At 42.2% G+C, this 109,723-nt stretch overlaps 1 protein-coding gene across 1 annotated transcript; it reads right to left on the bottom strand.

Moving 5' to 3' along the window:
• Positions 1-5,969: 5,969 nt before the first annotated feature.
• LOC306778208 (spondin-1-like) lies at positions 5,970-85,825 on the bottom strand (the record flags this gene model as incomplete). Its single annotated transcript, XM_079269644.1, has 16 exons — positions 85,374-85,825; positions 84,140-84,246; positions 69,337-69,470; positions 55,818-55,891; positions 54,890-55,012; positions 54,206-54,354; positions 22,439-22,503; positions 18,937-19,138; positions 16,332-16,472; positions 15,634-15,709; positions 13,766-13,948; positions 9,779-9,949; positions 9,157-9,324; positions 7,466-7,624; positions 6,204-6,482; positions 5,970-6,133 (listed from the first exon to the last, which is right to left on the bottom strand). The coding sequence occupies exons 1-16, from the start codon at positions 85,597-85,599 to the stop codon at positions 5,970-5,972; spliced, it is 2,421 nt and encodes an 806-aa protein (XP_079125770.1). The 5' UTR covers positions 85,600-85,825.
• Between the last annotated feature and the right edge of the window lie 23,898 nt (positions 85,826-109,723).

Below are 109,723 nucleotides of genomic sequence, written 5' to 3'. Positions count from 1 at the left end.
ATGTCTGTCCAATGAAATGAGGGAATGAAGTGTGCGTGACCTTTTGTTTGGGAGTGAAGCACTCTTTCCAGGAAGCAAAGCTGCACAGGACACAGTGCCACCAATTGGTTCACTCTAGCTTTTAAATATATTTATACAAAAAATGTATGCATGCACATTATATTGTAGAGAAGTATGTTTGATTGCCTTTTTATTTATCTACTAAAATTGTGGTTTTTGTTCGTTGCCTCAGGGCAACATTGTGCAGCTAGACCACTTATCTTCAGGCAATATCCTGCTATAATGCGGAGATGATAATTATGACAATAGTCATTGTTTTTACTTTACTATACTGATAATTACAGAAATAGACACAGCAACATAATACGAGAGCAAGGTACATGGTCAGGCAGTTAGGATCGTTTGAGAGACAATTAGGAGGTCGGGGGTCAGTCAGGAGAGTAACGTGTGTGTAAATGTGTAGCTGTGTTTGTTTGCATGCATGTCAGTAGATGAAGAGGGTAAATGACACATTACAATTTGTGCTTCCTTCTTTCTTCTAGGGGAATGCTTGTCTGTTGAATGACACCGAGTCTGTGGATGAAGAGTCGTTGGTGCTGTCTCTGTATGGGCTGAAACACGACGCCCACAACCTAACTGCTGCAAAAACATCATTCAATATTGATCATTGGCAGATAAAAAGCTAGTGTACTTCATCTAGCATCTATTATTCATGGGAATCCTTTACCCGTGATATGCGGGCTGACTTCGTAACACTTAATGTCTCATTTTATTGCACAGTTCACTTAAACAGGGCGGACAAGATTTCAGTGCAAAGGTGAAACAAGTTCATCACAGATGTGCAAGTTGAGCGAACAAAATAGAACTCTGAAGTTCAGGGAAAGAGTACTAGAATGTCATACTCGAGTACTAGAATGTCATACTCGAGTAAAAGTACAGTTACTGTAAATACATGTTGCTAAAGTAAAAGTACTTTATAAAAGTAAAAAAGTAGGTCCGTTAAAACACTGACCTATCCCATACAGCACTACCAATATTAATGGTGCAATGCACACACTAAATGTTCTCCAACATGAATGACAACAGAATGTATATCTGTAGGATGGTCTGAAAATGCTAACTGTTATTAGCTTTGTAGTTCTTTCATGACCGCTCAACACAAAAAAAAAACATCGGAGCAATTGAATCACCATCGGCGCATTTAGCATCAAACAATACATTTCCTGACTTCTATACACTCATATTAATGTAGATCTTTTGATCGTTATGTTCAGAAATAACATTTAGAACAGATTTACCCACACGGACAACAACTAACGTTCCACAGGTTAGTCACTCAAAAAAAAAAGATTTCACTTCATGCTTCGCTCTTCACGTCCCGCTAGTTGTCTCTGGAGCAGAGTGCCCTCGAGGGGCTTTAGTGGCGACAGCATTTTTCCCACAAGGTTACAGGTCAATTTAAAACAGAATTATATGCTTGCTCTACAGAGACTATTAAAAAAATGAATAACTATCAATAAACTATATATATATATATATATATATATATATATATAAAAATAAATAATTTATTTCTTTGATATTTTTGTCAAACACAGATATGCAATGCTGATTGCTGGGAAATATGTAAGTTGATGTTGTACAAGTCTCTATTTGGTCATGTGACAAGACAAAGTAATACACGGTAGCTTTCTTTTTGACCTCTCTACTTTCCCAATGTAACAGCCTATAAGTACTCCATGAGTAGAAACTACGAGACATAATACTGTGGACTTGTGTCTTAACCGCCTCACACACCTCACCGCTGGATGATCGCCTTTACAATGTCAACATCGAACATTTTAGCTGGATTCCAGCCCTGTCCCCTAAAAGGTAGATGGCCGTCCATCAACGTTGAGAGGAACATGTTTTTTTTTTTTCAAATGAGTCCACGAAGGTTTACGTTGGTTGGGAGGTCTGGGTGGTGGATGGACCACAAACACGGGGCTTTTACTCAGGAGACTGTTGCTTGTGTCCCATGTGAACCGAGTACTTTTGTTGCCTGAACATAATGAAATACTTTTGTTGCAGTCATTTAAAGCCAAACCAGGATGTTATTTTACTAGGCCCAACGACGTAGCGTCGTGTACCGTTCTTCTGTTTTGTTTTGTTCCTTAATCACCCCATGATGACGTCATCACTAATTTGCATTGATGTGCATTTTGTACCAAAAATGTCATTCAACTAAATGTATTCATTACTTCAACTCCTGTTAAAGTTACACCCAACATGCCGTTGTGTCATGATCATCTGTTTGCCTTTTGATAGTTAAAGGGGGAATCCACTGATATTACATGTCAAAATCAATTCGCCAGTTAATACTTTACATATTCATTTTGAATTATGCTTGACATTATTGTGCTGTTTATTGCTATTCACTAATCACCAAGTCAAATTCCTTGTATGTGGAAACTTACTCGGCAATAAGCCGTTTCTGATTCTGAATGGGTGAATACAACTCAAATTGTAAAAATTGCTGAATAATGGATCCTGTAGCTCTAAGAGAGCTTTGTCACATCTATCATAAATAGCCCCTCATGATGTCATAGTGATGTCATCAGGGTCTGGGAGACTCGGGCCCAATCCCAATCTTCACAGTCACCGACTCAGACTTTGAGGCTCGCTCCCATAAAGTCCGTGAAGGTTTAGGGCTGTCTCTGTCAAATCGCTGAGTGTCTCTCGCAGACATTTTGAGCCCTTTATGAACACGTTTCCGTAAATCAGCATTAAGTGCAGACTTTGCCCAAGGAAATTACCCACAATTCATAGCAATGTGATGGGGTTACCCACATGGAGGCGTAAAAAAAAGGTAAACAAAGAGGACGGCACGTGCGTGTTCAGCCTGGAACATTACATTTACTCAGAAACATTAAGAGGGTATTTATTTATTTATTCATCAAATGTTGAATTTAGTCATTGAAGCTGTTTTGACAAAAATAAGTAAATCGATTATTTGAAATGACTTATCTTGTGGGGAAAGAGCCTGGAAGACATTTAAATTAGGGAATAAAAAGTATAAATTACCCACAATTGTACATCATATTTTTTGACGTTGTCATGGTAATGTTAAATGTTGCAGCAAAGAGCTGTCCTATTCATATTTAACCATTTAAAGCCCTTTCAGTCTTACTCAACTCTTTAAACAGGTGACGTCAGTAAGTCCCTGAGGGTCAGGGTTTAAATCAAATGTATGACAGAAAGCCTGCTATACCAATTAAGGGCGTGGAGTTTGAAAGACTTGCCATTTACCAGAGTTGCATTATGGGACATGTAGTGCAGAAAGCATGATCCGATTGTAAGGACTAAACGTTTGGACATTTAAGTCTCTGCTGTCCTGATTCTGGACAATCTTTTTTTTTTTTGATGTCACTCGCAAATTTTTCACCTTCATTAAAGTGTAAATTGATGGATGATTGCCCCTTGTAACGGGGTTTTGTCCATCCTAATTTTAAACGTCTTTTTAGGTTAATGTCTGGAAACTGATAGGAAAGAAAAGTTAGAAAAAAGGAAATTATAACATTGATTATAAAACTACTAAAAGACAGTGTTTGAGTTAAAAAACTATCAGTATCACCCTGACCATGATTTCCTCATGGGTTATATGATTTGTTATTCCTCTACCTCCATCTAGAGGAATAATATTGCAAGTACAGCACTGAGAAAGCTGTTAGGGCTGAACACTGGAAAGACCATGTGGTCATCAAATAAAAGAATAAATAAATGCCACTGGAAAGTGGTCTCAGACAATATCTGCATTTGAATCATTTTAAGATTCACGATGTCTTTAAGCCTGTGTTTATTGGACCTCATCAACATCTAACAAATACCAGTGTCTGCATCTTCTGAAACATGTCATTAGTCATCAAAAGTCACATTTATAAGCAGCTCTCATAAGTTGAGTTGTTAAAGAGGGGCCTGGTTATACCCCAAACAGAACAAAAGGGTTGATCAAAAAGAGTCAAATGAAGTGATTTTCACATTTACATTTCTTTTTTTTATTTACTTTTTATTGTAAAGGTGGTTTCTTAGAAAATAGTCACGTGATACAGAGGCAAAGAAATGAAGAAAGAGGCCTGAAAATAGACAAGTGTGAAGGCAATAAAGTCAAGAGAACATCGACAGAAAATAGAACTTTGGTGATGACATTCTTAATAAAACAGAAAAAAATGATAATCCTAAAAAAAAAAACGCTCGTCTCCGTCTGTTTGTGTTCTTGCGACACAATCGTTACAGCAATGTGTTTTAAGACAACATCTACGGCAAAGAAAGCATAACGTCCAAACCAAACGGAATCACATACCACATGCTAACGGAAGATCTGCCGACGAGAGTGAGCGCTATCGCGGGTTTAATGCTACATCAGCTGAAACAACAAGATCAACAGCACTACAGTATATAAAGACACATTTGAACAGTATAAAACATCTCTATTTAAACGTATCTGCTTATTAGTCAATGTGTTTATTTTAGTACTTACACAGTCGTGTCATTGATAAGTGTTGGTTAGATAGGAGATAAACAGTACATCCATCAAGACAAGTCTTTAGAGACTTCCTGTGTGAGCGTCTATGTCTTGCAAAAAAATTAAATATCCTACATCTTCAGTTCATGCTTTTTCTTCTCAATAAGGTGACAGTTTGCAACTTCAAATGATCCATACTATGGTTGAAAGGGTTAAAATGACCACTCTTTTTCATACGAAAGCTCTGTAGTGGACCAAAAACTCATCTTCGAAGTAAACTCTTTGATTTGGGAGGTGTTCCAATAATTTGCTTTCCGACTGATAGTGAGTTTATAAATATGATGCTCAGCTATTGATTAAACCAATGACTTCCAAGTTTTTTTCCTCAAGGGAACCCTTCCTAATCAGTGATTAAACAGATGAGCCCTGACTTAGTGACACATATTATGGATCTTTCACATTATATTCAATTCGTAACAATAACAGAATACAAAAAAAAGGATAAACTGTACAATCAACCCAAATAGTGTGAAGTGATTGCATTGATTATGATGAATTTTGAGCAGATTATTTTGCTGTGAATTTTCTAACCTTTTAATACATTTCTCTTCATTATGTAAACAAAAATAATTCTAGCAACACAGGCTCTGTTGTGTTCAGATCTTCGTTGTGCCTTTTTGCTGTTTATATCTTAAATAATAATCCAAACTTTACAAATAACAATTCCATTTTCTTCACAGAAATGAAGAAAATGCTGAGATATAGGCCAACTGGATATCTTTTTTAAAAAAGGTTGTCTAACACCCCTTAAAATCAAGGAGATTTGCAACACCCCAGGTTGGGAATCAGTGGATTAAACTGACCAACAGTGTTTCAATCGTTCAATTAACTTGAGTACTTTTTTACTGTTGAAACACTACATCTCTACTTTGACTTAATTGTCCCATTTCAATGTTGGGTTTTGTAATGGAGCATATTTATATTGCAGTATCGCTTCTTGTGGTATTACTGTATGTCATTTCATTGGCGGACTACAGCTACGAGCAGACCCGTGGGGATTGTTTTCTCAGAGACAACGAAGCAGATTTTGGCCCCCTTACCCTCAATGGCAGAACGACTGTAAAACGACTGTTTGTTTCTTGTTGTATTTTTAATTTTTTTGCAGGACACAGACGTGACTCTCTAATACTTCCATTGTGGTCTAAAGTAAATGTCAGCCCTGGTAACTAAATGCCTACAATGGCTTTACTAAACAGCACATTATCATCTCCTCCCTTCGCCTCTTCTTACCTAAAGTCATATCTTGTCTCCAATAAGTGTTAAACTAGCCCCTCACCTCACCTCCCTGCACACAAAACGCTTTCCCATCACCTTCATCAAACAAACCCATATTTTTGACGCCTCACGTATTTAACCCGTCGCTCCCCTCCCCCTCCTTTGTAGCTCAGCAGTACCCCCCCCCCCCCCCCTAGCAGGGATGAACGTTACAGGCACGGATCTCCTTCCGGTCCTTGCAACCAGCCGTCAGGGCGCCTTTAGCTCTTTTCTTTGCCGCCATGAAGCGCTCCTGGATCCCCCCCTCACACGGTTTGGTGCAGTCCGTCCAGGCGGTCCACGGCTGCATCCTGCAACCTGAAACAGAAGGGTCTCAACTCTGGCTCTCATGTAGTCAAGCTAACGTAACAGATCGTTCCCAACCAACCTGGCTGATCCTCGGCCGCCGCGTCTCTTCCCTGTTTGCCTCGTCTCCTTCTCTTTCCTCCTCCTGCACCTCCGCCTCCACCCCCACCTCCTCTCTCCTCCTTTGCTTTCGTCCGGCACTTCCTGATCTTGCACTTCTTCCTCTGGATGGTCTCGGGACAAGCGCTGCCTCCGAATTGCGGCTCCAGTTTGACCATACGGGTCCGAATGGTGTGTCCTTTGCCGCAGGACTTGTTGCACTCGGACCATTCGGACCACTCTGAGACCATGCAGTCGACGGCTGGAAGGGAGAACGGAAAAGGAATGGAGAACGAGGCCAGAAAATGAAATGTCAAGGAACAAATACAAGCACAGGAAATATTTCATGGCATATTTCTTCTACTGATCGATAGCTCAAAATCATGTTTGTCATTAGTGCATGTTCCAATTTGAACTGTTCCTCTGCCCTTCCCTCGAGGTGTCATTCCATTTCACTGAAAGCTCAAGTGAACCTGTGTGAGATGTAGGAGTCATGTGCATTCATCTTACCCAGAATGCAGTACACTGTAATGAATTATCAGTAACCACTGGACAATGTGAGACCACATTTGTGCTAATCCACACTACGTAACTACATTAATGGTCCTTTGTGCAGGAAACCCAAAGGTCGGTTTTGTCCATTGTCAATTCCCAAAAGGTTTATTCAAACAAGACGGTCTCATCCTCAACAATGCCGGCAAAAAGCGAAACGGGCAGCGTTACTGCTATGAATGGAAAGAAGACGAACACAGAGCCGCCAAAAGACAAGGCCTCATCACTTTATCCTATGAGACATTAGTGTGAAATTGTCATGATCAGCAGATAAATTATTGAGTTAGGGCCAAAGACATGTTGGTGCCAAAATTAAAGAAATTCCCTCCAAGCGTTCGAGAGATATCGCGTTCACAGGAATGGGACGGACGACCCACAAAACATAATGTGAATGAAACATGATAAAAAGTGACGGGTGAAACGGGCAATGAATGAGAAATGACAGCTCAAAAAGCGTAAAAACAATAAATATGAAACAAAACCTTACAAACACAAACCATATCTCAGGAAACAAGCAGGTATCAGGGAAGTTAGGGCGACAGGATATAAATCAGTTTGTGGAAAAAAAAGGTGAATGCAGCTATGATTCTGAAAGTACAGCGCAGTAAGTTGTTCGAGGCTGCCTCTCTGGATCTCTCCTCTCTGTGACGGTTAGGAATGAAAAAGCAGCAGCTCTGTGCTTCCGGTACTCACGGCACTCGGGAAGCATGCACTTCTCCGTCTGCTCCAGCTCCTCGGAGCACTCCGCAGGATCCGACTTCAGCATCCTCTGACGCGTTCGCAAGCCCAGCCCGCACGTCACGCTGCAATCGCGCCAATCGGACCAGGGTGACAGCATGCAGGGGATGCCATCTGCAAACAATACAGGTATGCAAGCATGCATGCTACAGTTAAGTGGGCTAATTATTGCTAATTACGTAATGAAGCTGGAACCTGGTTCATGCTCATGTGTCTTATCTCTGTCATCAGTTGGCTCATTTACTACAGTCAACTGAATTGGTCTGAAGTGTAAATTTACAACAAACGCTCATGTAACTAGAATTACTGACTCATGGTTGTATGCCTCTGCAAACCAGTCAAGTAGTCCATGTTTATAAGGTCATCACTTCATTATTTGATCCTATTAGACATTTGTGTTAAATTGTCATCATTAGCATATGCATTCAAGAGTTATGGCCATAAACGTGTTTTGTGAGGTCACAGTGGCCTTTGACCACCAAATTGTAATCAGTTGATCCTTGAGTCCAGACCAGGCGGCAACCTCTGTTTCTGCCGAGTGAAGCCAATACAGAAGTGTCTTAAAACTTGCTTTCTCTCGACTGACCAGAAGGGGGCGACTCCTCTGGTTGAAAAAAGAAGTCAGATTGTATAGAAGTCTATGAGACAATGACTCTACTTCTCTCTTGATTTATTATCTCAGTAAACATTGTAAACATGAGTTTATGTCTCAATCTCTAGTTTCAAGTCTTCCTCAATACAGCATGATGTTCATTTAGTAGATTACAGTCCATTTAGAGTCAATTAGACCATAAAGCAGAGTATGCTTTCGGGCGGGCTTACTGTCGCTGCCACTACCAGAGACGTATACAGAGTCTATACATCACTCCTCCTCATTCCAAATATGGTAACTTCTGTTTATCTGTTGAGAAAAAACCCAACATGGCGAAGGCTGTAATCCAAGATGGCGACAGCAAAATTGCCAAACTTGAGGTTTCAAAACGGCAGTCTACAAACCAAAGCCGTGTTTCTAATGCAGATAGTGTCTCCTCAGTGTAGGTGGGGTCCTCAGCTGATCGCCGTAGCGACAGGTCCCTCGTATATCATTTCAACCCTTAGACATTGGAAACGTTGGAATCGTAAGGTGTAATGCACGTAGTTTTGCGAGCTGCCAATTTAAAAAAGATTGGTCAAGAGAATTCAATATTGCTGTCAACATTGATGGTATGTCTTGTGTCGCGCTAGTGGCGGTTCTCTCTGACTAATCAGTGGTCTGCAGTGTTTTAACTCCACCTTTTAGTATCGCTTGGAACCTGAACCGAGGGGATCTATTGGTACAATCCACAACTTTTGCTAAAAAACTTCTTATGTGTAACGAACTAAACTGAACCAGACTGCTTGGTTGAAACGTGGCAGATATAATTAAATTCCCTCCAGGCGTTCCTGAGGTATCGCGTTCATGAGGATGGGACGAACCTTGACATCACATTGACATCACATTGACCTTTGACCACCAACATCTATAATCAGTTCACTCTACCAAACGGGCTCCAAGGCAAATATGAAGAAATTCCCTCCAGGGCGTTCCTGAGATCTCATGTTCAGGCATAAAAAAACGTGTCATATGATAAAAACCAAAGAAATGAAAGAAAATCCATTTTACTTACGGCATTCTGGCATCATGCATTTCTCCACTTCTGCCACCTCGGTCTTGCACATTGATCCGTCTATAGGGGGCATCTTCACCATGCGCTCACGTCTTCTCATGCCCAAGCCGCAGGTTACGCTGCAGGGGTCCCACTCAGCCCACTCGGTCACCACACAGCTGCTGGGTGCTGTGGAGAAGAACACAACACCAAATCACACATTTAGGATTTCGGTGTTTGCCGATGTTCCACCACAGAGATGTCCAGCTTTGGATTGACTGCTAAACTTAGTGTAACTAACTGAACAGTGCTTGTTAAATTCCATTTTGGGAGCTTGTATACCCGAACCGACTCACTGTCACAATAACCTGTCAAGGTTTGGTTTTTTTGGGGATTACTGCAGAAGATGAATATTTAAATAGTGCACCTATTCAGATGAAAAATATACACATGTACACAACTCATATATGCATAATGGTTCATATGTGCAAAGACAGTAACAAATCAAAGTCACTACATCGTGGAAGAACTTTAAAGTCACTTATGAAATAGAAAAATAAATTAAATTATTGTTATCGTTTTTAAAATTCTCAACAGCAACATAAACATAGTCACACAGCAGTACAACAGAAAAAGGCCTCACAGCACTCATCGTTGACGACACACTTCTCCGTCTCCTCAGTCTGGAGCTGGCAGAGCGAGCCGTCCTCAGGATACTGTTTGACATACCGCTCTCTAGACCTCATCCCCATCCCACAGGACACGCTGCAGGCCGACCAGCTGATCCACTCCGACATCATACACGTCGAGGGCTCTGTCCACCAGGAAAAAAAGAGATGCTTTCAGAAGAGCATCCCGACATTTTAGTTCCATTTCTTTTCTCTTTGCTGGTTTATTATTAGAAAGGTTCCGGGTTTGTACTTGAGCTGTTCAAAACAAAACAAAAGGTATCAAATGAGACCAGATTTAGCTCTAGAGAAGCACATTGGAGCTGATAAGAGATTCTGAACTTTTTTTAAAATGATGTTTTAATGCGTGTTCGCAGTGGCAGCCATGATGAGCAACATAGAAGACATTGTTTTATGATCGCTTCCTCAGTGGGTCCCTCACCTGAGGACATTACAGTCTTAGTCTGTCAATAGGTGTTTTGGTATATTTCTTGGTGTAGGTGTGAGAATAGCTGCTTCAGTGAAACTGTATTAGTTTATTGAGTTTATCTATCAGAAGCAGCAAAATCTACGCTCGCTCGCTTGCAATGCATCCTGGTACGTGTAGGAGAAGCCAGGACGGCTCAGCAGCAGGGGGGGGGGGGGATCAGATTTCTCGGTGAATATAGCACGCACTGGGGGATTTAATTCTTCAGTGGACTGCAGTACATGACATCCACATAACTGGTTTTCCTCAGTTAAGGGAAACATAGCGATTCTTAGTTTTGGCTGATTATATACTGATTAAAACATAGTAATGAAAATGATATTAAACATCTGCCAATAAACCCCCCGAAATTTTACACACTGTTCCTTAAGTCTTTGTACTTGGAAGTCCCAATGTAGGTATATGGGGGAAAACATATTTTTGGGCACAATGGGCTCACGTTGCGGACCTGGAAGTTGTGATTCGGCCAGAACGAAAATTGGCTTCGCCCTTGGGGACTTTGTTGAACCCAGGTCCTCCGGTTAGAGGACAGTCTTCCTTCATGCCACACCAGACTCCCCTCTAACAGCTGTTAAACTTTCAAAAAAAGCTCTTCCTCAGAATGTGCTTTGGCTCTCTTTTTAATAAGGCAAGTTGCCTGAAGGACAGTCCTATTCACAGCGTGGGCCTGAGGGAGTGAAAGTTAATATGTATGACCCCCAGCTGGTATATCAGCTGAAAAGTGTACTGCAGCTTCTCTGGCTTGAACAAGGCTCCACTTTGGTGTATTTTATCACTATTAGCCAGCACTGCGCTTCGAGATCTCCCTATCCCTCCCTCCCTCCCTCACTATAGGAGTCTAACTGCCGTCTCAGTAAACACCTCTTCTGAGAGGGGGAGCCCTGGTGCAGATCCTGAAAGTGAGTCAAGACGATGCGATTACGCGAGAACAGGCCACGTGTAAATCAACAGAAAGCGGCATTGCTTACCGGCTGTGGCCTACGCAAGCAGAACTGAGCGAAGTATTGATAAAAGATACGGGTATCTCCGAACTCCTCCAGAGAGCCAAAGTGTTTCCCAGGAATATCAATCAAGCCGTGAACCCCGCAATCATCAATCTCCCGCCGCACGCTAATGGTGCTCGAAATGAAAACAAAGGCGGTGCTCCGCAGCAAAAAAAAAGCCATCGCTGTCTAATATATCGATAAGAACAGTTGGGAGTGTGTGTGTGTGTGTGTGTGTGTGTGTGTGTGTGTGTGTGTGTGTAGCTCTGAGCGAGGGAAAGGGGAAGATGGGCGCTGACCGCGCTGCCTCTCAGCATTTCGTTTCAAAAACGGACAACTGGAAATTGGACAAAAGACATCTCCTGGGGGTTTGGGGGGGGGGGGGGGGGGGTCGTGGGTTGTTGCTCGGAGTGAGAGAGCATCAAACTGACACCTTAGATGGAAATCAGAAAGAAAAGTTTAAGATAATCCCCAATTTGATACTTGGATTCCAGCAAATGTCTGCTTTGTTGTTGTTGATGTCTTCGCAACTCCACTTTGTTTCTGCATCTTAATGAACACACACAATCCTCGAGTCCTATTATCTCCACCATAACGACATTTCTTTAAACTCAACGATAAACATATTTTATACCTGGTTTTCGGCATCTGGGATGCAGGAGGACGCTCAGTGCAAACAGCTGATCCACATAATCTTATGTTACAGTGAAGTAATTAGGGTATCCAAGTCACCGATGTTTACACTGTGTGATTTGGGATTTGCATTTTGTGACAGATCCTCTCAAAGTAACCATGTCATCTTCAGGTATGTGTGGGCTTCACTGACTCGCCCAGTCAGCTCCTGGCTCCTTCTGTTTCTCCTGTTTCTTCACGCACGCGCTGCATAATCCTTCACAACAACAATCCCAATGGTCGCGCAGTGACTACACAAACAATTCCACCAGGCCGTGAAATATGAACGAGGCAGCGGCTTTGTGTTTCCACCTGCAGATCAACCAAAATGAACCATTCACTTTGGGTTTTAGTCGCAGCGGGATGAACACCTGAGCTTTAATCTGCCTATTATTTTGAGGGCTCACTGATCAAAGGAAAACAAGGATTACAACAAAAAATAAATAGTCTTTTTATTTTTTAATGCTAATTTGTGCGATGAAGTGGGACAGAAGACAATAACACCATTGTGTTTGTGGTCATGCAATAGAGTTTGGAGGTGAAAAAAGAATAGTTTTTCAGCATATCGTTTCAAGTGCCAAAATAGTTTGTGTTTGTGTGATTATACACCGAGCATATTCACAACCTGCAATTCCAATTGTGAAGTACATATATTCATGAAAAGGTGTTTTTGTTATTCTTGTTACTCTCTCATTGTTACAGGAACGTGGGATGAACTAATGAGATGGCGCTCTGCAGTCTTTGTCTGTTTGATGAAGGGCCGTACCGCTCCCCGCCAGACGGCGGTACGTTTGTAAAATATTTGGCCACCGATTGGTTGACACCGCACGCCGAACATATAACTGAAGAATTGGGCGGACTGTCTGTCGTAATATCAGACATATTCGTGAATTCCGGTACATTTTATGAACCTAAAAAACACAAGTTTAATGTCTACCATTAGTCCCCAGGGACCTGAGTCCTGCCGACACCGCCGAGTGCAAAGTGTAGAGCTTCAGAGAGCCGGGGATGATCAGATGACAACATTCACTCTCAGTGGTTTCCCTGACATGAGAAATACTTTCAAAATACAGTACACGGAGCTACCTACAGTACCGTATGGGGCCAAAGCTAGTGCCGAGTGGAAACGTCATGCCACGCCACTGATGTGTATCCTGTATACGATGAATGGAGGACAGCTGGCAAGCCTGCCACTAATTATGTCAGGGCTGCAACATTCTTTTCAATTTAGAATGGTATTCACTGATATTATAGATGTACATGAGCCCGGTCACATCTGATTGGCATGAAATGATGCTAAATGAGCTCTTTAGTCCAGAAAGGAAAATAACTACTGAACCTCGCAGTATTCACGACGTGAAAGAAAGGTTGTGTGTGATAATATTAATGATCCCCCTCCAACCTTTACTATATACATTCATATGTGTATATATATATATATATATATATATATATTTCTGTATTTTTTCATATCAAATCATATTTGGCAGAAAAGGTTTTTCCCAATATTGTGCAGCTCTAATCCGTCCTGTTAAAGCATGAACGTCGGAACCGTTACCATTCGTAGACCACCACCGTTAGTGTGGCTAACCATCGTGTTTAGTATTTTAAATGAATCATATATAATAATAAATCAACGCAGCACAAGCACTGCTGATCACTTGCGTAGCACCTACAATGGAGCGCCTTGCTCAAGGACTTCCCTACCTACATTTTCCCAGTAAGTGCAGTGATGAACAACTATACTCTCCACCCCCCTACACTCTCCATCCTTTACTTCTGATGAGGACACTGAACTGTACATATGTGTGTGTTTTTACCGTCAATGCTGCATCCCGGCCCCATGCAGGGCTGGAAATCTTGGGTGTGGGGACACGGCACGCTGAGGTCCAGCTGGGCCTTCAGCATCCTCTGCCTCATCCTGCGTCCCTTTTCGCACGTCGCGCTGCTACAGGCCGACCAGGGAGACCAACCCGAGTAGATGCACGTCTCTGGTGTGTCATCTAAGTGAGAAACACAGGAGCCAACAAAGAAAAAGAGGCATTGTGGTATGTCCTTTGGGCTGACACTGATTATTTTACATCGTACCCACAGGTGATTACTGCAGGTACTGGACCAAAAGAGGCCACCGAGTGACATTTGAAGGGGGGAAGGGGGAGAGCAGAGTGTGATTTGTAAATGTCTTGCCCAATTATCAGTGGTAGCTGGAGGTCCAAGAAGTAGCAGGGGGACTGGCTTCAATTAAAAGTGCTCTCTCTGGGGTTCAGAGAGCCAGAGAAATTGAGGGAGAGAGAAGCGAGAGAGAATATACCATCAGGCCTCGGGGACGAACCTTAAGCGGGTGCAATTCTCCGGGATAACTGGGATAATGACAGAGGAGAGTGAGGGAACAAAGGAGCCGGAGACGCAGAGAGGAAGGGAAGAGGACCGACGGGGCTGGTGCGTAAGTGAAAGCAGTGAGGCTCCGCAGCGGAACAAAAAGGGGCCGGCCTCGTCGTGGTAGTGTCATCTCACACAGATAATACGGGAGATGGCGGAGAAGGAGAGGACAGGCAAGAGTAAGAGAGGAGGGAAAGGAGCAAATGGTCTATGTGTGACTGAGGAAGACATTTATTAGCCGCCGGGAGATCCTCGTTAAGAAATTCTGCAGCGTGGGCAAAATGCTGGCCTCTTCCCGAAGCCACTTAAAATAGGCTCCAAGCGGCAATGTACTACACAAACAGCGTCATGCACGGGTCGGTCTTGTTCAGCCCATCTGCTGGTTAACAAGCAGGCAGGGGACAGCTCATTTAGCAGGTTTACGGTTTACTTGTGTGATGTATTGTCCGACCACGTTGGGAATCAAAAGTGTTTCTACCTGTTTTTTCCGTACGTATTTTTGACTGTATTTTTTCTTCATGGTGGCAGTTTTGAACATGTGGTTAACTTTGTAAATTCAAGCAAAAAGAATAACACTACAAACTTACTTGGTTATGTTTAGTAACTTAAAATAAGTAAACGTTGCCTTTTAATGTTTCTATTTTAACATAATTATCCCTTATTTTATTTGCTTTGTGTGTGTTGACTGTGAGAGCCTCTGTGTTGCATGTCTTGTTAGTACTTGACAATGTATAAGAGTCTCCTGAGTGATGCTACTTGTATATTAACATTCTCACTTTTTTTTTATTGTTTGTGCACGCATTGTAAAGCGTCAATATTGTATGACCTTTTAAATGTAATCTTGAATTCTGTTTTCCGGTTTATTTTGTAACTTCTACCTCTTGGGACTACAGATGAAAAAAACTCTGGCGCATTTACAGAAATGTTTTTATGAATGTGCACTGTCCCTTATCCAATAAATAAATAAACACAGGACATGACAACTTCAACAACTTAATGCTTCGTTACTAGCTAGTTGGCTAGTAACAAAGTTGGCCAGTTAGTTGGCCAGTTAGCTAGCTAATTCCACCACACCTTTCATGCTACACTGGTTACAGGCTACCGAGCTAACTAGCCAGCCATCTGTCTCCGGAGCTGCGTCCACTCTCTTCCCAGCCAGCTGCGACAAAACATTTTACCGCCCCACTGACGTGTGTAGTCATAACAACTAGCAACAATCGCCATTTCCTTTCGTACCACTCAAATGACCACAGAAACCAGTTCCACCCGACTCCCATTTCATTTGTGTGGGTGTGTGCATTTACTGCACCTTCCTCCTTATCCTCCTGTCCAATATCAGCAACGATGTCGTCGATGGTGTCCGGGACCACGTTGCACTGCTCTCCCTGCACACACAAAGAAAACTCATCGAAAAATATACCCAAAGCTCCTCACAAAACAAAACCATCTTTGATGATTACACTGTTATCGCTGTTATCTCAACAGACCACCATTGGCTGTGTATCAGAAAATGGTATTTCAGGAATTCTGTGTCTGGCAACATGATTGAATTGCAATTATATTCGTAGTTTACCTCCAGGCCTGTGTATGTGTGATCAACAGAGTTTAAATAGTTTGACACCATCATCACGAAGTTTAATCAGATACTTCGACGCAGTTGCTTGTTGTTGAAGACCTGCATAAGGTGTTAATTGTATATAAATGACATATCTTTTTTAATTTTCATTCAAAAACGGATGTAGCTCACATTTAGCAAGTTATTAAATTTGCAGCACACTTGAAATTAATACGTTGGAGCTGTACTTCCTATCATTGGTAGATATATGGTTATCAAAGAAGTTGAGTAACTATTCCATAACTGTTGGAGACCAATACAATGAACTATAAAGTGCTTTTGTAGACAAGGTTGCAGTGATTGAACGTTTTGTAAAAAGCTAATACGTGGTATTTTTTGTCAAAGAAACACTCTGTATACGTGCACACCTACTTTTACATACTGCATTGTACCTTTCTAGCAATGCGTTCCACCACCAGCTTGGCTACAGAGGTAATGGCCCCTCCCTCTGGGTCGTAGAACGGGCTCTGGGGGTGGTCCAAACTGGTTAAGGGTCGGATCTTCTCCTGAGGAATAGTGGGCTTGTTTGGTGACTGAAAAAAAGCCGAAATAAGACGGTAAAGTGAGCAAAAAAGTATTATATTCAAAGGTTAAAGTTGCTGTACTCAGTGTGTGTTATAGTAACAATAGATCAAATGAATTTGTGTCATGTAAAAGGTTTTGCTTGCAGAGACAATCCCACAAATAATAATCGCCAGACTCCCCTTAGCTCTAGGGTGCTTTAGCACCTTTCAGCTCATTGTTTTGGTTTTCCCGTCTGCAACTTCACAGTCATGGTTCAGTCTTATTGCCTCATCAGCGCTGTTTTCCAGCTACTATGGTCGGCAAAGAAGCTCTATAAACTGACTTTATGCCACAACGGACGGATAAAGTTGAAGATATTTCCCACTTGAGACCAAAACAAAGCTAAAACTTGACTTATATTTGTCAAGTGGTCACAAACAAGAATCCGAATGAATGCCAATGTTGCTCAATGACGGCTTGATCGGTAAAAAAAGCCATGTTTCTAACACAGTTGTCATAATAGCTTTAAACTGTAAGGTGATAATATGTCAAAGGTGCGTCCACAGCTGCTTGAGTTGACCCCAGGTGGCCATAAAAAGCGATCGATGAATGCCGCTTTGAGCATCTTATATATAAAGTATCTCATGCCTCTGGAACACGTCAAGCCCCCAGTGACTCTTCTGGAAAACAAGCGCAAATAATAAGATGCTACCAATAAAGATGACAACGACTTGAAGGGAGAGTATTCCCACCCTCTCACATTTGCATTGTGCAAATGAGGCACTTGGTGTTGGAACGGTTGGTGTCCTAGAGAAAAACATCTGCTCTTGTACCGTGCACTGAGTATGAAATACAACCCGAGGGAGGGCAGTCTGAGTCTTCCACTGAGCAATGGTAAGAGTAATCAAAGTTAAACAAAATTTAGGACATGGGAATTCTTTGTGGGACAAGAATACTAATCCAATAGCAGCGTACAGTGTGTGCGTGTCTGTGAAACACGCTTGTAATGGAGAACAACATGATTTCTCTTGAGGGGAAGGGAACAGCGGAGTGGCAGTCATTTAAATATACAAACAAGAATTAATTAAAAGTAATACCATTGTCATGGGTGCATTCATTTTATACCCCAGTCTGACCTATAAGGGTAAGGTAGGTAGGTGTCAAGAGCCGTGAAGAGTCACCTGCAGCCACCGCTCTTTTCTTCTCTTTTCCTTAAACATGAATCATTCTCTTTGTTCTTACTCAGTGTTTCCAGTTTCAAACCAATTTAACATAAGCAGGAGTACTAAATCAGACAAAAGGAAAGACATCCACAAAGGAAGTATGAGAATGAGATATGAAGTTACATTCTCATCTACAGCGCTGTAACGGCGACGTTGATGATTCCCTTTGTAGTTAAAAGTTCACTAAAAGTACCTTCTCTGACTTTTTGGTTAAACTTATGTCAGGGCTGAAGTGCTGGGGCCGCTATCGCTCCTCGTCTTGGGGCCCCACAAAAGCAAAGCTGACGGCAGCCGGGCTCCGTCCACACCGTGCAGCGAAGCCGTTTCCCCAGGGAGTTGGACAGCCTCACAAGCTTAGCCTCCAACGCCTCCAGTAGAGAGTGATAGTGTCAACTGTTTGAAGTGGATAATAGTAGAAGTCTTTTGGGTGCTTCGGCGGGTAGTGGAGGTTCACTGATGTAGTCTATCCTCCCCCATTTTTATGAATTGCGTCCTATCTATTCCTGTTCATAAAAATTGCCAGTTTTTTTCTGTAAAGTTGAATTTTATGATTATTTAACGGCTCTGACTTCGGGGGAAATAAATTTGTGCCACACCTTTTGAAACCCGAGAATTTTTACACGGCTTGTTCTTAAAAATCCAATCGTAGTCTCTGTTGCTGCCGACGGAAAACACATACTAATATTTGACTACCGTATAAATATTTTCACCAAAATAAGAGGTCTTCCGGAAGAGCAGGGACATCACCTCTCTGTGACATACAGATACATTCATCAACATCCCAAAAGGAAGCACAGCGATTGAATTAAGTGCAGTGGACCTTGACACAACCCGAAAACACAATGCCTCCGGCCACGGCTATTGCCGTCACCCAAGCATTTCTGATTTAGTAAACATTGTAAACATGAGTTTATGTCTCAATCACTAGTTTCAAGTCTTCTTCAATACAGCATGATGTTCATTTAGTAAATAATGCTCCCATTGGCGGGGCTACCTTGATATTGACAGGTCGCTACCAGAGCCGAATATGGCGTGTCTACCACAACGTCTACAAACTCCTCAGTCCAAATAAGGTCCCTTACGTTTACCAGTTGCAAAAAACAAGATGGCGAGGGCTAAAATCCAAAATGCCCAACTCAAGGCTTTAAAACCGCAGTCCACAAACCAATGTGTGATGAACTGAAAGCCTCTATTGGATGCTACAGCTCTCATATTTCTACCATTGCCAACATACCCCTGAACTAACCAGTGACATATTAAGCTAGATTACCTCATATGTGACACCATTGTCAGTGCCTGCATCCCAGGGAATGAGGTCTGTCTCCAGCCTCTGGACCCAGCCACACTCCTTGGTGCAGAGGTCCTCTCCCGACAGCCCCACATTCCAGTCTGGGCTAGGCCCCAGCATGGTGAGGAAGGACATCAGGTGACGGGTTCGGTCCACAGAAAACTCAGCTGATGGAGCTGCACGCCTGGTGACACGGGTGGGTAAAGAAAAGGCAAAAAAAGGGAATTAAACAAAAGTTTATATCCAGCTGATTAAATATTATAATGAGACAGCTCTAAGTCAGCATTGTTTAGTTAAATACTTGGTAAAGGGCTCTGATGTCAAGAACTCTGACCCGTCTCAACCTCTTCTAATTGCTGCATAATTGAACCTCTGAAATGTCCAATTAGCGGCAGAAAATAGCAAATAATGAAATGTTCTCTCTCAATGTCTAAAAATCGACAGAACATGATAAATCACTCAAAGATGATAATCGGGTAATTTAAAGTTTTTGTATGAAAAACAGTCCCTGGTATCTTAATTATCACGTCTTAACCGAGACATACTGTAAGTGCAAACAGAACTTTTTTTTAACAACTTGATAACTTTGCATGCAAAATTGAACAAAATGAGCTCATATTTCATGCTCACATGGAGTGTGTGATCGCGTGTGTGTGCATGTGCGCGAAGATTGTCATTAGTAAAAATAATAGCGGCACAATGTATCGCGAATGACAGACAACGCTAGGAGGGGTAATCAAACAGATGTTTGGTGAAAGATACGGTACATTAGTGTGTGTGTATGTGTGTGTGTGTGTGTGTGTGTGTGTGTGTGTGTTGGTGCTCATGCAGTGCTGGGGGCTAGAATTATGATAGGTTTCTAATTGCTCTTGAGCTGGTTCCAAAGAGTGCACAGGATGCCAGAATGTGTGATTATTCAGCCTGGCTTTTTAAGAGCTGCATAAAGGAAGACATCATAAAACAATTAAGAATCATTTGTAATTGTTCAAGATCAAGAGCAGTGGATGTGAGCTGCTCGCCATTCAGGACATTGAGAGCGAATGTTGTGGCAGTAAATCGTAAATCCCGCATGATTATCAGAGACCCCAGTCACCCCGACCACAGACGGTTTCGGCTGCTGCCGTGTGGCAAGCGGTATCGCAGCTTCTGGGCAAATAAGATACTAGGCAGCTGTTTTCATCAGGCTCACACAAGTATTTGCACACTACATCCACATAATTCACATTACAGTGGTATATACACTGTATGCACATCATTTGTAACATTATACTGTATTTTATTACCATGTTATACCGTTTTATTGCTATTATGCTGAAATGTTGAGGCGCCAAAACAAAATAATTTTACTCTTATACTTGACATGGAACAATAAAGGTTTCTAAACTATACATATTTTCTTACATAAAAACACAAAAGAGTTTAAACTATTAAATAAACCGTCTCATTTACTCACAACAGTTGGATTTAATCCTGATTTGAGTATAAAAGGAGTGCTATGTTGTGAACTCCAGAAATGTTCAAAGAAACCACCCCAAATCTTTAGCTTACGCCCACTAACCCCCAACTTTGTTTTTAAACGTTGAGGTACTTATCCAGCTAATAAACATTTGATACCGCTCATAATGAAGATGTGATTCATGGAAAGGTCATATTAAAGATTTCTACAACATGTCACATATTGTTTCCATCGATCATTCGGCTAAATTATGTAGATGTAGTATTTGTGATGAAATGTAATTTACGGATCACTGAGCAAGAATTCTGTGTATCTTCATCTACTTCAGACAAAACAGATTATGTTATGCTTTTGAAGAATCTTGCTTTGAAGGAAAGTTGGTTAGTTTCTCAAAAGTAAAAAAAAAAAGACATTGTTTTGTCTGCCCCAAAAATGAAAATCAGCTTTGTTTTTAGCTTTGCCAACAGACCAAAACATTTGATAGGTCATAGAAGTTTCGACACTGAAGTTAAGACACCAAAATATGTTTGTAAAAGCTTTCCATCCAGGAGATAATAGAGCTTGTAAAGCACAATCCTGCTGAAAACGAGGATGAATTAATTCGGGAGACATCCATCAAGAGCTCCAGTGTGGACGACATGTTCATGGTCAACTTAATGTCACATGTAGTGAGTGACTTCCATTGGTCAGAGAGAAAGGATTCAAAGTTGAACTGAAATTCAAACGCTCCTTATGTATTGTGGAAGTGAATATACGCTACAAGATATGTGTAAATATATGCTGTAAGGTCTGTGCAGAAAGTATGATTCATTTTCCATTGTTCACGTTGTATAATGAACAATGTCAGTTTTGGAGCATTACCTAATGTCATTGGTCTACTTGTGTTGATGTAAATGTTTTCTGCTGCGTGTGAGTTTGTTGTTTGATAGGCGATGCTGCCTAAGCGTGGTTAACGCTGTGTCTGAGTTATTGTCGCGTTGAATGAACACGCGCAATGCAGTTCAGCACCAAAACATCAGCTTGTTACATGATCCAACTTTAATAATGACAATTGAGTCAATGTCGAGAGTCGGAAACTGAGACAGCTCGCCTTCAAAGTAAAAGTTGCGCGTTTTCAAACGTGTTTGCTTCAGCGATCAATTTATGGAGAGCTAAAGGTAAAGTCATATTTCTGCCACTTTCCCACAGTTTAATGTGAATAAACTGCTAATGAGCGCAAACACTGAATTATTTGTATGTAATGATTCATTATATCATCAATTTATTTAATTAATTTAGGCTTCTTAAACTATTTGGGTGAATGTTTCAGGCTCTCGTAGTTTTGTTGTCTAAACCTAATTATGATCTTTTCCGATACCTAACTAAGTATTTTTATTGTATAAACCTAACTCAGTATTTTTTTTGCATAAACCTAACTATGTATTTCACAATCTTTTCCCAAACCAAATTACGTAGTTTTGTTGCCTCAACCTAACTAAATATTTTACATTATTTTCCAACCAAGTAGTTTTGTTGCGTTAACCTAACTGAGTTTCCTTTAAAGACAGAATGTCATTTTGAAAAGACTGTATGCAAGTAAAGAGCTGAAATGTACACGTGTACCAAAAAACGAGGAGGTATTGTATGAATTGTATGACGATTATTCATTTGATTAACTCATCATCATACCATGTTATTGATTTGATGATACATTTGAACACATTGGCAGCCCTACTTCTAACATAACAAGTATTTTTACATCGCGCCAATGAAATTACAGCACTGATATTTTCAGTTTGACTCAAAAACTCTCTCACTGCCAAAAAGTAAATCAAACGTACATTACTTATTTCGGGAAATCTTAAGTGGGACCAAATAGTACACAAATCGAAACAGGCACCGAGGATATAGAGTGGTAAAATCTTAGCAGAGAAAATGGATGTTAATTTCAGTTTACGGTTGATTCCTGTTTTGTTTTTTTATTTGAATTTCCATCTCTCACAGAAGTGCCTCTCCCATTCAGTAAAAGTGACATTGAGTGATACTTACAGGTTGAGCGGCTGCCATGCCGGCCACTGAGCCTTAGTCTTAATGACAGTAAGTACTTCATCTCCCTGCGAAAGGAAAGAGACAGAGACAGTGAAAGGGGTACATGAGGCAATTTGGCTCAAAATGAATGACTATAAAGCGAGAAAAAGACATTGACAGAGAAAAGACCAAAATTGACAATTTGACATGACCGAGGGTGAGTACTCTCATCCAAGGACAGCAAAGTGTGTTCCACTTCTCGGAGGCTTATGAGCCTCTTATCGGTTATTGGGACAAAATGGCTCCGTGCTGTAGTGTTATTCTAGCAAGGAGCATTACGGGCACTCTATGGACTGCACAACACATTATCTATCATTATGCATCGGACGAAGCCTCATTATTTGGCAGAAAGCAGCAAGACAAATGATGGGTTTAGTGTGGCGCTGCAGCTGATTAGAACAGAATGAGAAAGTCTGTATATATCCTTTCTGATTGGGATATGCCCAAAAGAAAAATGCCTTTTATTCTCTGGTTGATTGAAGGTTTCACAGTCCCTTTGAAAGCCTCCCCTCTTCCCTGGGGCAGTGTGGAGAAAACAAGTGCATGAGTGTGTGTGTTTACAAGTCAGTGCCCATCCTTCTTTTTTGTAGCAGCCCGGGGCTCTGAGACCTCACTCCGTCTTCTCACAAACACGTAGATAGACACATACAGATAGGTGTGTGTGAGTATAGGCAGCCAGAGGAAACACACAAGCTGGATTGAGTCAAGAAAGACCAATGGCGCAATGGGTGAATATCCAGACAGGAAGGATGGAGAGGAACTGTCCTTTAAGTTGTAGTGTCTGGTTAGAGGTTATTGTCTCAAACTTCAGTTCATGATGTGATGTAAAGTGGACATGGCTATACAATCAACAGTGGAAATACATTTAGATTGTATGTTGGTGTGCAAGCAAACACTTCTTGGTTAGATTTTAAGCATGATTAAAACAAATCTGTATCAGTATACTGATTCCATAAAGCCAGTTAAACCAGTACTAATAGTTGGGAGGAGCTTTATCCCAATTCCACACTAGACAGGAAATAATTCAAGGCATGAATATGGACGTCAAGCAAATTATGGCTTTGGAACATTTCTAAGATTTGAAACAAAATATTTATTACAAAATACATCGATGCATTTTTTTCAAAGATCTAAAATGACCAATGTTCACGTTTACGTCTTGTGTTATAAGGGCTGCAACCATATATTGTACATAAGTAGTGGACAAACTCACCATGACGGCACCCATTGGTTTTTGGACTTGAGAGGGAGGAGTTAAGTAAAAACAAATGCTGACTTTTTTAGGCGACCACAACGTTAACTTTCATAAGCTGAAAACACACTGGTTTGAGAGTTTGTCGTTTTGGCCGTCACCATCTTGGATTTTGGTTGTCACCATCTTGGGTTAGGGTTAAGTGGCCATATTTGGATGGCGGAAGACTGATGCTATGTACAGCTCTGGTAGGGGTAGCAACCTGTCAATCACATGGTAGCCCCGCCCTTAAGTATACTCCACTTTTATGGTCCTTTTTCCTCTAAATGGAATCATAATTTACGAAATGAATATCATGCTGCATTGAAGAAGACTTGAAGCGAGGGAGTGAGACCACATTAACAATGCTTACTGAGATAATAAATCAAGTGCGAATCAGGGTCATTTTCTCATAGACTTCTATACAATTGGACATCTTTTTGCAACCAGATAAGTCTCCCCCTGCCGGTCAGACCCAGAGGTTGCAGCCTGGCAACCATTTAAGGAACTACAAGTCATGTTTTTCCTACCTCTGTAGCTAAACTGCAAGGAAATCAAGGATTACACGATTCTCACTTTCTAGACATGTTGAAGGTAATTGTCATTCCCTCCACCCTCTGCCATTACCAGAAACTCTCCACACTCTGGTTCAATTTAGGCTACGAGCAAAAACATCCTATTATATTATCGTATTTCTTTGGCAGCCCTCAACCTGCATCATGTAATACAAAATGCTTTATGGAGGTCGACAGGAGAAGCAAAGGAACAAGGAAAGTGATACAGCAGAAGAGTATGAGGATGGAGAGAAAAGACGAGCGATGGATGAGGAAGCAATAAGTAAAAATGAAGACAGAGTAGGAGAGCAGGAGAATGGGACCAAGGTGGATTGGGGCAGCAACAAGGGAGACACAGTTGAGAGGGAAAAGAGGGAGGAAACGGCTGCAATGCACTTAAAGGACGGAATGAAAGTCTGATAAAAGAGTGAGGTTAAAAAAGGAGTAGAGGAGAAGAGCAGGGGGTCACAACTGCCGCATAGTAATCCAGTTAAAATAACTTTACATTCATTCATATACTCGCTAGCATGATAACACTTCCTTCACTCCCTCTGTACTTGCTCCTTTGTTCCATACTTCCCTCCCTCCGTCTCTTTCAAGGTTCATATATTGTCATTCTACAACATGCAGGGTTGCACAATGACATGCAGTTTAACTCCCTTCATGCTACACAAGAAAACAGTAAAAGGAGTCTGATTCAACTGGCAAACTTGCAGTCCAATCATTGCAGTGATGGAAAAATGTGGTTATGATAGAAAGGATCCTTTCATTGTGGTGCTGAATTTGTGATTTTACATACAATTGCTTTGTTTCTTGCAATAAATCATAATACATAGCCAATTTTAGTATAAATACCTGCCCAATATGAATGAAAATCTGAAAATAACTCATAACTCATCTCCGTTGTGTGTGTGAACAGATTGCCATGTAGACCACGTTGCATCCTCCTTTGCGGTACCATCGGAGCAGCATCTTGGTGATTGCCTCAGTAAGGCTGCCGTTTCAAATTCAAACACTTTTACAGAGTACTCACAAAAGAACATAGCCCTATCAGAGCGCTGGATGTATTTTGATTTTATGAATGATTGTCTGTGAAAATCAGCAGAGGGAGACACATAGAAGCAGCTGTTCTCTTCCTCTTGTTAACTGCATGCCTCAGCCAACGAGTCAAATTCAATTTTACATCCATGTATGTCCAAAATATTCACCATCATTTTATTCTGTAAGTCATTTGTGTGAAATTGTCATGATCAGCATATGAATTCCTGAGTTGCGTACGTATGGACAGCTGCTCTGTGAGGCTGTACTTGGTTCTTTGAGCTAAATGCTATGACAATGAGGTGCTGATGTTTAGCAGGTATAATAATTACCATGCTCACCACCAATGTTTAGCATTTTAACATGCTTAACGTTTGATAATTAGCTCTAAGCACAAAACACAGCTGAGACTCATGGGATCCTCCTTAGTTTTGATTTCAAACGCTTTGACCCAACCATGGCGCTAGTTGAAAAGTTAAGGGATCACCTGAGTGGGACACAAATGTGTGCCCCGAATTTCATGGCAATCCATCCAATAGTTGCCCCAACATTTCACTCAAAAAACACAAATGTCGACCTCATGGTGGCGGTAGAGAGGATCCCCAAAGTCAGTTGGATTCATTCTGTTTGTTTGAAAAAGTAATATCAATCCATCCAATAGTTGAGATATTTCAGTTTGGACCAAAGTGACGGACCGATAGACTCACCGAATCACACCGCTAGCATGCTGAATCTTTACATTTACTCATAATGACAGTCGTCACTAGTTACCCTCGTCCTAATTCTACGCAATAGATCGGCATTAACTTGGAAACTTAAACAAACTCATATGTTCCATCTCAAGTCAGCAGCGATCCACACACATGCACATTTATTACACCACTGAATGCGTTTGAGCTCCTGTTACAGTGAATGGGCAACATCGAGGTGTCTTAGGTGTGTGACTCTGTCAGAGATCTGCTGCCCTTCATGTTCTGTTACACACTAAATCAGCGAGTGTGACAGTCGAGAAAATGATGTGGAGAGAGCTGCAAGCCAAGGGCAAGTCTTACAAAAGAAGTTGCACAGATTAGGAAGTGACACTGCTGGCCAACACTCAGGTACACGGTGCTGATGTGAAGCCCTGAGTTTAAGAGTGATGTGACTCATGGCTGTCCATGTAGGGTAGGTAAGTGGTGACAATGTAAAAGACAGCGAGGATGAAAAACTATAAGAAACAGAGACGAAAACCGACCCAAGCAGCAGCTGGGTTTTAATCTATGCTGTTGCAAATAATAATTTATCTAATTAAAGGCAAAATGGAAAAAGGAAGAGGCTGCTAAAATACTTTTATTATGGGGAGGGGTGTTGGGGGGGTGTCATTTCACAGCTTATTCAGCGACCAATTATGAAATAAGCAGGGATTTGAATTGGATAGAAATTCTGACAAACCAGCCCTTGCTTTGGTCATGCCAATATCCTGTCCTTTAGCTGCTTAACGCTCCACTGTGTTCACACAAACGTTGTTGCTCGCTGTTTGGTGCCGAGCAGGTAGTGTGTATATTCCTTTTTTAGAACTTTTTCGCTGAAAACAGCAGACTGTTGTGGCCAAAAACAACGCTAAGAGAGCAGTGAGAGTCAACCAAAAGATTGAAGTTACAGGCCAGAAACAAAACCAAAACAATGAGCTGGAACTAGAGGACGTTCCGTGTAGAGCTGAGGGCTGATAATTCTCTGTCGGGTCATCCCTACGATCAAACCCTTTCATTACACGTAATAATTTCTTCCATCGTTATTGTCAAAAGGTTTTAGCAGTTTTAAACTACTATTTCTAAGGAGGAAAATGTAACCTTCCCCGCTGAAACATAAATCAGACTGTTGCTTCCACGTTTAAGCAACCCAGTACTGGCTTTTTTAAGCATCAGACACAATGTATTTTTTTTTTATATCTTCAGATTGAGGCATGGATTTTCACAACGCTTGCCAATTACAGAGGAACAAACACTTTCTAATTTAGTATTTCCAAAATGACTTCTGTGTTTTGCAATTGCAGGTGATTTACTTGCATAATGGAAGCATCATGTAGCTTTCTGTGTGATATTTCCAGACTTCGGAGTACATTTTTCTTGCTGGCTGGATAGAAACATACCTGTGTGGACAGGCATAAAACAAAGTCTATTCCTTCCCAAATCCCCTCAGTGGTCTCACTTCTGCCGTTTTATCACTCACTCACGTTGGCATGAAGTTTTGCCTGGAGGGACTCTACGCGCAACGCACGGGGCTCTGTATTGTCCTTCCAGAGTCGGCCTAATAAAGGAAAATGAGCCTGGGGATTAAGGGAAAAGGTGTAGAATAAAAAAAATCAACACGAACGAACGTAAGGCAATTACAATTGCATTGGGGCTGTGGAACAGATGGATGACTGTCCACTATGTTGTAACTCAGTCGGATAAAATTCACAGCTTCGATCGGTGACACATCCACAGACAGTATACGCACTCGCACATGTAAGTTCTCACTTCATGTCACACTGAGAACACACACATTGTTTTATCCAACGGTGACTACCTGATGAAACAACCTGTCCTTGTGGAAATAAACTGTTATTCCCCTCGTCTAGGGAGATGTCTTCGATCATTTGTCAAATGTAATTTCACAGAGACACACACGCAACAATTTCAGCTCAGCAGGTTATTCATCAACCACCTGTGACATGGATATGAAGCCAAGGGCCATGCTGTATCATCTGTCCCATTACATTGCCATTTACTCGTCCCTCTAGCTAGCTGCTGTAATTGTACAATACAAAATAACAACCTGAGTTCCCCGATAGCGACACAATGGACTTGAAATAAACAGAGCCCATATCTTCTTTCCCCTGCAGGCTCGCTAGTTGCAAATCACAATTCAATATTTAATGATGGAACATTTAATGTGATTTTTTCAAGGCATCTGATTAACTCTGACAGTGAAAAGATTGCCGTTTGAAATGTTTCTAATTCGAGTAATAACTTGATCATTCTTCACTGTGCCTCCTGGAGATATGAGTGTATTCCTTCCTGTCTCCATGTACTGTTCCCAATCATAGCTCATATTCCAGCAATTTGCATCAACATTTTTAATACGCCACAATGAACCCACGCTTAGAGCTCCAGTGTTGAAAACAATGCAGCACCGCAACCCACATCAGAACCACATTTTTACGAGACTTTGACGACTGTGTTTCCAATTGTAAGGATGGCAGCAATGCTAAAGGCAAATACTTTAATATCAGGGTGTAAAAACATGGTGTTAAATTAAATGTAGCCAATTAAAGCCCTGGCATTTGTGAAGAAGAAGTATTCCCTGATGGTTTTAGATGATCTGCTACAACAGCAAACACAACAGACAATGTTCTTCAACCCATTCCTCATTGAAGCCCCTGAAAACTTGGTTTACCAAAGTATTGTATTTCTCTACAATATTGTAGTTATTCATAGGTCAGGAAGTGGAGGCCACAGGAAGCGGTTGTCTAAGCGGAATCCTGGTTTTGGCACTGTGTGCTGGTTAAAAGGGTAGCCTAAGACCTTGAGAGAGAGCCCAAGGGAAGGAGAGGTTGAACAGGATCCATCAAGAGGTACGAGAATGGGAGGAGGAAGTAAGTACATGCATGGGAGCAAGCCATCAACAGCAAGATCACTTGGTCAGAGTTCTGGAAAGCTGAGATACTCCAAATTCTTGATCCAGCTGGTTTAAGACATCGTCCACAGCTCATCCAACCTTTTCCACTGTAGTCTGGCAGAAACACTGAGTTGAGTTGCTGTCTACTGGAAAAGGACGTTACTGGTGGCATCCCTCAGGTTCTGGGTGCAACAGTAAGTGTAAATCTGCACAGGGATTGCCTAAACAAAGAAGGCAATTGGCCTTGTCAAGGAAGGGGGGAAAGCCGTATCATCACGCAAGATCAAGTGGGCGTCTTGACACAGCCCGGGACTGGCAGCTGAGGGTTGACCTCGAGATGCAAGTTGCTAGACACCATGGTAGAAAGTGAGACCAGGCTCAGGCCAGACTTGATGTCCGAAAGAGCAAGGCAAGTGGTCCTGCCATCATTCAATGTCCTCTGGGAAGACCAGATGGAGGAAGCCTCCAAGAGAACCGGAGCCATGAATTTGAACCGTATAGGCGCGTCCCTGACCCAAGGATAGTGCACAATGCACAATACGTGTCCATTAAGGTTGGCTGCAGAGGCTTTGCCAGTCAATCCCTATGCAGAGCATTCAAGCTCCTTGGCACCACAGGACAGCACAGGAGCGTGTCATCAGGAACATCACTGATGCCGCAAAAAAAGTGTCAAGATGGCTGTGGATCCACAGGGGTGACCCATGGACAACAAGCGCTACTTGGACAAGCTATGATCGATCCCGGCTGGGTCTCCTGGCTGAGGGTGTCTGATGTTGAAAGACCCAAAACACCAGTTGAAAGTGAAACACTAGCGCTGAAAACCCACCAGAGCAGCAGTACAGTGAAGCCTGCCATGCTATGTCTATGGAACGCTGCAGCCATAGACTGTATGTCAAGTGAGAAGTAGTGTACTCATAGACTTTCATACAATTAGGCTTTTTCCTGCAATCAGAAGAGCTAACCCTTATAGCCAATAGAAAGTTCAAGTTTAAGTCACTTCCATATTGGCTGGTGTGACAGGTTGACTTATGCTACAAATAATTTCTTTACACCTAAAACCCATGAACACGCCTCCCTGACGCAAAAAAAGGTAATTATCACGGCGAGCCACATTTCGTGGCGTGCGCAAAGGAGCTAATCTGCTTCACCAAGACTGTGTGGGGGTGGACTGCCCAAATCATACAGTGGCATAGTAACATAGTCAAACCAACAACTGTCATCAGACTTTGATTCAAATGTTTCTGCATGGCCTCTTTCAAGCCAGGGAGGGGCACAGACAAAAAACTAATTCCCAAGATTTTGTAAGTTAGCTTTGGCAAAAAAGAAACTGATTCAAACAATGTATGGGCCTTTAGACAATATATGCGTTTCTTACATGTGTTGACACACCTGCACACATTACTTACAGTATGCTTTCTGTTAGTGTTTCATATGCACCTTTCTTTGTGCACTTTGCTGCTGTGTGTTTCTGTGACACAATGATTAGTGTGCGTGTATCTCTGTGTGCATCCCTTCCAAGATATTACAACCTGAGGGCTTGGTAATCCATCACACCAGTGCCAGGTGTAATATGTGACACATTCACCTGAGGAAACGCTGTCACATTAGTCAGCATGGTTCACTGTTGCGCACTGTTGCGTTTGTTACAAAGAGCCAAACAGCTGCAATTAATAACGGCTGAAGAATGAGGTGAAGTTATGATTTTCTTTTGTGGCGTGAATGCATCCTGCCCAGAACTCTGTGGTGCAGGCCTGTATATGCATGAATATTTGTATTTATCTGAGAACAATCCCAGCCACAGATCATCCCATTTTAAAGTCCTAATATACCTCTTGCTGGCACAACTCGCTGATTTGTTTATCTGTTTACCGAGCCATTTAACCTCAGGGTAGTTTGGAAAAATGGATGACTCCGCTGAATCAGCAAAGAAGTCATTTCATCAGTAATGTATTGGGCAGGGCAGGTTTCACAGCCGCCCAGGGAAACTGATAAATGGAAAAGGTAGACTGGTAAAGAAAAGAGAAACGAGACTGCAAGCAGAAATATTTGCAAAACTTTGGGCGGACGGACTGTTTGACCTGTCAGACGGATGACGTTTATGACCACTGATAGACTGAACACTGGACAAAAAAAAGACTCGGGGAGAGAAGAAGCGCTCAGACACTGCTGCTCTTGTGCTCTTCTTTGTTAGGGTGCAGCAGCAGCTCCGGAGTCTTGCAGCAAAGAATGCATTAACAGTTTTTTTCCCACTCATTAAACTTTCATAAGGCACATAGCAGTTTCACAACACATGAAAATATGTCATGTTCTGAAATGGCTTTCACCATGTAACCAACTGAAAAATAACCTTTCATATACCTTTTATCAATCTGCTTTGGGCAGCTAAAATAAGTATGTCACATATTTTCAGATGGAGATGGAATGTTTTGATTCTGGAATGAAGTAAAAGTTTTGCTAAGAACTCGATATCTTTGTGGTGTTTGTTCACAGATTTGGTCAAAGTTGTAATTAGAGAAATTAAAAGAAGGTTTAATTAATTGTTTTTGCAGTGCCACTTATATTAAAATGTATTACATTTTATGATATCTTCAGAAAAGTGTTACTCCTCATTTTTCCTGCATTTCACGATGAAAGCCAGTCAAATTCCGCTCTTTAGATGCATACGGTCTTTTCAAAATAAGCCTCCGTCTTCAGGTTTAGCCAAACAAAACGACAGTTGGGCTCGGGAAAAGATCACGCTTTTGGTTAAAAAAAATTATGTATGGAAGTTCCGTGACAAAAACATTCCCCGTTGACTTTCACACGGGGAACAAACAGCGGTCTCCTGGCTGAAAGACCTTTCTTTGTTACCTACCTATTTTACATCGTAGAGCAACCACAGACATTATTTCAGGCATCTAACCAAAAACACATTCAAAAAACCCATTGACTTGGAGATGAGGGAGCCCGAAATGCAAAAACGCACTAGTAACACTGTACTAATGGTCCAACTCCACTTCCAACTTCTACTTGAGTTCTGCGCTCCTCCTCCACTACCGTCCCCCTCGGGAACCCGCTGTAATTATCTTGTCACAGGGCTAGATTGGTGTGTTGGACCCAACTGATTACACCGAGGCTGATTGGCGCAGAAATATAACTGGCTGCAGTTCCCCTAATGAAGAGGGATGTGAACTGGTGTCAAGCTGCTGTCACGCAGTAAATGCCAACCCACATGTCAACGCCGACACAGGCACTGAGGTTGAGATGGTGGTGGTGGTGGTAGGGGGGTCTGATTACACCTTATCACCCAATATCCGGCTGATGAGTGTTGTAAAGTGATGGAGTGACAAGGAGAGCACGAAGCAGAGGAATCCAAGAAGGGAATGAAGGGAAGAAGAAATGACAGCGGGGACAAAAGGCAGCATGGAGATATTATGCAAAATGTTTGTGTGTGCGTGTGTGTGTGAGAAGGGAAGAAAAACAAGTTAAAACAAGTATTTTGTGTGTTCTGAGATTGAATACGGTGCATGCAAGCAAGCGACTAAATACCACTCATAAAAAGTCCAGGTCCGTGTGTTTGCTTTTACATCGCAGTGTGGAGCTTGCGACAGTGATAATTGGTGGTTAAATTATTTCTTGCCACACTAGTGGAGTGGTTCTGTGGATGGCAATGTCAGTGGGTTTGGTCCTGACTGAATTATCTCAACAAAGAATGAATAGATTGCCTTAGCAATTCTGGTCCTTTTGTCAGAAGCAAAGGAGGAAGTCAGGTGACTTAGTATAAAGAGTGACAAAATTAGTTTGGCGAAGCAATTGGTGGACTTTCACCCAGGAGACCGCTATTTGTGTCCAGCGTGAAAAACAAAAGACAGGTTTTCTACCATAGTTTTGCTACAAATTACCCTGTACTTATTTTGACCCAAACCACAATCTTTTCCCAAACCTAACCACGTCGTTTTGTTGCCTAAACCTTAAGTTGTTTTGTTTGAATTCACAACCTTAAGTTTCCCTTTCACAAAGTGGGTGGTGCAGATTGGCCCTTCTGAAGCATTACAATGGTAGCTAACCTTCAATAACGCCCATTTAATCGCCTGATAATTTTCCTTTGGAGTTTAACTCCAAATGAAGGACGGAATGAGGAGGCTGAAAAGGTTCAATTTATTTTTTTAAATTTTTGTATAGCCCAAAATCACAAATTACAAATTTGCCTCAGAGGGCTTTACAATATGTACACGTTTGACATCCTCTTGTCCCGGGACCCTCACATCAGAACAGGAAAAACTCCCCAAAAACCCCTTTAACGGGGAGGAAAGAGGAAGAAACCTGTGGGAGAGCAATAGAGGAGGGATCCCTCTCCCAGGATGGACAGAAGAAAAGGTTGAAATAATGCTGATGTTAACTGGCATTGGTTGGTTGTAAACTAAAACTACCGCCTTGCGGTTGTATCCCTCCGCCAACCAGTCTTGTTGCAGTTTACATCCATGTCTGTCCAAAATGTCATCACTTTATTTTATCCTGGTCAAAATTTTCTGAATTAGCCAAATCTAAATAAATTCAACCTCGAGGTCAAGTGGATGCTTGTGCCACACTTGAAGCATTCCTGCGATGTCTAGTTGACAAGAATGGGTGCGACGTGAGGTGACAGTGACCTTTTCTCACTAAAATCAAATCAGTTCATTCTTTAGTCCAGGTGGACGTTGGTACCAAATTTGATGGAAAACCCAAAAACATAAGCTGGCCATGACTGTAGCTGGTGCAGAGGCATATTAAAAGGAGGGAGGGAGGAAAATAGGGAAAACAAAGCAAGGGAGGAGTGGAGTGAAAAAAGAAAAGAGGCACAGCAAGAAAGGAGCAGATGGATCAATTTCAGAGGGGATGTAAAGAAATATGGTGTGCATAGGTGACAAACAATGCACCGTTTACCATATGTCTCGCTGCTGTGATGTGTTGGGGATTAAAGCTTCAGTCCACATGAAAGAAGCCGCTTCATTATCAAGCTCCCAACATATTGTTACCTAGTAGTCATATGAGGCTAACAAGCTACCATGCATCCCCCTGTTCGCTGTCAGTCAACTGTGAATTCCCGCGACTAGGATAAACTGATCTCACCGTCTCTGTGCCTGCAAGAAGCCCAAACACACCCCTTTTGATCAAAACGTAATCTTTCCTCTCCACTCTAATGAGATACACTGCGGGGAAAAAATAATAATTAGGATGGAAATCTATGGCGGGAAGCGCTATAATAGCTTCAAAAAAGTATTTTCATTGTTTTGAAAACTAGAAAGACAGACTCAGATCTCGCCCGAGGGCAGCAGCTTGGGAGATAATTGGGGATTCATGATGTGATTGCGATTATTGATGAGAGCGAAGTGGGGACGGTTAATTCTGACCCGCCTCCAACAGAGTCGCCGTCGCTGACACAAACAACAGGTGTGGACTTGCATTTTAGTGTTCATCCAGGGCATTTAATGAATACAAATTCCCAATTAGAGAGAGGACGGAGGCATGAACGCGCGCACGCACGCACGCACACACACACACACACACACACACACACACACACACACGCGCAAACACGTAAAGTGTCAGTGTTCCCAGTAGAAATGCAATGTGTTGTATTAACTAAGGGGGAGTGAAGGTATGCAGTCACTTTATTATTTGCTATGGAGAATACAGATAATAAATTAACCACGAAAGGATGTCGATATGGTTTAAAAAGAGGGGACACAATAAAACAAAGTAAATGCTTGTTCTAGACCTTGGTAACACACAAAACAATCTCACCACCAAGTCCATTTAGTAGCTTGTCCAGAGCTTTCAGTGGTATTCTTCAGTCATAAACCCAGTTGTCGTTAGAGGGTATATACATTTGCACTTTTCTGCACACTTTATGAACTTATCGTTGATTTTGGTTTGAATTTTGCAAGTTTAAAAATGTCACCATATGCCATTTCAACACGTTCTTACTCCCAGTTTGTCAAAAATACAACGCTTGGTCAGTGCCCCCCATGTGTCTATGCACAGTTAGTCCCTTTACAATCACATAAGAAAAGGAAAAGCAGTAAATCCTCACATTGGTAAATAAATGTAAGTCCAACAAAAGCAAAGTGAAATGCTCTGTTAGTTACTTAATTAATGGTATATCCCTACTTATGACTTTTAAGTCTCCCAAGCACCTGCTGCTGCTTCCCAACCTTATCGCTAAGAGTGCTTGATAATCATTTATATACAAGGCAACGAATTCAGGCAAGAAACGTCTCAGTTATTTGAGAAACACAAGGTTACAAAGGTTAGCAAAAGTATCGACACCGGAAGCAAAACACCAATGATTAAAGTGACTGGTTAGCTCACTTCACGAGTAACTCCACATAGGTTTCACTATTATTTTTATTCCAACTTGGAAAATGCTGACAGTAGGCTTCAGGCACCAGCTCATAGGCTTTTAACACAGAAGCTTTCATTTTGGCACGGTCTTAGCGTGTCTGCCAAGCTTACTGCAGAATATGCTTCCGGAGCTTAATCAGTAGGAAAGCAATGGAACATCAGGGTGCGCTCAGTATGTATCTGCCACTCGCTCAAACAAGGATAAAAAATGTCTGAATCTTTCCGTCGGTAATAACCTCAAACTTGTGCCTGTGTCAGACCTAGAGTAAGGTTCACTGTTCCAACTCGTATTCGCTCTGTTTCAAATCTCAATATCATAATGTTTCGTAGGAGAATGAAGAAACTCATCTACCACAGGGGCCATAATCTGAATCTTAACTTGAGGTCCACCTATTTTTCGTCACAAGAAAGGCTTTCATCCTACATACAACATTTCCGCAATTACATGAGGAGAGTGCCCAGCCCTAACTTTACCTAACAAAGAAATGTACCTAACCGAACTCAACCACGGGCAATGGTATGCATAAACCAGCGAAGTGAAGAAAGCAATGTGTGTGCGGTGTTGTGAAGCCACAACAAAGTAGAAAAGACATTCCCATCCAAATCAACATACCAGGATGGTCAGAGTAGCGCCCATTTTTACGTGTACCATTGCCATTGCGACTGTCTCGTGCTCACTGAGGGGAGGGTTTGCAGTAACGACTAAAATGACCAGTGTAGTAGTAACGTTCACAGAGAGTCAGAGACAAATGTAACAAGTTAATGCTTTATCCACAGTCATTTGTCATAGCGTAGGAAAGCACATCGATATTGCCAGATAAGTGACAGCCCTATTCGGCAACAAGTGTTGCATTAAACCATGCTGGAATTAACAAGCAAGCTAGCTAGCTAGCTAGCTAAATAGCATACAACTGGCTGTCAATCACTGCAAAGTATCCGTTCCCAGAGATCTGCGACAACACTTTACTGGTCAAATAAACCAATAATTTACACTGACATAGTGCCATTGGTTGAAATACAAAAATAAATGGTGTGGTCTACAGTTATAGATATTACAGTGAACATCTTCAAGATCAATCTATCGCCCAGCCCTATAGGATATGAGGCACCTAGCCGCACATGTCCAACCCCACCCCGATCCCCGGTGGAAATACCTGTATGCCCAGTGTCCTGTGGGTATTACAAGAAAAGTCGGCTTTAGGTTTACACTGCTGTCAAGCAGGATTGTGGTCACTTCAGCATTTAACTTTCAAAAATCCAGGGACCTTTGTTGGCCTATTCTCTCGCCTTCATCATTTTCCCTTTTCTCTTTTCAGTCAGGCTTAGGCAAAATCCCCTTACCACCCTTCCCTTCAAAAAAAAGAAAAAAAAACCCTGACAGAGAATCAAAATGACCAAACAAAATAAAACCAAGTAAGACATTGCCAACGACAAGACAGGCCCCCACGGTGTCAGCCAGCCTAACAGACTGTCTCGCTACAGCTTGAATCTCCTGCATTGATTTGCTGACAGAGGATCTTTAGCTGTGAGTAAAAACGATCCATTCCGGACAATGCTTTCTGTCAGGGCCTTGCATTTCACAATACCATATTAAACATTTACGACATGGGCTAGTTATTACAACCACAATTCTATTAATCTCATTCATCGCTCATACATCACTGGTTTATCCATTTGGCTCTGCCGCCACATTATCCGCACAGACATACTTTCATTGTGGCCTTTAACAAAAACATCCATTTATACAATCGGTAGGATCAGATATATTCCAAAAAGAACATCCCGGCTAAAAATATTGGGTAACAGACAATTCAACAGACAGTTAAAGTGTCACGCAAGGCATTAAGGAATTCAAATGTGGGAAATTAATTGAAGAAAGGGCCATTTAGAGCCGACTTCATAGTAAAGAGGAGATGATACAACAATGACAGTGACAGCGAAATATCCTCTTTGCCTCAGAGTGTTCAGCTTAAATGAAGTCCCACTACAAAGCGAAGCGTTAGTCTTTCAACATTAGATGAAAGAAAGAGAGGCATGAGATGCCGAGATGTCGTCATGCTGTCTAACACCGGAATGTAATTGAGTTGTAAACCCACTTAGTCCACTGTTATCAACAACCTGCTGTTAAATCCTGATTGAATTACATTTTAATCTCTCAAAACAAGAAATATATTTGCTCAAGGTAGTCTAAGGATTCTGCACTAAAAGACTTGTTGGAAGCTCCATATGGCAGTAAGAGGATACTGATAACTAACAAGTTTCCATTTCAGTCCACAACCCCCTGGGTGTTGACGTCCATGAACTGCACATTAATGTCTACCATCCTAGCTGATGTATTCTGCTTTATACCAAAAGGGATGAAGGAGAGAATTATCTCATATCGGGGAGTCCGGCTGTCTCCGGATTGCTGCTAACTGGTGTTTACAGCAGACAGTCTCCATTTGAATTTTCAACTTTGAATTTGTCTCTTCCATACCAGGCACCAAACAGAGCATGTTTGATTCAATCGAAAAAAAAGTCTACAGCCATGCCAGCAACGCAGTGAGGCAGTACTTAGTGGAACCGCCCATTGTCCCCAATGGCCTATTATTCCCAAACCCTAATAGTCTGAAATATTTCCCATTGGACTGAAAGCCCACTTTTTCAACAGTCTGTCACCAAAAACAAACTCCCATTGTTCCGATGGCCCATTACTCTGAAAATACCAACTCTCTGTGCAACGAAGAGAAGTACAATGGCTAATTATTTTGTAAAGCGGTCAGCTGGTCCCAAGTCTGCTAGTGCTCCGTTATCCTGCCGCAGCCAAGCTAGGACATGACTGGAATAATGTTTGAACCACAGATGGTATTCTTCAGGTCAAAGTGAAGAAGTGAACACAGTTGTATCTAATTTAGGTAATTAATGATGAAAACATCACAGCATTGTTTCCTAATTAGCCTAAATGAGTCATCGGATACGAGACATTTTCAGAAAGATAAGAGACCGATCTGTCCACTTCTCTAATCCTATTGTCTTCATGTGATTGGAGAGACCCGGATGTGATTGGTGGCTGTCTGCGATGGTAACTGGGACATAGGACATGTAATGATGAAAGTTTAAAGACACTGTAAAATGTTAGCACTCTTTAAATTCACTTTTTGACACTTTTTGAGTCTAATGTGCATGTGCACACGATTTGCTGAATAATCATACTACAATAAAAGGAGGCAAGCAGCAAAGTATGATAAGAATGTAAAAAAAAAAAATTTCTTTCTTCTTGGTGTACTTAATAGATAAAATAATGTCATATTTTGTGATCACACTTGAGAGAAACAAACTGGGGATATTATCTGGTGTATATGTGCCAGGTATGTGCCAATAAGTAGATGAGGATTTGTCATGTCATCAAATATAATTACAGATGTATGTTCACTTTTTTTGTAGTTGAAATAATTCAATTCATATCCAAATCAAATAAATAACCTGTGGGGAAACAGACAGTAGTGTGCAGGTCTGTTATTTAAATGACTCCCTGCAAGTATTTTTTTCAGTAAATACCTTTGTACTCATACTCTAATTGTTATTTTTACTTTTACTTCTACTTGATCGTGGACACACCTCTAACAAACCTGTGGACTATCATGCAATTATGAGCTGTACTATTAAAGCAATGTGTCACTTTGATTGTTTATGAGGAAGGTCCATGTGACCGAAAATGGCGACTTGTTTTAAGCAAATCAATTCAAAGGTGATGAGCGTGTGCTTTTCTAGTTTTGCAAAAAAAATTGCATCCTAAAAACACCACTGACCAATGTACAACTAAAACCAGCTGTGAACAAGCTGAAACACTGGATTAAAATGAACCCAATTTAACATAAAACACCTGCTCATGTTGGGAAACTGTATTTTTCAAACTTTTTTCAGGACATCAGCCGTTTTCCAAACAGCTTCGAAATAAGTGCAAATATTTCTCTCAAGTCGAGGAACTTTACACTTGCTCAAGTCATGCTACCTAGACCGGACACGCGTCTGTTCCCATCCACTTTCAGACTTCTATTCCACAGTGACGGAGCAGAAGGTAATAACATGTAATAATGGAGGTATAGACAATAATTGGTGCACAAATAAAATTAAATGATCTTTCAAACAAGGGAGGACGCATCCCGGCTGTCACTGTCTTCATCCTCCGCTACATTCGTCCAGTCGTCTCCCTCCTCTTAGCCAATTAGAGTTAGTTGTGAGACGCTGTCCGTCTGTCAGCCACCGAAAGCTTTCCAAAGATTCCCCCAGGGCCGATTCTGTGAGCTGCTGTATCTGCGCGTGTTTGTGTGTGTGTGCGTCCCATTGTCATCAGCTGCTCTCTCACTTAACTACCTCTCACTCTTTCACAGCGAGAACTCAAGACCAGCACTACATAATTCTACTCCCACGTTCGCACAAATCACAAAGATGCACACAGCGGGCAGAGCTGTCTCTCATTTCATCCGCCCACCTTGCCAAAGTCCAAATATAGTGCGGCTGACAGCACCCTTCATTGCAGCCCGACAAAACCAAATCACTCCGAAGCCCGACGGAGACATGCGCGCACAGCAGCATAGACATGCATGGGTGTGGAAAAAAAAGTCCAAACTATATTTGAATAAATAAACAAGCAAGACATTGTCCTCCATAGAGCAGCAGATTTGGGGTTAAAAGGGTAATATATTCTACTTGTTTTTTAACAAAGATGATATGTATCTGATTAAAAATGAAGATGCCTTGGGGCAGGGAGACGTGCGAGGCGACGGGTTCATGTAAGGTATCAGCATAAATTCATCAAGGCGTCTGACAAATAGATATCAAGATGGGTGAAAAAAAAAGATTTTCCCCGTGTAGTCATCAAGAAAACGCTGTTGGCATCAGTGACATTATTTATAAAAGCTTGACAAGGTCGTGTTTCCTAAAGGGCCGACGTGATGTGACACAGTATATGCATCCATGGAGATTACAATGACATTGTGTTACTGCCCTCACCTTGTGACAAGAACAGGAAGAGAAAGTAACCAATAAAAACAGAATCTATGACGGGCCACGTTCCAATTTTCATAAAATAGTAAAAACTCAACAATTATGTGAAAGATGGAGGGATGGACAAATGCGTTAATCCTGCTATTAAACACCATGCATGTATTTGTGGAATCATTGTATGGTGTTGATTGGTCAAAAAAATGATGTCTTCTTCAGAAGGTGATTTCGCTGCTTGAGCTGTTGCACTAATAGGCACTAAGAAAATTAAACAAAGAAAGGGCAACGAAACAAATACTAAAACTATAATCTTACGCTAACGTAACATCGCCTGGCAACTGTTGATTGTCAACACAGTTGGCAGAACATTTTTTGGCATTGCACATTTCTGCAAACCTCGGCAAACATTAAATGTGGACATTTCCGAACCAAAACAATGTTATATACGTTTCATTAGGGTTAGGGTTAACACACGGTTAACGTCGTAAAAAAGGTTATTTCCAAGCAACACACGTACTTGGTAAAGGTAAGAAAAAAATGTCATGGTTCTTGTTAACAGAATAGTGTCATAATGTAACAACGCAACAAACAAATGTATAACAAGCGACCTAAGCAAACTTTCTCAGGGAACATACCATAAAACACGTAAAGTCAACATTTAATTTTGGTTTCGCACGGGACACGACAGCAGTCTGCTGGATAAAAGTCCTGTGTTTGTAAGGTCTGACTTAAAACTATTTTATACTTCTATAAGAAGACTAAATCAAAATCATGTGCCACAATTAACACTGGAAGTGTTTTTAAATAAGTCATCATTTCAACATTTAAAAAATAAATAGCTTTTTATTGTATGCAGACGTTTTTGCATGGTAAAAAGAAAAACTAAAGAAATATAGAACAGGAGGAACTGAAAGTACTTTCCCTCAAAATGTGAAATGCAGAAAAGGGAGAGAAAGGAGGCCGACTGCTACTCCCCTTAAATGCGCACAAGTCAAACAAAACGCTGGCTCACTACCAAAACCGGCGGCGAGAAAGTTTCCCCGCTGAGGCATTTTCGAGCAGCCCCACGACAAGCATTCCTCCCGGCAGAGCGTGGACGCCGTTGACGGCTTGACAAAACGTCTCGGAGAGCGCCGACGGTTTTGTGAACACGCACACGGAGATGCACTAAGAGGAAGTAAACCACTTAGCATTGCTTCCTCCGGAGTGCTGTCTGTCGGCCTCTCTGCAGCACGTCTGCCACAATTTCCTGTGAAGTGTTTTGAGTAGAGCGATGAAAGTGAAGGATAGCTTTCTTGCTCGTCTTCTCCCACCCCGACTTCTCTCCTTCCCCTCACCCTCCGTCCTTCTGACAATCTGTCTGAAATAAGGGCTTTCAAAACAGAGAATTTAAAAAAACAGTGAGAGAGGAGACAGAGAAGAGAGAGGAGAGAGAGAGAGAGAGAGAGAAAAATGTCTGTCAAGAAAACAAAGAGAAAGAAGACATTTGGGGTTTTCTTGAAGCAATGTCAATCAATGAGTCATTGAGGTGTTTGGAGAAAACGCAGGGATGGAGGAGTAAGGGAGGAGTAAGGGAGGAGAAGGAGCATGCAGGAAAAGAAAGAAAGACGAGTGTGTGAAAAGGGGAAGGGAGTTCGCTGTAACGTCACCTGTTTCTGCAGAGGAACAGATTTATGAACTAATGATGAAGGAAAGATTGAAAGGAAGGGACGCTGGAATAAAACAAGTAAGAAAGAAAGGAGGGAGGCAGGCGAGAATGAGGAAAGAGAAACGACAACCAGGGGTACATCCCAAGTCTCTTATTGTTCATCAGTTATGTGATTGGACGCTGCATCTGATCCGACTGACTGGAGTTTCATACCAGAGTGAAGACAGATCAGAGATTAAACTCAAGTTTTATATTTGATTCGTTTTCTGATTCACCATCTGGTTTAAATATATGTTCATTGTCGGTCGGAAACAAAAAAGACCACAAACAACTTTCTTCATTTATTAGAAAGATTTGTATTTTCATGATCTGATATTTCCCTCAACTTTTATTATAGAAACAATTAAAGTCAGAGAGAGCTGGAGAGATGAAACACTTTTTACATAATTTATCTTCATTTCATTCAGTCCTGAGTGTCGGGTTTGATGAGTTATATCATTTAAGTTTAACCTGAAACATGGAGCCTAATAAACGAAATCTAGTATTCAAGAGAAACAATAATCCTATTTTGGGTTATTTAATAATGACGTCACAATCAAAATTTTAAAACATACAGACGCAAATATTTCGTAAATAAGACAAACGCATTCTGCCGGTAGGAATCGATCTTGTGCTTATAAACGAGATACAGAACATAGTTTGTTAAACAGGTAACAGGCTACAGAGAGAAAACACCTCCACAGTGATGAGTACTGTGTGTCTTTATTAGTTTTCAGTGGTATTAGTTACTATTATTAAGTACAGGGATCATGTGAGCAGACACAAACTTCTCAAAAGTCTCTCCAGCTGTTAAAGCCGACTGGCAGCTGTGATCAGGGGCCGCCGTCATCAGAAACAGACGTCGCTTTACGTGACGCAACTGAGGAAAGGACATCTCGTATCTCTTAAAAAATATTTCCTCATTTCCTCTCTCCTCGCATGGTTTACAAAGGACGCAAGTGAGGGAAACGAGGATGCAATTAAGAGACTTGGGATGTACCCCAGGAAGCAAGAGGAAGAAAAGTATAAACGAAAATTTCGGAAGCAGGGAAAGAAAGTGGGCATCAATAAGAGCATTAAAGGGTAGCTAAACTTAAGAAACTAGCATGAGTAAGCGACATTTTGAAAATCCTCCAACCTAAAAATCCAGTTCATTGTTACAAAACATTTTCCGATAAATGGAACTTCGACAAACCTCTGTTTGTCTTTCTTGATGTTCAGAATTATCTTTGAAATTGAGTTATGGTACAATTGAAATGAAATGATTTGCCTCGCGCCATTGACTACCGCATATATCTTTTTCTGAAATGAGGTCCCATGGGTGACGCCGGAAGGGGCGTGACTTAGTCTTTCCATACAGGCAACAGATCGATAGACAGGCAGATATAGCTGGCAGACAAGCAGGTAGCCCATCAAATCATTACATTTTGGCCGAATGAATTGATTGGACATGCTTTATTACAGTACTGCGACAGCCACCAGATTTTTTAAAATCTTTTTTTTTGTGAGAGATTGATTCATCGATAGCTTGTTAGGATGCAATAAGAATTTCAACAAAACCATCAAAAATGTTTTTTGAAGAAGATTAACAACCCTGCCTTTAAAAAAGCCACACTTGAGTGCAGTTCTGTGGAGAAGGCTGAGTAAGTGAGGCAGCCTCGGCCCAATGGCCACCGAGAGCCACAGATGCACTTTCTGCTGTGACCGATCTCTCTCCCCCAGCACAGAGAAGGTCACAGTGACACATTTCTTTTTGTCAAACCCACAAGCCTGAAACTTTGTGATGGAAAGAAAGAGTGGCTTTGTAAAGAGGCGCTATCGGCTGCAGCTGTTCCCCAGAGAGGCCTGATGGGTACTAGCTCCGGGGCAATATACGGTCAGGCCTATGGCTCGGGGCGACGCTCGGCCCACCCGTCTTTATACTCCTGCCTCTTTTGTCGCCCTGTTTTAAAAGGAGAAAGGTGAGCTTCTGACTGCTCCCTACAGTGTTAAAAGCTGAGACCGTTTTTTTCTCAAAACAAGTGCTTACACACAAAAGAATCCCACATCAAATGGCTTTCCACAACAGCGATAGCTATGACAGGCAGGCAGGCAGCAACCCCCCACGAAGCGCCCCGCTGAGAGATGCCTGAAAGAAGGAAGGAAAGAAAGAAAGAAAGAAAGAAAAGGGACCCAACTGACAAATCCTTTTTCGAGGTGAGCAAGAGTGCACCGGCTACGGTAGACCTTGAGATTTCTGGATGCGCGAATCACTATCGAGGCGATGAGTTGCATTGGCTTCATTAAAATGTAATTGAACAGGGCCCGTCATCGCACTTCTCCACATTAGAGCTGATACAATTGGCCAGTTGGTGAGCCGCTCTTGACATTTTGCTTCCCGTGTGATCGCACCTGGTTGAGAGCGTTTGGCATTCCACAGGGACGACTAATTAGGTAGCTTCACACATTTGTTCTTTTGTGTCAGTGTCCTGCGACATAAAAAAAAAAAGGTTTGCGGATTTACTTCTTGGTCCGCAGCTCTTCCAAGTTTTTCCAACCTCCCACTCGTCGTGCGATCGTTAAGGCGCTCTCGGCCGCATGTGACATTTCCAAGCGATGGATGATTAAATGTGCCGTGTAATTTGGTTTTAGCAGGTGACATTAAAAAGATACGTTTTGTTCCTCTGGACAAAAGGGGAAGCAAATCTGTCTCTTCTTACTGACACAAAATGAGTTCAGGTAGCCAAGCTGCGTAAAACCACCAGCAACTCCAAAGCTCATGCTGTCATTTGTCAAAACAAAAAGGACGTGCACCGTGTTCTGACAGCTTCGGTGAAGTGAGAACAGCACCTCAGGATTGCCGGCACGTTCAAACTTGCTCGCTGCTACGGCAACGTTGCCGGCCTCTAGAGGGGTCTATTTATAGAAAAGTTGTTTCAACAAAGAGTTTCAAACTGTGTGAGGAAGGGCTTGGGAAAGTTTTTTGCCCTCTTCTTGTTTGGCACTCAACATGGAAACATCTGTTTCCAGGCTGAGTTGCTCGTGATTAGCTTTTCCACGCAGATTTTATTTTATTTGATATTCTGTTAGTAGTGTACTTCATTGTGTAATTGTATTAGCTCCAGTAGGATTCAATTATTGTTAATTGTAAACCAGTTTTGGTAGATTTATTAAGCAGCGACGCTACTGTAAACAACAGCACCGCGTGCTCTCCGGCCTCCTCTCTCCGTGGGGAAAATTCATCCACCACAGTAGTCAGGGCCGTGACTCTCAGCTGGCGTGCTGTGGTATGAACAGAAACTGTTTGCCTGGAGCCTTTTTCAGAATGGGGCTTCATCACACATATTTTCCACATGCTCATGCATGTCGAGCCCCTGTCCAGCCGGGCCTCCGGCGCTCACATGCATGGAGGGGGGGGGGGTCAAGTTTCCAAGTTTAAACAAACAAGCGGGAGACGACAGATTTAGGTCAGGATTTTTGCAAAGTGATGCACGCAGCAGCAATTCAATTCTCTTGGTTTCCACTCGTAAGATGGGGCAGCGTGCTGTGTGAACACCCATTCAGCGGCTCAATATTTGCTCGCAGAAAGTACCGGCGAGTAACGCCTCGGTTGTCTAATGCTGCCTCATGACTTTCTGAACAATGTGAAGCCTCCAAAAGTGCTGACAAGTTTGACGAGACGCCTCTCTGACAGAGATGTTCTGGCTTGTCCTCGCATCATCGCGGTGAGAGCTCTCAGGCCTCGTCCGTCTGTCTGCCTGCCTGCCGTGTGCCGAGCCCGGGCCTGCGTTAGTTAGGGGAGCGCAGGTCGGCTCCGGGGCGAGAGGGGTTGGTCTTAAGGCTTTGTCCACACATCACCACAGCTGATTGCTCCGCTGGATGGTTGGGATTCTCAGCTAAGACAGGGATTACTGACCCATGTCGGCTTCCCACCTTTACAGCAGCCACTTCTATGTTCGCCCGGCCTGAACTCAGATGCCCCCAGAGGGTTGTGTGTGTGTGTGTGTGTTTCAGTTTGCTTGTGTCTAAAACCTTGAAAAGGTAACTTCAATATCTCTTTCAACAACCATAGAGAACTGTTTTATCTGCAAGGCGATGCCTGTGCATGACAACACACACACAACAATGAGGGGAAATATGGGGCTCTCAGTCATGCCGGGTTGCTGGTGAATACATATATATATAGTCTGTTTCCATTTATGTGACAAAATTCTTTGAGAAATCACCTTAGAATCAGGCTGCTGATGATCTGAAGGTAATTCGACTCCAAGAGGCCAGCTGGCAGTGTCGCCTTGGTTATTAATCGCACCATTACACTTCAACTACATCATGATGTGACAAAAGAATTGCACTGCCGACCTTTACCGGCGGATGTTTAGTAAAAATGATGCGAGAGGGAGATCGGCATTAATGCTTTCTAGTTGCTGATTCCTGATAATGTTACATTGTGAACAGCAAATCCGCAGAACTGGTAACGTTGACAGTGCTAACAGCTGAAATACTGAGGTCCATTGGGTTACTTTTATGGTGCGTTCAACTTTGATTCAGCAAAAAACTAAATTGGGGGAAGGTAAATTATTATTAGTTATAACAATGTGTTCAAATGTAATCTTGTCAAATTTACTTTTGTGGAGACGCTTGAAAAAATACAGTTTGAAGGAGATGTTTTCACAGCAATATAAAACAGATGGAGAATTATGGCCTGTTTAACTTCCTAACTCTAGCTCTAAGCTGCTTTTATTACATATTTTAAAATACTAAAGCAAAGGGTTTTTTTTAAGTCAATAAAAATACAATAATTTCATCCTAATCATTTGAATTGTACGGAGTGTCTTTTTAATGCAAAAAAACAGTATAGATGACTAGATAACAAAGTAACAGGATAACAAAGTAAAAGGATAACATTTAGAATTTCATTTGAAAAATAAGGACATATTTTGAGATTATTTGTACGCTTTATCTTATCTTCCTATTTTCTGTCTCACGGAAAATCAGCACCACTTTCACATATGCACTCAGTTTTGTGATGAATTCAGCCTAGCTCAGCACAACACAGGATATAAATACCATGAAATATGTGTGGTATAAACCATCCTTATGATACAAACAAACGTAAAGAGATGGGGAAAAGAGCGACCATGGTAAGAGCTGATATCAAGGCAACTACAAACCCACTGGAGCAGAAAGCTAATAGAAATTCAACATTGTGTTGTCATCAAACAGGTGAAACCCCCGGTCAACTCTGCACTAGTCCAGGCTCCCCCCAAAAAGATGGAGCCTTTACTTCCCTACTGATGCGGTGGGTATAGTCTATACTTTCTCTCGAGGCAACACACTTAAACACATTTGAAGTCATATAATACTTTATCTCTACAGGGCAACATGGTGAAGAAATGTTTCCTACAGAAAAAGTCTTACAATTTTGACAAGGTCAGTACAAACATTTTACCAGTTGATTATGGCTTTCACCATCCACAATTGAAAACCAGCGTATCTAAATATTCCACAGTGACACACTTTTGGGCTCACTTTGCCAAGTTTCTATGAGCCTCTGCGTAACCTGCTGCACCCATGGTGTTGTAATCCTCTCAGGAAGATACCATGGAAGCCTAATCTTGACCAGGTCATCTCATCAAAAAAAAATACAAAAAACATTTTGTCTGTCAAGTTTGGTTTATCCTGCGGCTTGTGGTCACCGAGGTGTTTGGGCTCATGTTTTTCTTGAGGCAGACTTTCAAATGTGTGCTGTAGAAGATAAGCCTTTTCATGGTGACCACAGCTACTATTTGCTTTTACAAGAAAGAATACCTTCTGCCAATTACGAGCAAATGACCACAACAGTACTTGGCAATGAGCCAATCAAATCGTAGCGGGGCAACAGGCAACTAACCGCATGTGGCATCAAATTTGTGCCATTCACTTTCAGTGCCAAAGGCATTGGGCATGCACATTATCCTTTTCCCACTCTCAAGGGACTTAACATTGCGAGCGTGGAGATGTTCTCATGTAGCGGCCTCTTGAGCCAAAAGCAATTAAAACATCATTTAAAACTGTTCTATCCAGCCCCTGGCCTTAGAGTATGTCATGTTACTGCATATACCGGTACATTTCATTTATGTTACAAATGACTACTAAAACCGCACTTTCAGGCCATATACAGGTGCATCTCAATGAATTAGAACAGGGATTCCCAAAGTGGGGTGCGCGCACCCCTGGGGGTGCGTGAGCTGCCTCTAGGGGGTGCGCGAGAGGAAAAGTGTAATGGCGGTCTGATGGTGTAATAATATTAAATATTAAAAAAAAATGTAATTTTAATTTAAAAACTGTCAGGCGGGACATCTGAAGCTATCAGTCGTAAAAGAGGAGAGGGACAGAGAGAGAGAGAGGAATCGGAGGCGAGGGGAACGGAGAGGTGCGTGGGGAGAGACCGGGAGAAGAAATCGAGCCAGAGTCAGAGGAAGATGAGACGGAGGAGACTGGAAAGGAGGAAGGGATAGCACAGACAAATCGGGAGCACATCGGCCCATCGCGGAGTCAAGGTGAAAAAAGAGGAAACGAGAGAGCATCAGACTGGGAAAAAAAGAGGAAATATGATGAAAAGTATCTGTGTCTGGGCTTCACTTGGATTGGCAACGCAGATTCCCCAAAGCCACAGTGCGTGGTGTGCAGTGAGGTTCTGGCTAACAGTCTGAAGCTCTTATTTACGTCGCCACCTGAACACCAAGCATGCCAGTGCAAGTCAAAAGCCCCTTACATTGTTTATATCCAAATTGGAGGAGTTACAAAACAGCCAAAAACAGCTGCAGTCTCATTCATGTGTTGGGTCTATAAATGACGCACTATGGGCTTCATATCTGGTTCCAGAATAGCGAGAAAGGGGCTACCGCACACAATCACTGAAGACGTGAGCTTGCCAGCTGCCAGAGAGATGGTGGAATGTATGATTGGGGAGAAAGAAGCAAACAAGTTGGACATGATCCCGGTGTCCAACAACACTGTGTCGCGCCGCATCGACGCTTTGTCCGAAGACATCCTGGCTGCATTAGTCGCTCATTAATTGTAAATTAAATGTGATAATCTGCCTCTGAGCCTGTGCGTGTGTGCTCGCCATCAGTATTGCTCTTTAAAAGTGACGCCTTGTGTCACTGAAAGTTATTGAAACTTTGTTGCAGTGTTTCAGGGCGTTTTCACACCTTCAGTTCGTTTGCTTTGTTCTGATTCAGGGATTAATATGATACAATGTTGCAGTTTGTGTTCACACTGCAACATTTAACAGCGGACTAAATATTGTAAACTAACAACACGCGCGAGCAAACTGTTCTCTCATTGGTCCGATTCTTATGCGCTATGAAGGCTTAAAAGGCTCTGTTGCTTCTTTTTTTTTTTTTTTTTTATTAACGGGGGGGCGGGGGGGGGGGGGGGGTGCGCGAACCCGGTCGGGATGTAGAAGGGGGTGCGCGGCCTAAAAAGTTTGGGAACCGCTGAATTAGAATATCATCGAAGTTCATTTATTTCAGGAATTCAATTCAAAAGTGACACTCATATTATGTAGATTCATTACACACAGGGTTATACATTTCAAGCATTTCTTTCTTTTAATTTGATGGTTAAGGCTTACAGCTAATGAAAACCCAAAATTCAATACCTCAGAAAATTTGAATATTACATAAGACCAATTAAAAAAAGGATTTTTAACACAGAAATGTTGGCCTACTGAAAAGTGTGTCGATGTACAGTATACAGTATGCATTCAATACTTGGTCGGGGCTCCTTTTGCATGAATTACTGCATCAATGCGGCGTGGCATGGAGGCGATGAGCCTGTGGCACTGCGGAGGTGTTATGGAAGCCCAGGTTGCTTTGATAGGGGCCTTCAGCTCGTCTGCATTGTTGGGTCTGGTGTCTCATCGTCCTCTTGACAATATCCCATAGATTCTCTCTGGGGTTTAGGTCAGGCGAGTTTGCTACCGTGGTCATTAAACCAATTAAATGGACTTGAAACAGGAACAAATGCTCAGAATGGCTCTTGAGGAAGCCTTAATAAATGAGAAATCATCAACAGCTACTCTTGAAAAAGCTCTAGCTCACGAAAAATCAGCAACAGCTACTCATGAGAAGACGTTGAATAAGAAAAAAAACAGACAACGCAGGTCTCCAGAAGTCTCAGCTAAAGAAGACGACGGCCATTTCTGATCTTCAGGCTACACTTGCCGCAAAGCAGCTGAACTCGGAAAACGTCCAGCTGGAGGTGGAGACTCTGGCATCTGAGCTCAAGAGGTGTGAGAAAGTTAAGAAGCAGAGAAGAGATTTAGCGCACTGTAATCGAAATCTGCAAGAGCACGTAGAAACAAATGACAAGCTGGCTCTGGAGAAAAACAAGGAGATACAGGAGATACAGGACCGCATCATTGAGCTGCAAAAGAGATACCTGTGCATGAACGCCTCTCAGATCCAGGTGCAGAAACTTCAACAAGAGGTGAGAGCCAAAGACCAACAGCTGCTCTCGCTGAAGACAAAGGCCAAGCAGCCGTCTGCTGACCTCGTCGAAGAACAAAACAGGAGCTTGTGTCTGCAGATCGATGTCGCGCCAGCTCAGTCCAAACAGACGAAAGCGGAAGAGGAAAGTGTTCATCGAACCCGTGAGAGCAAAGAGATCAAATCCTCTCTGGTGGCACAGAAAGGTGATGTGATCCAACTCGAACAGAGACTCGAAGCTAAGACCAAGCATCAGCTCTGATCACGCAGGTGCAGGCTCTGGGGGAGAGCTGACGTTGAAAGAGCAAAGAATCAATCAGCTGAGGTCTTATTTCACACGAAGACACACCAAAGATCATTTTGGGACACTTGCATGTTAATGTATTTACTTTGTGATGGGACACGAAAATGGCAGCAAGGAGAAGCATGAATATGTGGAGCTACTATATGTTCTCCTTCGTCCTCTCTCTCGCTCTCTCAACCCAACAGGTCGAGGCAGATGGTCACCCACCCAGAGCCTGCTTCTGCCTGTTAAAAGGGAGTCTTTCTTCGCCACTGTCGCTCCAGTGATTGCTTGTGTGGGTAATTGTTGGATCTCCGTAAATAACAATATCATAAAGCGTGCACTTCTTTTTTCAGCAACCATGAAATCAATGTCAAGTACCTTTTATGTAAAGCAATAGACTGGAGCACTGTGGCCAAGACCAATGTCCCGTCAGGGGCAATAAAGTTTACTCTATCTTTACTTGATTACATTTATTTATTGCACTTTATTTTAGATTAAAATGCACTGATCCTGTTCTGGCATTACTATCATATGTGTTAGAATTCTCCTACAGGCACTTGTTTTAATATTTAAATATGAGTAAGCATAACAATTGGCTTCATTCGCCAACTGTTCTTAATAAAGGTCTTCATAAAACCCACTTTGCGATTTGTTCTTAGATAAAGAAGAGAATCTATAAACTTACAAACATTTCAGTGTCGACATGTTTGTGCAAAATAATTGGTTATTGCGTTTTTGTCAATTTTAGCTCGCTATTTATAGTCTTTATACTGAGCTAAGCTATCCGGCTGCTCGCTGTAGCTTCATATTTAATGCAGAGATTTGACAATAGTGTCAATATTCCCATCAAACTCTCAGGAAGAGAGCATGCAAGTGTGTTCCCCAAAATGTAGAACTATTCCTTTAATGATGCTGAAATCATTGATATGGACAACATACTTACATTTTCCAACTTCTTCAATGCAATGACATGTTGATGATTTCATGTTTTGTATCATTTCAATTTTTGTTTCATACTGATCGTCAAACAAAACTCGGCCTTGAGTTGAAGCTGCAACGTTACTGTTTGTCTTGTGTTTTTATAAAGGAAAATCTTTTAAATGATGGCATATGTGATTGTATTCAATTTTTTGTAGTCTTGGACTTTTGAGTCCATACTTCTTGTTAAGTAGAAAATAATTTTCAGTAACAACACAGCTGTCGCGTAGAAAGAAGAGTCACATTGTGCGATCCACCTTTTGCCATGTGAATGGCAAGACACAAAACCTTTGTAGTTCACGGATTAATAGAAAAGACCCGTTACAAAGTCTGACAACTCAATAGCTGACATTCCAGTGTACAGTGTACAATCGAGCCGTTTCATTCCACAGCTCAATGGCTGACATTCCAGTCTACAGTACACAATCAAGCCATCTCATTCTGCTATGTTACAGGCTGAAGTTTCCATTGTGTCAGGGTAGTTAGCCCCAGAGACAGACAGAGCCAGCCAAGAGAGGAGTTAGGGCTGTCCGTCAGACTCTAATGTCTCCACACAACAGCCCAAACCTAAACTGACAGGCACACACCACACTGACAGCCCACTAACAACATGCTATTGTGCCGTCGCAAATGGCCAAGACACACCTTTCAGAGCTCACATAGAGAGAGACGGAGTGGCAGAAAGAGGACTCACAGAGACAACCTCATACTGCGGGCCTCAGCACAAAGGAGCAACATACATAGCTCACATATAGATACAATCTTCTATCACAATATATAATTTTACACTGATCATTTGAGAAACTGATTATGAATGGAATTAGTGACAAATTAACGGCCAACGGCCTAATTTGTCACTAATTCCATTCATTGTACTTACAGCTATAGTTCAGTAGTATAGCTGGTCGCTCATTAATCTCAGGATTGTTGGTTCAATCCTTGGATCCTCTGGTCCATGTCTCGTTGATCTTTTGGAGCTCCATGTGAGTGACATGTGAGCCTGTCATTTCAACTGTTTGGATTAAAACCAGGCAGCAACCTTCGTGTTTGAAAAGTAAAAGAAATGCTGAAGTTCCTTGAACTTGCATTCATCGGGTAGTGACTCCTCTGGTTGCAAAAAATAAGTCTGATTGTATTTGAAAAAATGACCCTACCTCTCACTTGATTTATTACCTCAGCAAACGTTGTAAATATGAGTTTATGGTCTCAATCGCTAGTTTAAAGTCTTCAATGCAGCATGATGTTCATTTTGTACATGATGGTCCCATTCAGAGTAAAATAAACCAGCAGGTTCGGCTTCATGGTGTCCATGGTGACGTTGTAACCATGATGTCAAAAACGATGGAAAAAAAATGTCCGTCTGACCAATTGCATACCGCGTTCCCTTATGCATTTGTAAGAAAACTAGCTACCCTTGCTGATTGGATGATTGCGATACCAAAACAGATGAGAAGTAACATGCCAGAAGATTCTGGATTTAAAAACATTTCTGAAAAAAAGTCCATCGATAAAGATTAAGCTGTTTGATGACTTTGTAAAATACAACTGCTGTACAGTAAGATTAGCAGCGTATCACTCAATTGAGACAGCAGAGGCTCGGTGAGTGAATTTCAAGTCGTCTACTATGTAACATGGTGAGCTACATTATTTTCCCATCAGTTCAAAAATAATTTCACATTAGTTCTAGTTCATTTGAAGTTAGCCTTCGGAGGAAGCAAAGCTTAAACTTAAAGGAGTAGCTTCATAGCGTGCTATAAATGGTTTCCCAAAATGTCTTTTGGCCAATTTCTATCTTCTCACAGTACATATTATCACATTACCCAATCCTTTAAGGACTTGACTAGACATGTAAGCATTTGACTCACCTGCATGCAGACATACACACACCAATGCTAAAGCACATCTCTCAGCTGTGTCCTCTCATGCACGCACTCGCTCAAGTGAGGAACAAAGGCAACAGCCTGTCCTCTCGGGGTAATATCCAGTGGATGCCTTCCAAAAATATCTGATCCCCTAAAGGCACAGTTCGCTCAAAAGTAAGTCTGCTGATGTTTTCCAAAGGAATCTAATTTTGAGCACAATCCAGCACCAAGCACTGTCAATATGCATCTGGTTTAATGAGAAGAATAATGGGACGGTGAGACGATGAAGACGCCCTGTGTTGCTATGTAAACGCTTTGCCCAATGTGGAAATGAGAATTTCACTAGATTGCACATTCAGTTGCCATTTTGACAGAAATGACTGTGCGTTTGTGTGTCGTCATGGATTCTTATTGCCTCAGCCTGTCATTAACCTCACAGTATGTTGTAATAGCCCCTGAGAAATGAGCGTATATAATGATGATACTGTATCTACATTCTGTCTGCGCTGATGAAGGTTGGAGTATAAGTATGTATATATTTTTATTTCTTTCGTGCGTCCCATTAGCTCTTGGGTTTAGACCATTATGACTCTCGGAAAACGCATGGAAATAGTGCAGGTACATAAAAAAAATGAGTGACATCTGATACCCTACCTTCTGTCGAATCTCTTCCTCCATCTTGATGGGGGAGCCGAACTCAGCGACCTGACGGACGCCCTCGCTGGCGTAGCCCCCGTACTCCCATAGCACGTAGCCTCTGGAGTGAGACGCACCAATCAGAGCAGACCAGTGGTTGGCTCGTCCTGAAAGACATTTTAGTTGTTGTTTCATTCAGGTTTGAGTGGGTTGAATTCTGATAAGCAAGTCAAGAAAGGGGTGAATATTAGCTGATTGATTGAGCAGCTAGCTGGTAGCCTGACATTGTTATATCGGGACTTTAAGTTTGGGATGATAAACACATTTTTGAGTTTCTCAGTCAGCATTTTTCTTTGGCTGATTTAAGTACGGTAGTTGTTTTATAAGGTGTGGGGGGTGATGTGCCATACGATGTCTTAACTGGGAGCAGTAACCTAGTGGAGGTTGCCAGTACAGATTAAAGAAAAGATAAACAATATGTTTATTTGTTCGCTTTGGGTAGTGCCAAGCTAGCTGTTTCCAGTCGTTATGCTAAGCTAAACTAACCAGCTGCTGACTGTAGGTTCAAAATGTCAAACAATTACTTTCCACGTCGTTATTTCAAAAAGATGACTTTGTATTTTCTGACAAAACCCTTCTTGCTACAACCCAGTGGCGCATCCAGACTTTTTTGACAGGTGGTGGCCAACGGTTTGAACTCACTTGGGTAGTCTTTGGGATGTACTTTCTCTGACCAGTTGCCGAGGAAGGTGAGTCTGTACTTGGCTGTTCCGCAGGCGCAGCACTCCATAGCGGGAGCTTCTGTGGCCTCGCCGAACACACGCACTACAGGGAGACGGGACGTGAACAAACTCAATTTTAAGGATATACAATGCACGAGCCAAATAAATTATAGAAAACAGAGTTCAGGAGCTAACAGGCAAACAGAGATCCGCCAGTGCGCAAGCTTTGACATTAATGAACACCTGCATAAATTACCAGTGAAATTACTACAATTTGGACCCTGTGAGAATGTCAAAAAAACAAACATCCCTGGAATAAACTGGGATTTAAATGACACATTAGCTTTGACGCAGATTTATAAATATTCAAATATTGGTCCCGACCAATGTTTTGCAAAGACAGGTCAAGGGGAGCACTTGAATATTTATGAGTCGCCAAATTATTTGGAAGAAAATCCTCACTTGACATCTGAGTTATAGCAGGATGAGTCAAACATCGGAGGCGCCTCACGTATGGAGACAAGGTGGCTTGATTGGTTTGCATAATAACATGGAAAATTTGATTTGGGAGAGGAGAGGAAGATTTAATGAGTCAAAATCCCCAAAATCTCCTGTTGCCTTGCTGCCTCACTGGTGTTTATTTGGGGGCCGGACAGCTCCCCAAATCTGGCGTGGCACTCTTCTCTGCAGTGAAATCACAGGTAACATAAAAGCTGTGGAATATTTAAATACATTGACTCACAGGAGATCAATGACTCATATATTTTTTTAAACAAGGTATGAAAGGCTGAGGGTGGGGGGGTAAACAGCAGATTGAACAAGGGATAATGGCACCATAATGGCACCATAATGGCACCATAATGGGCGGTCAAGGACGAAAAGAGAAGATGACGAGCAGCTGTCATTACCTTTCTCACACAGTCGAATAGTGAGAGAGCCTTCATCCTGGAAATAAATGACTCTCTTCTGGACAATACTGGCCCTTGAGAGACAGAGTGGGCAGGAGAAAGAAAAAGAAATTATGAATTGGATAGTAAGAGAGGTGCAAAAAGTGTATTAGATGGATAATACGGTTGTGTTTTTTTTTCTTCAATATCTGATCCATGTAATCCTTGGTGAGAGGGAAAGGTAATCAGTTCCCTGATGTTTCATAGTGGACACGAAGTCCACATCTTTCCACAGAAACAGCGCTGTATTCTCAGGTCCTCATGACTCAATCACACTGCAGTACAAAATGTAAGAGCAATCATTCGGGGTGGGGGAAGAAATCGACAGCATAGTATCGCGATATTTTGTGTGGCGATATTGTATCGATACATGGACGCCAAGTATCGATCTTTTATTATATAAACTATTAAAAAAAAAAGAAAAATAAAATCTTTTTTTTCTTTTTTAGAAAAATCAAATCAATTACTTTTTCAGTCCACTAGGTGGTGCTGAGTTATTTTCTGGTGAGGTCAGCAAAGGTCCTGGGTCAGCGTGATTGGTAGGAAGTTGGTCAAAACAAAGAGAGACATCTGGCCTCACAACGGGGTTAAACCTGCCAACAGTAGCCGGCTCATGGGGAGAGTGCAGCGCATAACTGTCTCTCTGCTCTCCACGCATCACAAGTTATACTGAGTTATAGAACTGTAATATCCTACTTATATAAGTTATAGTTCATATGCTGAGTCCACACGTTTGCATTTAGTTAAGTTGGACTATGTAGTGATACAAACAGTTCAGTTAGTCAGGTTCATGCAACATTTATGACAGTGTTGGTCAGTCTGTCTGCTTGACAATCATATTCTGCTGCAATAAAAATGATTGAAGTGAGATGAACAGACTGAAAACTTTATCTTATCAGATAAAACATGTTGACACAGTTTTCCTTTGGGGACATCATTTGAAGTTGAAAAAAGTAATAAATTGCAAAATATGTTATCGCAATACTCAGAATATCGCAGATTCGTGTAAATATCGTAGTATCGTGATAATATCGTATCGCGGGACCTCTGGCGATTCCCACCCCTAGCAATCATGCCCACAGACATGAAGGAGAGACCGAGCTGGAATTACAGTCGGAAGCAGGAATATAGATCTTTACACAGACCGTGGACAGACCCCAATTGTAAATTATGAAGTAATATTGACTGGAAAGGAAACTGTACCAATGAAAGTAGGTTGTTTTACCAAAGGCAGTTACATTCCTCTTCAGTAAAAAATGAAATACATTTCTCATATTGCGCAGACAGAGCTGGTATGCTGTGTGATGCCACTCCTATGGAAATTCTGAGGTGAAAAGGAAGATGAAAAAAATTGCCAGGGCAACAATAAGGCCTTGCAACACTTCAACAATACGTTTGCAATAGTTTTACATTCCAGTGCAATACAATTTGCAAACAATCCCAGTACTTTTATATTCCCTTTAAACAGTTGTAAGTCTGCGCCTACATTTTCCTCAGATAAAATACCTCACTTCTGGCACAAACTGTTTTTACCAGTACACAAACCTTTTACAGTTTAGAACCAACATCACCTGTAAGTAACCGAGTTCGCTCTGCTGGGGAAAACAGCATTATCTTGGTTTATATTTACGTTCTGACAACTTCATGACATTAAAGCTGGTTGTACAGGTCTTGCTTTTGACACGTGGACTATGGTCCTGTGATACGGTCCACTGCAGCAACAAACAAAAAAAGATCTGCAGAGAGCTTGAAATGGTTCAGATCTTTCCTGTCTGAAGGTGGACGACAGGCTGAAATACAGTCCCTTAACCTTTATATGTGCAAGACAGTGAATAAAGGTAGCCATTGCGTGGTTATGGGCGTGTGTGTGCTGCAGCACTGCTGATTATATCACAGGTTGGTACTGAACCTTGTTTTATTTATTTGTTATTTACATGTTAGATAGGCAGTAAATATACATTATATCTACTTATGTATGTATGGGCATATGTATAAAATGTTATGTTTGATTAATGGCTTAAAATTGTTATAGTTGTTGTAGTTCATGTTGTGATAACCAGAAACAAATGAATAAATAAACAGATCAGAGACAGGAATACATGCAAAGGAGAATTACATCGATAAAAATGTCCATGTAACAAATGGTTGCCAATATAAACAGATGCTGATGCAACGGAGAGCCACGATAAGAGTCTTATAGGCTTTGTGGCCAGGAAAACCTACCTGATGTTCCATCAGCCCTATGCTCACTCAAACCTATGTTCCATCAGCCCTATGTTCACTCAAACCTATGTTCCATCAGCCCTATGTTCCATCAGCCCTATGTTCCATCAGCCCTATGTTCCATCAGCCCTATGTCCACTCAAACCTATGTTCCATCAGCCCTATGTTCCATCAGCCCTATGTTCCATCAGCCCTATGTTCCTTTAACCCTATTCCATGAGCGGGTGACCGTGGCTAAGTGGAGAGCAGGGCCGTCCTGCAATCAGAGGATAGGCGGTTCGATCCCCGGCTCTGGCTCCACTAGTCGCAAGTCAATGTGTCCTTGTGCAAGACACTTAACCCCAATTGCTCCTGTAGCTGTGCCTAGAAATGTGATAGAATCTGAATTGTAAGTCGCTTTGGATAAAAGCATTAATGTAATGAAACATTAATGGAATGAAAAGGCTTTCAAATTGCTCCCGTAGCTGTGCCTACGGTGTATCGATAGATATTGAATTGTAAGTCGCTTTGGATAAAGGAATCTGCTAAATTTCTGTAATGTCAGGAGCAAGCAATGTTCACTCAACTCTATGTTTCCTTAACCCTGTGTTCTTGCAGTCCTACGTTCCCTTAAGATCAGTGCCGGTGCCATGCCATTGCTCCGACCGCCCATTATTCCAAAACCCCAATAGTCCAAAATATCCCATTGGAACCAAAGCCCCGTTAACCGGAAAACAAACGGCGTTTGAAAGCCCATCGCTCCCAGTATGCAGAATGACGTCACTCGATCTTTGCGGTTGTGATATTATTCTTTTAATATCTACCCTGGGGAAGGAATGACCAGCCCTGCTCTGCCTCAGGTTGGCTTATCCTGATATTCTAAACCAAGAAGTCTTTCTGTTATCGGATGTTGCTTGCAAGATATCAGCGACAACAGATTTGAACTGTGGCTAAGGAAACATAGGGCCTAACTTGGTCAAATCATTGGTGGTGAGGGAACGTAGGCATAACTCTAAAATAATAAAGATAATTACAAATGAAAACATGTCACTGAAACTACATCATGTCTTTCCATTGCTGAAGTAGGCCTGAAAGAAGAAATTATACGAAATTCGTGGCATCCTCATATCTTACAGTAGCTTCAGGTAATATTCATTTTGAGTTGATAATTCTATATGTAATTTTCAAAGCAATTAATTGGTCTGTACCCAAATTACATTTGAGAATTGCTATCTTGCCCTCTGAGGCCAATTTGTGATTGGTGATTTTGGGCTGTACTAAATAAATTGTATTGAATCTTCAGTAGAAGCAAAGTGTGTGGATAGCAGACATCCCAACAGTGACTGTTGCAAAGTCTAAGGATGAGCACGCTTATATTATATAAATATCTCAAATGGAGCAGATTTTTGCTATGAAGAATGTCATCAAAATACTGTATAATAGATATTTGTATTACATAAATTGAAATACGTAGCAATTGCATAACTGCTATTTTTCTAAATGCAGTCTTTGTGTCACAGCAGTAAGGTCTTGTCTTTCAGAGACATGATGTGAAAGTGAGCTGAACAACACTGACTGTGGAGACAGAGGCGGGACTGCCGCCATTAAGTAGGAGTTATCGGTTATATTGCTCCTATACATCTTACACAGACTGAATGGTGCAATATACCCCGCAACATGGGTTGACTGCTTGGGCATGAAATTGAAAAACAAAAGGGAACTAAACTGAATTATTGAGTACGTTTTTTAATCGTTTCAATGAGGCCATTGGACAACTGGTTTATCCAGCAAATAAATCAATCAATCCAACGATACATCTGGAAAGACGTTTTTCCATCTGTTCACTGTGAGTAAAATATGAGTCACACCTACAGTTACACCTACTGCCTGTCACTGTTTAAGATATCCCCTCTTCACTGGACCCGTCTGTTCAATCTGTGCATCAGTTTGGGAGTCTTCTCAGCTCTATTTTGAAAATGTGTCAATTACAGGCCATTGCACCACAGAGAAGGAAGACAGTAATAGAGATATGTGTGGGGGGGAACAAGTTCTAACAACGTTGCTGCATTTCCCTCTGGTCATAAAGAGGTCATAGATTACCTAATATATATTTATATATAGCAATGGATGTAGAGCCTAAAAAAGGACATTTCCCATTTAGGTTATAATTTAAAATGAGCTTAACCAAAGCCATAACGTTTTTAAGATGCCTAACTCTATACAAATGGGTTTTGAACTAGGCATCAACTTGAATTAATTCAATTGGAATTTTCTGAATTTCACATTTAAACATCTACTCTAGACAATCTCTGAAAGTTTAAAACCTGCAATTATTGACTTTTCATTCGACTTTTTATTATGGCCACTTGAAGGCAGTGGAGCTCGTTAAAAATACAAGACTGACATTTCATCACCTTATGGAGTTTGCAATGAGTTAGAAAATCAATATATTTACAAATCCAACAGGCACGGTGTTCAATTTCAATCTATTTCCAGATATACAAAGAATATGAGTGTGTAGACTGTACAAGGCAACCAAAACACAAGTCGCTCAATGAAGACATGATTTCTATAAAGTTGCTCCTCTGTATTAAAATGATAAAATTTGTCCAGAATTATTCTGAAGAATATGAATAAATATTAGTTTGTAAAAAAGAATTACAAGGACAGAAATCAATTCCCCTTGATAACAGCACAAATACTTTAGAACATAGTTACAACTATTGCAACGAAACAAAATTAAAAGTAAGGTCATATATTGCAATTTTTTAAACCTTATTTAAAAGAAACCTGTTATAATATAAATAAAACACTGCTGTATTCATAAATCTGAGTGAAAGAGTTACTTTTGCAATAGACACATTTTTTACAATCATTACAAAGTTATTACAAATAATAGTACGGGCAGCATTAAAGTCAGTAAGAATAAAAGTAATTTGGATTTATTCTGTGGGGACCAAACATGTAGTGTAGGTGGCTTTTTTGATTGCTGAAAGCTGCATTGTGAACGATGTTTTTAGTTTAGGGTGGAGGTTAGATAGAAGGCCTAAATCTAATGCTCACATTTCACCACTGCTTGACGGCGGCGCTACACATAAGGTCAAAAGTTGGGCTGGACGATATGGAGAAAATATCCCAATATTTTTGACGAAACACCTTGAAATCAACAGTTCAACAACGTCGTCGGGTTCACCACTGGTGACTTTACAAAAATATTTACACAATGACATTTTTGATGAATAATCATCAATCAAGTGGGTAGAGGCAAATTATAGAACAGCTGATATGTTCAGAAAATGACATCCCTTTACTGTAATTACTTGTAAGCCTCAAAGAAAACACTTATTCCAATATTACTGTAACGGGTTGTATATGGACCCAAATGAAACACACAGGATTCCAGGGATCGTTGGCTTTTATTACTAACTTCAAATATAGCAGGCAGAGTTAAAACAGGGTCAGCATCAGACGGCTGGTGGGTTTACCGGGAGTCAGGCAAGGCGGGTAAAACAGGGGCAGGCAGGGTCGGTAACAGGAGATCAGTCCGTGAGAGTGTGCTGGAGAGTCTGGCATAGAAAACCGAAGAACAATCTGGCAAATGTGTCTGGGAGGCAGGAGTCTATATAGGGGCTTGATTACTGATCAGAGGCAGGTGAGTGAACAGGTGAAGGGAGTTTAGACTGATGAGGAGGGAGTGACTGACAAGAAGAGTGAGGAGGGTGTAGGGTTGGGTATCGTTTGGGTTTTTTCCGATACCGGTGCTAAAACGATACTTTTAAAACGATACCGGTGCCTAAACGGTGCCTGAACCGATACTTTTTTCTTCAAATTAAACAATATATTAACTGTTTAAAGTATACTATAAATATAAATAAATACAAAACACTTGGCTTCAAACTACAGCTTCAAACTTTTTAACTATGAACAATATGTTAACTGTGAACAGTTTAAAGTATACTTAAATTTGCCTTCGCCGGTTCCCTCCGCCTCCAGCTACATGTTATTTGGAAGCAGACGGCTCCGCAGGATGAATGACAAGGGCCGGGGCGAAAAACTGGACCAACTGTGGAGGAGGAGGGCAGGCCTGACAGTACACTTCCTGCCTCGAGGAGAAAAGGTACACGTTGCTTTCTTGAAGTAGTTGTCAGTTCTGGTGCCAGTAAACGGCTGAGACGAACAGATAGCACATGATGGAGAGGGCTTTTTTTTCAAAGCTGCGGACATGCTCCGCTTGCCAAGAAACGGATGAGCGCGTCGGAACAGCCGACTTCTTTCAGGTGTTCAGCTTGCACATTGGTTAACGGAGGGTGAACAAGTGGAGTTTCAAGTGGAGTTTCACGGCTTGTGATAAAGAAAGAGTAGCATTGTCTTGAACACGGCGGTTATATTCATATGAGATTCATTTGCAGATTCCTTTAAAAAGGATGATTTAAACACCGACTATAATTGTCCCAGGACTGAATGCCACTGCTGATTTGTTGACACTGGTAATTTGTCGTTTTGGTCTGTTTTTATGTGCTTTTATGTGTGAAACTTGTATGCCGCCGTCTTGGACAGAACCCCCTTGGAAAAGATATTTTGAATCTCAATGGGGCCATTCTGGATGACTTTACGGTCAGATTTTTTGGACGATAACAAAATGCCCACCAAAAATTATCCAAGCCCAAGTTCCCATAATCATGAATGTTGAATGTTTTTCTGATTAACAGTTTAGGACTAAAATAACAAATATAAATATCAAATATTCATACCTGGGTTTTTTCTCTCCTTTCCGTCACTTCTTTCCCTCGTTTTGTTTCAGATTGTCTCTGGTTCCACTTGTCTTTCACCCTTATACCTTACTTTAAGGCAGCCATAATTGGAAAATGTTGTTTTAACTCTGCCTTGCTGTTAGCTGCATCTCCCCGTTTACGTGATTTATGCAAAGCTAAGCTAACTGGTTGCTGCCTACAGCCTTACAGAGAGTGGTGTCAATCTTCTTACTGTCAGAAAGAAAAAAGAACAAGTATATTTCCCAGTATGGCACTATTCCTTTTCATTAAAAAAGGGGTCTTAGTAATTGTGTAAAAACGTCTAAATCTCTAGAAGAGCAGGTTATAGAATCGGTTCATCTTTTTAGGAGCTACAGCCGTCCTAACAGCTTAGTTACCCCTCCTCCTAAAAACATAATTGCATTGATATAGCAGTTGTTGAAGTTGGAATCGTATTAAACAAACAATCCTGGAGGCTTGCATATTGAAGAGACACGAGATTTTTACAGTGGAGGAAAACGTGCTGGATCGCGCCCAACTGTAAGGAGTTGTATTTGAAGCTTCTTGGAATGAGCTGAGAGGTCCTGGACTGGCAACATATTGTCTATAACAGAGTAGAGTAAAGAGAAACCCACTGGGGAAGAAGAAGCACTCCCAGTCGTGGCGATACTTTCCAATGCTACTGGATGATGTGGGAACGTAGTGAAAATGTGAGCACTTTGGTGTGAAGCTTCACAGCTGAAGTTTCTTCTTTTTTTTTTGGGCACATACATGCAAAAGGCCCCATCACATGTCCTTGACGTGGAGCAAGACACATGGGGCAAATTTGCAGAGAATGGATTGTGGCGGCTGATGGCACCCTAAATTGCACGTCATTTGCAACCATTAACTTCCCCGTCTCGAGGTCCGCTTTACAAAAGATGTGGCAAATGATATTACCGCGCAAACACGCCCAAAACGTTTTGCAGCCGAGCGCAATTTTGCCTTTTTTGCATCTGATTTCCATTATCCATGAGGCAAATTATAAATGCACTTGAGGCTAAGGAATCCAGAAATAAACCTTGAGTGGACAAGCCTTTATGAATGCGCTTCAGTGACCACCAACACTCTAAAGATGGTAATAATTTCACTGTAAGTGCATGTGGCTATTTGCGTGGAGCTTTGTGAATTGAACTGTTTTTGCAATGACGTCATCTGCATAGAAATGTATGCATATCGCCTAATTCAAATATGAGTGTTGTGGCAATTTATCATGTTGTTCTTTTGCAACTGGCATTGCTTAAACCTGAACATATGCAGACGAGGCCATCCGAACTCATCCAAACCCAAATAATAAATGTTATGTCGAAGGTATTTTCATGTTTGGCTTGCTGTAGTGTCATCCTGATCTCACCACTTAACCCTCTTCCCATGAAAACAATACCAAGGCTGGGACCTTGGCGAATGCTTCGGCAGACAGAGGACGTCGTCTTGGGGGGGTGGGTTAAAAAGATTATTTTCCACTAACAATGAGCACCAAGACAATAATTGCTTGGCAAAGGTGCATTCTACGCTTTGCAGGTGCTTTGAGAGTTAGTTTCCTTTTGACTTATTTGCACAGGTTTAGCGCAAAAGCTGCGCAATCCTTTTGTGAACTCACCCCACGTACTTTATAGTGGTAAAGCCTCTTTTTGTTGTCGTTTTGTGTCTCAATTGTTTGTCCCATCTTAATGTGGTTGTGTCTTGTAAGTTGTTTTGGTCTTTTTGTGGATGATTTTTGTCTGTAGTTGCTTTGCCCCTTTTTGTAGACATATTGCTTCTCTTTGTAGTTGTTTAGCGTCTCTTTGAGGTCATTTTTGTCTCTTAGGGGGTCTTTGTGAATCTCTTTGTGTTGCAGCTATTTTGCATCTCTTTGTAGTTGTTTTGGTGTCTGCAGTATTTTTGTGACCATTTGTCATCATGTAATATTTCTTTTTGGTCGTTTTGAGTCTCTTCTACTGTTGCTTCTTGTCTCTTTGAGTGACATTTTGTAAGGGAAAGCCAGTTCCCTTAGGCCCGTTCTGTAATGCGTCCATGTAACACTGGCTAGTATGGCAGAGACATGATTCACAGGAGACAGTCGCTAATGTTGTCCACTAAAGGTATGTTTTGTAGCATAGACATACTCCAAAAATATCTCCTCCCAGACTGATGATAACGTTTTTCTGTTTTTCCCATGGTGCTGCTGGCATAGCAAATTCACATCAAAGACAAAGTGACAAGCAAGTTACAACAGCAGAGAGAGTTAAGGAAGGAGACAGAGTGAGATATAAAGCCGTACACGTAAGATGAGGTAATGCTAAATCTCTGTCTCACTGCTGACAGACAAAAGCAACAGTAATACGAGGTGAATATGCATAGCAGATGTTCCCCACGCAGGACTAGATTTATTGGACTAGCAAACACTGGGGTGGCAATGTGCCATCTGTCACATGGCAGCAGCAGATAAATTAAAAGTAGCAGCTGTGAGTACACTGTGGAGGTAAGGGCAAGTTATAGCATCTCGCTCGGAGGAGGAAGAGATGCGTGTCAGGGAGGTTATTCCCCTCGGGAAGTCGGATGAGGAGAAGGAAATGAGAGAGGGGAAGAAAGCAGGACTGTGGAGAAAGAGGGAGCGAGGCAGACAGGCGTGTTCTCTCCAAGTTATCGCCTGTTTTTCGTAAATCTTTCTCTCTTTTTTGTAAATCTCAATTCCTTATTTCGCCTACATTCTTGTTATGTTGTTTTATACAAAATGTTTTTTTCTTGATTCCACAACAGCCTGTGGCTCTTGTAAGAACAACATTAAGAATGAATAACTTCATTATGACGTGAGCGTCAAAGTGTTGTAGTCCAGGGGCTAAACTTTTTTCTCCAGAGAGCAGCTGAGATGATGGTGCACACGCTAAACAGAAATAAGGAACTCTGGATGCGATTACAGCCTCTGTAAATATAATGCACCAGTAACTTTTAATCAGGGAATATTGTGAAATGTTTGAATCAGGGCAAAATAAAAAGGTCTGTCCATTTTGTAATTTTGTGAACATTTTGAGTAGTATGTTTCCCCTTATGTTTAAACCAAATTTCCGTAACATCGGTTGCAGGTGTGCATTTTAGTGTTTGTTTACGACCATATTATAAAAAGCACAACTTAGAGATGTTCCGATATAAGTTTCTTCCCCCCTGATACTAATTCCGATACCCAAACTTGCATATCGGCAGATACCAAACACTCGCCCAATACTAGTGTGTTAAAAACAGAAAGGACTTCAATTTATGCTTAACAGCTGTATACAACTAACCTGATATGGATGAGATATGATTGCAGTACGGCCTAGCTCAGGTTAAACCCTTTGTAAAACATGAACTAATTATCAATTAAAGACTTTCACACTGTACATGTCACTGTTTTACTCATGGTATTTTCTAGTTAAAAATACTGCCAAATTGCTGACATCTTGCTAGCTCTGGCTAACTTTAAACTTTGAGATGAGAAAGAAGAAAGATGGCATTACATTGACATTTAGTTATAATGATATTTTGGAATTATTTTCTTGGGCTGACAACGGGCGAGCCGTCTCGCTTCTTTCTCATCTCTGTTGAGTACCAATGTCAGGACAGGATATATGGATTGGGTAACGAGTAACACGTGATATTCCTGTGTAGCATAAATTAGCTGATGCTAATACTGGGATCAGTACTGGAACATCTCCAGCGTATATGTACATATGGTCTGGTGTAAAAAGGTATGTATTCCCTTTATACAAAGACATTATGAAAAGTGACAATTGACATATTGCTTAACGCATACCCTCTTTAAAACAGATTCTCCAGTCATATGAATCTTGGGGAAACGGGACAAGATTTTGCAGTACGAGTGGTATTGACTTATCACGTCGACTGGCCTTTGGTTGAATGAAGGTAAAGAGTGAGGAGAGCAAATGAGGCGGAATGCATTGGCCAAAATACCAAATCTTGGATCGTCGGATGAAGATTTAGATTGCTTTAAAACTAGCTTGTAAACTGGCTACTTGTGTAACATTCCGGTCGTAGATGTTGTCTCTAGACTCCAGTCTCGCATCTAAAGTTTCTAATTGTACTGTAAATAATTCCGCACACTGAAAAGGAAGTTGTATATCAGCTGGGTATACCTGAACCCCAGAATTATAGCCCCTTGGAACCCAATGGCTATTAGTCTAAAGATGGATTCTTTAGACCAGGGGTGCCCAATACGTCGATCGCGATGGACCAGTCAATCGCGGCGGTAGTGTGGGTAGATCGCATGCCATTCAAAAAAAATTAGATGTCCGCATGGCATTTGCCACTTGATGTTCTAACACACGGTTCACCACGTATGCGCGCTCAACCGCAAAACTCCGGCGAGCTAATTAGTTAGCCTTCCAATTTATTTCTACTAAAGGAGCTAAAGCTGTAGCGCCATGATTTAGGAAACTTCCAAAACCTGGCGTCAGAACTGGAGACGCAACGGAAGGCGTGTGCGTAACGTGACAGTGCGCGCTACACAGAGCAGATTGACAAGTGTCTGTCAGAGTTTGACAAACGCTTTCGAGACTTTGCTTTACTCGAGCCAGTTGCTACACTTATGTGCTGCACATTTCGGGAAGATATTGAGGTTGATTCACTCGCATCAAACATTGCAACGCTGTTTCACCTGAACTCGTCTGGAGTGGAGGATGAGATGTTGACACTGCAAGCTGACATTCAGCTGAAGTCCAGGGCTCATGGACAGTTTCCTCACAGAGGAAAAATCCCCAAACATGAGGACATGTGAAACCTTCTTGACTGCATTATTCGGCTCTACTCATTTATGTGAGTCAGCCTTTTCCCACATGAAGAACATTAAGTCAAAACACCGTTCCACCATGACTGATGATCATTTGAAGTCTGCTTGAGGCGGATACCAGCAGCTACTGTCCGGACTATGCAACTCTGGCCAATCCCATTCAGTGCAAATCATCAGAGTAAGGCAATGACCAACAATGTACAGAATTGTATTGTGCCATAAGGGTTCATGCAGTTATGCAAGGTACGCCAACATATATTGTAAATATAAAGTATACTCGGTATATATATATATTTTTAATGTAGGTAGATCGTTTTAACTTGGTCATTTTAAAAGTAGCTCGCAAGCCGAAAAAGTGTGGGCACCCCTGCTTTAGACCAATAGCCGTCTTGGGGTCCAAGATTGCTTAACGCCTAAATAGCTTACAAGACCGAGAAAGCTAAACTACGGGGGGGGGGGGGGGGGGGTTAGGGTTAGACTTTTGCAGTTTTACAAAACGTATCAGTGCCTACTGTTGGATGAACATACAATGATAATACAATTTCTAAATGACTTCAAACATTCCTTTTAAATTCTCTGGTGCAATTTCTTATTTATCATTGTCACAATATATAATTAATACCAATTCATCGGCAAAAGCTAATATAAGCTACCTGGCTGGTGTTGCCGAAAGATCTCCTTTAAAACCTAAATCATGAGCTTACTATCATTACTATTCATACCACACCCAGTGCTTCAGTTACCACCCAGCACTGTCTCCCACCCACCATCATATTTCACAGGGAAACACTTAAGAGTATTCTTTAGAGTTGTTTCTGCCATTTCACACAGCCACATAAAACTAAGGTTACACACACACACACACACACACACACACACACACACGCACACGCACACACTGCAGGTTTAGAGTCACACCTGTTTCAAACCACAAATTGCCCCCCCGTAACCATCATTGGTCTCTTTGTTGTAGAGCCACCCCTTTACACAAGCCACAGCATGCCATGGCTTCTGGAGAAACACCTGGCATTGGCTTGCTTAATGCGTTGTCTACAACCAATGACGACTATCTGTAAAAAATAACAATGAGCGTACAGTATTCAATGAGTCCAGATTTTGTAAAAAAAAAAGAAAGAAACTGCAGATAAAGTGCTCCTGCTGTTGTGGAACTATATCACTTGATGGATCATACTGGTCGTTTTTAATTTTACCAATAGACTACTTTCCATTAGTACTCTCAATTATCCACAGCATGATTTTTAGATTTATTTCCTTTCCTTTAGGCAGCCACTGATTTACATTAATTTCGTCACAGCATGAAAATCAACTTGCAGAGACTTGAGACTTGCTCGAGTGAAGTCGTTTATCACAGTTAATTGTAAAAACACCAATATCAGTGAACAGGGACTAATTTGGACTAATTAGTCTTCAGAGTCAACATCTGTTTCATACCAAAGGAAAACACATTCACAAAATAATTTTGCTTATTGTTTTTCTTTTCGGTTTTCCACCAACATAGCTTCCAAAACAACTTGCATTAATTAGCTGTCTTTGAAATCTTGGATTTTGGACAGTTTTCAAAACAGTCAGTAATTAATGTTATATTTCAACTTGAAAGCAGCCCTAAACTGATTTTGTAATTGTTGCCCTCCAGCAACGGCCCCATAATGTCGAAAGTTGAATCTTATACAAAGGTATAGCATAATAAGACAAATATGGAACTCACTTCAGTATAACACAGCCAGAGCCAGAGGGCGGCGCCGTCCAGAAGACCTGTATCCTGGTGCGTCTGCGAGGTGTGCTCTCCGTCACTGCAGGGGCACAGTTGGTCATGAACTGTGTGTCCTCTTCATCAATGTTCTAGAAACAGAAGAGGGAAAGATTTAGTCCAAACATATTCAAAAGCAATGTGATTGCTTTTGAAAATGTTGTCATGATCTGTCAAGGCTCATTATGAATTGCTTGAGTCAGAGGTTATTTCTGGTAGTAAGTAAAACAGATAACTGATAATTCTCTTCGTCACTCATACATGAACTTCAAACCTTCCAATACGTCACCAGATCATTGGTCAGATGCAATGCGTTTAGAAACAGGACTAACTATCCTCCAAATTTATTTTCAATCACTATGTAATTGCAACTTGTTCAAAAGTTAGAAGGCAATTTAAATACTCCCAAAAGTTTTATGTTTGGTGAGGTACAGATCTGGAAAGGTACCGATCAGGATCGGCAATTTCAGTCGGTCGGTCAAGCTCTGTGGTCCAGCATGACAAATCTCCCCAAATGACTGCCATGACATTTTGTACAGACAATCATGATCCCCAGAGGATGAATCTTACTGATTTCTTTGACAGCTTTGTCTCATGCCACCATGAGGTTGGCATTTTAGTATTTTTGTGAAATCTTGCAACAACTATTGGATGGATTGCTATGGAATTTGGTAGAGATATCCATTGTGCCAAGAGGATACTTGGTAACTTGGGGGATGCCTGACTGTGGCAGCATCATCATCATATCACCGATTCAATGAGTAAAACTATTACTTTGATTTATCGTTCAGTCTTTGCAATGACCATTGCAGCCTCTCAGAAATGCTTGCGCGACTGATGACTTGTTTAGACCTAAACCCTTGAAAAAAACATTTCAACTTGCATGATGCAGTTTGGTTTAAGAAAAACCAGGGTGTACAGTATGGCATATCCCAACTTCTATCCACCTTTCAAATACAAATTTCTGCTCATCGCACGTTTACCAATCCATGTTGTATTTAAAATGAGTGACCATTGGACCATATAATCCTGTAGGTTTATCAAAAGGAATACGGGAAATATTGGGAAAAGCTTATTTTCCCACCAATGGCCGCATGAGAAAACAGGTTGCCAGCTAAATGAAAGCATAATAGAAGCAACATGGCTTTTTTGGAAACTCCTAGCTGGTGCTTGTTTTGCAGGGGCTGAGTTTTAAGATGTTATCAGGGGAGAACTGATTCACTTTGTGTCCTCGTAAATGTGTCGTTGGTGCACCAAGTGAGTAGTGTGTCATCTTCATCTGCGATCAGAGAGCAAGACATGTGAAATGTTTAATGTACTAAGCTATGGTGAAGCAAAGAAGAGTTAACTGTACCAGTCCAGTTTAAATGGTATCAGTTTGGGGGAGCGAGTCAATAAAAAAAACTCTTAAGTCAACATCAATGCTCATTTGTTAACTGATGCCAACACTTCATATATTATCACATTGTTATCATGATTTATTCTTAAACTATCTATAGATATTAAGACAACATCAGTAGTCATCATGGACACATTACTTTAACAGGCCTACCGGACAAAGGCCTAGGGACTCAAAGTGTCAGGGGTCCCCCTTGCCTTCACCTACAAAATGTCATGCAAAGAGACGTGTTCCAACCAGGAAGAGACTCAAAATGATCACAAAGAAACCTAAAACCACATAAGAGACACAATAAGACTATAAAGAGACCAAACCAACTATGAAGAGATGCAAAACAGCTGCAAAGACACAAAGAGACCACAAAGAGACCTATAAGGACTATTAAGACAAGAGTCTTAAACAACTACAGAGATACAAAACGACAACAAAAAGAGGTGAAACATCTATAAAGTATGTTTATCTTGCATATCTGTACCCATGGGCCCATTGTCTCATAGTAGCAGTAATAAAACAAAGCTTTAACTCTGCTTTGATAACCTTGACAGTTATTCTTTTTTCGTCACTGAATCACACAAGTTACACCAGCTCGAGCCAAAAGCAAAGTTATGTGAAAGAACAATTCTCTCAATTCATTAAACGAGGCTTTGGATAATAACAGTCTTGTGAATTCAAGACATGTCTAGTAGAATCCCTTCGGTACTTGGACCTTGTCAGACATTTTAAAGACTAAACACACACAGAGACAGATACGCAACATGCACACATGGCCTATGACCTTGTAGTCAGTGTTCCCCAGCTGCCTCAGCTCAACAATAACAATGACCTAAGAACACGTCCCAAACTCCTGATAGGACATTAAGAGGGAGACAAAAGTCACCATCAGCTCTTTCTGTCTTTCTTTCACAAACTATCCTTTTCTATTCCACGCAGAAGTAAATAGAAATGAACCCGGACCTGGAAAAACCCATGCATACAGGGCACACAAACACATACACGTATGTCTGTGTATTTCTGTATTGACTTCCTCAGGCCTTCTTATACACAGTTTGGTTTACTTGGTGTCACCAACACTGAAGTTTTGTCAGTCAAAAGCAGACACAAACAACTGGCTAAATGGCATAAGAGACCGATAGCGGGAGAGAGAGACATTAAAGAGATAAGGGAAGAGAAAGTGGGAAAAATAAAGCAAAAGGAAGCCATAGGATTATAGAATAGACGGAGAAAGTTGTGAGAGGAAAGTGGAGATTGATTTGGGCTACAACATAGCCCAAATAGTTTCAATAGTTTGAAACAGAAACGGCACAAGCATAATACTTAAATAAAGAGCAGCTGTCTAGACATAAGACAAATACATTTTGTTCTGTGTAATGACGCTGTTGGCTCAAATGTATGTACACAATTAACATCTAGAGCAACAGAACAAAAATGACGGCATGCATGAGTAAGACAATTGTTTATCACTGTGCTTGCTTAAACTGGAAATTGTCTAGTGGACAGCATCGCAGTAATACAATTTATTACATTCAAGTTCTAAATCAAGACCGGAGTCATTACACTCCAGTCCCAAGTAATGTTCAAAGTTAAGACAGACAAGAAAATTACAAATTCAAGACCGATATGTTTGAACGTAAGATAGTCAAGTCCCAGATTTCAAGAGAGTCAAGTCCTAAATTAGGCCCCGAGCCGGCACAATCAAATAACAAGTCATGTTAAATTCAATTCAGTCAAGATAGACAAGTATATATTAAACACGGCAGAGTCAACAGGTCTACAGGTAAGTCCAAAGTGAAGTTCGAAGGCTGAATCATTGGTTTTAAAGTTCAGCCCTGAGGCGTATCCAAGTCAAAGTTAAGACAATCAAATCCCCAGTCAAGACAGAAATGTAAGTCCCAAGTCCTAGACTTTGGATTCTGAGTTGTGGACTCTTTTTTTTTTTCATTCAAATTTGACATGTTTTCAAAATGGTAACCTCCTGCTTGAGAGCAGTAGCTTTGCCTGCTCTGCCTTCGAGTATGCTATTAATCAAGACTACTCCACTTTAGGCTAACGGCAAGATCAAGTCTTTAAAGTCAGACTCAGGCCTAAAGACTGGAAGTCAGGAGTCAGTGATGTTAAAGGCAAAACTGCATTGACAGTCTTTTTTTACTTTCTGAAGTTGATGATATATATATTATATATTGGTATTGCTGTCAATACTTTTATTCAAACAGAGAATCTAGAGACAGCTTTCAGCCTTATTGTTCGATCACTGGTAACAGAGAATACGTGAGTGATGGCAGGACAGACAGAAAGAGAGACGGACAAAGAGAGCACAAGAGGGAGTGTGGGAAGACTGGCAAAGGAGCGTTTGTTTTCACTGCAGAGGCTGGCATGTCTGTGTGTGTCCACGGTTTGTCTACCTCAATCTCTCTGTGTCTCTCCCTCTCTCTCTCAGTCTCTCGCTCTCTGTTGAGACGGTAAACACAGATGCTTCAGAGTGCCTGCGCAAGCAAACGCAGAGCCCTGTTCAAACACACACACACACACACACACACACACATCTCACACACACAAAGACAGAGAGCGGGAGACAGACAATGCAAGCCAAAGAACCCTGGAGAAAACTGACAATAAGAGTGATGTAAGGGTGTGTGTTTGTCGGTCGGTGTGTGCGCACACATTGCAGGTTTGTAATTAAATGCACAGCAGTTACAAAGGAGTGAATACAGTTAAAACCTTTGGGACCTTGGTGCAGAGATGAAACTTTTCGGAGGAAAAAAAACACAGGCAGGCAGACATAGATTGGAATTTCACGTCGACACTTGAAGATGAGCTTATTTCAGAAAAGTAACAAAGTTCTTTTGCTCGATGAAGACCTCGAAGGCGCCCGACATTTCGCCTCGAGCTTTCCATCAATCAAAGCTGTACTATGACTGCAGGACGCCGCTGAGACCTCGGGGCTATCACAAATATTGCATCATATTACATTTTGTGTCTGAGCCACCCGACCAAGGCAGCGGTGTCACATATCCAAACATCTCCTCTGTGAAAAACTGACTGTGCGTGTGTGCGAATAGTTCATTTCCAAGCAAATGGAAGCCATTCTTTGGCTTTTGGCATTCAATTACACAAAACAACATAGGAGGAGAGGGAGCGCATTGTTTATAGAGTCTGATTAACATAAAAATTACCCCAAAGCTCTTTAAAATCCCCTTTTTTGTACAGCTATATACACATTTTAGTCCTACAATGCTTTGTAGAGGTCAGTTTAACAGCAATTTCAAAGGTTTTTATGAGCTGTAATGCTGCATATCAAACTCAGGAGTGTTTGTGTCTCGTTTGTGTTCACGCAGACTATAGACATGAATGGACTCTCTATGCCACATAAATGATTTCTGTCCCGCCTTTCTTTCAGTCTCTCGTTATTTTCTCATCTCTTTTTTCTTGTGCAAAAGCTCTGACGTTATCGGGGCTTTGGTGTGAAAAGCTCTGACAAAAACAAGACTGACTAACCTTGACTAAAGAGCAGACTCACTCAGCAGACTAAATGACACGCAAAGGTAAAAGTCTGTCTATGAAATTGGGCTTGATCTGACAAACAACATTTTTACCAAATCAGAAAGAAAGATGGTTTAAGTTATTCATTTACTCATTCATAAACTGTGGGGTCGTTATCATTCTGGACAAGGACACTCAGCCATTGTGTATGTGTGTGCATGTGCGTATGAATAGGGTTAACTGTGTGTGTGTGTGTGCCTACCCGTGTCCGTTTTCCAGCCTTTGCCCGCTCAGTTTGTTTAGCCTATTGTCAATGAGAAACAGCATGAATAACCTAGACGGGCTCCTGCTCAGACCAAGGCTGAGTCACTGAGCTGTTGAGACTACAACAGTCATCCTCAAAATGAAGTGGTGACATTTTCTATGACGTTTCCATTTTTGTTACAAATTGGCATGTTTTTTTTCACAGGCGGCAACCTCCGTTTCTGTCAAGAGAAGCCAATGCAGAAGTGTCTTAAAACTTGCATTCACTCTACTGACCAGCAGGGGGCGACTCCTCCAGTTGCAAAAAGAAGTCTGATTGGGTTAGGGCAGGGATTCCCAAAGTGGGGTGCGCGCACCCCTGGGGGTGCGCGAGCAGCCTCTAGGGGGTGCGCGAGAGGAAAAGTGTAATGGCGGTCTGATGGTGTAATAATATTAAATATAAAAGAAAAATGTAATTTTAATTTAAAAACTGTCAGGTGGGACATCTGAAGAGGGACAGAGAGAGAGAGAGGAATCGGAGGCGAGGGGAACGGAGAGGTGCTTTGGGGGGAGACCGGGAGAAGAAATCGAGCCAGAGTCAGAGGAAGATGAGACGGAGGAGACCGAAAAGGAGGAAGGGATAGCACAGACAAATCGGGAGCACATCGGCCCATCGCGGAGTCAAGGTGAAAAAAGAGGAAACGAGAGTGAGCATCAGACTGGGAAAAAAAGAGGAAATATGATGAAAAGTATCTGTGTCTGGGCTTCACTTGGATTGGCAACGCAGATTGCCCAAAGCCACAGTGCGTGGTGTGCAGTGAGGTTCTGGCGAACAGTCTGAAGCTCTTATTTACGTCGCCACCTGAACACCAAGCATGCCAGTGCAAGTCAAAAGCCCCTTACATTGTTTATATCGAAATTGGAGGAGTTACAAAACAGCCAAAAACAACTGGAGTCTCATTCATGTGTTGGGTCTATAAATGACGCACTACGGGCTTCATATCTGGGTACAGAATAGCGAGAAAGGGGCTACCGCACACAATCGCCGAAGACGTGAGCTTGCCAGCTGCCAGAGAGATGGTGGAATGTATGATTGGGGATAAAGAAGCAAAAAAGTTGGACATGATCCCGGTGTCCAACAACACTGTGTCGCCGCATCGATGCTTTGTCCGAAGACATCCTGGCTTCATTAGTCGCTCATTAATTGTAAATGAAATGTGATAATCTGCCTCTGAGCCTGTGCGTGTGTGCTCGCATCCGTATTGCTCTTTAAAAGTGACGCCTTGTGTCACTGAAAGATATTGAAACTTTGTTGCAGTGTTTCAGGGCGTTTTCACACCTTCAGTTTGTTTGCTTTGTTCCGATTCAGGGATTAATATGATACAATGTTGCAGTTGCTCCTTTGTTCGGTTTGTGTTCACACTGCAACATTTAACAGCGGACTAAATCTTGTAAACAAATGCCACGCGCGAGCAAACTGTTCTCTCATTGGTCCGATTCTTATGCGGCTATGAAGGCTTAAAAGGCTCTGTTGCTTCTTTTTTTTTTTTTTTTATTAAGGGGGGGGGGGGGTGCGCGAACCCGGTCGGGATGTAGAAGGGGGTGCGCAGCCTAAAAAGTTTGGGAACCGCTGGGCTAGGGTATTTCAAGATGGCGCCGACCTTAAGCCTTTAAAAACGGCAGTCCACAAACCAATGGGTCACGATGACCACGTCCACTTCTTATATACGCTCTAGGTTTGTGCACTGCCCAGTAAAGCGGGGCTGTGCAGCAGGTGTTTAAAACCACCCAGAACACAATTGGCACTCATCATCAGAGCATCAGTGATATTGGTGAGGTGAGGTGCCCGCGCAGAGGCTAACGGATAATAGGGACAATACCCACCCAAGTCACAGCCTGTTCATCTAACTTCCGTCTGGCGTGAGATACAGAAGTATCAGCTGTCGTACCACCAGACAGCAGGTTCTCCCTCTCTTTTTTCTGGTGTTGCATAAAGGGACTACAACTTCCATTTTGTTGTGCAACCCTGTATTGCAGAATGGCCCTTAAACCTTAAAATAGGCTTGACCTATTGTTCCTGCGGTGCATATTGTACTATAATTTCTAGGGGTGTAACGGTTCACAAAATTCACGGTTGGGTACGATACAGTGGAGCCACGGTTCGGTACGTTTCGGTACAGTAGAAAACTATAAATGCCAGAGAACTGTACTTGATTTTAAAATATATTTATTCATTACAACTAACATCATGAAGTTATTCTTTGACTTTGAACAATGATGGAACTATACCTGAGTGACCCATCTTCTGGGGTGTCTTCTTAGCAACACATAAGCATAAAAAACAAAAACTGCTCCTTAATGTTATGTAGTATTGTTACTTACATCTTCTCCATCATCATTTTAGTATGAACAATGATGGAACTAAACCTGAGTGAACGTGGCTCTTCATCAATAAAGGTTTAAAATAAAAATAAAAATAATTTTTTTTTTTATTCAAACGTATTGTTCGGTTCGTCATGCGTACCGAACCGTGAGCCTCGTACCGAACGGTTCAATACGAATACGCGTATTGTTACACCCCTAATAATTTCAGAAAATAGTTTATTTCAGCATTTATTCATTTTTTGTATTCACAGATTGAAGATCTTGGGGTAATTATATATTCCCTATAATGGAGGTCTCATCGTCAGTTATGGTGCCTCCAGCTAACAGGAGGAAAATGAATGTTCATGGGTGGAAAGTCAGTAGGGGATCAGGTCCTTGTTGCTATATTTGAGACTTCAGCTTGAGATGACTTCTTGGGGGTGGTAGGATTTTGGGATTGCATTAACCCGTTTTCTGTTTCTGAAGTGTGTTCAGTGTATGTCGCTGCTCATGAAAAATACACTCTTTTCTGCTGTTGGAAATGTAAAATCACTTCCCGGGCAGCGCCAAAAGTCACCACTCACTAAAGTGTTTAAAATATATATTTCACAATTGCTCTTCTAAAGTAGATTTGTCACTTCATTGTGCAAACTCATTTTTGTCAGACACTTGAAGAGCCAAAACAGAATCCCTCGCGAATCACATAAGTGCAATTAGTAAGAAAGAGTGTCCTGATGCATTATGTATTTAATAAGCCATCATCAGTGAAGAGCACTACATGATTTATGCAAACCTCAAGCATCGGAACCAACCAGCTTGTCAAGCATTATAAATAAAGATGTGTAAACTTCCTTCTCGGAGGGTCCTTGAAGTAAACAAGGACATAGTTGTTCTTGTAAAATCCTGTAAATAAGAAAAACTGGGAGACTTGGGTACTTAGAGAGGCAATAATTACTTTGGGTTCACATTTGAGTGTGGTTATGCTACATATCAGGTCACCATCATTTCCAACTCTACACACATCCTTTTCTCCAGAGCCCTCTTAGCACTGCTTGGCTTATGTAATTGCCTATAGAGGCCTATGACTTGAAATCTATGACTTGGCTTGACACTTTAAACTGATTGGGTTTGTTTATCCCCAGCTAAACTCAGAACCCTAGATAATCCGTGCAGGAGAAAAAAGATAATATCTCATGTCTCCTCATCTCACCCCTTATCCAAACAAGCCCATGTTTGTCTCCCTGAGCAATAACATGTCGCTGGCCTAGATAAATATGACCCACGTCCCACGCTAACGCAAGGAGGATGGGAAAAACACATATACACTATATATATATATATACACACATATATATATATATATATATTAGGGGTGTAACGGTTCACAAAATTCACGGTTGGGTACGATACAGTGGAGCCACGGTTCGGTACGTTTCGGTACAGTAGAAAACTATAAATGCCAGAGAAATGTACTTGATTTTAAAATATATTTATTCATTACAATACATCATGAAGTTATTCTTTAACTTTGAACAATGATGGAACTATACCTGAGTGACCCATCTTCTGGGGTGTCTTCTTAGCAACACATAAGCATAAAAACAAAAACTGCTCCTTAATGTTATGTAGTATTGTTACTTACATCTTGCTTACATCTTGTATTGTTACTTACACGGTAACATTTAACGGTTCAATACGAATACGCGTATCGTTACACCCCTAATATACATACATACATACATACATACATACATACATACATACATACATACATACATACATACATACATACATACATACATGCCCATTTGGTGCATTTATAAGCACAAAGGCATACATTTCTAAGTGGACAAAGGCCGCAGACTCAGTGGGATACTGAGTCGCGCACACACAGATGCACACTCTTTAAGGTCTGACACATTAAGACAGAAGTCCTTTAATGGCGGTAATGGGGGACAGAGTGCAGATTATTGCTTAAGGAAAAAACAACAATGAGCAGCAACTCTCAGTTGTGGTGTTTTAGTGAAACAGCAGGCGGGCACATTCCAGGACAGCTGCCAGAAACAACCAGAGAGCACCAGAGAGTGAAGGAGCGCACGGGGAACCGCAACTGTGTTCATTTGGCCCCTGTTCCACGACACAATAACAGTCATGACATTGCAAAAGTAGACGCGTAATTAACTTGCAGAGAATAAACTGTCAGGAATATGAATTGCTGTGTAGATTTATTAGAAGTATTATTGTGTAAACCGCTCGGATGAAGAGAAGCAGAGTTTGATGGATTAAGGTCATTTAGATTAAAAAAAGCCAGTCTCGCTGCCAATGCTGCATCTTCTCTTGGCGGCCCGCCAATGTGACCGGGACATAAAGAACGCCGTATTTACTAAAAAGCAATCACACTGAAAGTAATTTCTGTTACTACATCCATCCAAGGTGTCCACTGATGTAACGTAGCGTCCTTAGAACGATGATCACGTCATGCAGGACACATCTTATTTTGTGTTGTCAACTTCTTAGAATCCAAAATATTCTTTAAAGAGTAACTGCACACTTAAAAGGTTTTTTAAACTATTAACTCAATAAAATAACTGTACTGTGGTGAAGGTCAATTGACATTTCTTAACAAATTTACAAAGCTTGGCCTTTCACGGCTGAAAATGGATCCAAATACCATCTACTGTTTTAAAATCAGCCCTAATCTTCAAGGCCAATTCTGAGCAAGCGTCAACAATTTGAGACTCATCTAAATCATGAAATAAAAGAATGTAAACGCCCTCTAATCCGTCCCCCTCTCCTCGCCTCTCCCCACGGCATTTATCCTTTTCTACTATTTTCATAACCACTGTGTGGCATTACAATAACAGCACCCTTTGTGTGCTGGGAATCAAGCCAAAGGCACATTACAGAATCTGGTGAATCAGTGTTAAAGACTGATTATCTGGCGACAGCCATGTGCGTTCCTATACTGTGAGAAGAGTGTGTAGATGAAGCATTAAGTCGTTTAATTTGTTTTCACTTAGCGGCTGGCTAGTGCTAGCTAATGAATAGCTCGCCAATTTCCTGCTGCAGCCCCGTTGCTAGGAGACTACAGCTGAAACGCAAAGGGACACTCCAAAGATGGAGGGCTAGGGTGTTGTGCAGGGCCAGAAGTCATATACCAGCTAAAGGAGAGTCATCAAATGCAGTGCCCCATGCCATATCGCTATTTTCCGAGCTACTGTAGCTGTCATATTTGTCGACTCTGCCTTGAGGCTATCGCCGTACGGAGGTTCATCTTTTTAAACATGCATTCATATGTAAAATCTGTGGGCAGCTGGAAAAGATTTTGGTGTCCAAAGTGTTCTCGATTCCGCAGTAGTCCGAGTAGTATTGACCAATTATGTTCGAGCAGGCTTTGGTTGACTGCAGGTAAACAGTCCATGTGGAGAACAAAAGAGGCACACATTGGCCAAAATGCAATCTGGGAATCCACCAGCTATTTTTTCAAAATTCTGTGGTTGGTGGGGTTAGGCTCAGACCTGGGGGTGAAGTTACACTTCAAAACACTTGGCTGCAGCTCATCTCTGGAGGCCTTTATTATTTTTCCACATGTGAAACTCTGCCTTACTCCAGACTCTGCCGGGACTCCGAGGTTGAGACTAGGAGGTATTTATTGTGCGGGGAGCGAAAATCTAAATAGAGCAGGCAGAGATGAGATGTTTGCGTTTGAACCGTTTAACTCAAAATGAGCCGCACAAGCAAGATGCGACTACACGGAGTGGGTGTTTCAAAATCACCGTTGTCTCAATTCAGACCAAACCAAGGTTCTACTGTGAGCTAGAAAAACAACGAGGTTCCCCTGTTCTAGTTTGTGAGCGCTGACAAGAGGGACCACACTGAAGTCCTAGCACCAAACTCCAAGTAAAAAAACTCTCCTTTGGAAGCTCTCGTAAAATCACTCTCAATAGTTTGGGAGGCTTTTTTTTTAATTGATGCCTTATTTTGCACTTCTTTTCATCCGGTGGCTGTTATTTATTTATCAATTTGTAAGAGTTGCAAAAACATGAAAAGGATTTTCACGATAATTTAGTGTTTGGGATTGTTGGAAACTCAGAGGCAGCCAACCAAGCTCGCAGAGACAGGACGATTGACATCGAATGAAGAAATGATCTTGAAAGAGCCAATAAGTCTGCAGAGACTGCAAAATCCTTTGTGATTGTTTTTTGATGGAAGAAAATATTTTGAAAGTGCAGTTGGATTTGCATGAAAAGACACATGATGATAGATAATCATGGGATAAGCATGAGAAAACTGCCCAAAAGTAAAAAATTGCCCATTTTGCAAATAAAGAAATCCTATTAAAACGTCCCCATACCCTAAATCAGAGGTCTTCAACAGGGGGTCCGCGGAGGTACTGCAGGGGGTCTGCGAAACTTTTGGTTGATGAGACTATTTTTTTATTTTCTTTTGCCAAACATGAATCTGTCCATTATTTTAATAGTTCAGTATTGTATGAAAGATAACAGGTATCTTTATGCATGGCAGTGGTACTAATAGGCCATCACTCATTTTTTCGTTTCCACGTTTAAAATGAAAACATCAGTTTGAATAGCTTGTGTGCATGATTATCATGCAATTAACAGACAATGTTGATATTGGCATTGGTATCAGCTGACAAGGTGTGTTTATAAATGGCAGTGGCTCGGCCTCCCTCCTCACTGTACCAGTTTAAAATGAAAACATGAATATATGAACCTGTGTATTATTTGAATAGCTTAGTATTGAATGCACAATAAAGACGTATGTTTATACATGGCCCCGTTTAATATAAAACACAATATATATAGTCGGGGGTCCCTGCTCCATCTCTCTATCAGTTTGGGGGTCCTTGGCCCTGCCCTAAATGATTCACCCACGGCTGAATTTTCCACGAAAGTTTATTTAAATGTGTTCCAAATTATATTCATAACAAAAATCTATGCCTTGAATCTAAAACAGACGAATATTTTTTACAAAAGCATGCATGCAACTTTGTGGCAAATGCAGTGCAGAACCTGTTCAGGCAACAAAACTATTTGGTTAGGTTGAGGTGGTTTGGGTTAAAATGACTGTTTGTTCTGTAAAATAAGTTCCCGTGTTACTTTGTTAGTTAATTTCGCAAGTTGCGTAAAACAAATGTAAAGGAAAACAAGTCTGTTTACTTTTGGTTTCACACAGGACATGAAAAGTGGACTCCTGAGTAAAAATCCCGTGTTTGTCCACCAGACCTCCAACAGGCTGTATAGCTCTTCATACTACGTCACCTGACTTCTTTAGAGGCAGGCCTGCCTGTCCTGGTTCACGATTATGTGGGTTATGAATTACAGTGTATAACGTTTTGTCGGTATACGTACAAACGGTGACTGAGAACAGTCTCAACACTGATATAGTCTAATACATCTGCCAATAAATCCCATCCTCATGAAGGTTATAATGTTCAGATTGTTTTTGTTGTATAGCAATACACTGATGTTTACATTAATAATATAATGTCGAGCACATTGATTTCAACAGGAATGCCATTATGACAGTGAAGAACTTCAATGGCAAAATATTCCTGACTATTTATTAGCTTTCCTGTTAACCAGTGAAAGTTGTTCTCTTCTACGCTCAAAGTCTGTCCGTCTGTCTGCTATTCTGCTCCAGACAGAAATATCTCAACAACTACGGGATCGACTGCCATGAAATACTCTCATATAATATTGCTCCCTCTAGCGCCACCATGAGGAAATGCATGAAAATACACATGGTGATGGATAATCGAGGAATACGTGTGCAATGTTTTCATTTAACTAAGAGCAGTAATTTATGAGGAATCGTTAGAGTTAAAAAATTGCCTATTCTGCAGTCAAAGAAATCCTATAAAAACCTCCAGATTCACTAATCGTTTTGACAACAGTTAAAAACGTTCCAAAATGTATAGAAATTTGCTCCCAATCTATTCTCTGCTTTGAATCTAAAATGTATGGTATTTGCATACAACTATATTTTAGACTGAAATTATGCTTGTTGCAACTTTGTGGCAGCCGTTTGTGGCCGTTTCCTTTTAACATGATAAGGCCTCTGTGTACAAAGTCCATAAAGAATTGTACCGGTTTGTTTTAGAAGAACTGGTAGAAATGAATGGAAAGGCGCGTAGGAGCCAGGCCTCATCACCCAACTTTAGTGGCTGACCTCACTCATGATCCACAGCAAGGTTCCAAAATCATAGAACAGAAGGGTGGAATGTGCACATTTCACTCAGTTGCCAGTTTATTAGGCGCACACAGCTAAAATTACAGCATATCCTCATAGAACGGTTTGTGTCTCTTACGAACTGGTAATCATTTTTTGAGCGTTCTCCCGGGCAAGCCCTTGCAGTGCAGAACCTGTCTGGACAACCAAACTACTTGGCTAGGTTTAGGAAAAGATCATGGTTTGGGTTCAAATAAGTATGTTTGAACAACTTGGTCAGGTTTAAGAAAAAGTTGTGGTTGCCGCTGCCAACCATCTAATTGCGGAACAGTGCAAAACCGCGAGTAGAAAGGTTTATCTCATTGCCCGCATATCTGTGCTTATGCTTCAGCGATACAAAGCAAAACAGGGAGCCTCTTAAAAACATCCTCTCCACTTAGCCACAGTCGCCCACTCTGTCACGCGGAAACCCTGACAGAGTTAACCGACCGACACACTGCTGACAACCTCGCAGCTCAACCAACAGAGCGTGGAATACTTTCCGTGAAAAGCCGCCGCATGCGTCCGCGACAACTGCTACAAGATCTCGACCAACATTATGATGAAGTAGGTGGGCTTCGTGGAAACAAAGAGGTGGAAACGTTCCCACTGTTGGCTACATTAAAGCCAGCCTTCTGCTTCATTTTTGGCGAGAGTCTGGTTAGCATCAGCGTGTCGAGACACAGCCACGGATGTGTGTTTCTGTTTTCACTGCGCTGGAGGTAATTGAGGAAGTCTGGCTCTGTCCTCGGGAGCTCTCTGCCGCTCAGCGGGAGCCGTGTTACTAGTGAACCAAACATCTCACATCTCCCTCCTGCTTTCTCCCTCAACCGTTTATCTCCGTCCTCACATGCCTCTCTTCCTCTCTCTGCCTTCTCCTTCCCTTTCTAGCTTCACCCGGGGCTGTGTTTACGTCCGTCAGCAACACCTCTTTCGACCTCCATATCACAAGACAGCAGGGGGAGCAGCTAAGTAGCCCTCCCGCGTGCATGCAAACGAGGTCATCTGTTTGGCGGACTTTCCCAAGAAAAAAAACCCCATTCTCACCTGGAACTGGCCGGTGTAGTCGTTGTCCGCGGTACCCTCTCTGCCCTCCTTCAGCGCGATGAGGGTGAAACCCCGGAAATATGAGGGGCTGGTTGCCAGGAGGATCACTGTTAAAGTAGAAGAGCGAGTACGGTGTATTTAACTCCACAGTAGACAGTAAAAGGGGCACATGCATCTGCACACTGGGGTCACGCCGCGTGACACAACATGAACACAGCATTAAGAGCAGCATCCCCGTGAGCATTGGTGTGATGTGGAAGAGTGAGGGGCTGCATGCACAGAGCTTTAGCATCCCGCACAGAGAGCCTGTACAAACGAGGAGTTCAGTGAGGGGGGGACAGGCCGGGAAGGGTTTTATTCGGCTCACACTTGTGCCCCAACCTTGAATTTTCATACCATTTATCTTAAAATCTGACAGTGAAGATGTCAATATTTTCAACCTTATCCAGCATTCTTGGTTTTTAAAGTGAACATATTTGATGCTTAACTTATTTTTGTGTTGTCCTCCACAGGTCTCTGATAGCTGATTCAAACTTAACCTTGGATTGCTGAATGTGGCGTCACAACCCCAAAAAATTGCATGATATGGAAAATGATGTCAGTGGGGAGACTTCAACACAACCCTTAGGCCTGTGTCAAAACTGTCAAACTGCAGAATGCTAGTTATTGTAACACCCCCCTTCACATCACTATTTTTCTTTTTTTCTATGAACAAAGTTTGGATTTTAAAAAGCAGAGTAAGTGAAAAATTTACATTTGATTGTTGCTGGTTGTTGGAAACTGCTTGTTAACTTCTAATCTTGCCAAAAACCAACAATGTGAGTAGACCAAAGTTGTGTTTTGTTTTCATGTGGACAAATAAAATCCACGAGGCAGGACAGAGACTTTTAATTCCTCAGGATCAGCTTAATTGGAGCCTCTGTGCCGGACCCTTAGTTTGCACGGAGAGGAGAGGATGTGGATATCCGACAGTATAACACGAAGAAGCCTTATCCACAACTCTCCCCGCCTGAGCCAGAGGAGCTGGTTTTGGAAATTGTGTCCTCCAGGCTGCGATTTCTAGTCAAATTTTAGATGAGGCTTGCAATGTAGACGCGCTCATGTTTTCTCTTTAAGAATACAGTGAATGTTAGAGTACATATGCGGCGTTTACCAACTTCACAAACACTCCACTTAATGTGGCGCAGCTTTACGCACTGATTGCGCAGACGGACAAGTAAGAAAAAAAGTATACCTCTGTAGGTGCTGCCCGGCTGATAGCTTTCCGGGTCCCCCTCCACTCTGAGCCTGAACTCGTGGTGCCCGTCCCGCCGGGTCCCCTGGGTCTGCGCCCGGAGAATCCGCCCGCAGTAACCGTCCAACCTGCCCCGGACAGGCTCCTCCACGAAGGCGACGGCGTTGCACAAGAAACTCGAGACTAAATAGCAGTGCAAAAACAGCACATGGAGATACATTCCCATCTCGGAGACCAGAGATGAGTGTGTTCAACCAAACAACAAAAAAATGAATTAAAAAAACAGTGGAAAGGCGAAACAGCGGGCAGAGGATCAGCGCCAGCCCTCTTCCACAGGAACTCCAAACCTAACTACAGCGGCGTCACAGTCAGTGGTGAAGGTGAAGAGAGGGAGACCATCCTGAACTGGAGAGAGAGAGAGAGAGCGCGCGTCAGGGGCGCACCACGTTGAAGCGCTGCTGAGCGGGTGTGAGAGAGGAGCTGCTGCTACTGCTGCTGATGATCCCGGATCAGTGTGCTGCGTTGACGGAGAGCCTGGGAAGCAACGGGGTGGGGGCTGCCAAATAACCGAGCGCGGGTGCACGCGGCTGTCTTCTTGATTTTTAGGAGAGGGAAGGTCCAAAACTGGAGCTCTGCACTTTTACCAAGAGATAGCCAGCCCTCCCCTCACACGCAAACACACACGCGTACAGTACAGTCTCACGCGCCTACTGGGGAAACATACAAATGTCCTGCTCGCTGTTCAAAGGCGACAGCAGATTTTTTTTAGAGCAACATCATTTTACCGAAATCTTTTTTTACCGTTCTGTCCCGTGCGTATTTACGCATTATCTGTGTCGCTCTCATGAGAGTTTAACGTGTTTTGTGACCAAACGAGCAATGAGCATCACTTTATCACACAAAACGCAGTACTGTTCAATGCTCTGAAGTTACAAATACACCAGAATACGAGCCGCGTGCCCCTCTGATTAACGCAGAAAAACGTGATTTAATGAATTGGATGCTGAACCTAAATTAATTGAATTCTAATGAACCTTAGGGTGTTTGGACATAAGCTCCATTATAAGCTGCTGTCATTTTGTTTTTTGATAGTTTTCTTGTGGATTAAATGCACACTTTTCTGTATTGACATCTGGTGTGTACACGACGCTTTCTCCGAACGGGCTGACCTCACCTCGTAAACACTTTCACAAGACATGCATGCATTTTTACAATAGGACAGAGCCTTATGGCCAATAGGGGTCGCAAGATCATCTTTGCGCCCTCCAGAGATACTTAGTGAATTTGTCAGTTACGTCATCACTGCACCCTTTACTCTCCCATCTCAAGTTGTATTACAGCGCAGGGAAAAGTGGGAGGGATTATGGAAATTGAAATGGAATTTTTTTTAATCAATTTCCTTTTTGTGACATTTCTTTATCCTTCTTTATTCGGTGTGAATTACAAGCATGAAAAAAAGGCATAACCCTGCTTGTATATTTACAGAACTACAATCAAATGTTCGTGAGTGTGTTTGTGAATAATAAAACCTCATGGAAATGTGTTGGATCAAATAAACTTGCATCAAAACCGATTCGCTCACGTTTACGGGGCTTTTCGTCCAAATGCCAACCATGTGTGCGTGTGTAAACCTGAGGAGTGTTACCCAACAGAGAGCTGGAGATGGTTAAACCAAACAGCCTGAATGTCTCCGCGTGATGGATCCCATCTGGAGTGAGTCTGCACTATAAACTTTTTGACGGATGGCTGACGTCTGTTGCTTACACCCTCGGCTGAGAAGTGAGCTGAGAAAGACGACCCACTGGAAGATCAGGATGAAAACAACCTGTTTGCACACCAGCCAGTAACATTCCGCCGTTAAAAACATCAAATTCAGTTTGAGGAAATCAGTGTTGCTGTGAAATCGTCTCCCAGTGAGCATTTTCCTGTTGAAAAGACGTTTAAAAGACGTCTATGCCCAACATTGAAAAGACGTTCAGAATTGGTTCAAAAGTGAGTTTTTTCGCCGACTATTTGTAGACGTTGAAAAGACGTTCACGCTTAGACCAGATTTAAACATGATTTGCAATACTATAATATTTCGCCCTCTAAATTGTGCTAATGTAATATATAATATATCATGATTTAGAGGCTTACTAAGAAACCACATCCACATTTATCAGTTGAAAGGACATCACGTTTAAATCTGGTCTAAGCGTGAACGTCTTTTCAACGTTGGGCATAGATGTCTTTTCAACGGAAAAATGCTCACTGTTAGTAACACATCAACAGTTTCCACTTACAGGACAAACGACCAGACACAGCAACAGTTAATTTGTATTTATTAAAGCACAATATAAATAGAACAATGTTCTTTATATAAAAACATAATCTCCTTTTCCTTCTTTAAATATTGTTTTCAAAGCCACACAGGGGCCGGTTTCAGGAGATCTGCCATATTTTCAATGTATTAAAAAACATATTGATTTTTAGACCAGTTTTGAACCTCTTCACCGGAGACCATAGACGTCTTTTAAACATGTTTTCAACGGAACGATGCTGACCTGGATATTACACAGTATATACTGTATTTTATAACGTTGGGCTACAGGGACAGTCCACAAATAAAGTGTCTCCATTAACTAACACACATGTCTAAGTTTACCGTTCATAACATGCATCGCTATACAAGCTAACATGCTAAACTACAAGCTAGCAGCCTCACCCGCATGATGAGCATAACATGATATTAGTGGTAATGATATTTCGGTTTGCAATATTGGAATAAAGTAGTTCAAGTACTTACAGAGTATGCCGTTAGCGTGAAGCCTCGTTTATCCCGTCAGCTCGTTCACTTTGCTCATGAAGTCAGTAAGCTCTAGCTAGCTAGCTCAAATAGTGCCGTGTTTGTTTCCAGCCAGCCTCTACCTTAAAAAAATGCAAGAGTCCGTCCGCATGCGTATTCCAGCAGTAAACACTGAGTTGTATTTTAGTGAACATACAGACCTGTGAGCTTCTTGTTGACAGCACACAGTCTATAGTTCCATATTTATGACGTTTTATATGAGACATTGAATGCGTTGAAATAACGTCTTCATATAGACATATGAACGGACAGCGTAATATGATTTTGGAGAAATACGTTTAAAGTAACCAAAATCGCATCTCTTTCAACCTACAACTGAACAAACCATCAATATTTTAAAAGAAATTGGTGTTTTGTAACACGTTGATATTGTAACCGTAATTTAGACTGTTTAAAACACGTTGAAAAAAGGTCTTAGACGTTCAGGCTCCATTTCAACGCTTTTTCAACCAGAAATCAACGTTGAAATCCGGGTTAGTGCTCAGTGGGCTAGCTTCCCCCGCTGAACAACGTGAAGTTATTTTTTTATTTTATAGTTTTTTATTATCGAATATTATTGATTTAATATATTATTTTTTATAATTATTTCTTTATTAATTTCTGTTTCATTGTCTAATGCTCTTTGCCTATGAGAGTTAATCGACAATAATATGTAAACTGAGACTAAGACACGGGTTTTAATGGGTCTGTTTTGTTGTCCTTGAAAATATTAAACATAGAGAAATATTTGTTACTTGTGACACTGTATTTGTACCTACATCTAAAGTAATAATAATACCTGTACGAGAAAAAACTCCCCGCAGTATCAGTATTAAATAAATGTCTGAATAGATGAATAAAATGCTGTCTCTTTGAATAAAATGCCTGGTTCTATTTCATCCTTACTGACCGCCAGAGGCAGTGCTTAACACTGGATGTATCCCGTCTCGCGCATGCGCAGGTCGAATATTTATATCAACAAAGTCACGTGTGACCTCGGATGACCACCGTCATCTATAAGTTCCGGTGTCATCCTGAGCTCAGTCCTTTTTTTCTTCTCGCGTCGCAGGTTAGCTACCATGGTAGCTTAAACAAGGATGTGTCTACGATCAAGACATATTAGAGCTCGTCGCTGTAGCCTTGTGACTACCGGTCGGAGTTGCGGTTCTCTCGCCCTCCAAAGGCTGCGACGAGCTGTCCCTCTTCGGAGGGAACGGTGTGTTCGCCGTTCGGACATCGAGCCCCGGACTGGTGGACGCCCCTATCATCGGTCGTCACCAGTCTGATAAGGGTCAGCTAAGTCGTGATGACAGCAATCGGTAAGATCGATTAACATTGTTTTCTATAACAGTTGTTTGTTCCACGGTTGGCAGAGCGCTTCCGCTCTAGTAATCGAGTGGCGCGCTAACGAGAGCGTAGAATTACGCTGTCGGCCCGCCCTTCACAGTGTTACGGCTATCACAGTTAGCAGAGTGTTCCTGCTCAGGCAAACTTTGTGAGACACTAGTCCGCATTGGCGTTGTGTACATGGAGATTTAATCTTTACATCTGACGTAATTCGCAGTTAGCAGTGTCTTCACTCAGGCTAACTTGGATGCTAGCTGGGACTGCGTCCATCAACTTTGTAAACCTTACGGCTGTCACAGTTAACAGAGCGTCCTCGCTCAGGTTAACTCAGTGGGAAACTAGCTAACCAAAGCTGATACTGGGGCTGTAGCCATCAACTTTGTATCCTTACAGCTGTCACAGTTAACAGAGCGTCCCCGCTCAGGTTAACTCAGTGGAAAACTAGCTAAACAAAGCTGATACTGGGGCTGTAGCCATCAACTTTGTATCCTTACAGCTGTCACAGTTAACAGAGCGTCCTCGCTCAGGTTAACTCAGTGGGAAACTAGCTAAACAAAAGCTGATACTGGGACTGCGTCCATCAACTTTGTATCCTTACGGCTGTCACAGTTAACAGAGCTGTCACAGTTAACAGAGCGTCCTTGCTCAGGTTAACTCAGTGGGAAACTAGCTAAACAAAGCTGGTACTGGGGCTGTGGCCATCAACTTTGTAGCATTACAACGATCACAGTTAGCGGAATGTGCTCGCTCAGGCTAACTCGGTGAATGCTAGTTATACTAAATCAACATTGAGGTTGTGCCCATTGATGGTTTTTACGCATTACGGCTGTCGAGTTCGCTCCGGCTAACTAGACTAAGCTAATACTCGGTGTGTCCATTGATTGTTGTAAACATTATGGACATATCGGTAGCGGATATCAGTTAGCAGAGTGCTCTCGCTCAAGCTAACTGGTGGGACACCAATATCTGCAGCAGCTGTCTTAGTGAAGAGTGTCCTCGCTCCCCTCTCACTGTAAGGACTGTGTTCTTTTGGTCAGTTTTTCACAGTAGCAGAGTGCTCTCGCTCAAGCTAACTGGTGGGACACCAATATCTGCAGCAACTAGCTTAGTGAAGAGTGTCCTCGCTCCCCTCTCACTATAAGGACTTGCCTGGCCTGTTTCCACAGTGGCAGAGTGCTCTCGCTCAAGCTAACTGGTGGGACACCAATATCTGCAGCAATTAGTTTAGTGAAGAGTGTCCTCGCCCCTCTCACTATAAGGACTTTGCCTGACCTGTTTCCACAGTGGCAGAGTGCTCTCGCTCAAGCTAACTGGTGGGACACCAATATCGGCAGCAACTATCTTAGTGAAGAGTGGCCTCGCTCCCCTCTCACTGTACGGACTGTGTTCTGTTTTGTCCGTTTTTTACGGTAACAGAGTGCTCTCGCTCAAGCTAACTGGGGGGACACTAATATCTGCAGCAACTATCTTAGTGAAGAGAGTGGGCTTAGAGAGTGCCCTCGCCCCTCTCACTATAAGGACTTTGCCTGACCTGTTTCCACAGTTGCAGAGTGCTCTCGCTCAGGCTAACTGGTGGGTCACCAATATCCGCAGCGGCTGGCTAAGGGAAGAGTGTCCGAAGGATCACTCGCCACTGACTGCCCCCTGCCTGTTCTCTTAACATTCAGCAGAGCGCTCCCGCTCGGACTGATTTGGAATTCCGCATAAACTAGTGGGACAAGGGTTCCACCAGAATCGCGGCCATGTTAAACTCTCCCGGCTGTAGGACCTGTATAGCTCCTCTTCAGCCGGAGGACGGCCCTGACCTCTTGCCCTAGCAGGGAGAACCCAGGCAGGACCTGCGGCATCACGCCTTGAGCAGTAAGGTCTGCTAGGCTGGCCGAAGTGGAACACCTGATGCGGGAGGGCTACCTCCCCCTGTCAGGGCAGCTGAATTCAGACCAACCTACCCTGGTCATTTGTATGGCGCTTGCACGCCGGGCATACACAGCAGCTGGAACATCCACCTGTGAGTGCCTTCTTCAGGCACCTTCCCGCCCTCACCACCTTTTCTGTTCCTCCCTCCGAGGAATATCTGAGGGAGTTGCGTGCATGGTGGAGACACCAGGGCTCTCTCCCGCCTTACATCAGACCATGCAGGAGGTGGCAAATCTGGCCTTGCACGTATGCCAGCCAGTTAGACGACTATGGCGTCCATCAGTTTCCCCTGAGGAGACTCTGAGGCCCGATGCCAGGTGCCCTCGACCCAATGTCGGGTCAAAGATGACCTGCTATCCAGGGCTTAGGACACAGCAGCGCTGTGCACCGTATCGACAACTCCCTCTCCCACCTCATGCTTTCCCTCGCAGATTCTCTGCAGCAGGCTACTTCGACGCTTCTGCTCAGTGATGCTTCATTGCAGGCGTTTGCGCTCATATCGAGGGAACGTGGATGTATGATGTCCACCCTGGTTCAGACTCGCCGCCAGGTTTGGCTGGCGCAGTCACCCCTATCTGAGACATGTAGGAGGACCCTCCATACTGTCCCAGTGGAGCCTGGTGAGCTGTTCGAGTCAGCTGCTTCAGCGGACTGTTAGAGCTAGCCAGACCTGGCAGCAGTTCTCTGGTCTTTGCAGGGACCTGCCTGCACCCCCAGACCTAGGGGTCCCATTTTTGGCCCACAAGGCCGTTTCTCAGCCTCCAGCTTACCCTAGTAGCGCAACAGGCCTCGGCGTCCTGCTGAGAGGCCGGACCGCTACCTATACAACCCAACTTACGTCCCCGTCCCCCCCGGCAGGGGTGCCAGGAGATGTCTCCAGGCCGGCTGTCGGGGTTCTTTCTCCCATCAGCGGATTTCCAAGGGAGAGTGGTTCACGTCTATCGACGCCTGTTCCCATGGTGCATCACCACAACTTTCAGTCCTGGGTGCTTCCATTCGGACTCTCCCATCTCCCCATGGGTGTCCACAGTGTGTTACTGCTGTCCTTTCCCCCTGCAATCGCAGGGCGTGAACATACTGCCGTACTTAGACGACTGGCTGACCTAGGCGCCGTCCCGGCTTCAGGCGCCACAGGACACTGCTCGCCTTCTCTCACGTGGCCCGGTAGGCCTCAAGGTGAACATGGAGAGGAGCTACCTGAGCCCTTCTCAGAGCATAACCTTCATTAGGGTGGCCCTATGAGGGCCTGTCTGTCGCCCCAGTGCGGATGGCTGAACAGCCTTCACTTGGATGCCAAGTGGCACAGATACAGGGCAATAATATTATCGAAACAGTGTCTATTCATCTATTCACTATCCCCATGGAGGGAGTGCATATCTGGCGAACAGTGTCCCAGGAACCGAGCCCCAGGGGCTCGGTTCCATTCCACCAGGAGATTGTCACAACAGTTACCTGCCTCTCAAGGCGGGTGCAGGGTGACAGAACGGGACAGCCTGGGGGCAGTTGTCTGCTGAAAGACCGCAGGTCCAGGTTCTAGAGCTAGCGCTCGAGCACTCCCTTCCATGTTTGAAGGGAAAGCATGTGCTTGTCCGGTGGACAGCACCTCTGCTGTGATTTCCCATGAACTATCGATGGGGCACCAGATCTGCAGAAGTTGCTACGGGGATCACCGTGGCCTTCTGACTTGGGAGGCCCCTCGCCTGACCAGCCTGTGGGCAATGTACCCACCAGGAGAATGGAACAAGGTTGTGGTTTTCCTGTTCCGTTACAAGCCTCCACCGGGAGAGTGGCGGCTGCATCCAGACGTGTCGACCCACTGCCCCCACTGGGTCTCCCTGACGGAGAGGACCAGCCCTCTGGGTCAAGATGCCCTGGCTCACACGTGGCCAGAGGATCTTCTTTATGCCTTTCCACCAGTCCCTCTGCTTTTGCTATAAGCTTGTCAGAGTTCTTCCCCGACAGGAGGGATCTCCTGTCGCAACTAGAGGGTCGGATTTGGCATTCCAATCCCTGCCGCCTTCAATTAGGGGTCACGGGAGGGCCCGACCGGATGCTGAGTGGCTGCATAGAACCAGTCTGACGGACTATTCTGAATGCCAGTGCGCGGTCTACCTGCCTGCAGTACAAGAAACAGGTGGAAGCTGTTCTCCGACTAGTGTGCGGCTCAGAACAAGGTCCCAGTACAGCGCCCCGTGCCTGCTGTACTGAGTTTCTACAGTCCCTCCTGGATAAGGGCCGGTCTCCCCTGCATGGGACCTACCCTTGGTACTGGACAGCTTATGCTTGTCCTTTTGAACCCCTGGCACAGGCGGAGCCTAGATGGCTATCAGCAAGACGGTTTTCTCCTTGCTGTCAATTCAGCTCAATGTGGGGGCGAGCTGCATGCCCTATCAGTGGAAGAATCATGTCTGAGGTGGAACTCAGATGGCTTGGGTGTCACTTTCTGGCCTAAGGCAGTGTTTCTCCCAAGGGGGTGGATACGTTCACATATAAACTGGCCTATCCAGCTGGCAAAGTTGACCCCCCCCTCCCCCATCGGGAGAGGAGAGGTCAAGGCTGCTGTGCCCAGTGTGGGCCCTCAGAGCTTATATGGAAGCCACCGCCTGCATAGTCAGTTATGGTGAGCCTAAGAGGGGCTGTGCTCCTTTTTAAGAAAAAAAAGGAAAAACGGCACCTGTCCCACTGGATAGTGGAGGCCATTGCCGATACATACAAGGCGAGCGGCTGCGCTCGGCCATCCGGGGTGAAGGGTCACTACCAAGAGTGTCTCCACACCGAGGGCAAGCCTGAGTGGTGTGCCTGTGGGGGATACATGTGCGGCGGCCTCATGGGCATCACCGAGCACATTCACCAAACACTACAGAGTTGACGTTGCCACCCCTCACCCACTGGGGAGGGTTCTTGGCCAATTTTCTCTGCTGGAGCTATAAGGGGTAGTTACTGTGCTTCCTCGTGACTCTTTTGGTATAAGTCATCCAGTGTTAAGCACTGCCTCTGGCGGTCAGTAAGGATGAAATAGAACGAAAGTTACGAACGTAACTATGGTTCTATGAATCCTGGATGACCGCCAGAGTTCTTGGTCACTCGGAATCCCGTGAACTCGCGAGAAGATTCCATAGGACTGAGCTCAGGATGACACCGGAACTTATAGATGACGGTGGTCATCCGAGGTCACACGTGACTTTGTTGATATAAATATTCGACCTGCGCATGCGCGAGACGGGATACATCCAGTGTTAAGCACTGCCTCTGGCGGTCATCCAGGATTCATAGAACCGTAGTTACGTTCGTAACTTTCGTTTTTCAAAGTCTTGCCGCAACCCTAATAACATATGCATTTGTCAACTTGCCTGCTCGAATAAATCTGTCATGAGGGTAATAAGGTTGTGAAGCAGGAAGCGCAGGCCAAAAGGGTGTATTAAATATGAAAATTGCACTGATCTTATGTGGGGAAGTCATTTCCTCTAATGGACTCCATGGGTCCTGAAAAAGCCTTCAATATTGTGCTCAAGTGTGTAATAGAAATTCTAATCATTTTACAAAGCGTTTTGTTTTATTCTCCTCATAGAAGGCATTTGCTTCATTGAGGTCCTTTGTTTCTACCGCAAGTAATGAAAGTAGATTTCATGTATTAATATATAGGTTGTGTGAGGAAGGGGGTTTAACCTTCATCAACCTGCCAAGTACGCCCAACAATTAGAGCTACCCTGTCCTATCCTACGATTAGTATGGAAAACTGTGGCTGCTCTAGGGCTGGATGGTGTGTCTGTTTTAATCCAAACCATCTAAACCTGCCAGGCTAGACAATGGGTTGAGTAAAAAAAGACTCTAAACTGGCCACCCAAAATATTACGCAGTTTGCTGCAGCAGAATGCGAGATTAGCCGTGGACAGACACGAGGTGCACACTCACTCACAGACGCAGGCACTGGTAGCGCGGCAATACTGACATTGTGCATACTGGCCCACTTATAAAACTTACTGGAACATTATAAAAAGGTACACCTGGGCTATACCCGCTACAATAAATCCAAATGTATCATGTGAGAAAAGGTCAACTTGTTTTGTTTCCATGTGAAGAAAACATTTCACATCTTCAGAGTGAAGATTTGTAGATGATGCTCGACACTTTTTTTTAAAGATTTTTGAATATGGAGTTGATTGTGATGTTTCTGTAGTTAGATATTTGATGTCATGGGTAATCAGATATTATTGGCTAAAACCCACAAGTCTCGTCATTTGCAACCGACCAATGAAAACCATGTATCCACATTTTAGTGATTTTTAGATTACAGAACACCTCAGATACTTAACATTCAAATTTTCTACTTTTCTAATTATATAGTCTGGAATTTGAAGTGCCATAGCTACATTACACGATTTACGTGACAAAAACATCAACACTGAACTCTTGTTTCACATGTGTAGCAATCAGCGGTCTCCTCGCTGAAAGAGCGCTGTTCGTTGGGCCCATGCTCTGTTGAGGAGACATCCATTGGTCGTGTCATTGTGTATGCCAGTGGTTCTCAACTGGTCTGGCTGCGGGACCCACCATCACCCCTTGTATGTATGTATATACATACATACATACATACATATATATACACACACACACACACACACACACATACATACATTCAGTGGAGGCACAGTTCGGTACAGTAGAAAACTATAAATGCCAGAGAAATGTACTTGATTTTAAAATATATTTATTCATTGCAACTAACATCATAAAGTTATTCTTTGACTTTGAACAATGATGGAACTATACCTGAGTGACCCATCTTCTGGGGTGTCTTCTTAGCAACACATAAGCATAAAAAACAAAAACTGCTCCTTAATGTTATGTAGTATTGTTACTTACATCTTGCAAAAGAGATTTTTTTATCTCAATGGGACTACCTGGTTAAATAAAGGTGTTTAAAACGTATTCAGTTCGTCATGCGTACCGAACGGTTCAATACGAATACGCGTATCGTTACACCCCTAATATATATATATATTACCTAGTAGCTCTTTTCCTCCACTTCTTACATTTGTTTGTATCTTGTGAACATGAAGGCAGAACATATCCAGTAAGGATGGAAGACTAATGTTAAACAGAATATAATGCTGTGATATCGTCGCACCAAAGACCGACACACACTTTTAAAAGGGAGTCGTAATTTGAATAGAGGGGACACTGCTATTATGTAGATTTTTTTAAGGATGAAATATTTTAAATACATTTTCCACACCCTTTTATAAATTACTATTCACGTAACTTTAACTGCATTGCTTGCAAAAGGCTATTCAAAGCTCCACGCCACCACTCCCTGCCGATCAGATCACCAATTGGCGATCTAGAGTAACCATGATTGGACAATATGAAACTCTAAACTGCAAATTCATCAAATATGTCAGGGGTACAAACCATGCCATAGAATAAAAGAAAAGTCAGACAGACATATGCAACGTCTATGGAGGTTAGAAAATACTGAACATTTGTGTGGAACCTAATTTGACACAGTGTTAAAGTAACGTGCGCACTGCTGTTTTATTGCATGTATAACACTGGGAGCTGCACAGACTGTGCCACAGTGCTCTGGCTGAAGAAATTAGATGGAAATGATTTGCAGTTGCCAGCTCGCAAACAAGATTGAATTCTTGAGATTCATGTGGAATCACGGAAGATGACGACATGCCAATGACATACCGGTCGGTTCCAGTGAAAACACTAGACGCACACAGTCCAACATTAGAGTCAATTTCCTTTCTGTTGGCGGTCTCTTCTAACTGGAGGAAATCACCACCCCGAAACGCCTGATGGCCATGCAACAGTGTGTCTGCCAACAAATTATAGGGACTGAACATCTATAACAAAGTGTCAAGTCTGCTGCACTTATCCAAAATATTTTGAAATATGAGGCATAATTTACATGCACTCACATCCCTTGGAGCTAAATGAATCATTCATGACAAATTGGTGGAGATATAACGGTGTGAAAGCACATTACTTTCATGCAGTCACCATGCATGGACATCTCTGTTCCATTTCTAAACCCCTCACTACTCTGGTTCTGTCAATCAAATTTAACAAGCTATAGATGGGAGGCAGTGTGGGGGTGGGGGTAGTTGCAGCCCTCAGAACCAGCCAGGGAAAATAGTGGAAGTAAAGAGATTCAGAGGAGTGACAGAGAACTGAATTAAAGTAACGGCAGGTAGAGCGGTGCATGACACCCAGCTGCTTACATTCGGCATCTACGCAGCCAAAGGTTTCACTTCAGGTTGTCCAAGCTTTCTGATCACCTTCTGATCCACCAATTAGGGACAGCCAGGAGCAAAGTACAACACAGTTGAGTCACTTTACTGGAATAGATGCTAAGTTGGGGTGGGAAAAATAATCACCCAGCTCACAGTCCTAATGAGAAGAAAACGCAATGCTTCAAATGTAGTTCGACCTCGTCAAATCTTGAAACCGTATCAGTCCTGCATATCCACAGCAGGATGGAATAATTCAGCTGACATTTGGAGAGGGAGCAGGCAATCAGCTCCCTCCTCTTCCTTGCCTCGCCTCACTCTTCTGTTAAAATGCACTTATTAGCCACAACAGAAGTGTGGCTATATGGATAGCAGTGTTGGTCGATCTGTCCATCCACTTTGGTCCGAACTGAAATATCTGTCAGATGGATCGTCAAGATGTTGTTTTTTTTAAACATACGTTCATGAATCCAGAGGATAAATAGGAATGACTTTGCTGATCCCTGACTTTACAAGTCATGCCACCATGAGGTGGATGTACAGTATGTAGTTCCATGTATTTGGTCCAATAGAGAGGCAAAATCCTGCACCTTTTGGTGGACCACCATGGGACCTTATCTCGGAAGACAAAACATTTTTGATCCCGTTTGAATTGTGCCATGAATTACTCATATGATTTTGTCAATTTAATAGCTCATTTAGCAAGTCAAGAAAGTCAAATTTTGTTGTAAAAATAAAAGACTGAAAGTAATTACAAAGACTATACACCCAAAAGTCACGTAAGTTACGTCTATCTCGCTGAAGCTACAATGCCTTCATACTAGGATTTATCCACAAGAATAACGGGTCTTGCTCGTTCTTTTGCTTCCCGCCTGATCAAAAGCAAGCGACTACCTCCGGTTCTGATGAGTGAAGCCAATGCAGAAGTGTCTTAAACTTCTCTCTACTCACCCCTCATGCCTAAACCTCACCAGCACAACCAACGAATGCAATGAGTAATAAGAAGTAGAGTGATAGGTTATGCCTTCATCAATCTGAACGAAGAGTAGGAGTATGACGTGAGTCAGAGAAGACCTTTTACATGTTCTCCAAAAGAGAAAAGTGGTCAGAGAGACCAGTCTTTAACCAATAATGCACAGACTTACAGGTTAATTCTTCCCAAGGGCAGTTGATGACTACATACAGATGTTAATACAACTGTTGGCTAATTCAATATTTATGGGACTAAATCATCGGACAAGTTAGACATTGTGATGGTCCAGACCTTTGCATGAGGAAATTCTCTCTAACTGGACCTCGCTGACTTGTAATTGAATACCTCTGTTGTAGGGAGAGTGTGTATTTTTTTAACAATGGGCTTTCTGAATAAAGGACGCTTATTTTTGGTGATAATGGGCTGTCAGACAAATGGGCTTTAGCTCCAATGGGACATTTTTTTAGACTATTTGTCACGGGGTGACTCAAACCCAGACCAGACCAGAAGTAGAGTGAAGCAGGTATTTAAAGAATACTTAAATCAGAACAGAAAACTTAAAGGGAATCCACGGAGAGACAAGAGACGAGGAGGGAAATCCAGCAGGACGCAGCAGGGCAGGCAGACAGACGGGGAAACTGGAACCAGGACAAGCCAAACAGGCGGGTAGACAAGGCAATGATCTGGCAAAGAGTGACTGCGAGGCAGGGGTTTAAATAGTGGCTTGAACAGGTGAGGGGGTTGTGCTGATGAGGAGGGAGTGCTTGATTAGTGATCAGAGGCAGGTGAAGGGAGTTAGGCTGGTGCTGAGGGAGTGGCTGACAGGTAGAGTGAGGAGGGTGTAGAGCTACACAAAGACACACACAGAACACAGAAGGCAAAGCCTGATCGTGACACTCAGTGGCGGCTGGTCAATAGAGGGCCATGAGGCCTGGGCCCACCATGAGCCACACGAAAAAAAAAAAAAATAATTATAATAATCATAAATTATACAAATTGTCAATATTTGTGTTTTTGAACTATGGAATGTACCCAGTAATGTGTGTAAAATATGATATCTGCGCAAAATATATGCTTTTCCTGCTCGTGCTCTCAGCCTGTGTGCTCTCTGCTCGTGCTCTCTGTCTGTGTGCACGACACTCTGAGAACGCGCAGCTGGGGGGGACTAATCGTTTTGGCCCAAAAGAGGCGGGGCTATGATGCAGTTTAGCCAATTGCTGATTGAAGATATAAATGAGTGACATACAATTTAGCCAATCAGCGCCCTCAAATAGATTCAGCTGTGGGCCAGAACGATCAGGCCCCCCTCGCTGCGCGTTCTCGTCAGGAGAAGTCTCTACAGGCGCCAGCGCGAGCACTCCTCCTCCAAGACCCGTTTGAGAGGAGAACTTTGAGGAGATTCTGCAGCCAAAGAGCTGATATCAGATCAGCCTGACCTCACAATCAGACAGCAGACTCGCGGGAAAGGGAAGCAGTACATGCGAAGGTTCTGTACTAGCTGTACACCAGACAGGTTTGGCTAGCTGGATGACGTCATGCTAATCATTTATTTAGCTTTTTAAAACAACGGGGACGGATCCAGCACCGACAGTTACGGGAGTGAGGGATGAGGAGGTAAGGAAACATGAGAACACCAGGGTAGGGAGTGAGGGATGAGGAGGTAAGGAAACATGAGAACACCAGGACACACATGAGAACTCTGTCAAGCTACATATTATGCAAAGTGAACATCTTTTCTTCTACATAGCTGTCCTCAGTCTCATCTGCTTAACTTGGTCATGGAGGCATCAACATGTAATAGAGATGTTAAATTAACAGTGAAAACTCATCATAGCTTAATTTAACGTCAGTGGCATCTCAATAAATGAACATGTTATATTATATTATATAAGTGTTATTTACTGCTTTTTTTCGTGTTGGAATACATGTTAAATATTTAACTGCAAAGTAGTAATGCGTGTTTGATACTTCATTTCTTTTTTGCATTAAATCATACTGGGATGTTTGCTGAAATTGATAGGATGGCCCGACCTAGAACATGTTCCACCAGCCGCCACTGGTGACACTATTAGGGTTTTGGAATAAGAGGCAGTTGGATGGACAATGAGCAGTCCCCAATATTTAATTTGTGAATCATTTGACCTGATGATGGTGCCTATGAAAGCGTAAAGCAGAGTTAATAGTTATTGTGTCATATTTCACTCTCAAAACCACAAATGTCAACCTCATGGTGGTGTAAAAATAAATGTCTGGAAGAGCGGGCTGACGGACACATGTACCGTCTTTCTGCAAAAATTGTTTCCCGTCATCGACAAGTACCATCTAGCTTCGCCACTGTGTCAGTTTCTGTGGTACTGAGTATCACTGGCCTCACTGCTGCTCAATTGTGAATACAACTTATAATACAGTGCAGCTGTGTCTGGAACATTGCTTTCACTTTTTCATTCAGGGGTTCTGGTGAGATTTTACATCATAACATAGATTTGATTCAGTACACTGTATTTCTATTGACAATGACAACACAGCAAGCTCTATAGATAAGGATTATCCAGAATACCCGGATGCATTGATGCAACCGGCTTTGTCATTTCACACATTCAGATGGATGCAGACATATTGTGACACTTTTCAATAGTATCCTCAGGCTACCAACTCAAGGTTAATTTATTGTCATTCTACCTACAAGACAGGGTTCCCACAACGAAATGCAAGTTGTAGCACATTTATGATACACAAGTAAAAGAACAATACCTGCATAGCTGGATAAGACCAGGAGTAAGTTATGTTTTTGGTAATTTGGGTAAACTGACCCAAATGTAATTCCCCTGGTCCCTGCATAAAGAGTTGTCATGTAAATTAAAGTATGGTATATCATAAAAGCCTGAGGGAACTTCAAATGGATGTAAAAATTCTGATATATACCTCATCTACATATCAAACAGCCCTATTCAATGTCCCTGCCCATAACGCTGTGAAACTTTGGCCCTTCGAGCGGTATGCCAACAACGGACCGACAAAGGGCCGCTACAGACCGGAAAGTCTACCTGTGGTACGCTCTGATCTCGCTTCAGAGATGGAAAACGACACGGGAGAGTCAACAAAGGTGACAGAGTGCAGTACAAGCCACAAACAGCAGTTTTCACGCACACCCCGTGCTGATTTTTACAGAGAATCGTTCATAAATTGAGAAAATATTAAGCGCTCTGATAGTGCTTGATTCATATGCGAAGGCTTTTATTTGTATATTTATTCTTTGATTTTGAAAGAGTAGCCTTATGTTGTTGTTATTTAGCCTTTCTTATGCTATCGCCAAGATGGTGCTCCGGTGGTCAAATTTGGATATTGCAACTGAGTCTATGGTGATAGGGTGATATTCGTACTGTTACCACCTGGCTCAAGGCTGGCAACAAAAAGGGAGGCCACACACAGATATCTAACCCACAGTGGGAGGGTCGTCACAGTACCAAAAAGGGCTGTATTATGATTTATTGGGAGAAACCAAGCAATTATTTGTCAGATATTCAGTACCCCCATACAGCGAGAATAGTATGATCCTTTGTTATGGAAGCACATTTTTCAGCTGCTGTGACTATTTGACTGAGATTGGCAGTTAAATCAGGCTCCTTAGATCAAATCAATGATTAGTTGACGATTCAGGGTCTCACCTAGTGACAAGTGTCTTGTTGTCACGGCTGTGCTGCACACCTAGATGAATATGACTGGCAGCCAAACAGCCAATAATATTTAGTTCGATGATGCAGAACATGCATGAATCAGCTGATGTCAATTGGCTTGTACAAACACAATTTCTCGACTCCATTTGTGTCTAAAAGAGTTTTTTCAGTGTTTCAGCTTCGTTTTCAACCATACCTAAATATTTTTTGTATTCGTCATAGTGTTCCTGTGCCTTGACTGACCCCAAAAAGAAAGCTGGGACGAAGTCAGCTTCATGCTGATGACCATGCTGACTTTTTTTTAGATTGTATTTGTCGCCAACGTACTTCAGGATATTGGATGGACCTTTGATCTTGGTGCCACTTGAAAGAATAGCATGGATGATTGAGAGGTAAAAATGAAGCTGTTCAACGGGTGGGTCAGTGTCTCTGGAGTTCTTGCCACTGCAGGTTTGTCTACATAGCAGAGTGCTGCTGAGTTCATCCAGGGGGAACTGACATGAATATGTAAATGTAAATGTTCATGACATCATATTCTTAGTCCAAAACATGGAGCGTGTACCTCATCAGCAGAACTATAGCTGATGCATACACACTAATACACGCACACACAGAACCAGACATGTGGACGCACACACTTTTCACTCTTTCTCTCACTCACACATATAATTCCTGTTCCACGTCTCACCTAAAAATTGAATGCCAGGTTGCATTTCTCTTTGCTTGGTCATGATTTTCTAATCTACATTCCCTGCAAGAATGAATGGAAAGATTTTGCAACTGACAGCACATAATTGGTTTCTGGGTAGTGTTTGTCGCAGATCAGTTGAATATTTCACATTACAGCTGGAACCAGGATAGCAAACAAATGTCCTCAACCTGGTTGGGATCATTGCATGATGAATGGAACAGAAAACCCCGAGCAAAAACAAAAAGTTGCAAAAACATCGACGCAGAAACTTCATAAGAATATATTTTTAGTGGTGTCTCTGAAGAACATACTGCAAAAATGCATCAGTTGTATTTTGTAGTCCGTGAGAGGCACTGTTATGTCATAAAACAATAAACTGTGCCCTCCTTATTGTGGATTGTTGTGTTTTATCAACAACACTAAGCTGTTACGGATGTCTCCATTAATATGTCTTGCTTTGGTCGGCAGGCTGAGCCTCTTTATCAGACATGTGTTGCAACAGCATCGTCCCGAGGGGGGGGGAGCAGGTTCTGGAGAGCCATGCTTGGAAATAATTTGAAAAAGGACTGGGTCAGCAATCTGTGAAGGAGTAAGTCAACTTTCCTCAAGCTGGAATTTTCTCCCTTGTGCCCATTTCAGAAAAGGGACGAGGTAACTGGCGGAGGTACTGTGGGGTCAATGGGTCAGCATATGCCATTGATTTCAAGTTCAATACATCTGCACACAAATAGGCTAAATTAATATAGATAATATAGATAAAGATAGATAGTATAGATCTGCCTGTGCTGTATGTTGACAGTGTGTTATTAGTATTACTGTATATGTACACTGCAGTAAATGTTATATTAGTTTGTACAATGATTGCATTTTGTTTGTTTTGATAACCTCAAAATGATGATGTGTATTTGAATTCAAAGGTGCAATTTGTAAGATCTTGCCAGAATGTCAGCTAATAACGTTCATTAAATTAACTACAATAACCAACAACAATGTGAAGAGGTTACCATGTCAAATAGTCTCTGTATTGTGTTGCAGAGATAGCCATCGAAATCAGCATGCTAGCCAGCTAGCCCCAGCCTGTGTTAATACCACTTGTACCTCGAGGGGCGATAATGGGTCACTAGTGGCACAAAGCCACAGATTACATAAACTATACGCCGACGACACATTGAAGTTTACAAGATAGCTGTGTTACGTTGACCAACTCAGAGTTCCAGCAGTCAGGTTAAATGTTGCCCTGCTGTTGGTTAGTGGTTAGCTTTTTTAATTTAGATTGTATTGACCCAGTGGAAGAAGTGAAATGTTTCCCCTTATTTGTTCGGAGCATGTGGCTAAGCATAGCACATTTGAAGTAAAGTTTTATGGGCTTTTGTGACGACTGGGGGTTTTCAGGCACTATTTCAATCAGTCAGACAAACGTCTTCTGCTCAGGGAAATCCCTGGGAATTTTGTCCATATTGGACAATGTTGCAGCTTGTAATTTATATTACATCTAACGACAATGTCCAGTGCCAATGTGGGAAGTAGTGTGTCCCTTATGTGGGATGTGGAATCAGGGGGGTGGATGGCATATAATATGTCTATGTACATTTCATGAAAGACACCTGTGTTCCCATCCTGTTACACACCTGCAAATAGCATTTGCCTTTCCCTAATGTTAACCCTGTTGTAGTCCCCATGCAAATACATTGAAGTAAGCAAAAGATTGACATTGGACATAAAAAAATGCATTGGATGTAGGCCTATTCTGAGGTTTTCAGGATTATCCATTATGGACAACTTTGTCTGAGGACTGGGTTGAAATCCCTTGACGTTGCAAAATTTCTGAAAGCATTCAAAAGGGATACTGGTACAAACGGATCCCAATCTGAGTCGATCACAAACAGCGCTCTGAAGTTCAAATTGAAACTCGTTACTTTAAAGATCCTCTCCAGATATATTTTGGGTACATAAAAGACATAATATGAGTGTTTGTCATGTGTTCCCATGAGAATAAACCATTCATTGTTTTAATGATCATCAATCACATCATTTCTCAGTATGTTGTTTGTTCAATTTCATATTGTTTTCTACAATGAACATTACAGCGTGTAGGAGCTGCAGCACGGTTTTAGCCTTGTCTCACTGTTGCACCAGCTGTTGCCCCTCTCCCTGTTGCCCATTATAGTTTCACGAGGCTGTTAATTAGCAGTCCTTCACCTTCATTAAACTGTTCGCAACTGGCAGCCCAGCATTGCCTACAGGTGAAGAGCTTGTAGTGGCAGCAGATGGTGGCATGTTTTGGCTTTTGCTCCTGCTGTTCTGGCTAATGAATTGGGCGTGTCAGCTTTTTGTAGACAGAAATCAAACATGTGCTATTTTAATATTAATCAACCTCACCGCAAGCCTGGTAGAAATAGACTACATTTTTCATTCTGGACATTGTATGCTTGCAGAATCCTGACAGGTCAGAAATCACTCTGTTACTACAAATATTTCTAATTATGAGTTTATTCATGACCTGAACATTTTTAAACAACTCCTGCTGGTTGCCAAAATAAGTCCAATTGTATGGAAGTCTATGAGAAAATGACTTATTATTTATGGTCACTAATAATGGCAAAAAGCCAAGATGGAGACTATAGCCGATGGCCAAAATGCCAAACTCGAGGTTTCAAAACGGCAGTCCACAAACCAATAGATGACGTCACAACGACTATGTCCACTTCTTCAGTTGATGGTAAAATAACGAAAAATGTCACTCCAAACTGAACTGAAAATTTGCCAGCAATGTCTTGTAGTGTGGCTCTTGGGATTTTTAGGCCAACTACTAACCAGATGTACCAGATTGACAGCCATGAATTACAATGTCCATGATGCCCACAGGTTGAGTCTTAGTGACTTCGGAGATCCCAAGTTTGTATCTATTGTCACAAGCAGGTCAAAGTTTCCCCTAACTGTGTGACTCATTCACCCCAGACACAGTTGAAAATAACCTTCTCCAGCTACTTCTGCTTTCAGTCATACAATCACTTTATACAACATAACACAATGTGAGCTGTAATGAGGAATAAGACATGATCTAATGGATTCACTGTTAACCTCAATCTGATTCATTTCAAACCAATTTCCTCCTTCTTATAAACACTTATTTAGGGTCACCAAGCCTTTCCCATGACCCTTAAAAAGTAGATGTCCAGATGTCAAATGTGTCAAAATGTCCTATTTTTTTGCTAAATCATTTAGCAGGTGTCGTGTCTTTGAGGAATGCCTCAAATAAACTCCTCCATTTCTGAGAGGATTTTTTTATACCCCAAGGTTTTTTGTTGCAAGGTAATATAGTCAGATAATAATGTGTTTAAAGTTTTGCGGGGACATTAATGTCCTTGAAGATCCCATTTAAATCCTCACAGAAATGAAGCTCTAGCGTAAGTTCAGACAGGAAGACCACACTCTCGCATGCCTAAGCCCGTAGCTTATTTACCATACATCTGCAATCACTCCTCATGCAGGCACACTCATTATTTCCTTGCTGTTATTATTTGGGGCTGTCAATCATGATATCAGCTGTCTAGATCAGCTGGTCTCTCTATCCAATAGCACAACGACACAAGGACATCGCTAGCCTATCATCTTGCTGCTGTCTCTCTTAACTATGATTGTCTCTCTACCTTCAGTAAGTTCATGCTGCTGTCACGCAACCCTCCACCTCCCCATCTCCGCCCAATCTTTGCAGCTTCATCAACTCATCATTCCATCAGTCTCATCAGCCACCATCACCACCAGTGCCTGGACTCCACGGGGGGGATTTATATTGTTGCCGCTCAGGGCGATCACAACTCGATCACGAATCTCCTCGTCGAGTTCAAGCGCCAAAGAATTTCTGTGTAGCACATTAACGCAGCATCGGTCATAATAAATGTTCACTACTAATCATTCACTTGTCTCTCCTGATTGAACTAAGTACCTGCATTGTAGTGTGTGTGCGTGCGTGAAGCTGAAATACTTGCAGCCTTTTCCTAGAGCATATCTTTTATTACCCCTGTAAAGGGCCCAAGGCCTATGGCTTAGGGCTGTTACAATAGCTGTTCAGTCCTAAATTGCCTGGTGACATCCCGAAGCAAACTCATTCATTTTGCTGCATGTATTATCATATTTCAAAAACTCTACCCGATACACTTTTGGAAGTAATTGACCACTTTCTGTGGAAATGAAGCATCAAGGACATACCAAGACCCCCCTTCTTCTAATTTCCGTGAACACTTTCGGTATGGCCTCAAGAACCCATACACACATCCTCGTCCACACGCACACACACACACACACAGACCTGCTGAAGCCTAAAATCTTCGAAATTCTCTGGTGAGCAGACGTCCCTCATCTGTATGTTAATGAATCACTGTCTCAGCAAAACACACCCTCAGCAGCAGGGGAGTTCAAAGACCAGGGGCCCTGAATGAACCTTCCTTCCAAGGCATGTCTCCCCATACTGTTCTGATGCTTTTCTTAAGACAGCTTTTTTCATTCCTCAGCATTTCAACAACAGGCTTTGTCCAACGCTAACTGCTCGAGGCAATGTGTGGCTTTTTCTGTTTCGTGACTGTGTGAATGGATGCGGATAGACGTATGTTTGTTGGAGTGTGAGCTTTTGTCTTCATCGTGACTGACACCTGACACTGTGAGAAGTGGATTTTGCATAACGCTGGCTCAGCGGAATGTCGCCTTACCATTCGATACGGAAACGTTTTCGGGAAACTTGTTATCGCCAGGAGTAGAGCAACCGGCTTTGTCATTTCACACATTCAGATGGACGCAGACATAACGTGACACTTTTCAATCGTATCCTCAGGCTACCAGCTCAAGGTTAATGTATTGTCATTCTACCTACGACACAGGGTTTCACAACGAAATGCAAGTTATAGCATATTTATGCTACACAAGTAAAAGACCATTTATGGTGGAGGTTGGAGGATGAGTTGAGGAGTCTGAGGAAAGAAGCAGGTCACTGGTCTGGTGGTACAACAGCGGCTACTGTGTCGCTTTCCAGACGGCAGCAGGGTGTGTATTGTCTTTTAATGTCCTTTTAATGGCTCTGGGCGGGGACTGCCCATTGTTCTGACTGTTCTGAACAGGATTTGGAAAAACTTGTCCACGCATTTATCTTCAGCAGACTGGACTACTGTAACGGTGTGTTTACAGGTCTCTGTAAAAAGTCCGCCAGAAAGCTGCAGCTGATTCAGAACGCTGCAGCTCGAGTCCTCATTAAGACCAGGAGGGTGGATCACATCACTCCAGTTCTGAGGTCTTTGCACTGGCTTCCTGTCCAACAAAGAATTGACTTTAAAATCCTGCTGTTGGTTTACAAAGCACTGAATGGTTTAGGGCCAAAATACATCTCTGATCTGCTGCTACCTTATGAACCATCCCGACCCCTCAGGTCGTCTGGGACCGGTCTACTTCCTGTTCCCAGAGTCAGAACTAAACATGGAGAAGCAGCGTTCAGTTTTTCTGCTCCACATATCTGGAACAAAGTCCCAGAAAGCTGCAGGTCTGCTGAGACCCTCAGCTCATTTAAATCAAGATTGAAGACTTTTCTGTTTGCTGCTGCCTTTAATTGAACCACATTCAATTCATATATTAATCAATTTCCTGCAGTTCTGCATTTTACTACTGCATTTTATTTCTTACACCGTTTGTTTAATTGTTTTTAAATCTCCTTTTCTTTTGCCTTATGTTTTGATGCTTTTAATGGTTTTATGTGAAGCACTTTGAATTACCTTGTTGTTGAAATGTGCAATACAAATAAACTTGCCTTGCCAGCCCATTATTACGAAAACCCAAATAGTCCAAAAGATTTCTCATTGGGTCTAAAGCCCATTTGTCTGACAGCATGTTATCCCTAAAAAAAAGTGGCAGTTGTTGCGAAGGCGCATTGATCCAAATACACTCTCCCTGCAACAAACAGAGGCACATGGCTAGTTCTATATTATATGCCAAGCCTGGCCTCCACAGGATGATGTTGGACATGTTGAAAAGAAGACGAGAGGAAGATCCGGCTAAATGCAGATGTGTGACTCTCATGTTGGATGCCATGGTTCTCAAAAACATATCCAGTACAATCCTCATACCCCCAAAAATGTCTGGATTTCTGTATGTGGGGGATTAAATGTATGAGACCAGTGAGGCTCTTGTTTTTAAGGTGGTTGTCCTACAAGGCCATCGGAAGGCTCCAATTGTCTACTACTTGACCAAGTATCTGTCAAGAGATACGCCTTATTGTATTTATAGACTACTAATACAAATAATGTGCTATATTTCATATTGTTGTACTACTACACCACTGTATATTATATTACACTTAAATTATATACTATTTATAATCTATTATATTTTTTACTATGTTTGCATATCATGCAAATATGTTACCACCACTGTCATTTTACTTGAAACAAAACTGCACTGTTAGTCTTAGCATTGATCATGTGTACTGTCATTTTTATTTGTATTCTATTTATCTGTACTTATCCTGTCCTTGAGCTGCTGTGACACCTGAATTTCCCCTCTGGGGATGAGTAGAGGCGTATCTTATCAGATCCTATCATTGTCTTTGACTGCATTTGTCTGTCTTGCATTATATCTGTATCTCTTGACTGCTATAAAAAATATAGAAAGCAGACCAACTCCCAATTTCCCACTATTTTACCTG

Source organism: Melanostigma gelatinosum, assembly GCF_949748355.1.
Source record: "Melanostigma gelatinosum genome assembly, chromosome: 1".
NCBI lineage: Eukaryota > Metazoa > Chordata > Actinopteri > Perciformes > Zoarcidae > Melanostigma > Melanostigma gelatinosum.
The sequence above is the reverse complement of the archived record's forward strand: the minus strand, read 5'-3'. Positions and strand labels throughout refer to the sequence as shown.